Source organism: Aquarana catesbeiana, linkage group LG06 (genome assembly GCF_042186555.1).
Source record: "Aquarana catesbeiana isolate 2022-GZ linkage group LG06, ASM4218655v1, whole genome shotgun sequence".
Lineage (NCBI taxonomy): Eukaryota > Metazoa > Chordata > Amphibia > Anura > Ranidae > Aquarana > Aquarana catesbeiana.
Genome location: NC_133329.1, coordinates 416,866,323 through 417,010,501, shown reverse-complemented (window position 1 = coordinate 417,010,501; position 144,179 = coordinate 416,866,323). Strand labels below are relative to the sequence as shown.

The window sequence follows — 144,179 nt, the reverse complement described above, 5'->3', positions numbered from 1 at the left end:
ATGGGGGGGTCGGTGACATCACTGGAATATATTGGGGGGTTGGTGACATCACATGGATATATTGGGGGGTGGTCACATCACTGGGATATATTGGGTGGTCGGTGACATCACTGGGATATATTGGGGGGTTGGTGACATCACTTGGATATATTGGGTGGTCGGTGACATCACTGGGATATATTGGGGGGTTGGTGACATCACTGGGATATATTGGGGGGGTTGGTGACATCACTGGGATATATTGGGTGGTCGGTGACATCACTGGGATATATTGGGGGGTTGGTGACATCACTGGGATATATTGGGGGGGTTGGTGACATCACTGGGATATATTGGGTGGTCGGTGACATCACTGGGATATATTGGGGGAGTTGGTGACATCACTGGGATATATTGGGGGGGTTGGTGACATCACTGGGATATATTGGGGGGGTTGGTGACATCATTGGGATATATTGGGGGGGTTGGTGACATCACTGGGATATATTGGGTGGTCGGTGACATCACTGGGATATATTGGGGGACAGTGACATCACTGGGATATATTGGGGTGGTTGGTGACATCACTGGGATATATTGGGGGACAGTGACATCACTGGGATATATTGGGGGTTCAGTCACATCACTGGGATATATTGGGGGGTCAGTCACATCACTGGGATATATTGGGGGGGTCGGTGACATCACTGGAATATATTAGGGGTCAGTCACATCACTGGGATATATTGGGGGCTTGGTGACATCACTGGGATATATTGGGGGAGTTGGTGACATCACTGGGATATATTGGGGGAGTTGGTGACATCACAGGGATATATTGGGGGTTGGTGACATCACAGGGATATATTAGGGGGTCAGTCACATCACTGGGATATATTGGGGGCTTGGTGACATCACTGGGATATATTGGGGGAGTTGGTGACATCACTGGGATATATTGGGGGAGTTGGTGACATCACAGGGATATATTGGGGGTTGGTGACATCACAGGGATATATTAGGGGGTCAGTCACATCACTGGGATATATTGGGGGGGTTGGTGACATCACTGGGATATATTGGGTGGTCGGTGACATCACTGGGATATATTGGGGGGTTGGTGACATCACTGGGATATATTGGGGGGGTTGGTGACATCACTGGGATATATTGGGTGGTCGGTGACATCACTGGGATATATTGGGGGAGTTGGTGACATCACTGGGATATATTGGGGGGGTTGGTGACATCACTGGGATATATTGGGGGGGTTGGTGACATCATTGGGATATATTGGGGGGGTTGGTGACATCACTGGGATATATTGGGTGGTCGGTGACATCACTGGGATATATTGGGGGACAGTGACATCACTGAGATATATTGGGGTGGTTGGTGACATCACTGGGATATATTGGGGGACAGTGACATCACTGGGATATATTGGGGGTTCAGTCACATCACTGGGATATATTGGGGGGTCAGTCACATCACTGGGATATATTGGGGGGGTCGGTGACATCACTGGAATATATTAGGGGTCAGTCACATCACTGGGATATATTGGGGGCTTGGTGACATCACTGGGATATATTGGGGGAGTTGGTGACATCACTGGGATATATTGGGGGAGTTGGTGACATCACTGGGATATATTGGGGGGGTTGGTGACATCACTGGGATATATGGGGGGTCGGTGACATCACTGGAATATATTAGGGGGTAGTCACATCACTGGGATATATTGGGGGTTGGTGACATCACTGGGATATATTTAGGGGGTCGGTGACATCACTGGCATATATTTAGGGGGTCGGTGACATCACTGGCATATATTTAGGGGGTCGGAGACATCACTTGGATATATTAGGGGGTCAGACACATCACTGGGATATATTGGGGGGTCAGTGACATCACTGGGATATATTGGGGGGTTGGTGACATCACTGGGATATATTGGGGGGATGTTGGTGACATCACTGGGATATAACAGAGTCAATGAAATCACTAGCATATATTAATGGAGGTGTTGGTGACATCACTGGGAAATTATGGGGGGGTCGGTGTCATCACTGGGATGTATTGGGGGGTTGGTGACATCACTAGGACATATTGGGGAGGTTGGTGATATCACTGGGATTTATTGGGGGGTCAGTGATATCACTGGGATATATTGGGGGGTAGGTGACATCACTTGGATATATTGGGGGTTCGGTGACATCACTGGGATATATTGGGGGGGGTTGGTGACATCACTGGGATATATTGGGGGGTTGGTGACATCACTGAGATATATTAGGGAGTCAGTCACATCACTGGGATATATGGGGGGGGTCAGTGACACCACTGGAATATATTGGGGGTCGGTGACATCACTGGGATATATTGGGAGTGGTTCGATGTCATCACTAGGATACATTGGGGGGGTTGGTGACATCACTGGGATATATTGGGGGGTTGGTGACATCACTGGGATATATTGGGGGTCAGTCACATCACTGGGATATATCGGGGGGGGGTCGGTGATATCACTGGGATATATTGGGGGCTTGTGATATCACTGGGATATATTGGGGGCTTGGTGACATCACTGGGATATTTTGGGGGAGTTGGTGACATCACTGGAATATATTAGGGGGTGTTGGTGACATTACTGGGATATATTGGGGGTGCTGGTGACATCACTGGGATATATTGGGGGGTTGGTGACATCACTGGAATATAGTGGGGGTGGGGTTGGTGACATCACTGGGATATATTGGGTGGTCGGTGACATCACTGGGATATATTGGGGGGTTGGTGACATCACTGGGATATATTGGGGGGGTTGGTGACATCACTGGGATATATTGGGTGGTCGGTGACATCACTGGGATATATTGGGGGGTTGGTGACATCACTGGGATATATTGGGGGGGTTGGTGACATCACTGGGATATATTGGGTGGTCGGTGACATCACTGGGATATATTGGGGGAGTTGGTGACATCACTAGGATATATTGAGGGGGTTGGTGACATCACTGGGATATATTAGGGGGTCAGTCACATCACTGGGATATATTAGGGGGTCAGTCACATCACTGGGATATATTGGGTGGTCGGTGACATCACTGGGATATATTGGGGGACAGTGACATCACTGGGATATATTGGGGTGGTTGGTGACATCACTGGGATATATTGGGGGGTCAGTCACATCACTGGGATATATTGGGGGGTCAGTCACATCACTGGGATATATTGGGGGGGTCGTGACATCACTGGAATATATTAGGGGTCGGTCACATCACTGGGATATATTGGGGGGTTGGTGACATCACAGGGATATATTGGGGGTTGGTGACATCACAGGGATATATTAGGGGGTCAGTCACATCACTGGGATATATGGGGGGTCGGTGACATCACTGGAATATATTAGGGGGTAGTCACATCACTGGGATATATTGGGGGTTGGTGACATCACTGGGATATATTTAGGGGGTCGGTGACATCACTGGCATATATTTAGGGGGTCGGTGACATCACTGGCATATATTTAGGGGGTTGGAGACATCACTGGGATATATTAGGGGGTCAGACACATCACTGGGATATATTGGGGGGTCAGTGACATCACTGGGATATATTGGGGGGTTGGTGACATCACTGGGATATATTGGGGGATGTTGGTGACATCACTGGGATATAACGGAGTCAATGAAATCACTAGCATATATTAATGGAGGTGTTGGTGACATCACTGGGAAATTATGGGGGGGTCGGTGTCATCACTGGGATGTATTGGGGGGTTGGTGACATCACTAGGAAATATTGGGGAGGTTGGTGATATCACTGGGATTTATTGGGGGGGTCAGTGATATCACTGGGATATATTGGGGGGTAGGTGACATCACTTGGATATATTGGGGGTTCGGTGACATCACTGGGATATATTGGGGGGGTTGGTGACATGACTGGGATATATTGGGGGGTTGGTGACATCACTGGGATATATTAGGGAGTCAGTCACATCACTGGGATATATGGGGGGGCGGTCAGTGACACCACTGGAATATATTGGGGGTCGGTGACATCACTGGGATATATAGGGGGTTGGTGACATCACTGGGATATATTGGGAGTGGTTCGATGTCATCACTAGGATACATTGAGGGGGTTGGTGACATCACTGGGATATATTGGGGGTTGGTGACATCACTGGGATATATTGGGGGTCAGTCACATTACTGGGATATATTGGGGGGGTCGGTGATATCACTGGGATATATTGGGGGCTTGGTGACATCACTGGGATATATTGGGGGAGTTGGTGACATCACTGGAATATATTAGGGGGTGTTGGTGACATTACTGGGATATATTGGGGGTGCTGGTGACATCACTGGGATATATTGGGGGGTTGGTGACATCACTGGAATATAGTGGGGGTGGGGTTGGTGACATCACTGGTATATATTGGGGGGGTTGGTGACATCACTGGAATATATTGGGGGGTAGGGTTGGTAACATCACTGGGATATATTGAGGGGGTTGGTGACATCACTGGGATATATTGGGGGGTTGGTGGCATCACTGGGATATATTGGGGGGGTTGGTGACATCACTGGAATATAGTGGGGGGTGGGGTTGGTGACATCACTGGGATATATTTGGGGGGTTGGTGACATCACTGGGATATATTGGGGGGGTTGGTGACATCATTGGGATATATTGGGGGTCGGTGATATCACTGGGATATATTGGGGGGGTTGGTGACATCACTGGGATATATTGGGGGTTGGTGACATCACTGGGATATATTGGGGGGTTGGTGACATCACCGGGATATATTGGGGGGTCGGAGCAAATCACTGGGATATATTGGGGGGGTTGGTGACATCACTGGGATATCTTGGGGGGTGTTGGTGACATCACTGGGATATAACGGGGGTCAATGATATAACTGGTATTTATTGGGGGTGTTAGTGACATCACATATATTGGTGGGGGTCGGTGACATCTCTGGGATATATTGGGAGGTTGGTGACATCACTAGGATATATTGGTGAGGCTGGTGACATCACTGCGATGTATTGGGTGGTCAGTGACATCACTGGGAAATATTGGGGGGTTGGAGACATCACTAGGATATATTGGGGGTTCGGTGACATCACTGGGATAAATTGGGGGTTGGTGGCATCACAGGGATATATTGGGGGTTGGTGACATCACTGTGATATATTGGGGGGTTGGCGACATCACTGGGATATATTGGGGGGTCGGTGACATCACTAGGATTTATTGGGGTGTTGTGACATCACTGGGATGTATTGGGGTGGTTGTTGATATCACTGGGATATATTTGGGGGTGGGTGACATCACTGGGATGTAGCGGGGGTCAGTCACATCACTGTGATATTTTGGGGGGTCAGTCACATCACTGGGATATATTAGGGGGTTGGTGAGATCACTGGGATTTATTGGAGGGTCAGGGACATCACTGGGATATATTGGGGGGGTCACTCACATAACTGGGATATATTGGGGGTTGTTGACATCACTGGAATATATTAGGGGGTCACTCACATAACTGGGATATATTGGGGGGGTCGGTGACATCACTGGGATTTATTGGGAGGGGTTGGTGACATCACTGGAATATAGTGGGAGGTGGGGTTGGTGACATCACCGGGATATATTGGGGGTTGGTGGAATCACCGGGATATATTGAGGGTGTAAGTGACGTCACATATATTGGGGGTTCGGTGACATCACTGGGATATATTGATGGGGGGTGTTGGTGACATTACCAGGACATATTGGGGGGGGGTTGGTGACATCACTGGGATATATTGGGGGGTTGGTGACATCACTGGGATTTATTGGGGGTCAGTGACAACACTGGGATATATTGGGGGGTCAGTCACATCACTGGGACATATTGGGGGTCAGTGACATCACTGGGCTATATTGGGGGGTTGGTAACATCACTGGGATATATTGGGGGGGCTGGTGAGATCACTGGGATATATTGAGGGGGTTGGTGACATCACTGGGATATATTGGGGGGTTAATGACATCACAGGGATATATTGGGGGGGTTGGTGACATCACTGAGATATATTGGAGGTTAATCACATAACTGGGATATATTGGGGGGTCTGTGACATCACTGCAATATATTGAGGGGTCGGTGACATCACTGGGACATAATAGGGGGTTGGTGACATCACTGGGCTATATTGCGGGGTCGGTGACCTCACTGGGATATATTGGGCGGTTGATGACATCACTGGGATTTATTGGGGGTTAGTGACATCACTGGGATATATTGGGGGAGTTGGTGACATCACTGGGATATATTAGGGGGTCAGTTACATCACTGGGATATATTGGGGGGTCGGTGACATCACTGCAATATATTAGGGGGTCAGTCACATCACTGAGATATAGTGGGGGGTTGGTCACATCACTGGGACATATTGGGGGGTTGGTGACATCACTGGGATATATTGGGGGTTTAGTGACATCACTGGGATCTATTAGGGGGTCACTCACATAACTGGGATATATTGGGGGGTTGGTGACATCACTGGAATATATTGAGGGGTCGGTGACATCAATGGGATATTTTGGGGGGGTTGGTGACATCACTGGGATATATTGGGGGGTTGGTGACATCACTGGGATTTATTGGGGGTCAGTGACAACACTGGGATATATTGGGGGGTCAGTCACATCACTGGGACATATTGGGGGGTCGGTGACATCACTGGGCTATATTGGGGGGTTGGTGAGATCACTAGGATATATTGGGGGTGTTGGTGAGATCAATGGGATATATTGAGGGGGTTGGTGACCTCACTGGGATATTTTGGGGGGTCGGTGACATCACTGGAATATATTGGGGGTCAGTCACATCACTGGGATATATTGAGGGTTGGTGACATCACTAGGGTGTATTGAGGGTGGGTGACATTACAGGGATATTTTGGGGGTCGATGACATCACAGGGATATATTGGGGGGGTTGGTGACATCACTGAGATATATTGGGGGTTGGGAACATCACTGCAATATATTGGGGGGTTGGTGACATCACTGGGATATATTAGGGGGTCGGTCACATCACTGGGATATATTGGGGGGGTCGGTGACATCACTGCAATATATTGGGGGGGTTGGTCACATCACTGGGATATAATAGGGGGTTGGTGACATCACTGGGCTATATTGGGGGGGTCGGTGACATCACTGCATAATATTGGGGGGGTCGGTGACCTCACTGGGATATATTGGGGGGTTGGTGACATCACTGGGATATATTGGGGGGTCGGTGACATGACTGGGATATTTTGGGGGGTCGGTGACATCACTGGAATATATTAGGGGGTCAGTCACATCACTGGGATATATTGAGGGTTGGTGACATCACTGGGGTATATTGAGGGTGGGTGACATTACAGGGATATTTTGGGGGTCGATGACATCACTGGGATATATTGGGGGGGGTTGGTGGCTTCAGTTGGATATATTGGGTGGTCAGTGACATCACTTGGATATATTGGGGGTGGTCGGTGACATCATTGGGATATATTGGGCGGGTTGGTCACATCACTGAAATATATTTAGGGGGTTGGTGGCATCACTGGGATATATTGGGGGGTGACATCTGTGGAATATATCGGGGGGGGGTTGTGACATCAGTGGGATATATCGGGGGGGGTTGGTCACATCACTGAAATATATTTAGGGGGTTGGTGGCATCACTGGGATATATTGGGGGGTGACATCTGTGGAATATATCGGGGGGGGGGGTTGTGACATCACTGGGATATATCGGGGGGTTATGGCATCACTGGGATATATTGGGGGGTTGTGACATCACTGGGATATATTGAGGGGGTGTTGGTGACATCACTGGGATATATTGGTGGGTTGGTGACATCACTGGGATATATTGGGGGGGTTGGTGACATCACTGGGATATATTGGGGGGCTGGTGACATCACAGGGATATATTTAGGGGGGTGTTAGTGACATCACTGGGATATATTGGGGGGTTGGTGACATCACTGGGATATATTGGGGGGTTGGTGACATCACTGGGATATATTGGGGGGTTGGTGACATCACTGGGATATATTGGGGGGTTGGTGACATCACTGGGATATATTGGGGAGTTGGTGACATCACTGGGATATATTGAAGGGGGTTGGTGACATCACTGGGATATATTGGGGGGTTGGTGACATCACTGGGATATATTGGGGGGTCGGTGACATGACTGGGATATTTTGGGGGGGTTGGTGACATCATTGGGATATATTGGGGTTCGGTGATATCACTGGGATATATTGGGGGGGTTGGTGACATCACTGGGATATATTGGGGGTTGGTGACATCACTGGGATATATTGGGGGGTTGGTGACATCACCGGGATATATTGGGGGGTCGGAGCAAATCACTGGGATATATTGGGGGGGTTGGTGACATCACTGGGATATCTTGGGGGGTGTTGGTGACATCACTGGGATATAACGGGGGTCAATGATATAACTGGTATTTATTGGGGGTGTTAGTGACATCACATATATTGGTGGGGGTCGGTGACATCTCTGGGATATATTGGGAGGTTGGTGACATCACTAGGATATATTGGTGAGGCTGGTGACATCACTGCGATGTATTGGGTGGTCAGTGACATCACTGGGAAATATTGGGGGGTTGGAGACATCACTAGGATATATTGGGGGTTCGGTGACATCACTGGGATAAATTGGGGGTTGGTGGCATCACAGGGATATATTGGGGGTTGGTGACATCACTGTGATATATTGGGGGGTTGGCGACATCACTGGGATATATTGGGGGGTCGGTGACATCACTAGGATTTATTGGGGTGTTGTGACATCACTGGGATATATTGGGGTGGTTGTTGATATCACTGGGATATATTTGGGGGTGGGTGACATCACTGGGATGTAGCGGGGGTCAGTCACATCACTGTGATATTTTGGGGGGTCAGTCACATCACTGGGATATATTAGGGGGTTGGTGAGATCACTGGGATTTATTGGAGGGTCAGGGACATCACTGGGATATATTGGGGGGGTCACTCACATAACTGGGATATATTGGGGGTTGTTGACATCACTGGAATATATTAGGGGGTCACTCACATAACTGGGATATATTGGGGGGGTCGGTGACATCACTGGGATTTATTGGGAGGGGTTGGTGACATCACTGGAATATAGTGGGAGGTGGGGTTGGTGACATCACCGGGATATATTGGGGGTTGGTGGAATCACCGGGATATATTGAGGGTGTAAGTGACGTCACATATATTGGGGGTTCGGTGACATCACTGGGATATATTGATGGGGGGTGTTGGTGACATTACCAGGACATATTGGGGGGGGTTGGTGACATCACTGGGATATATTGGGGGGTTGGTGACATCACTGGGATTTATTGGGGGTCAGTGACAACACTGGGATATATTGGGGGGTCAGTCACATCACTGGGACATATTGGGGGTCAGTGACATCACTGGGCTATATTGGGGGGTTGGTAACATCACTGGGATATATTGGGGGGGCTGGTGAGATCACTGGGATATATTGAGGGGGTTGGTGACATCACTGGGATATATTGGGGGGTTAATGACATCACAGGGATATATTGGGGGGGTTGGTGACATCACTGAGATATATTGGAGGTTAATCACATCACTGGGATATATTGGGGGGTCTGTGACATCACTGCAATATATTGAGGGGTCGGTGACATCACTGGGACATAATAGGGGGTTGGTGACATCACTGGGCTATATTGCGGGGTCGGTGACCTCACTGGGATATATTGGGCGGTTGATGACATCACTGGGATTTATTGGGGGTTAGTGACATCACTGGGATATATTGGGGGAGTTGGTGACATCACTGGGATATATTAGGGGGTCAGTTACATCACTGGGATATATTGGGGGGTCGGTGACATCACTGCAATATATTAGGGGGTCAGTCACATCACTGAGATATAGTGGGGGGTTGGTCACATCACTGGGACATATTGGGGGGTTGGTGACATCACTGGGATATATTGGGGGTTTAGTGACATCACTGGGATCTATTAGGGGGTCACTCACATAACTGGGATATATTGGGGGGTTGGTGACATCACTGGAATATATTGAGGGGTCGGTGACATCAATGGGATATTTTGGGGGGGTTGGTGACATCACTGGGATATATTGGGGGGTTGGTGACATCACTGGGATTTATTGGGGGTCAGTGACAACACTGGGATATATTGGGGGGTCAGTCACATCACTGGGACATATTGGGGGGTCGGTGACATCACTGGGCTATATTGGGGGGTTGGTGAGATCACTAGGATATATTGGGGGTGTTGGTGACATCGCTGGGATATATTGGAGGGGCTGGTGAGATCAATGGGATATATTGAGGGGGTTGGTGACATCACAGGGATATATTGGGGGGTCGGTGACATGACTGGGATATTTTGGGGGGTCGGTGACATCACTGGAATATATTAGGGGGTCAGTCACATCACTGGGATATATTGAGGGTTGGTGACATCACTGGGGTATATTGAGGGTTGGTGACATCACTGGGATATATTGGGGGGTTGGTGACATCACTGGGATTTATTGGGGGTCAGTGACAACACTGGGATATATTGGGGGGTCAGTCACATCACTGGGACATATTGGGGGGTCGGTGACATCACTGGGCTATATTGGGGGGTTGGTGAGATCACTAGGATATATTGGGGGTGTTGGTGAGATCAATGGGATATATTGAGGGGGTTGGTGACCTCACTGGGATATTTTGGGGGGTCGGTGACATCACTGGAATATATTGGGGGTCAGTCACATCACTGGGATATATTGAGGGTTGGGGACATCACTGGGGTGTATTGAGGGTGGGTGACATTACAGGGATATTTTGGGGGTCGATGACATCACAGGGATATATTGGGGGGGGTTGGTGGCTTCAGTTGGATATATTGGGTGGTCAGTGACATCACTTGGATATATTGGGGGTGGTCGGTGACATCATTGGGATATATTGGGCGGGTTGGTCACATCACTGAAATATATTTAGGGGGTTGGTGGCATCACTGGGATATATTGGGGGGTGACATCTGTGGAATATATCGGGGGGGGGGTTGTGACATCAGTGGGATATATCGGGGGGGGTTGGTCACATCACTGAAATATATTTAGGGGGTTGGTGGCATCACTGGGATATATTGGGGGGTGACATCTGTGGAATATATCGGGGGGGGGGGTTGTGACATCACTGGGATATATCGGGGGGTTATGGCATCACTGGGATATATTGGGGGGTTGTGACATCACTGGGATATATTGAGGGGGTGTTGGTGACATCACTGGGATATATTGGTGGGTTGGTGACATCACTGGGATATATTGGGGGGTTGGTGACATCACTGGGATATATTGGGGGGCTGGTGACATCACAGGGATATATTTAGGGGGGTGTTAGTGACATCACTGGGATATATTGGGGGGTTGGTGACATCACTGGGATATATTGGGGGGTTGGTGACATCACTGGGATATATTGGGGGGTTGGTGACATCACTGGGATATATTGGGGGGTTGGTGACATCACTGGGATATATTGGGGAGTTGGTGACATCACTGGGATATATTGAAGGGGGTTGGTGACATCACTGGGATATATTGGGGGGTTGGTGACATCACTGGGATATATTGGGGGGTCGGTGACATGACTGGGATATTTTGGGGGGGTTGGTGACATCATTGGGATATATTGGGGGTCGGTGATATCACTGGGATATATTGGGGGGGTTGGTGACATCACTGGGATATATTGGGGGTTGGTGACATCACTGGGATATATTGGGGGGTTGGTGACATCACCGGGATATATTGGGGGGTCGGAGCAAATCACTGGGATATATTGGGGGGGGTTGGTGACATCACTGGGATATCTTGGGGGGTGTTGGTGACATCACTGGGATATAACGGGGGTCAATGATATAACTGGTATTTATTGGGGGTGTTAGTGACATCACATATATTGGTGGGGGTCGGTGACATCTCTGGGATATATTGGGAGGTTGGTGACATCACTAGGATATATTGGTGAGGCTGGTGACATCACTGCGATGTATTGGGTGGTCAGTGACATCACTGGGAAATATTGGGGGGTTGGAGACATCACTAGGATATATTGGGGGTTCGGTGACATCACTGGGATAAATTGGGGGTTGGTGGCATCACAGGGATATATTGGGGGTTGGTGACATCACTGTGATATATTGGGGGGTTGGCGACATCACTGTGATATATTGGGGGGTTGGCGACATCACTGGGATATATTGGGGGGTCGGTGACATCACTAGGATTTATTGGGGTGTTGTGACATCACTGGGATATATTGGGGTGGTTGTTGATATCACTGGGATATATTTGGGGGTGGGTGACATCACTGGGATGTAGCGGGGGTCAGTCACATCACTGTGATATTTTGGGGGGTCAGTCACATCACTGGGATATATTAGGGGGTTGGTGAGATCACTGGGATTTATTGGAGGGTCAGGGACATCACTGGGATATATTGGGGGGGTCACTCACATAACTGGGATATATTGGGGGTTGTTGACATCACTGGAATATATTAGGGGGTCACTCACATAACTGGGATATATTGGGGGGGTCGGTGACATCACTGGGATTTATTGGGAGGGGTTGGTGACATCACTGGAATATAGTGGGAGGTGGGGTTGGTGACATCACCGGGATATATTGGGGGTTGGTGGAATCACCGGGATATATTGAGGGTGTAAGTGACGTCACATATATTGGGGGTTCGGTGACATCACTGGGATATATTGATGGGGGGTGTTGGTGACATTACCAGGACATATTGGGGGGGGGGTTGGTGACATCACTGGGATATATTGGGGGGTTGGTGACATCACTGGGATTTATTGGGGGTCAGTGACAACACTGGGATATATTGGGGGGTCAGTCACATCACTGGGACATATTGGGGGTCAGTGACATCACTGGGCTATATTGGGGGGTTGGTAACATCACTGGGATATATTGGGGGGGCTGGTGAGATCACTGGGATATATTGAGGGGGTTGGTGACATCACTGGGATATATTGGGGGGTTAATGACATCACAGGGATATATTGGGGGGGTTGGTGACATCACTGAGATATATTGGAGGTTAATCACATCACTGGGATATATTGGGGGGTCTGTGACATCACTGCAATATATTGAGGGGTCGGTGACATCACTGGGACATAATAGGGGGTTGGTGACATCACTGGGCTATATTGCGGGGTCGGTGACCTCACTGGGATATATTGGGCGGTTGATGACATCACTGGGATTTATTGGGGGTTAGTGACATCACTGGGATATATTGGGGGAGTTGGTGACATCACTGGGATATATTAGGGGGTCAGTTACATCACTGGGATATATTGGGGGGTCGGTGACATCACTGCAATATATTAGGGGGTCAGTCACATCACTGAGATATAGTGGGGGGTTGGTCACATCACTGGGACATATTGGGGGGTTGGTGACATCACTGGGAAATATTGGGGGTTTAGTGACATCATTGGGATCTATTAGGGGGTCACTCACATAACTGGGATATATTGGGGGGTTGGTGACATCACTGGAATATATTGAGGGGTCGGTGACATCAATGGGATATTTTGGGGGGGTTGGTGACATCACTGGGATATATTGGGGGGTTGGTGACATCACTGGGATTTATTGGGGGTCAGTGACAACACTGGGATATATTGGGGGGTCAGTCACATCACTGGGACATATTGGGGGGTCGGTGACATCACTGGGCTATATTGGGGGGTTGGTGAGATCACTAGGATATATTGGGGGTGTTGGTGACATCGCTGGGATATATTGGAGGGGCTGGTGAGATCAATGGGATATATTGAGGGGGTTGGTGACATCACAGGGATATATTGGGGGGTCGGTGACATGACTGGGATATTTTGGGGGGTCGGTGACATCACTGGAATATATTAGGGGGTCAGTCACATCACTGGGATATATTGAGGGTTGGTGACATCACTGGGGTATATTGAGGGTTGGTGACATCACTGGGATATATTGGGGGGTTGGTGACATCACTGGGATTTATTGGGGGTCAGTGACAACACTGGGATATATTGGGGGGTCAGTCACATCACTGGGACATATTGGGGGGTCGGTGACATCACTGGGCTATATTGGGGGGTTGGTGAGATCACTAGGATATATTGGGGGTGTTGGTGAGATCAATGGGATATATTGAGGGGGTTGGTGACCTCACTGGGATATTTTGGGGGGTCGGTGACATCACTGGAATATATTGGGGGTCAGTCACATCACTGGGATATATTGAGGGTTGGTGACATCACTGGGGTGTATTGAGGGTGGGTGACATTACAGGGATATTTTGGGGGTCGATGACATCACAGGGATATATTGGGGGGGTTGGTGACATCACTGAGATATATTGGGGGTTGGGAACATCACTGCAATATATTGGGGGGTTGGTGACATCACTGGGATATATTAGGGGGTCGGTCACATCACTGGGATATATTGGGGGGGTCGGTGACATCACTGCAATATATTGGGGGGTTGGTCACATCACTGGGATATAATAGGGGGTTGGTGACATCACTGGGCTATATTGGGGGGGTCGGTGACATCACTGCATAATATTGGGGGGGTCGGTGACCTCACTGGGATATATTGGGGGGTTGGTGACATCACTGGGATATATTGGGGGGTCGGTGACATGACTGGGATATTTTGGGGGGTCGGTGACATCACTGGAATATATTAGGGGGTCAGTCACATCACTGGGATATATTGAGGGTTGGTGACATCACTGGGGTATATTGAGGGTGGGTGACATTACAGGGATATTTTGGGGGTCGATGACATCACTGGGATATATTGGGGGGGTTGGTGGCTTCAGTTGGATATATTGGGTGGTCAGTGACATCACTTGGATATATTGGGGGTGGTCGGTGACATCATTGGGATATATTGGGCGGGTTGGTCACATCACTGAAATATATTTAGGGGGTTGGTGGCATCACTGGGATATATTGGGGGGTGACATCTGTGGAATATATCGGGGGGGGGGTTGTGACATCAGTGGGATATATCGGGGGGGTTGGTCACATCACTGAAATATATTTAGGGGGTTGGTGGCATCACTGGGATATATTGGGGGGTGACATCTGTGGAATATATCGGGGGGGGGGTTGTGACATCACTGGGATATATCGGGGGGTTATGGCATCACTGGGATATATTGGGGGGTTGTGACATCACTGGGATATATTGAGGGGGTGTTGGTGACATCACTGGGATATATTGGTGGGTTGGTGACATCACTGGGATATATTGGGGGGGTTGGTGACATCACTGGGATATATTGGGGGGCTGGTGACATCACAGGGATATATTTAGGGGGGTGTTAGTGACATCACTGGGATATATTGGGGGGTTGGTGACATCACTGGGATATATTGGGGGGTTGGTGACATCACTGGGATATATTGGGGGGTTGGTGACATCACTGGGATATATTGGGGGGTTGGTGACATCACTGGGATATATTGGGGAGTTGGTGACATCACTGGGATATATTGAAGGGGGTTGGTGACATCACTGGGATATATTGGGGGGTTGGTGACATCACTGGGATATATTGGGGGGTTGGTGACATCACTGGGATATATTGGGGAGTTGGTGACATCACTGGGATATATTGAAGGGGGTTGGTGACATCACTGGGATATATTGGGGGGTTAGTGACATCACTGGGATATATTTCGCTCCCCCCCTTCTCTTTTCTTTTCTTTTATTTTCTCTTTTATTTATATTTTATAGCTTTGGGTTTTAAAAGAAGTTTGACAAGTTCTATCAGAGTGCTAAGAAAGAGGTACCCGGTGTTCTTACTCATATAAACAAACCTCAGGTACTCTTCATCTGATATATTGTTTATTTGTTTGGTTATTGTTGAATCTGATGTGGAAACGCCAATAAAAACATTAAAACAAAAGTTAAAGATGTTAGGGCCATGTTGACTCCTAACCTATGACACAGCTTGAGCCCAGATGGGGTGTCTGGGGGCGGGGCAATACGCCAGCCGATCGATCAATACTAATACTACACTTACTGTTTAAGTCTAAGTGTGATTTCTGTTGTTTCAAAGTAGCTACTCCAGTAGTTCTCTCTTTCTATATGTTTTTAATGCATAACAGACATTGAAATTGTCCTTTTTTTCTGTACTTCTTTGTGAAAACTTAATAAAAATCATTGAAAAGAAAACCACAAAAGACAGTTTTTGACAATTCCTTTATTTAAAAAATAAAAAGTGTCCCGCGATGTCCTTCCATCTTTAATCACGGCGCCTATGGACCTGGAAAAAATTTTTTTTAAAAAAAGCTCTGCTTCGATGGGAGGTCCCCCCGGGGACTGCTGTTATATAGGCAAGGACGGTGCCACCCGCTGACATAACCGGATGACACCGCCCCCCTCTGATGGCACATGATGTCAGAAGGGGCAGGGTCACTTGGTTATGTCACCATACCTCCCATCAAAACGGAACTTTTTTGGGTCCGTCGGACGCCGTGATCGAAGATAGATGGACATCGCGGGACACTTTTTTTTTCTTTTTTAATAGAGAAATTGTCAAAACTGTCTTTTGTGGTTTTTTACTTTTTGACACTTTTCTTTGGTAAATGGGTAGGGGTACAATGTACCCGATACCCAGTCAAATGGGGGGGGGGGCAGGCCCCCTTGTTAAGGCAAGGGTTGTGGGGATGAGGCCCTTGGACCCCAAAACACCCTCCCCATGTTGAGGGCAAGCAGCCTGGTATGGTTCAGGAGGGGGGGGGGGGCGCTCGCTCATCCCCCCCCATCCTGACCTGCCAGGTTGCATGCTCGGATAAGGGTCTGGTATGGTTTTTGGGAGGACCCCACAACATTTTTTTTTTTTACATTTTTGGCTCGGGGTTCCCCTTAACCACCTCAATACACTTATATATACTACACTTAAACAGAAGGAGGAAAGTCTACCAAGAAGGTCACTTACAGTCGTTGTAAACTCTCTCCGACAACTTTATCCCATGTAAATCAGCATTAAAAAAACCCTAATGAACACTGCTTGTAGATATCTCCTTACTTGCTTAGTATTGTTGTAATCCTTTTTGTTATTTAGAATGACTTCACTGAGCATGCCCAGATCTCCCCTGATTTATGGCACACTCTGTGTACTTGTCTGTCTATTATCAGATCTTCCTACACAACTCTGAAATGAGACTGCATTATCATTCAGAGCTTCCTACTACACCCCATGTGACCATGTGACATCACATGGAGTGTAAACTTGGGCATCCGACAGGATTACTGCAGTCTTATCAGCTGATGCTGATAAGATTGACACAGGCAAACACTAGATAATAGGCACAAGTAAATACTATGAAATAAAACAAGTCAGCTATGAGCAGTGAAACAGGGTTGCCATAGAAACGTTGGATTGAGAAGGAGGCTTGGTTAACAGTACAGGAAGTGCTCAATGTAAGGGCGGAAATACACTCCACTGTGGACTCAGAAAACAATACTTAAGATGGCGCTGCCTTACCCCTGGAAACAAGTTTTTTAAAGTTACTTTAAATAGTAAGTAATATGCGATATGGGCTGGATTACAGTGGCTATAGTTTGATAATTACTTATTATAATGGACTAAATGAAAAGCAGCATCAGAAGTTTACTTCCTCTTTAAGGGGTACACCACGGTTGATTAAAAATATTTTATTGTAGAAAAAAAGCACCATAGAAATCACAGAAACAGTTTTTATGATTTCTATGGTGCATTTTTTCTACAATATAATATTTTTAATCAACCGTGGTGTACCCCTTAAGTGACCTTCTTGTTAAGCTTTCCTCCTTCTGTTCATGCGTGGTTTGGTCACGTGGACTGCAACATATATGTATTGCAGTGAGTGGTTGAGATATAACAAATTATTTACATGAATTACATACTGACTGACAGTTTAAGCAGTCGATCCAGGCTATAAAATTGGAATTGTATATACTACACTGCCTGCACTGACTGAATATAGAGTCTGCACTGAATATCTAGTCTACGCTAAATGTAGAGTATATATATATATATATATATATATATATATCAAATACACCACCACTAACTAACCTGCCTGCCTAATCTAGCTCAATCTATCTCCATCCACACATTATACACACCCGCTATGTAAGCAGCCTTATATAGTGTGGGGAATGGACTTTAGTCCCCCTGAGCCATGATTGGCCAAAAGCACCCTGCCTTTGGCCAATCATGGCTCTCACAGCATAGCGCGCTGTGATTAGCCAAAGCATGCAGGTCAGGTGCATGCTTTGGCCAATCATCAAACGTCAATGCACTGCAATCTTGCAGCGCATTATGGGGCATTCCGCAGAGCTCCAATTTCCCACGATTGACCCATATGTTCGGTTCCTTTGTGAGCAAACGAACACCCGATGTTCGACTCGAACTGCAGGCTCATCCCTAGCCATGAAAGAATAAAGACCAAGATAAACTCCTCAGGCCACCAGGTTGCACCTCAGTCTGGTCTGGATTGAAAAACAGTCCGGTGTGTTTTCGGGTTCTGGTTCAAGAGGAAGTAAAGTCTTCCTCTTTATTTGTACCTACAGGTGATCCTATAATAAGGCTTACCTGTAGGTAAAGTAAATATCTCCTAAACCTGCACCGATTAGGAGATATTTACTATATACACTGCTGCCGACGTCATCGGTGAATGTGCACTGAAGGAATGGCCCGCTTGTGCCGTTTCTTCAGGACCTGTGTCTGGTAACTCCTGCGCACGTAAGCAGGAATGATGTAATCGCGGCTCCGGCCACTCACAGTGCGAACCCAGAAGTAACAATTACAGTGCAGCCAATCACCGTGCAAACCCAGAAGTAAATCCGGTGAAAGATGTCGGCCGCAGGAGCGGAGTGCGGGTGGCACAAGTGTCTGCATATGATGGGCACAAGTGTCTGCATTTGATGGGAACAGTGAGGCTGAAATTGATGGGGGGTTCAGTATTTTTCAGTTTGTTTGCGCCCCCCTAAAACATTTGAGCACCAGCCGCCACTGGTAACACCTATTCAGTTTCTCATGTGTTGTATATATGAAGCTATTTGGACCTTACATTCATTCCTCCAATTTCCACTATAAGGGCACGGATGCCTGAAGTTGCTAATTTACTGGCTACAAGTGTATATTGATTTTTTGACATGACCCCTTTGTATTGTATATACTGTATATATATATATATATATATATATATATATATATATATATATATATATATATATATATATATATATATATATATATATATATATATTTATTTATTTATTTTTTTTTTTTTTTTTTTCAACAAAAATGTCAAACTAAATAATAGTATAATTATCAACAACAACAATAACAATAATAGCAGTAATTAAGAAGAAAATAAATAGGAAGAAATGTAAAAAAATATAATCATAATAATAATATAATGAGAAATGTCATATCAAAAGAAATTATAGTAACAACAACAATAAAAGAAGAAAAAGAAGAAGAAATGTAATAACAATAATAATAAAAACAACAATAATAATAATATAAAGGGAAATGTCAAACGTAAAAAAAATTAATAATAATACTATAAAGAGACATGTCATACTAATAATAATAATAGCAATAATAATAGTAACAATAAGAAGAAGAAGATGAAATGTCATAACAATAATAATAACAACAGTGATATAAAGAGAAATGTCAAACTAAATAATAATATTATCAACAATAATAGTAGTAGTAATAATAATAATAGAAGAAAAAAAATGTGAAATATATATATGTATATATATATATATATATATATATATATATATATATATATATAATAATATATACAGAAATTTCATACTAAAAATAATAATAATAATAAAATAATAAGTGGTTAGCACTTCCACCTGGCAGCACTGGGGTTGTCGATTCAAATCACAACACTACCTGCCTGGAGTTTTCATGCCCTCCCTGCTCCTGTGTGGGTTTCCTCCGGGTACTCCAAAGACATGCTGGGAGGTAATTGGTTCCGATCTAAATTGGCCCCGGTATATGTATGTATGTGTGTATTAGATTGTAAGCTCCTTGGGGGCGGGGACTGATGTCACTGTACAATATATATGTAACTGTGTAAATTAACAGCACTTTATAAGAACCTGTAATGAAAAAATGAACAAAATTAATGTTAAAGTGATTGTAAGGCTTTGTTTTTTGTTTTTTTTTAAATAACAAACATATCATACTTACCTCCACTGTGCAGTTCTTTTTGCACAGAGTGGCCCCAATTCTCCTCTTCTGGGGTCCCCCGGCAGTGCTGGTAGCTCCTCCCCACATTGTATAACCCCCTAAGAGAAGCCCTCTCCTGGGGGGTTACCTTGCAGGCACGCTCCCGAGTTCAGCATTTGCGTCTATATACATGAATGCTGGACTTGGCCCCACCCCCCCGGCGCCCGTGTCATTGGATTTGATTGACAGCAGCGGGAGCCAATGGCTGTGCTGCAAGTAATCTATCCAATCAAGAGCCGAGACAATGGGCAGAGAGGAAGAGCGCGTCTCTGGCGTGGGAATTACAGGAATGGGGGGCCGGTCAGTGGTGTCCGTTTATGAAGCAATGATCAGCGGTGATCCCGAGGATCGCCGCTGATCACAGTCCATAGACAGTTTATGTTTGAACTTGTTCTCCCGCCGATTATCTCTACACACGGAGACTACTCATGAATGACACAGTAACGGCCAGTTTATGAAGCGGTGATCTCAGCGCTTCACTGGCGATCGGAGTCAGAATTTACACTCCCAGATTTACCAGATCAGAGGTGGAGAATCGGGGAGTGAAGAGGAAATCTGGGGGGATCTGAGGGGGAAGGAGGAAGATTTTTAACTTCCTTATGCCTCGTTCAGATCCCCCAACACTGTAACCATGTCCCCTGTCATATTTATGTGTATACATATATATATACATATAATGTGTATAAATATATATATAATGTGTGTGTATATACATGTATATATAATGTGTGTGTATACATATGTATATAATGTAGGGGGGACTCATTATTTTATTAACATTAATCCACGCCGTCTGTCCGTGTATTGAGCGGTGATGATTTATCACTGATTAATAAACTGACATCTCTGTATTTCTGGTGCTGTAATCTGGTAAAGTCTCACCAGATTCCAGTATCAGGGGACGTTCTCCACTGTTGGAAGCGTTTGTAGATCTCTTCACTCCTCAGAAGGTGAAGTTATCTACTCCTCTTCATAAACTGGCACACAGAGGAGACAGATCTTCACAGTGAATGCCGGAGAATGAAGCCGTGAATAGATTTCACTGCTTCATAAACGGACACCACAGACAGAAGTTTTTTCACCTTAATGCATAGGATGTGAAACAGGAGGGTTTACAACCCCTTTAGTAATAAGAAGAAGATAAAATGTAATAACTATAATAATAATAACAACAACAATAATAATATAATCAGAAATGTCATACTTTAATCAGAATATTAAGAACAAGAAGAAGAAGATATGAAAAAGGAAGACAAAATATATAAACAGAAATGTCGTACTAAATAATAACATCGGTAATAATGAGGGAATGGCTTTTGCTATAAACATTTAGTGACACTCTCCAAAAACAATGTATCAACTTCTCATTCCTCCTCCTATTGTATCCATATTGCTCTGGATAGATTAGATGTGTCTGCACCGCCCTCTGGTGGCTGGCTGTGAAAACGACCATAATGTTCTAGAGGAGTGGGGCGCCCTCTGCTGGCGGATTCAGGAACAGCGTCCACACACACACATGGGTGAAGGAGGAGGTTGTATATTCTGATTTAATGGAAGTTTTGCTGCCCAGCTGCTGTGACGATGTTTTACTGACTCTGTAAATATTACAACAGGGTGATGTTCTAAAATGCGGCGTTAATCCCTGGAAATACAGCTGAATAAAACCTGTAATTAAAGCATTATGTCTAACGAGACAAGACCTGCGAGTAATAGCGCTCATGTTAATGGGAGCCATCAGCACTTAGCGATTATTCCTCCAGAATGTTTTACAGAGTGACCGCCATGTCCTTGTCACAGAGATTTAAGAGATGCGGTAAAACCAATCAAATACCGACCCCTATATAAATGAGAATGAGACCCCCATATAAATGAGAATGTGACCCCCCCATAAATGAGAATGAGACCCCCACATAAATGAGAACGAGACCCCCACATAAATGAGAATGAGACCCCCACATAAATGAGAATGTGACCCGCACATAAATGAGAATGAGACCCCCACATAAATGAGAACGAGACCCCCACATAAATGAGAATGAGACCCCCACATAAATGAGAACGAGACCCCCACATAAATGAGAATGAGACCCCCACATAAATGAGAATGAGACCCCCACATAAATGAGAATGAGACCCCCACATAAATGAGAATGTGACCCCCACATAAATGAGAACGAGACCCCCACATAAATGAGAATGAGACCCCCATATAAATGAGAATGTGACCCCCCCATAAATGAGAATGTGACCCCCCCATAAATGAGAACGAGACCCCCACATAAATGAGAATGAGACCCCCACATAAATGAGAATGAGACCCCCCCATAAATGAGAGCGAGACCCCTACATAAATGAGAATGAGACCCCCACATAAATGAGAATGTGACCCCCCCATAAATGAGAACGAGACCCCCACATAAATGAGAATGAGACCCCCACATAAATGAGAATAAGATCCCTTATAAAGCTTCCGGGGGGGGGGCTGTGATGAAGGGTGGGTGTCATATACAGAGGAGGAAACAGTTTGTTCAGATATGGGAAGAAAAGTGACGAGACAGAGGGGCCCAAAAACATCACCAAGAGAGACATGGAGGACAAACAGAAGAAGGGGAGAGGAGAATGTGAGGAAGAGGAGAGGAGAACATACTGAGGAAGAGGCGAGGAGAATGTCAGGAAGAGGAGAGGAGAATATACTGAAGAAGCACAAAGGAGAATATACTGAAAAGAAGAAGAGAGGAGAAAATACTGAAGAAGAGAAGAGAATAGGAGAGGAAATATACTGGAGAAGAGGAGAGGAGAATATACCGAAGAAGAGGAGAAGAGAATAGGAGAGGAGAATTAAGAGGAGAATATACTGAAAAAGAGGAGAGGAGAATTGACTGAAGAAGAGGAGAATATACTGAAGAAGAGGAGAGGAGAATATACTGAAGAAGAGGAGATTATACTGAAGAAGAGGAGAATATACTGAAGAAGAGGAGATTATACTGAAGAAGAGGAGATTATACTGAAGAAGAGGAGATTATACTGAAGAAGAGGAGAATATACTGAAGAAGAGGAGAGGAGAATATCCTGAAGAAGAGGAGAATATCCTGAAGAAGATGAGAATATACTGAAGAAGAGGAGAATATACTGAAGAAGAGGAGAGGAGAATATACTGAAGAAGAGGAGAATATCCTGAAGAAGATGAGAATATACTGAAGAAGAGGAGAATATACTGAAGAAGAGGAGAGGAGAATAGAAATGGGCTGAACAGCCCCGGGTCGTGCCGGGAACTCTCGAACACTGCAAAAGTTCGGACCCAATCTCTATTAAAGTCTATGAGACCCGAACTTGAAAAATCAAAAGTGCCCATTTTGAGGGCTTATATGCAAGTATTCGGCCATAAAAAGGGTATGGGGGGCTGGGTACTGACCTGGGGGACATGTATCAATGCAAAACATTTTTGAAAAAACTATAATTTTTAAAGAAGCAGTGATTTAATGATGCTTAAAGTGCAACAATAAAAATAAAAAACTCCTTTAAATATCATGTCTGGGGGGTCCCCTTAGTCTGCCTGTAAAGTGGCACATCTGTACTATGTATAGAACCTGCTGCAGCAATAATGACATTTCTAAAGAAAAAAATGACATTTAAATTGACAGCAATAGAAAAATGTGAAAAAACGGTGTGGGGTCCCCCCCCCCCAACGCATACTTATCCAAGCATGCAGCCCGGCAGGTCAGGAAAGGGGGGGGATGAGCGCCCCCCCCCCCGAACCATACCAGGGCCACATGCCCTCCCATCGCAAAGCACCTTGCCCCCGTGTTGATAGGGACAAGGGCCATTTCCCGACAACCCTGGGCTGTTGTGGGGGTCTGCGGGCGGGCGGCTTATTGGAATCTGGAAGCCCCCTTTAGCCCCCAGATCCCGGCCCCCCTATGTGAATGAGTGTGTGGGGTACATTGCACAGCTACACATTCACCAAAACAGTGTAAAAAAGAAATAAAAACACAGAGGCAGTTTTTGACAATTCCTTTATTTAAAAAAAAAAAATGTCCCTGATGTAGATCTATCATCATTCATGTCGCCGACGCCAGACCAGAAAAAAAGAAAGAAAAAAAAAGGAGCCAAGGTTCTGTGTGTGTGTCTATGGATGCGCACAGCCCAGCTTGGCAGTGAGCACGCTCATGCATGCGGCTTATTTTGGTGGCATTAGAGGAGGAGCCTAAAATGCTAGCGGGGGGATTCCAGAAGAGGAGGATGGGGGCGCTCTGTGTAATATCATTGTACAGATTGGGTAAGTAAAAAATTTTTATTTTAATTAAACAAAAAACAACATCTTCATCTCAGTGGGCGGTCCTATGTAGAAGGAACACAAAAAAAAAGGGCCTGCACCAAAACGTTTGGTTGTAGTATAATGCTTTCGGTGCCCATCAGCATGCACATGTTTATAAGACACATGAGGGCGTCACTAAGAATCAATGGCCCCGCCCACGTCTCCGGAGAGGAAGGGGGCCGACCCGGGAAAGCTCCTCCCACAAACTGAACTGTCATTAAAGAAAAAAATCACCCACAATCCTCAGCTGTGCTGTGAGCGGATAACTTCCATCGGTCCATTGTTATCAGTTACATTCTTCCCATCGCTCTCTAACACCCCCTGCTGCCCAACATGTGGCCTGCAGGCTGTACATTTTCCTGCCAGTGACCACCAAAGTGGCAGTGCTGGGGGTTATTATTACATCCACTGACACCAATGTTGGGGGTTATTATTCCATCCACTGACACCAATGTTGGGGGTTATTATTACATCCACTGACACCAATGTTGGGGGTTATTATTCCATCCACTGACACCAATGTTGGGGGTTATTATTCCATCCACTGACACCAATGCTGGGGGTTATTATTACATCCACTGACACCAATGTTGGGGGTTATTATTACATCCACTGACACCAATGTTGGGGGTTATTATTCCATCCACTGACACCAATGTTGGGGGTTATTATTACATCCACTGACACCAATGTTGGGGGTTATTATTCCATCCACTGACACCAATGCTGGGGGTTATTATTACATCCACTGACACCAATGTTGGGGGTTATTATTCCATCCACTGACACCAATGTTGGGGGTTATTATTACATCCACTGACACCAATGTTGGGGGTTATTATTACCTCCACTGACACCGATGTTGGGGGTTATTATTACATCCACTGACACCAATGCTGGGGGTTATTATTACATCCACTGACACCAATGCTGGGGGTTATTATTACCTCCACTGACACCGATGTTGGGGGTTATTATTACATCCACTGACACCAATGCTGGGGGTTATTATTCCATCCACTGACACCAATGTTGGGGGTTATTATTACATCCACTGACACCAATGTTGGGGGTTATTATTCCATCCACTGACACCAATGTTGGGGGTTATTATTACATCCACTGACACCAATGTTGGGGGTTATTATTACCTCCACTGACACCGATGTTGGGGGTTATTATTACATCCACTGACACCAATGTTGGGGGTTATTATTACATCCACTGACACCAATGCTGGAGGTTATTATTACCTCCACTGACACCGATGTTGGGGGTTATTATTACATCCACTGACACCAATGCTGGGGGTTATTATTACATCCACTGACACCAATGTTGGGGGTTATTATTCCATCCACTGACACCAATGTTGGGGGTTATTATTACATCCACTGACACCAATGTTGGGGGTTATTATTACCTCCACTGACACCGATGTTGGGGGTTATTATTACATCCACTGACACCAATGTTGGGGGTTATTATTACATCCACTGACACCAATGTTGGGGGTTATTATTACATCCACTGACACCAATGCTGGAGGTTATTATTACATCCACTGACACCAATGCTGGGGGTTATTATTACATCCACTGACACCAATGCTGGGGGTTATTATTACATCCACTGACACCAATGCTGGAGGTTATTATTACATCCACTGACACCAATGCTGGGGGTTATTATTACATCCACTGACACCAATGCTGGAGGTTATTATTACCTCCACTGACACCAATGCTGGGGGTTATTATTACCTCCACTGACACCAATGCTGGGGATTATTATTACATCCACTGACACCAATGTTGGGGGTTTTTTATGATTATTATGTGATTTTATATTTCTATAGAGGAATCCAAGACAGGCGGCTGTAGACAAGTCTGTATTTTATTTAATTTCTCAGAAATACAAAATACCAGCAACAGCTGTGAGCACCGCGCTCCTCGTCACCCACCGCCTGTCATGAACTCCTACATATAGCACTGTGCAGATATGGACCTGCGAGGAGTATTTATATATACAAAAGTATAAATGTAGAGGAGAGAGCCTGAGCTACCTCCTATGATTTGGGATTTTTAGGTGGACACAATCATCTAGCTGAGTGCGTCTCCTTAAGTCTCCGTGATCCCACTGGAAGTAAAGGGTCAGCTGACCCCTGACTTCACTTCCGGGGCGAGAGACTTAAGGAGACGCACTCAGCTAGCATCACGGACGGCGGCAGCCAGCATTACGGGTGGCAAGTGCAGGATATGACATCCCGAGAGTCATTAACTACAAGTTTTCGATCTCTTACCAAACCTAAGGTAATTAATAACAACACAATCTCCCTTATTACAATGAGATGGAAATACAGAAATAGATGGCGCCAGTCATGTTTGATTTATTGATGCCCTGTCCCCTTTTTCTATCTATAATGTCAATAATTTATAATATAGCGCTGAGACAATGCTCTAGACGTCATTCCCATTTATATGGGTGTAGTCTGCAATGTCTAGTGAGGATTTGCCCGCTGTCATTATAGCAGCAGACACATCCTAATGTATAAGCATATGGACACATATGTTCAGTTATTTATTTGACTTCTAAACCTATCATGTAATCTTAGAGAAATATAATTTAGATGTATCTATCTGGGTGATTATTTCCTCTGAGATGTTTTAAAATGATATAAAAGGGTTCAAATGACCAAAGGGGATATGGCGTCATGGGATCAATATGGCTATTAAGGATTTATAGACAATAGTAGTGAGAACCCAAAATTAGTAAAATGAATTGAAAAACCCCAATGTCCCTCTCCCTGACAAAAAGATGGAAATAGAATCTGGCAGACAAAATCAATTGGAAATATCGTTTTTTTCACACAGGACACATTTATCTACTAGATTGGTCAGTACATGATCCGACATCCCACTCTCCAACCCCATGCGCTCTGACTGTCCTGGGGTAGTGATTGTGATCGGCTGCTAGTGGGCTGAGCCTTTTGGTATGAGTCGGGCTTTGCAGGCCCCATTTTTAGGCATTGATAACCTATATTGGGTAAGCACTTCTATTAGCGTAAGAAATTGTATCTGAATGATGTAACTATAAAACAGTACCTAATATGAATTTATATAATCTAGAGATACCAACAGAAGTTAGCGACGCCCTTGAAGAAGCAGGAAATCCGCGAAACATGTTGGCACATTGCATATTCAAGCATCTTTTAGACATGTGCAATCAGTTTTGTAACGAATTGAAATTCGGCCGAATTTTGCATCTTTCTGACATTTGGATGCATCCGAATGTCCGAATAAAAAAAACAACGAATTTCAACTAATACGAAAGAAATTATAGCGGATATAACGAATTAATTCGACATGATTTGAGACTTCGTTAAAGACCTAATGAAACAAAAGGTCACCTCAAAGTAAATCTTACAGTCCAATCAGCTAATTAATTTTGTGCTGGAGGTTGGATTACTGGCAAAGTGCATTCCAGAGAAGTGAGTGAGAAGGGTGTCGTATTGTATTTGAGCCGAGGAGAAGAGATATTGTCATTGTGTGTGTTAATAGATTCAATAAACAAACGACTTTCCAAACTACGAATCATTATCACGAATATATATACATACACAATTATCGAATTTCAACTAATACGAACGAAATTATAGCGCATATAACGAATGAGTTCGACATGATTCGAGGTTCAGTATAACGAATATCAACACTCTACAGAAATGACGAATTTTCCGAAAACGTATTAATGTAACATAACGAATATAACAGAACAAGATGATGTATTTTACGAATGACAACGAACCGAAACTAAACAAAATTTTCCGTTGTGCACAAGTCTAGCATCTTTACCGGCATTATTCGGACTAATAATAATTAGTACTAAGTATCTCTAATGGACTGTTTGTAGCTCATGATTTTACTACACTTGATTATATGTGTTTTTGTATTCAATAAAATGTAATTTTATTCAAACTTCTAAAGTTTGTGCTTACCTTATTATACAGATGATTGTGTCCACCTAAAAATCCCAAATCATAGGAGGTAGCTCAGGCTCTCTCCTTTACATTTATACTTTTGAATAATTAGCAGGGATTGTGGACCTTTATCAGTATCTGGAAATAGTCCAACACTATTATTATTTAACTATTTATATATACAGTATATACAGTATGTGACAAAAGTAAGTACACCCCTCAGTGACATTTGTGTAAATCTTTTCTTCTCTCTTTTCATGTGACAACACTGAAGAAATGACACTTGTCTACAATGTAAAGTAGTGAGTGTACAGCTTGTATAACAGTGTAAATTTACTGTCCCCTCAAAATAACTCAACACACAGCCCTTAAAGCGGAAGGCCACCCTAAAATAAAAAAGCGCATTCAAATTCTTAAAAAAATTTAAAAAAAAACATTTGAAAAAAAAAAAATGTAACTTGCCTGAAACCCCTGTTGCTACGCAGTCTTCCTAATCTGCCTCTTCCTATTCCGCGGAGCTTCCTCCTCTTCGTCGAGCGGCCCCGTTGCATTCTGGGACATGTGTGTGTGTCCCAGAAAACAACGGGGCCATTCACAAAGCACTGTGCGACTTGCGCATGCGCAGTAGGAAACTGGCAGTAAAGCCACAAGGCTCCACTGCCTGTTCCCCCTCATTAGGATGGAGGCGCCAGCATCCGATGGACAGATCGGCCTCAGGGGGCCAACATCGTGGGCTCACTGGACAGGTGAGTGTCCTTATTAAAAGTCAGCAGCTACAGTGTTTGTAACTGCTGAATTTAAATAAAAAAATTGCGGATTTAATGTCTAAACCGCTGGCAACAAAAGTCAGTACACCCCTAAGTGAAAATCTCCAAATTGGGCCCAATTAGCCATTTTCCCTCCCCGGTGTCATGTGACTCATTAGTGTTACAAGGTCTCAGGTGTGAATGGGGAGCAGGTGTGTTAAATTTGGTGTTATCGCTCTCACTCTCTCATACTGGTCACTGGAAGTACAACATGGCACCTCATGGCAAAGAACTCTCTGAGGGAGGATCTGGAAAAAAGAATTGTTGCTCTACATAAAGATGGCCTAGGCTATAAGAAGATTGCCAAGACCCTGAAACTGAGCTGCAGCACGGTGGCCAAGACCATACAGCGGTATAACAGGACAGGTTCCCCTCAGAACAGGCCTCGCCATGGTCCACCAAAGAAGTTGAGGTCACGTGCTCAGCATCATATCCAGAGGTTGTCTTTGGGAAATAGACGTATGAGTGCTGCCAGCATTGCTGCAGAGGTTGTAGGGGTGGAGGGTCAGCCTGTCAGTGCTCAGACCATACGCCGCACACTGCATCAAATTGGTCTGCATGGCTGTCATCCCAGAAGGAAGCCTCTTCTAAAGATGATGTACAAGAAAGTCCACAAACAGTTCTCTGAAGAGAAGCAGACTAAGGACATGGATTACTGGAACCATGTCCTGTGGTCTGATGAGACCAAGATAAATGTATTTGGTTCAGATGGTGACAAGCGTGTGTGGGGGCAACCAGGTGAGGAGGACAAAGACAAGTGTGTCTTGTCTACAGTCAAGCATGGTGGTGGGAGTGTCATGGTCTGGGGCTGCATGAGTGGGGGGCTACAGATCATTGAGGGAACCATGAATGCCAATGTAGCACTAACTCTCGGTGGAGCTGCTGGTTTAAAGCGAGCTGTTACCTTCACTCTTGATACCTCTGTCTCACCGACCCCGGGTCTAGGGGTCCCATTGAGTTTACCTCTGGACGATGTAGACACTAATGCTTGAATAGATTTTCCAATGCTTTAATGAACAAATAACAAAGGAAGTAGCAGTAAAGAGGCAGAAGGAAAGTTGCAGGGAAGCTCAAATACCTTTCCTTAGTATTCTTTAGAACATTCTCTTGAATTTAACACTTGCGGTTGAATGGTTGAATGCGCTCCCCTTGTGGGATTCAATCTTTGCCCGCCTGGATAGGCCTCTCTCACTTGTCTAGCAGCCAGTACGTAGCATGAACAAAAGTCTCTGCCACAGACTCGTTTGGAATAAAACCCGTCCGATCCTCTGCCACAGGATGTATTGACTTGCAGTGAATGTCAGACACAGTACTTGAACCTTTAAGCCAACCCGGCAGTACTATGCAGTAAGATTACTTCAGGATACGTCCTCCAACCGAGTCACCAGGCCCCTCTCCAGACCAGCACTCTGCATGGTCCTTCCATGACGGGTCCTCCCCTGGGATCTCCTCGGTTGTCCAGCTTCTTCACTCTGGATAGACAGCTGAGGACCATTCCTCGGCTGCTGTGGTAGGCCCCAGACAGGCTTCTGGGCCCACCCACACCCCACAGCGACGTGGGCCTCCAGAACAGAGGGCCACGAGGTGGTACTCTTAACACATACCTGTCAGCCAGGAGGGCCAGCAGGTGGCTGAAAATGAACCCCTAAACATGGCGTCTGTCCCATAAATACCCTCTCCCAGAATGCAACTCAGAGGACCAGCTCCACCGAATTGTCCCCGGGACAGAGGAGCATCCATACGCTTCAACACGTTGCTTTTCCAACACTAGCCGATGGTGACAACAACACCCACCGGCACAATGTGGAACTACACGCAACTCAGCCAAGCTGGAACAGAGGCAAATCTAACTTCACCTAACAAGTAACCCACAAGATTTACCTATCAGCGGTAGATTAAAAATCTACCAGCACTACACCAACATGTACTGTGACCTACTGAAGCAGAGCATGATCCCCTCCCTTCAGAGACTGGACCGCAGGGCAGTATTCCAACATGATAACCACCCCAAACACACCTCCAAGACCACCACTGCCTTGCTAAAGAAGCTGAGGGTAAAGGTGATGGACTGGCCAAGCATGTCTCCAGACCTAAACCCTATTGATCATCTGTGGGACATCCTCAAACGAAAGGTGGAGGAGCGCAAGGTCTCTAACATCCACCAGCTCTGTGATGTCATCATGGAGGAGGGGAAGAGGACTCCAGTGACAACCTGTGAAGCTCTGGTGACCTCCATGCCCAAGAGGGTTAAGGCAGTGCTGGAAAATAATGGTGGCCACACAAAATATTGACACTTTGGGCCCAATTTGGACATTTTCACTTAGGGGTGTACTGACTTTTGTTGCCAGCGGTTTAGACATTAATGGCTGTGTGTTGAGTTATTTTGAGGGGACAGTAAATTTACACTGTTATACAAGCTGTACACTCACTACTTTACATTGTAGACAAGTGTCATTTCTTCAGTGTTGTCACATGAAAAGATTTACACAATTGTAACTGAGGGGTGTACTTACTTTTTGTCAGATACTGTTTATAGATATAGATATAGATAGAGAGAGTATATACACACAGATGGGTTTTTAGGTCAGAGTTGCACAAAAGCAGTTACCTAGAAAAGAGATTTTTGTTATATGAAGTACAATGCATCTGATATCTCTGTAACGCGCCATCTAGTGTGCAATCTGTACAGTACAATCTGAGCAGGTGGTGGAGTTTGGCACCACCTGGTGGTCACTGAGGGTTATTACACAATGGTTGTGATGGGACCAGAATTTTATTCTTATCAAATTAAGTTTTATATGATGTTTAATATAACAAACAGAGAGAGAGACAGAGTTATGTCATTACATTTACTTCTACCCAAGATTTCATTATTTCTTCCTAGATGGGAGCTGCTGTAACATTATATATTTTGTCACAGATCAGCTGCGGAGCTGATCTGTGTCTCACCTTTACTGCTGTAGGCCGGCTGGCACCTGTTGTTCCACTAGCTTGTGTTCAGCTCTGCTGCACTCTGCAGCTATGGGTGTCACCGGCCTCACCTGTTGCTTAATATAGGATTCCTTCCCGCTACTTCCTGTCCAGCCCCTCATGTGCTTCTCTATTTAAATCCCTTCTGACTAGTTCTGGTTGCTCCCTACCTGTAACCTGCCTTAACCTGACCTCTCGTGAACTGATCTCTTGTGTACCGAATCGGCTTGTTCTGATTATGTTGTCTGCAGCCCGCCTTGACCTTGGCTTGCTATCCGGCTCTCCTTTGCTTCATCCATCCATCCTTGTATGACAGTGTCTTCTGGTACTTCCCTAGCAAGCAGGGTGAACCCGGGGGTCATGACCTGGGGTCAGCATGCAGCTAAGTCCAAACCCTTGTGAGGGGATCCCTGGCAGAATATCGGCTGGCCCTTAGACTCCACGCCCTGGGGGATCCAGTGTCACCTGCTCGCCTGTGGGCTCACTGTAAGTAGTACCATGACAGTTTGCTCAATCCATGAGCACCTCTGAGAATCAGCCACTGACCGAGGATCAAATGCAACATCTAGTTCAGAGACTTAACTCCCACGTAAAAAAGGGAAAGTGGAACTTTAAATTGAAGCGGTTGAAATGCGGAGGTGATGGTTTATATATAGTTTTATTTGTATAAAATTATTCAATTTCATTTGTTACATATATGCACAAGGTGTGAACACGGTAGTACAAAGGTATAAAACATATAACTAAATAAAATTCAAAAACAATCAAGTAGGTAGTATGCGACAGCAAAACGGCCTAAACAAGCCCAACACAGCATGCCCGGCACCTGTGTAAATGATCACATAATAGAAATCTAGGATAGCTGGGTTCATAAAGGTAAGATCATGGGTCATAGTAAATGTGTCTGTAGCATCATGTAGCTCTACGCGTTTCGTGGATTCATTTCCACTCGTCAGGAGCGGATGCGACAGATCCCTGTAAATATAGTAAATAAGGTAAACCACACTCTGTTTGAAGGTGAAAACTATTCATTAAATTTCAGCTCCCGTGATGTGGTCTATGCTCCCGATTCGCCATGTCTCGCTCGCCCCATGCTGCACTTACTACCGGGGTTGGTGAGTGTACTGGGTTAAATCTTTCAAATTTAATGAATAGTTTTCACCTTCAAACAGAGTGTGGTTGAATAATTTTATACAAATAAAACTATATATATACCATCACCTCCGCATTTCAACCGCTTCAATTTAAAGTCCCACATTCCCCCTCTTTTTCTTCAGTAGAGACTTAACTCCCAGCAAGCAAATCAAGAGCAAATAATGGTCCTTCAGGATCTTGCCTCCCATCTGGATCGTCTGCAACTCGCTGCAACTTCAGCTCCTCCCGTTCCTGCTTCTGCTTCAGCTGCTCCCATGTTACCTCCTACACCTGGCAATCCCTGCCTGCATCTGCTGCCGCCACCTTGTTTTTCTGGTGACCCTAAGTCTTGTCGGGGCTTCATTAATCAATGTTCCATCCACTTTGAACTTTCCAGTCACCATTTTCCAACTGATCGCACCAAAGTCGCATATATCATCTGTCTCCTCTCCGGTGATGCTCTAGTTTGGGCCTCCCCACTCTGGGAATCACACAATTCTATCACCGCCGACCTCCAGCTCTTTTTGGATGCATTCCGGAAAACTTTTGATGAGCCCGGCAGAGTGTCTTCAGCTGCTGGGGCCGTCCTTCGTCTTCGTCATCAAGAAATGACAGTCGGCCAACACGCATTTCAATTACGCTGGACTCAAATGGAATAATGAGGCTGCTACCGTTACCTTCTGGCAAGGCCTATCTGAGCGTGTCAAGGATGAGCTCGCTGGACGCACCATTCCTACCACATTGGATGATTTAATTGCATTGAGCATTCAAATAGACATTCGCTACCAGGCGTGGGCCTTGGAGAAATCCAGATCTAGTCATTCCCCTTCTGGCTGTCGCATGGCGCATGGGATTGGGCTTGTGCCTTTATTGTGGCGATAAAAGACATCTTTTGAACTCCTGTCCAGTCTGTCTGGGAAACTCCAGGGTCTAGGTCAACTCGGAGGGAGGTGATCTAGACCGATCCTTTAATTTTGTCCACTTCCCGTGGCTATCCACTGGGCTCAAAATGCTTATCAACTCTCTGCGTTGTGGACTCAAATTTCATTGAACAATCTTTATTTTCCGAGTTGGGCATTGCCTTTGTTGCCTTTGTTATACCCCTCTCCGTGACCGCAGTAGATGGCTCCTTCTTACCTATGAGCCCCATCCGGTTTAAAACCCCTCCTATTGTCTTATGCATTGGGGTTTTGCATGCTGAGGAGATCTCTTTCCTAATTCTGCCTAAATCCTCTAGTCCCATCATCCTGGGCCTTCCATGGTTGCAGGAACACTCCCCGCATCTTGACTGGAATTCTGGATAAGTATTGGCTTGGGGTCCTCAGTGTTAGCAACAATGTATTTCCAAGGTGCTACCTCCTCCTTCCATTCCTCTGGCTGAGACCTCCACAACTCCCGTGTTGCCTTCCCAATATCAGTCTTTCCAAGATGCTTTCTGCAAAAAGTCCTCTGATCGCCTTCCTCCTCACAGAGACTATGATTGCTCCATTGACCTGTTACCAGGGACCTCTCTTCCCTGAGGCCGAGTCTACCCTCTATCTATCCCCGAGACACAAGCCATGTCTGAATACATTCAAGAAAACCTGCAAAAGGGTTTCATCAGTAAATCAAACTCACCTGCTGGAGCTGGGTTCTTCTTTGTAGCGAAAAAAGATGGTTCACTCTGTCCATACATCGACTACAGGGGCCTTAATGCCATCACCGTGAAGAACCGATACCCTCTTCCTTTAATTTCGGAACTCTTTGACAGACTGCGAGGTTCTCATGTTTTTAACAAGCTGGATCTTAGAGGGGCCTACAATTTAATAAGAATCCGGGAAGGTGACAAGTGGAAGACCGCCTTTAACACCAGGGACGGACATTATGAATATCTTGTGATGCCCTTTGGCTTATGCAATGCCCCAGCGGTCTTCCAAAATTTGGTTAATGAGATCTTCCGCGACCTTCTGTATGTCAGTGTTATTGTATATCTGGATGATATTCTTATTTCTCACCAGACTTACTTACCCATCGTCTTCATGTGAAAGCTGTTCTACAGCGTCTACGGGACAATTGTCTATATGCAAAATTGGAGAAATGTCTATTTGAACAAACACAAGTTCCATTTCTGGGCTACATAATCTCGTTACAGGACCTCCTCATGGACCCAGGCAAACTTCGGGCCATCTCTGAGTGGGCCCAGCCCTCTGGTCTTAAAGCCACCCAACGCTTTTTAGGCTTCACCAATTACTATCGCCAATTCATTCGTAACTACTCCACCTTGGTGGCCCCTATTACATCTCTCACTCTTAAGGGTGTCAATGCCCGGCTCTGGTCCCCTGAAGCCATTAATGCTTTCCTCAAACTCAAGGCAGCCTTCCTATCCACCTCAATTCTCCTACGTCTGGACATTACAAAACCCCTTTCTTTGGAGGTTGATGCTTCTTCAGTAGGAGTCAGTGCCGTCCTACTCCAAGCTCAGAAGGGCGAGTCTCAGCCTTGCAGATTCTTTTCTTTTCCAAGAAGTTTTCTGATGCGGAGAAGAACTATACCATTGGGGACCGTGAGCTACTCGCTATTAAACTAGCTCTTCAAGAATGGCAACATCTTCTAGAGGGTTCTCCCCATTGTATTACCATCTATACTGATCATAAAAATCTGCAGTATTTACAATCCGCAAAACACTTGATCCCACGTCAAGCTCGCTGGGCCCTCTTTTTCGCCCACTTCAACTTTAACATTACTTTTTGTCCGGGTGCCAAAAACCTTTGAGCCGATGCCTTGTCCAGGTCGTTTGATGTCAACGATTCTGAGAATCACCTATATCCTGGTCCCATCATCCCTCCGCATCGTATTCTAGCCACTACTCAGCTCCGGTCTATGAAGCCTCTTCCAGGTAAAACTTTTGTAGTTCCCGCACTTCGTCCCAAACTCCTTGCTTGGGCACATGACTCCAAGTTCTCTGGACATCCTAGCATACCTTGTGCTTGTGATTTTCTTCAGCGTCATTACCGGTGGCCTTCTCTTCGTAAGGCTGTCAAGGAATACGTTCAAGCTTGTACGGTTTGTGTACTATCCAAATCTTCCACGTCCGCCCCTGCTGGGTTGCTTTTGCCCTTAGCAGTTCCCGATATACCTTGGCATTGTATTTCCATGGATTTTATCTCAGATCTGCCCCCCTCAACTGGTTCTACAGTCATCTGGGTAGTGGTGGATCGGTTCTCCAAAATGTGTCACTTGATTCCTTTCCCTGGCCTACCTTCTGCTCCCAGTCTTGCCACAACTTTCATTAAGGAGATCTTTCATCTTCATGGGATGCCTTCACATATCGTCTCTGACAGAGGAGTTCAATTTACTGCTCGGTTTTGGAAAGCCTTGGCCAGCTCCTTTGGGATTAAATTGGATTTTTCATCTGCCTTTCATCCCCAGTCCAATGGGCAAACGGAATATGTCAATCAAAATGTAGAACGTTTTCTCCGTGCCTTCATCTCAGCCCACCAAGATGACTGGGTGGACCTTTTGCCCTGGGCAAAGTTTGCCTTAAACCATCACTCCAATGTCAGTTCTGGAAAATCTCCCTTCTTCACTGTTTATGGGCAGCATCCATCTGTTCCCTTTCCTGTTCCCATTTCTCCTCTTGTACCAGCAGCAGCTGAAACTCAAAGGTCCTTCAACTCTATCTGGAAAGAAGTCTCTGAGAATCTTCATCTAGCTGCTTCCAGGCATAAAACATCAGCAGATCACCATCGCCGTCCGACTCCTAAGTTCCTGCCTGGCGATAGAGTTTGGCTCTCTACCAAGCATATCCGACTTTGGGTGCCCTCAATGAAATTTGCCCCTCGCTTCATTGGTCCATTTCCTATTCTCCATCAGATCAATCCAGTTGCTTTCAAGCTCCGTCTGCCCTCTCATCTCAGGATACCCAACGCCTTCCATGTCTCCCTGCTCAGGCCACTGGTCCTCAATCGCTTCTCTCACCCTTCTTCTCACCCCCTCCTGTGGCTGATACCACAGGTCAGTATGAGATTAAAGAAACAATGGACTCCAAGTACTCCCGAGGAGGCTACTCTATCTGATTGATTGGCAGGGCTATGGTCTGGAGGAGAGGTCTTGGGTTCCTGCCACCGATGTCTCAGCCCCACGTTTGGTGACCAGATTCCCTCGGAAATTTCCCTCCAAGCCAGCCCCCTAGACGTGTAGGAGGACCTCGTAAGAGGGGGGGTACTGTCACAGACCAGCTGCGGAGCTGATCTGTGTCTCACCTTTGCTGCTGTAGGCCGGCTGGCACCTGTTGTTCCACTAGCTTGTGTTCAGCTCTGCTGCACTCTGCAGCTATGGGTGTCGCCGGCCTCACCTGTTGCTTAATATATGATTCCTTCCCGCTACTTCCTGTCCAGCCCCTCATGTGCTTCTCTATTTAAATCCCTTTCTGACTAGTTCTGGTTGCTTTTGTGCAACATTTGTTTCTGAGCTCCCGTTGAGTAACCTGCCTTAACCTGACCTCTCATGAACTGATCTCTTGTGTAACGAATCAGCTTGTTCTGATTATGTTGTCTGCAGCCCGCCTTGACCTTGGCTCGCTATCCGGCTCTCCTTTGCTTCATCCATCCATCCTTGTATGACAGTGTCTTCTGGTACTTCCCTAGTGAGCGGGGTGATCCCAGGGGTTGTGACCTGGGGTCAGCACACAGCTAAGGCCAAACCCTCGTGAGGGGGTCCCTGGCAGAATAGCGGCTGGCCCTTAGACTCCACGCCCTGGGGGATCCCGTGTCACCTGCTCGCCTGTGGGCTCACTGTAAGTAGTACCATGACATATTTATTTTCCCATGTTATATGATTTTCTGGTAGATCACAAATATGAGGATGATTAGTGGAGGAATCGCCCGCTTGTGGTCATTCATGCTCTGCCTCCTCTCTCCATCCTCCTGGTCTGATCCTGCTCAAAAGAGAGTTTTCCCGGGGTGGGGTTTTTAGGCAGCACAGTAAAAGATTGAGTCAATAATGTATGAAAAAATAGACGTATTTATTTTTACAATAATGACATGACATGAAAGTTAAAACAATGAGCTCCAGTGGGAAGTACTTTAAAACAATTTTGTTGACCTAAACATACAATTGCAGACATAAATCCATCACAACAAAAAATTATGATAATATGAAAATTGAGCCTGACGCATCTCAACCCATACACTAAGGGTCTTCTTCAGAGGGTCAGTCTGCTGGAAAATATATATAATATTGGTACACATATAGAAATTTTACTTACGTATGATAAAATTAATATACAATACATACATGTAATATAGTTACCCAACAATGTATGTCCAGCAAGAAAAGAAAGAAGCCTTCCACATGGAGATCCCTTTAAAAATTACTTTTTCCTCTTCCCCAAAGGGAGTCCCAAGGCACCTCCACCACCACAGCAGCCAAAACCGGGGCAGTAATCCAGTGATGCAACTTACGAGAGGTCACATTACCAGGCACCACCTGCTAGGTTAGAGGACCGGCCGAAAGGCAGGCCACACCTGTGATGAAATTCAAAGACAGACTAAGTGGAACGCCCATTATGTATAGAACGAATTAATAAGATTAATAAGTGGACAATTGGCCACTAGGAGACAGGAGTCTCCAAATGTATGATATGTATATAGGTAGAGAGGGCCTCAAAGCATTCAAAAGATATACATGTATGCCAAATATGTGAATAGGTAAAAGAGAGGGGGAGAACCTAACACCCTCTAAGGTAATGTTTGGATTCACGTTATTTTCTTTCACTTCCTGGATCCATTTTGAATACTTCCTCGCTCGTTTTGCTCACTGTTGGTTTTTTCAAAATATTTTTTTCACTTATGTCACCACTCATCTTACACAGCACAGACCTATTGCACAGTTTTTCCTTACCCTCACATTATCCATGCTATGCTCATCACCCCTTCACTCTCTTTCCTATTTTTCTTTTTCTTTTTTTCATCCTCTTTCCTTTTTCCTTCACACTCATCTTACCACTAATTTGACACATGGTATAAATTAAGCTGGCTTTCATTATCATCTTGACCTTCTATGTAATCACTCTATTTATTTGGTTCTCACCCTCTCTTTTACCTATTCACATATTTGGCATACATGTATATCTTTTGAATGCTTTGAGGCCCTCTCTACCTGTATACATATCATAGATTTGGAGACTCCTGTCTCCTAGTGGCCAATTGTCCACTTATTAATCTTATTAATTCGTTCTATACATAATGGCCGTTCCACTTAGTCTGGCTTTGAATTTCATCACAGGTGTGGCCTGCCTTTCGGCCGGTCCTCTAACCTAGCAGGTGGTGCCTGGTAATGTGACCTCTCGTAAGTTGCATCGCTGGATTACTGCCCCGGTTTTGGCTGCTGTGGTGGTGGAGGTGCCTTGGGACTCCCTTTGGGGAAGAGGAAAAAGTAATTTTTAAAGGGATCTCCATATGGGAGGCTTCTTTCTTTTCTTGCTGGACATACATTGTTGGGTAACTATATTACATGTATGTATTGTATATTAATTTTATCATACGTAAGTAAAATTTCTATATGTGTACCAATCTTTGTATATTTTCCAGCAGACTGACCCTCTGAAGAAGACCCTTAGTGTATGGGTTGAAACATGTCAGGCTCAATTTTCATATTATCAACATTTTTTGTTGTTATGGATTTATGTCTGCAATTGTATGTTTAGTTCAACAAAAAAATGTTAAAGTACTTCCCACTGGAGCTCATTGTTTTAACTTTCATGTCATGTCATTTTTGTAAAAATAAATACGTCTATTTTTTCATACATTATTGACTCAATCTGTTACTGTGCTGCCTAAAAACCCCACCCCGGGGAAACTCCTCTCTTTTGTTCCTATTCTTAGGGGTGAGCAGCATTTTTTTCTCCCCTTGTGTCCTCTCTTTGCAAGGTCAGATCCTGCTCTGCCTCCTCTCTCCATCCTCCTGGTCATTCCTGCTCTGCCTTCTCTCTCCATCCTCCTGGTCATTCCTGCTCTGCCTCCTCTCTCCATCCTCCTGGTCATTCCTGCTCTGCCTCCTCTCTCCATCCTCCTGATCATTCCTGCTCTGCCTCCTCTCTCCTTCCTCCTGGTCATTCCTGCTCTGCCTTCTCTCTCCTTCCTCCTGATCATTCCTGCTCTGCCTCCTCTCTACTTCCCTCGTGGTCATTCCTGCTCTGCCTCCTCTCTCCATCCTCCTGGTCATTCCTGCTCTGCCTTCTCTCTCCATCCTCCTGATCATTCCTGCTCTGCCTCCTCTCTCCATCCTCCTGATCATTCCTGCTCTGCCTCCTCTCTCCATCCTCCTGATCATTCCTGCTCTGCCTCCTCTCTCCATCCTCCTGATCATTCCTGCTCTGCCTCCTCTCTCCATCCTCCTGGTCAGTTTCTGCTCTGCCTCCTCTCTTCATCCTCCTGGTCATTCCTGCTCTGCCTCCTCTCTCCATCCTCCTGGTCATTCCTGCTCTGCCTCCTCTCTCCATCCTCCTGATCATTCCTGCTCTGCCTCCTCTCTCCATCCTCCTGATCATTCCTGCTCTGCCTCCTCTCTCCATCCTCCTGGTCAGTTTCTGCTCTGCCTCCTCTCTTCATCCTCCTGGTCATTCCTGCTCTGCCTCCTCTCTCCATCCTCCTGGTCATTCCTGCTCTGCCTCCTCTCTCCTTCCTCCTGGTCATTCCTGCTCTGCCTCCTCTCTCCATCCTCCTGGTCATTCCTGCTCTGCCTCCTCTCTCCATCCTCCTGGTCATTCCTGCTCTGCCTCCTCTCTCCATCATCCTGGTCAGTTTCTGCTCTGCCTCCTCTCTCCATCCTCCTGGTCAGTTTCTGCTCTGCCTCCTCTCTCCATCCTCCTGATCATTCCTGCTCTGCTTCCTCTCTCCTTCCTCCTGGTCATTCCTGCTCTGCCTCCTCTCTCCATCCTCCTGGTCATTCCTGCTCTGCTTCCTCTCTCCTTCCTCCTGGTCATTCCTGCTCTGCCTCCTCTCTCCTTCCTCCTGATCATTCCTGCTCTGCCTCCTCTCTCCATCCTCCTGATCATTCCTGCTCTGTCTCCTCTCTCCTTCCTCCTGGTCATTCCTGCTCTCCCTCCTCTCTCCATCCTCCTGATCATTCCTGCTCTGCCTCCTCTCTCCATCCTCCTGGTCATTCCTGCTCTGCCTCCTCTCTCCATCCTCCTGGTCATTCCTGCTCTGCTTCCTCTCTCCTTCCTCCTGGTCATTCCTGCTCTGCCTCCTCTCTCCATCATCCTGGTCATTCCTGCTCTGCCTCCTCTCTCCATCATCCTGGTCATTCCTGCTCTTCCTCCTCTCTCCATCCTCCTGGTCATTCCTGCTCTGCCTCCTCTCTCCTTCCTCCTGGTCAGATCCTGCTCTGCCTCCTCTCTCCTTCCTCCTGGTCAGATCCTGCTCTGCTTCCTCTCTCCATCCTCCTGGTCAGATCCTGCTCTGCCTCCTCTCTCCTTCCTCCTGGTCAGATCCTGCTCTGCCTCCTCTCTCCTTCCTCCTGATCATTCCTGCTCTGCCTCCTCTCTCCATCCTCCTGGTCAGTTCCTGCTCTGCCTCCTCTCTCCATCCTCCTGGTCATTCCTGCTCTTCCTCCTCTCTCCATCCTCCTGGTCAGATCCTGCTCTGCCTCCTCTCTCCATCCTCCTGATCATTCCTGCTCTGCCTCCTCTCTCCTTCCTCCTGGTCAGATCCTGCTCTGCCTCCTCTCTCCATCCTCCTGGTCATTCCTGCTCTGCCTCCTCTCTCCTTCCTCCTGGTCAGATCCTGCTCTGCCTCCTCTCTCCTTCCTCCTGGTCAGATCCTGCTCTGCTCTCTGTGAGGCTCCCAATTTTACATGGTCATCTTCAGCTCCTCCCTCCTCTCTATGTCTCCTTGTCCACAAGAACTTGCTATTCCTTTCACTTCCTGTTGTGTCTATGGGGCAGGAAGTGAAGGGAAATCTCCCCAAATGGAACACAGATAGCAAGGGAAACCTAATAAGGGTATAACCCTCCATTACTCCATCCCAAATAAAAAAATGCCTAAAGTTCTACTTCAAAGAAGAAAGAAATGTGGGCAGTCAGTCAGTCCCTCCCATTGGAATGCTGTGACAGGATTGGCTGAGGGCAGAGACAGTGGGGCTGGTCACATGGCATTTGTTGGGAATTCGGATCCCTCATGTGATGCAGTGTGTGTTAGAGCACAATGGGCCCCCTTCCTCCTCGGGCCCTTATACCCCACACACATTGCACCCATAGAGAACTGCCACCACCAGAGGTCAGAAAACATTTTTCCTCTCTAACCCGTCCGTGGAGGAAGTCGTTCTGCACTGAACGTCATTGTGAAACTGCAGAGTAGAGGATAAATAAAGGGCCCGTTCCGGCTCCTCCACATCTTCTGCTGGGGTTCTGTGTGTGATGGAATCTTCAATCTGTCCTCCTGAAGATACATTCATAGATGACACCAAGGTGACACCACGCATGGTTCCTTTTGATATATACGGTAAATCTGATACTTTATAGAAGATGTCTGTATTGTTGGATTGTGTCAGCCAATTAGAAAGTTATTTTTAATTTTTATCTTTGTTACATTTTCTCCCTCAGGCTTTCGAAATGTAAATGATTTCCTTTTTCACCTTAAATAATGATTGGTTTCCTTTACAGCTGATGAAGGACCTAGTACTTGTTTTATCCAGGACCGTGGTCTCCACACTGTGGCCCACGGACTGAATGTGGCCCTTTGCTTGCCATTATCTGGCCCTTGGGGCACTATTCCTCCCACTGATGGAGAAAAATATAAGGCTGGATACTCCAAATATTCTTCTATATCCTTTGAAATGTCATTTTGCTGTCAGACTGTTCTAAACACAGGAAACATGCGCCCCTTTACAGGCATACTATAGACACCCCCCAGGTACGAAATTTAAAGGGATATTACAATTTTATTGTTTGACTTTAAGCATTATTAAAATCACTGCTCCCGAAAAAACGGCCATTTTTAAAACTTTTTTTTGCATTGACCCATGTCCCCTGGGGCAGGACCCGGGTCCCCAAACACTTTTTATGACAATACCATGCATATAATCCTTTAAAATTAGCACTTTTAATTTCTCCCATTGTTCATTGATAAAAAGGGCATGGGAATTCCCCACAGGGGAACCCCGAACCAAAATTAAAAAAAAAAAATGACATGGGGGTCCCCCTAAATTCCATACCAGGCCCTTCAGGTCTGGTATGGATATTAAGGGGAACCCCGGCCAAAATTGAAAAAAAAAATGGAGTGGGGTCCCCCCAAAAATCCTTACCAGACCCTTATCCGAGCACGCAACCTGGCAGGCTGCAGGAAAAGAGGGGGGACGAGAGTGCGGCCCCCCCCTCCTGAACCGTACCAGGCCACATGCCCTCAACATTGGGAGGGTGCTTTGGGGTAGCCCCCCAAAACACCTTGTCCCCATGTTGATGAGGACAAGGGCCTCATCCCCACAACCCTGGCCGGTGGTTGTGGGGGTCTGCGGGCGGGGGGCTTATCGGCATCTGGAAGCCCCCTTTAACAAGGGGACCCCCAGATCCCGGCCCCCCCCGTGTGAAATGGTAAGGGGGTATTTACCCCTACCATTTCACTAAAAAACTGTCAAAAATGTTAAAAAGAGACAGTTTTTGACAATTCCTTTATTTAAAGTCTTCTTCTTTCTTCTATCTTCCTTCATCTTCTTCTTCTGGCTCTTCTGGTTCTTCCTCTGGCGTTCTCGTCCAGCATCTCCTCCGCGGCGTCTTCTATCTTCTTCTCCTCGAGCCTCTCAGCACCCATGGCATGGGGGGAGGCTCCCGCTGTGTGAGGTGTCTCCTCTTCTGACGGTTCTTAAATAATGGGGGGCGGGGCCACCCGGTGACCACGCCCCCCTCTGATGCACGGGACATAACGGGACTTCCTTGTGGCATTCCCCGTGACGTCACAGGGAAGTCCCATCAAGTCACCGTGCCTCGGGGGGGGGGGGCGGGGCCACCGGGTACGAAATTTAAAGGGATATTACACTTTTATTGTTTCACTTTAAGCATTATTAAAATCACTGCTCCCGAAAAACGTCTATTTTTAAATTTTTTTTTCATTGATCCATGTCCCCTGGGGCAGGACCCGGGTCCCCAAACACTTTTTATGACAATAACTTTCATATTAGCCTTTAAAATTAGCACTTTTGATTATTCATGTTCGTGTCCCATAGACTTTAACGGTGTTCGCGTGTTCGAGCGAACTTTTTTCCTGTTCACATGTTCTGGTGCGAACCGAACAGGGGGGTGTTCGGCTCATCCCATCCCCCCAGCACTGCCATTGATCCCATCCTCCCCAAGCACTGCCACTGATCCCATCCCCCCCAAGCACTGCCATTGATCCCATCCCCCAGCACTTCCATTGATCCCAACCCCCCCAAGCACTACCATTGATCCCATCCCCCCAAGCACTGCCACTGATCCCATCCCCCCAAGCACTGCCATTTGATCCCATCCCCCCAGCACTGCCATAGATCCCATCCCCCCAAGCACTGCCAATTATCCCATCCCCCGAGCACTGCCACAGATCCCATCCCCCCAGCACTGCCACTGATTTCATCCCCCCCCAGCACTTCCATTGATCCCATCCCCCCAAGCACTGCCATTGATCCCATCCCCCCAGCACTGCCATTGATCCCATCCCCCCAAGCTCTGCCATTTGATCCCATCCCCCCAGCACTGCCATTTGATCCAATCCCCCCAGCACTGCCATTGATCCCATCCCCCCAAGCTCTGCCATTTGATCCCATCCCCCCAGCACTTCCATAGATCCCATCCCCCCAAGCACTGCCAATGATCCCATCCCCCCAGCACTGCCACTGATCCCATCCCCCGAGCACTGCCATTAATTCCATCCCCCCCCAGCACTGCCATTGATCCCACCCCCCCCAGCACTGCCATTGATCCCATCCCCCCAAGAACTGTCATTGATCCCATCACCCCCCCAAGCACTGACCACAGATCCCATCCACCCAGGCACTGCCATTGATCCAATCCCCTACAAGCACTGCCATTGATCCCATCCCCCCAGCACTGCCATTGATCCCATCCCCCCCCAAGCACTTCCATTGATCCCATCCCCCCAGCACTGCCATTGATCCCATCCCCCCCCAAGCACTTCCATTGATCCCATCCCCCCAGCACTGCCATTGATCCCATCCCCCCAAGTACTGCCATTGATCCCATCCCCCCCAAGCACTGCCATTGATCCCATCCCCCCCAAGCACTGCCATTTGATCCCATCCCCCCAGCACTGCCATTGATCCCATCCCCCCAAGCACTGCCAATTATCCCATCCCCCGAGCACTGCCACTGATCCCATCCCCCCAGCACTGCCACTGATTTCATCCCCCCCCCCAGCACTTCCATTGATCCCATCCCCCCAAGCACTGCCATTGATCCCATCCCCCCAGCACTGCCATTGATCCCATCCCCCCAAGCTCTGCCATTTGATCCCATCCCCCCAGCACTTCTATAGATCCCATCCCCCCAAGCACTGCCAATGATCCCATCCCCCCAGCACTGCCACTGATCCCATCCCCCGAGCACTGCCATTAATTCCATCCCCCCCCAGCACTGCCATTGATCCCATCACCCCCCAAGCACTGACCACAGATCCCATCCACCCCGGCACTGCCATTGATCCAATCCCCTACAAGCACTGCCATTGATCCCATCCCCCCCCAAGCACTTCCATTGATCCCATCCCCCCAGCACTGCCATTGATCCCATCCCCCCAAGTACTGCCATTGATCCCATCCCCCCCAAGCACTGCCATTGATCCCACCACCCAAGCACTTCCATTGATCCCATCCCCCCTAAGCACTGCCATTTGATCCCATCCCCCCAAGCACTGCCACTAATCCCATCCCCCCAAGCACTGCCATTGATTCCATCCCCCCCAGAACTGCCACTGATTTCATCTGCCCCAGCACTGCCATTGATCCCATCCCCCCCAAGAACTGCCATTGATCCCACCCCCCCAAGCACTGCCATTGATCCCATCCCCCCAAGTACTGCCATTGATCCCATCCCCCCCAAGCACTGCCATTGATCCCACCACCCAAGCACTTCCATTGATCCCATCCCCCCCAAGCACTGCCATTTGATCCCATCCCCCCAAGCACTGCCACTAATCCCATCCCCCCAAGCACTGCCATTGATTCCATCCCCCCCAGAACTGCCACTGATTTCATCTGCCCCAGCACTGCCATTGATCCCATCCCCCCCAAGAACTGCCATTGATCCCACCCCCCCCAGCACTGCCATTGATCCCATCCCCCCCAAGCACTGCCACTGATCCCATCCCCCCAAGCACTGCCACTCATCCCACCCCCAAGCACTGCCACTGATCCCATCCCCCCCAAGCACTGCCACTGATCCCATCCCCCCAAGCACTGGCATTGATCCCATCCCCCCAAGCACTGCCACTGATCCCATCCCCCCAGCACTGCCATTAATCCCATTTCCCCAAGCACTGCCAGTAATCCCACCCCCCCAAGCACTGCCACTGATCCCATCCCCCCCAGCACTGCCATTGATCCCATCCCGCCAAGCACTGCCACTGATCCCATCCCCCCAAGCACTGCCACTCATCCCATCCCCCCAGCACTGCCATTGATCCCATCCCCCCAAGCACTGCCACTGATCCCATCCCCCTCAAGCACTGCCATTGATCCCATCCCCCCCAAGCACTGCCACTCATCCCACCCCCAAGCACTGCCACTGATCCCATCCCCCTCAAGCACTGCCACTGATCCCATCCCCCCAAGCACAGGCATTGATCCCATCCCCCCAAGCACTGCCACTCATCCCATCCCCCAAGCACTGCCATTGATCCCATCCCCCCAAGCACTGCCACTGATCCCATCCCCCTCAAGCACTGCCACTGATCCCATCCCCCCCAAGCACTGCCACTGATCCCATCCTCCCCAAGCACAGCCATTCATCCAATCCCCGCCAAACACTGCCATTGATCCCATCCCCCCAAGCACTTACATTGATCCCATCCCCCCAAGCACTGCCACTGATCCCATCCCCCCCAAGCACTGCCACTGATCTCATCCCCCCAATCACTGCCATTGATCCCACCCTGCCAGCACTTTCATTGATTCCACCCCTCCTAGCACTTCCATTGATCCCATCCTCCCAGCACTTCCATTAATCCCATCCCCCCAAGCGCTGCCATTGATCCCATCCCCCCAGCACTGCCATTGATCCCATCCCCCCCCAAGCACTGCCATTGATCCCATCCCCCCCAAGCACTACCACTCATCCCATCCCCCCAGCACTGCCACTGATCCTATCCACCCACCCCCTGCTAGGGCTGCTGATAAGGCAGTACAGCCAGCTCTCTTGTACTGGGCCCAGGCCTTATCAATTCAAAAGGGGGGTCCAGGCACCCGCCAAGCAGGAGATCCGGCAGTACCGCCTTACTGCTGACACTTGTGACTCTTGTGCAGTGTTGCCGGATTCTACGTTTCTTTTCTTCCTCCGGCTGCACTGCAGGAGGATCACTTCTAGTATTTCTGCCCCCTTCCCCCTGCTGTCTGGGACCCTTCTGTGCCCTTTTCCCCCTTAGTTCTGCTGGTTTCCCTTCTCTCCTCCTGGTGGGTGCTGAGGGCACACGGGGGGTTATTTCTGTATGGTGAGTGGTGGGGGGAGGGGGGTCACCTTCCCGAATGAACACATTGAGCAATCAGTACCAATCATTCAATGTGGAGGTGCAGATATTGCCTCCGTGCCGCTATTCACTTGAATGGGTCTTGTGCGGCGGGGGTGTAATTTCTGCCATGGTTGCAAAGCATCGCAGGTGGTGCAATTTAGCAAAAATATGATTTGATATTTTCAGAGGAGGGGGGCCCTATATGGGGCCCCAGGATTTCTATCAGCAGCCCTGCCCCCTGCACTGCCACTTATCCCATCCCCCCCAGCATTGCCACTGATTACTTTCTCCCCACCACCACCATTGCCACTAATCACACCCCCCAGCCCCAGCAACCAATGGGTGAGCGGTAATGATGTGCTGTAACCTTTAGCAACCAATCAGTGAGTGGTAATGATGTGCTGTAACCTATGACAACCAATCGCAATAGCGATCTGATCTTCTGTAGTAAACTGATTTTAAGTCTAGCTGCTATTTATTGTCTCAGAGCAGATGAAGAGCAAAACTGCATGAGGGGGGGGAAGGGGGGGGCAATGTTTGCCCAGAGATCAATCAATATTAAAGACCCTGCCTGGCCCCACCCCTTTTATTCGTTGGGCCTCAGTTTTTTTCAGTTATGCAGGCTCCGCATCACATGGGGGCGTTACCTATGTAAACACAAGCCCGCCTAGGAACGCCCACTCCTCCAGACTGACACCTGCCCATCAAGGCATTTTGATATTTGCATAACTCCTCCCACTGATTGTATCAGGACTGGGGGCTCTGGAGAGGTGTACAGAGGCCGGGGGCTGGGATGTTTTCAGGAAGCTATGTACAGCCCCCTGCCGGCCTCGCCCACCAGCCATGATCTGTATGCATTGCATAGAGAAGCACAGAGACCCGGTGATGACATCATATATATATATAATGAAATTCAGAGGTTTTATTTAATGATTTCATTGGCATGTTGATGAGGAGGGAGGGAGGAGCCCCCGCCCCCCATCTTCTGTTTTGGTGTACAGTACACGGGGGAAATGCTTCTGCCTGTCAGTTGCTGATTTGACACGTAAAGTTGTCATTTACAAAATAAATAAAGGGAAGTGAAAGATACAACATGAAGGAAAAAAAATCTTCTGCTTTCTGTGACAAAAAAAAAAAACAATCAATCAGGGAAAAAGCAATATTAGATGTAGATTAAAAAAAATCCCAAAAACCTCCATTAAAGCCCAACTCCGCCCACAATGACCTCTCCGGGGGATCCATAGCCTCAGAAGGGACCCCCGTCATGTCTCCGCCCTCCTCTCCTTCTGACCAATCACAAAACAAAGCCTGGGCTGTGGACGAAACGGCAGTGAAGGGGGAATAAATCCACAAATCCACATAGGATTGGATGATGGAAGGCACAGGATGATGGAAGGCACAGGATGATGGAGGGCACAGGATAATGGAGGGCACAGGATGATGGAAGGCACAGGATGATGGAGGGCACAGGATGATGGAAGGCACAGGATCATGGAGGGCACAGGATGATGGGGGGCACAGGATGATGGAGGGCACAGGGAGATGGAGGGCACAGGATGATGGAGGGCACAGGATGATGGAGGCACAGGATGGTGGAGGGCACAGGATGATGGAGGGCACAGGATGATGGGGGGCACAGGATGATGGAGTGCACAGGATGATGGGGGGCACAGGATGATGGAGGGCACAGGGAGATGGAGGGCACAGGATGATGGCGGGCACAGGATGATGGAGTGCACAGGGAGATGGAGGGCACAGGATGATGGAGGGCACAGGATGATGGAGGGCACAGGATGATGGGGGGCACAGGATAATGGAGGGCACAGGATGATGGAAGGCACAGGATCATGGAGGGCACAGAATGATGGGGGGCACAGGATGATGGAGGGCACAGGATGATGGAGTGCACAGGATGATGGAGGGCACAGGATGATGGAGTGCACAGGATGATGGGGAGCACAGGATGATGGAGGGCACAGGGAGATGGAGGGCACAGGATGATGGAGGGCACAGGATGATGGAGTGCACAGGGAGATGGAGGGCACAGGATGATGGAGGGCACAGGGAGATGGAGGGCACAGGATGATGGAGGGCACAGGATGATGGGGGGCACAGGATAATGGAGGGCACAGGATGATGGAAGGCACAGGATCATGGAGGGCACAGAATGATGGGGGGCACAGGATGATGGAGGGCACAGAATGATGGGGGGCACAGGATGATGGAGGGCACAGGATGATGGAGGGCACAGGATGATGGAGTGCACAGGATGATGGAGGGCACAGGATGATGGAGTGCACAGGATGATGGGGGGCACAGGATGATGGAGGGCACAGGATGATGGAGGGCACAGGATGATGGAAGGCAAGGATGATGGAGGGCACAGGATGATGGAGGGCACAGGGAGATGGAGGGCACAGGATGATGGAGGGCACAGGATGATGGAGTGCACAGGGAGATGGAGGGCACAGGATGATGGAGGGCACAGGGAGATGGAGGGCACAGGATGATGGAGGGCACAGGATGATGGAGGATACAGGATGATGGGGGGCACAGGATAATGGAGGGCACAGGATGATGGAGGGCACAGGATGATGGAAGGCACAGGATCATGGAGGGCACAGGATGATGGGGGGCACAGGATGATGGAGGGCACAGGGAGATGGAGGGCACAGGATGATGGAAGGCACAGGATGATGGAGGGCACAGGATGATGAAGGGCACAGGATGATGGGGGGCACAGGATGATGGAGAGCACAGGATGATGGAGGGCACAGGATGATGGAGGGCACAGGATGATGGGGGGCACAGGATGATGGGGGCACAGGATGATGGAGAGCACAGGATGATGGGGGGCAGAGGGAGATGGAGGGCACAGGATGATGGAAGGCACAGGATGATGGAGGGCACAGGATGATGGAGAGCACAGGATGATGGGGGCACAGGATGATGGAGAGCACAGGATGATGGGGGGCAGAGGGAGATGGAGGGCACAGGATGATGGAAGGCACAGGATGATGGAGGGCACAGGATGATGGAGGGCACAGGGAGATGGAGGGCACAGGGAGATGGAGGGCACAGGATGATGGAGGGCACAGGATGATGGGGGGCAGAGGGAGATGGAGGGCACAGGATGATGGAAGGCACAGGATGATGGAGGGCACAGGATGATGGAGGGCACAGGGAGATGGAGGGCACAGGATGATGGAAGGCACAGGATGATGGAGGGCACAGGATGATGGAGGGCACAGGGAGATGGAGGGCACAGGATGATGGAAGGCACAGGATGATGGGGGGCACAGGATGATGGAGGGCACAGGATGATGGAGGGCACAGGATGATGGGGGGCACAGGATGAGGGAGGGCACAGGATGATGGAGGGCACAGGGAGATGGAGGGCACAGGATGATGGAAGGCACAGGATGATGGAGGGCACAGGGAGATGGAGGGCACAGGATGATGTAGGCACAGGATGATGGAGGGCACAGGATGAATGAAGGCACAGGATGATGGAGGGCACAGGGAGATGGAGGGCACAGGATGATGGGGGCACAGGATGATGGAAGGCACAGGATGATGGAAGGCGCAGGATGATGGAGGGCACAGGATGATGGAGGGCACAGGATGATGGGGGGCACAGGGAGATGAGGGCACAGGATGATGGAAGACACAGGATATTGGAAGGCACAGGATGATGGGGGCACAGGATGATGGAAGGCACAGGATGATTGAAGGCACAGGGAGATGGAGGGCACAGGATGATGGGGGGCACAGGATGATGGAGGGCCCAGGGAGATGGAGGGCACAGGATGATGGAAGGCACAGGGAGATGGAGGGCATAGGATGATGGAGGGCAGAGGATGATGGAGGGCACAGGATGATGGAGGGCACAGGGAGATGGAGGGCACAGGATGATGGAAGGCACAGGATGATGGAGGGCACAGGATGATGGAGGGCACAGGGAGATGGAGGGCACAGGATGATGAAAGGCACAGGATGATGGAGGGCACAGGATGATGGGGGGCACAGGATGATGGAGGGCACAGGATGATGGGGGGCACAGGATGATGGGGGGCACAGGATGATGGAGGGCACAGGGAGATGGAGGGCACAGGGAGATGGGGGGCACGAGATGATAAAGGGCACAGGATGATGGAGGGCACAGGATGATGGAGGACACAGGATGATGGGGGGCACAGGATGATGGAGGGCACAGGATGATGGGGGCACAGGATGATGGAAGGCACAGGATGATGGAGGGCACAGGATGATGGAGGGCACAGGATGATGGAGGGCACAGGGAGATGGAGGGCACAGGATGATGGAGGGCACAGGATGATGGGAGGCACAGGATGATGGAGGGCACAGGATGATGGAAGGCACAGGATGATGGAGGGCACAGGATGATGGAGGGCACAGGGAGATGGAGGGCACAGGATGATGGAGGGCACAGGATGATGGAGGGCACAGGGAGATGGAGGGCACAGGATGATGGGGGCACAGGGAGATGGAGGGCACAGGATGATGGGGGCACAGGATGATGGAAGGCACAGGATGATGGAAGGCACAGGGAGATGGAGGGCACAGGGGGATGGAGGGCATAGGATGATGGAGGGCACAGGGAGATGGAGGGCACAGGATGATGGAAGGCACAGGATGATGGAGGGCACAGGATGATGGAGTGCACAGGATGATGGGGGGCACAGGGAGATGAGGGCACAGGATGATGGAAGGCACAGGATGATGGGGGCACAGGATGATGGAGGGCACAGGATGATTGAAGGCACAGGGAGATGGAGGGCACAGGATGATGGGGGGCACAGGATGATGAAGGGCCCAGGGAGATGGGGGGCACAGGATGATGGAGGGCACAGGATGATGGGGGGCACAGGATGATGGGGGGCACAGGATGATGGAGAGCACAGGATGATGGAGGGCACAGGGAGATGGAGGGCACAGGGGGATGGAGGGCATAGGATGATGGAGGGCAGAGGATGACGGAGGGCACAGGATGATGGAGAGCACAGGATGATGGAGGGCACAGGATGATGGAGGGCACAGGGAGATGGAGAGCACAGGATGATGGAGGGCACAGGATGATGGAGGGCACAGGATGATGGGGGGCACAGGATGATGGAGGGCACAGGGAGATGGAGGGCATAGGATGATGGAAGGCACAGGATGATGGAGGGCACAGGAAGATGGAGAGCACATGGAGGTGGAGGGCACAGGATGATGGAGGGCACAGGATGATGGAGGGCACAGGGAGATGGAGGGCACAGGATGATGGAGAGCACAGGATGATGGAGTGCACAGGATGATGGAGGGCACAGGATGATGGAGGGCACAGGGAGATGGAGGGCACAGGATGATGGAGGGCACAGGGAGATGGAGAGCACAGGATGATGGAGGGCACAGGATGATGGAGGGCACAGGATGATGGGGGGCACAGGATGATGGAAGGCACAGGATGATGAGGGGCACAGGATGATGGAGGGCACAGGGAGATGGAGGGCACAGGATGATGGAGGGCACAGGGAGATGGAGGGCACAGGGAGATGGAGAGCACAGGATGATGGAGGGCACAGGATGATGGAGGGCACAGAATGATGGGGGGCACAGGATGATGGAGGGCACAGGGAAATGGAGAGCACAGGATGATGGAGGGCACAGGATGATGGAGGGCACAGGGAGATGGAGAGCACAGGATGATGGAGGGCACAGGATGATGGGGGGCACAGGATGATGGAAGGCACAGGATGATGGAGGGCACAGGATGATGGGGGGCACAGGGAGATGGAGGGCACAGGGAGATGGAGAGCACAGGATGATGGAGGGCACAGGATGATGGGGGGCACAGGATGATGGAAGGCACAGGATGATGGAGGGCACAGGGAGATGGAGAGCACAGGATGATGGAGGGCACAGGATGATGGAGGGCACAGGATGATGGGGGGCACAGGGAGATGGAAGGCATAGGATGATGGAAGGCACAGGATGATGGAGGGCACAGGATGATGGGGGGCACAGGGAGATGGAGAGCACAGGATGATGGAGGGCACAGGGAGATGGAGGGCACAGGATGATGGAGGGCACAGGATGATGGAGGGCACAGGGAGATGGAGGGCACAGGATGATGGGGGGCACAGGATGATGGGGGGCACAGGGAAATGGAGAGCACAGGATGATGGAGGGCACAGGATGATGGAGGGCACAGGATGATGGGGGCACAGGGAGATGGAGGGCACAGGATGATGGAGGGCACAGGATGATGGAGGGCACAGGATGATGGAGGGCACAGGGAGATGGAGGGCACAGGATGATGGAAGACACAGGATATTGGAAGGCACAGGATGATGGGGGCACAGGATGATGGAGGGCACAGGGAGATGAGGGCACAGGATGATGGAAGACACAGGATATTGGAAGGCACAGGATGATGGGGGCACAGGATGATGGAGGGCACAGGATGATTGAAGGCACAGGGAGATGGAGGGCACAGGATGATGGAGGGCACAGGATGATGGAGGGCACAGGATGATGGAGGGCACAGGATGATGGAGGGCCCAGGGAGATGGAGGGCACAGGATGATGGAGGGCACAGGGAGATGGAGGGCACAGGATGATGGAGGGCACAAGGAGATGGGGGGCACGGGATGATTAAGGGCACAGGATGATGGGGGGCACAGGATGATTGAAGGCACAGGGAGATGGAGGGCACAGGATGCTGGTGGGCACAGGATGATGGAGGACACAGAATGATGGAGGGCACAGGATGATGAAGGGCACAGGGAGATGGAGGGCACAGGATGATGGTGGGCACAGGATGATGGAGGGCACAGGGAGATGGAGGGCACAAGATGATGGAGGGCAGAGGATGATGGGGGGCACAGGATGATGGAGGGCACAGGATGATGGGGGGCAAAGGGAAATGGAGAGCACAGGATGATGGAGGGCACAGGATGATGGAGGGCACAGGATGATGGAGGGCACAGGATGATGGGGGGCACAGGGAGATGGAGGGCACAGGAATATTGGAAGGCACAGAAAGATGGAGGGCACAGGGAGATGATGGAGGGCACAGGATGATGGAGGGCACAGGTTGATGGGGGGCACAGGGAGATGGAGGGCATAGGATGATGGAAGGCACAGGATGATGGAGGGCACAGGATGATGGGGGGCACAGAGAGATGGAGAGCACAGGATGATGGAGGGCACAGGGAGATGGAGAGCACAGGATGATGGAGGGCACAGGGAGATGGAGGGCACAGGATGATGGAGGGCACAGGATGATGGGGGAGCGCAGGGAGATGGAGGGCACAGAATGATGGAGGGCACAGGATGATGGAGGGCACAGGGAGATGGAGGGCACAGGATGATGGAGGACATAGGATGATGGAGGGCACAGGATGATGGGGGGCACAGCATGATGGTGGGCACAGGATGATGGAGGGCACAGGATGATGGGGGAGCGCAGGGAGATGGAGGGCACAGAATGATGGAGGGCACAGGATGATGAAGGGCACAGGGAGATGGAGGGCACAGGATGATGGTGGGCACAGGATGATGGGGGGATCAGGATGATGGAGGGCACAGGGAGATGGAGGGCACAGGGAGATGGAGAGCACAGGATGATGGAGGGCACAGGATGATGGGGGGCACAGGATGATGGAAGGCACAGGATGATGGAGGGCACAGGATGATGGGGGGCACAGGGAGATGGAGGGCACAGGGAGATGGAGAGCACAGGATGATGGAGGGCACAGGATGATGGGGGGCACAGGATGATGGAAGGCACAGGATGATGGAGGGCACAGGGAGATGGAGAGCACAGGATGATGGAGGGCACAGGATGATGGAGGGCACAGGATGATGGGGGGCACAGGGAGATGGAGGGCATAGGATGATGGAAGGCACAGGATGATGGAGGGCACAGGATGATGGGGGGCACAGGGAGATGGAGAGCACAGGATGATGGAGGGCACAGGGAGATGGAGGGCACAGGATGATGGAGGGCACAGGATGATGGAGGGCACAGGGAGATGGAGGGCACAGGATGATGGGGGGCACAGGATGATGGGGGGCACAGGGAAATGGAGAGCACAGGATGATGGAGGGCACAGGATGATGGAGGGCACAGGATGATGGGGGCACAGGGAGATGGAGGGCACAGGATGATGGAGGGCACAGGATGATGGAGGGCACAGGATGATGGAGGGCACAGGGAGATGGAGGGCACAGGATGATGGAAGACACAGGATATTGGAAGGCACAGGATGATGGGGGCACAGGATGATGGAGGGCACAGGGAGATGAGGGCACAGGATGATGGAAGACACAGGATATTGGAAGGCACAGGATGATGGGGGCACAGGATGATGGAGGGCACAGGATGATTGAAGGCACAGGGAGATGGAGGGCACAGGATGATGGGGGGCACAGGATGATGGAGGGCCCAGGGAGATGGAGGGCACAGGATGATGGAGGGCACAGGGAGATGGAGGGCACAGGATGATGGAGGGCACAAGGAGATGGGGGGCACGGGATGATTAAGGGCACAGGATGATGGGGGGCACAGGATGATTGAAGGCACAGGGAGATGGAGGGCACAGGATGCTGGTGGGCACAGGGAGATGGAGGGCACAGGATGATGGAGGGCACAGGATGATGGGGGAGCGCAGGGAGATGGAGGGCACAGAATGATGGAGGGCACAGGATGATGAAGGGCACAGGGAGATGGAGGGCACAGGATGATGGTGGGCACAGGATGATGGGGGGATCAGGATGATGGAGGGCACAGGGAGATGGAGGGCACAGGGAGATGGAAGGCACAGGATGATGGAGGACACAGGATGATGGTGGGCACAGGGAAATGGAGGGCACAGGGAGATGAGGGCACAGGATGATGGAAGGCACAGGATGATGGAAGGCACAGGATGATGGAGTGCACAGGGAGATGGAGAGCACAGGATGATGGAGGGCACAGGATGATGGAGGGCACAGGATAATGGAGGGCACAGGATGATGGAGGGCACAGGATGATGGAGGACACAGGATAATGGAGGGCACAGGATAATGGAGGGCACAGGATGATGGAGGGCACAGGATGATGGAAGGCACAGGATGATGGAGGGCACAGGATGATGGAGGGCACAGGGAGATGAGGGCACAGGATGATGGAGGGCACAGGATGATGGAGGGCACAGGATGATGGAAGGCACAGGATGATGGAGGGCACAGGATGATGGAAGGCACAGGATGATGGAGGGCACAGGATGATGGAGGGCACAGGGAGATGAGGGCACAGGATGATGGTGGGTACAGGATGATGGAGAGCACAGGATAATGGAGGGCACAGGATGATGGTGGGTACAGGATGATGGAGAGCACAGGATAATGGAGGGCACAGGATGATGGAGAGCACAGGATGATGGAAGGCACAGGATGATGGAGGGCACAGGATGATGGAGGGCACAGGGAGATGAGGGCACAGGATGATGGTGGGTACAGGATGATGGAGAGCACAGGATAATGGTGGGCACAGGATGATGGAGGGCACAGGATGATGGTGGGCACAGGATGATGGAGGGCACAGGGAGATGGTGTTGATGTGAGCAGAATTAATGTTTCCATCAATCGATGTACAGAGGTGTGATTCTCCTCCAATATCGATCTTTCTTTGTCTTTGGGAAGAGAAATCCTTCCCCTGAGCTCCGATCATTATTGATCTTCTGTGATTTCTGATACAATGGAAATCTTCGACAGAAGTCACTCGGAGCTCTAGAAAGCAGAAATTCCACCGAACAGGAAGTGAAAAATGTCTCCAATAGTTTCTGGAAAGCAGCAATTCCTCTTTTCTTTATGAGAAAAGAATACAACAAAACACCCAACCCATCATCATATGACCCTTATATGACCCTTACATGACCATCATATGACCCTTATATGACCCTTACATGACCATCATATGACCCTTATATGACCCTTACATGACCATCATATGACCCTTATATGACCCTTACATGACCATCATATGACCCTTATATGACCCTTACATGACCATCATATGACCCTTATATGACCCTTACATGACCATCATATGACCCTTATATGACCCTTACATGACCTTCAAATGACCCTTACATGACCATCAATAGTGTTTATCCTCATGACACAACACAGGAAGCACCTACATGGTTAACAGAGGACGGAATTAAAATTAGACTTGAGAAACTTAATAAATCACCGGGACCAGATGGCTTGCATCCGAGGGTACTTAGGGAACTCAGTCAGGTGATTGCCAGACCGTTGTTCCTAATTTTTACAGATAGTCTACTGACTGGAATGGTACCAGCTGATTGGAGAAAAGCCAATGTAACACCAATATTTAAAAAGGGCCCAAAATACATCCCTCGGAATTACCGACCAGTTAGCCTAACCATCATATGACCCTTATATGACCATCATATGACCCTTATATGATCATCATACGACCCTTATATTACAATAGGTATCTCCCATGGGTCTTTGTTGCAGCAATAGAAATCACACATTTTGAAATGTATTTTTAAAAAGTAAAACCTCTTTATTGTACAATGAATTGAATTAGCCGGTGTATACAATTCATGACCTGATCTATTATCATCTCCTGCTAACCTCACATGGAGCAAAGATAATCAACATTTCACTTTGTATAAAAAATTGCATATCCAGCAAAATCTCCCAACGTGTTTCTATGCGCAGTCTTCTTCAGGGATAAAGGGGTGGAAGCGATCCGACATACAGAAAAGAAAGGAAAGCTCACAGCAGAAATCTGTTGACTTCACTAAATTACAAATAATAACATTATCTAGACATTGTTTATATGAACATTTTAGACTTACAGAAATGGACATGATCAGCAGAAGTAGCTCCTAGCAGATGTTATTGGGGTCCCAGCCTGAGGGGGGATCAGTGATTGGGAAGTTCCGCCATAGTGGGCTCATGTCACTCGTTTATCACGTATTACTTGAAAGTTGAAACATTAATTAGAAAACAGACTAAAGTAGACCAAATTAGAATATAGTTAACGTGAGACAATTGTGCTGGATGGGTGTTTAAATATATAGAGATCATACCTGGTTCAAAGTAGATGACCATATATGAAGGAATAGGCTTAATGATCCCCTTGTAATCCCTATAATCAAAGAAATCCCTATGTATCCACATGTCATAACATTCGTGTATTTAGAGATTGAAAGAGAAAGCAGGCTCCTCGTTACATGAAGCGTGGACCGTCTGTCTGGGGCAGGTGATTTGTGGATTATAGGGCACTCTATATACAGTATACTTATATAGGTGGGGTGGGGAGCTTGTATGATTGCCCCCCGCTGATGCCACTTGAGTTAATCCCCCTCAGCGTCTTTCCCAGAGCATCGCCATCTTCCGGGAGGTGTGAGCGACCGCTACTGCTTACATCACACGCCTAACGCAGCATGGCTTGTCATCACATGACATGAGCCTATTTATTTATAAATATCATATGACCCTTACATGACCAAGATATGATTCTTATATGACCATCATTTGACCCTTATATGACCAACATATGACCCTTATATGATCAACATATGACCCTTACATGGCCATCATATGACCTTTACATGACCATCATATGACCCTTATATGACCCTTACATGGCCATCATATGACCCTTATATGACCAACATAGGACCCTTACATGGCCATCATATGATTCTTTTATGACCAATATATAAACATCATATAACCCTTACATGACCATCATATGACCCTTATATGACCAACATATGACCCTTACATGGCCATCATATGACCCTTATATGGCCAACATATGACCCTTACATGGCCATCATATGACCCTTATATGGCCATCATATGACCCTTATATGGCCAACATATGACCCTTACATGGCCATCATATGATTCTTTTATGACCAATACATAAACATCGCATGACCCTTACATGACCCTTTATATGACCACCTTATATGACCCTTATATAAACATATGACCTTTATATAATAATCATATATTATCTTTATATGTCCCTTAGAGTAAGTTGTGTCTAGACGTTGTGGTGTGTCAGTGACAGGTACACTTCAACAATCACATTCATGTCTCATATATGTTTCTTTCTTTCCGTAGATGTAAATTCGAGAGGAAAACCCAAAGCGAACTGGTGCCACATTTGTATATGTGTGTACCTCTTTCTCCTGACGTGGGGATTGGTGTATTTGGCTTATAGAGGTAATGATCTCAATGAGGACCAGTCATGGTTGGACTCAGCCAAACATTAAAATGTGTTCTCCTTAATGACTAGAAAAGATTTCACTACCCAATATTTAGCTGAACTTTGTCCGACACTTCAGCCTGAGAGTCAGAGGTGGGGGGTCCCCGGAGTTCACACATTGGGTTCATTTAAAGTGACCCTGCAAGGTCCGTGAGTATGTCAAGTGATACCTGTACTAGACAAGGAGATGTTCTCACCTTTCTGGTGGCCCAGTTGTTGAATCTCACTGTAAGAGTCCAATACCTGTATGTGGTATATGAGCCGGAGGGAAGAACTCCACCGTGTAGAGGAAGGAGGTCTTCAACCCACCCAACGAAGGAGCGAAGAGGCGGGGTTCCAACAAATGGGTCACAGGAAAGGTAAGTAGCTTCTTCTTTTTTAGGTTTCTTCTTTATTTTCAGCTGGTGATCATTCCATTAATACCCTTCCTGTCCTAGGGTGACAACGCTCACTGTATAATATCCATTGAGGAGCAATGTTGTCACCCTAGAACCGGACTATGGAACTCTCCCACTCTGCTTATAACATCTGGGGGGAGGGGCTCTCAGATAGGCGAGAACAATGTAACCAATAACAGTCAGCACAGGCAGAGAGCACAGGAAGGTATCAGCTCACAGGATTTCTGGCAGGATCAGCAGCTACTTTTTGAACTTCTCAAACAGATAGAACAAAACACTTCCACTCATATATTCCACAGCAGAGCTTCTTTTTGAGGAGGAATCCGGGGGAATGCAGTTCCAGCACTGAATGTATGTTATGGCAAGGGGTGGTGGGTGTGCTGGAGGGTCTATTGATGCTGGCTGCAGGGGGATTTATTGTCTCTGGGGGCTCTATTGTTGCAGTTGGACTATTGTTACAGCAGAGGTCTACTGTTGCTGGCGGGGATTCTATTGTTGCTAGGAGGCTAATTGTTGCTAGGAAGGACTGGAAAAGGGAGGGGTCTATTGTTGCTGGTGAGGGTCCAGGGTTGCTAGGGGGTCAATTGTTAATTAGAGGGACCTGCTGGTAAGGGAGGGGTCTGTTGTTGCTGGCTGCTGGAGGTTCTATTGAAGCCTGTGGGGGTCTATTTATGCTGGGAAGGTATCTTGTTGTGGGAGGTCTCTTGTTGCTGGCTACAGGGGATCTATTTTATTGCTTTTCTTCTTATTAATAACAATTTCCACATAAATTACTCAGCACAACAAAATGTGTTCTCCAAAAGGGACAGTACTGGAAGGTAGGGTGTGGAACCAAGGAACGGTTCTCAGAGGTGGGTAGGGGTGGAACCAAGGGATGGTGCTCAGAGGTGGGTAGTGGGTGGAATCAAGTAGCAATGCTCGGAGTTGGGTAGTGGGTGGAACCAAAGGATGGTGCTCAATGGTGGGTAGTGTTTGGAATCAAATAGCAATGCTCGGAGTTGGGTAGTGGGTGGAACCAGGGATGGTGCTCAATGGTGAGTAGTATCAAGGGACAATGCTCGGAGGTGGGTAGGGGGTGGAACCAAGGAACAGTGCTCGGAGTTGGGTAGGAGGTGTTACCAAGGGATGGTGCTCGATGGTGGGTAGTGGGTGGAACCAAGGGACAATGCTCGGAGGTGGGTAGGGGGTGTAATCAAGGAATAACACCCGGAGGTGGGTAGGGGGTGGAACCAAGGGATGGTGCTCAGAGGTGGGTAGGAGGTGGAACCAAGGGACAGTGCCTGGAGGTGGGTAGGGGGTGAAACCAAGGGACAGTGCCTGGGGGTGGATAGGGGGTGGAATCAAGGGACAATGCCGGGGGTGGGTAGGGGGTGGAACCAAGGGACGGTGCTTGGAGCTGGATAGGGGGTGGAACCAAGGTACAATGCTCAGAGGTGGGTAGAGGGTGGAACCAAGGGACAGTGCCTGGAGGTGGGTAGTGGGTGGAACCAAGGGAAGGTGCTCAGAGGTGGATAGGGGGTGGAACCAAGGGACAATGCCCAGAGGTGGGTTGGGGGTGGAACCAAGGGACAGTGCCTGGAGGTGGGTAGGGGTAGAACCAAGGGACAGTGCTCGGAGATGGGTAGGGGGTGGAACTAAGGGATGGTGCTAAGAGGTCGGTAGGGGGTGGAATCAAGGAACCATGTTTGGAGGTGTGTAGTGGGTGGGACCAAGGGATGGTGCTCAATGGTGGGTAGTGGGTTGAATCAAGAGACAATGCTCGGAGGTGGGTAGGGCATTGAACCAAGGGACGGTGCTCGGAGGTGGGTAGGGGGTGGAACCAAGGAACGATGATCAGAGGTGGGTAGGGGGTGAAACCAAGGGATGGGGCTCAGAGGTGGGTAGGGGGTGGAACCAAGGGATGGTGCTCAGAGGTGGGTAGGGGGTGGAACCAAGGGATGGTGCTCAGAGGTGGGTAGTGGATGGAACCAAGGGATGGTGCTCAGAGGTGGGTAGTGGGTGGAATCAAGTAGCAATGCTCAGAGTTGGGTAGTGGGTGGAACCAAAGGATGGTGCTCAATGGTGGGTAGTGTTTGGAATCAAGTAGCAGTGCTCGGAGTTGGGTAGTGGGTGGAACCAAGGATGGTGCTCAATGGTGAGTAGTATCAAGGGACAATGCTCGGAGGTGGGTAGGGGGTGGAACCAAGGAACAGTGCTCGGAGTTGGGTAGGGGGTGTAATCAAGGGATGGTGCTCGATGGTGGGTAGTGGGTGAAACCAAGGGACAATGCTCGGAGGTGGGTAGGGGGTGGAATCAAGGAATAACACCCGGAGGTGGGTAGGGGGTGGAACCAAGGAATGGTGCTCAGAGGTGGGTAGGAGGTGGAACCAAGGGACAGTGCCTGGAGGTGGGTAGGGGGTGAAACCAAGGGACAGTGCCTGGGGGTGGATAGGGGGTGGAATCAAGGGACAATGCCGGGGGTGGGTAGGGGGTGGAACCAAGGGACGGTGCTTGGAGGTGGATAGGGGGTGGAACCAAGTTACAATGCTCAGAGGTGGGTAGAGGGTGGAACCAAGGGAAGGTGTTTAGAGGTGGATAGGGGGTGGAACCAAGGGACAATGCCCAGAGGTGGGTAGGGGGTGGAACCAAGGGACAGTGCCTGGAGGTGGGTAGGGGTAGAACCAAGGGACAGTGCTCGGAGATGGGTAATGGGTGGAACTAAGGGATGGTGCTAAGAGGTCGGTAGGGGGTGGAACCAAGGAACCATGTTTGGAGGTGTGTAGTGGGTGGGACCAAGGGATGGTGCTCAATGGTGGGTAGTGGGTTGAATCAAGAGACAATGCTCGGAGGTGGGTAGGGCGTTGAACCAAGGGACGGTGCTCGGAGGTGGGTAGGGGGTGGAACCAAGGAACGATGATCAGAGGTGGGTAGGGGGTGAAACCAAGGGATGGGGCTCAGAGGTGGGTAGGGGGTGGAACCAAGGGATGGTGCTCAGAGGTCGGTAAGGGGTGGAACCAAGGGATGGTGCTCAGAGGTGGGTAGTGGGTGGAACCAAGGGATGGTGCTCAGAGGTGGGTAGTGGGTGGAACCAAGGGATTGTGCTCAGAGGTGGGTAGTGGGTGGAACCAATGGATGGTGCTCAGAGGTGGGTAGGGGGTGGAACCAAGGAACGATGCTCAGAGGTGGGAAGGGGGCGGAGAGCAGGGGAGAGTATACCTGCACCTATTCTCTGAAAAAAAGAGCCCTGTTCCACAGACCAAAAGGGTGCAAATAAGAAATGTTAATTTTTTGGGTTTACATAGACTTTGATTAATAGAATGTTCATTGCAGTTACCCAATCATTGACCACTACTCACTAGGCTAAATAAACATTTCTACTCCTTTAGTAAATGAACCCAAATGTTCGCCAGCTTCAGAGTGTGCTTAACAATATGAGGTTTCCTGTATTTTTGAAATTTATTTTAGTAGATCACATGAGCTTAGGATTCTTTTTCCAATCTTCTCTCTGGATCAGATGTGAGTCTACGCAGCGAGCTGGCGACCTGTAACTTGCAATGTTTGCACTCGTCGGTCGTTAGTGATGTGATGACTGGAGGAAGAGATGAGATCCTCTGGGAACCCGGGACGGAGGAAGCCATAACTTCAAAGAACGAGTCATCCCTCTCATCGGGGCCACGAAGAGTCAGACCACTGGTGAGGGACCTGGAGGAGGAAATCCGACTTATCCAAGTCCAGAACATGGAGCTCAACCTGAGAATCAACAACATCACCCAGAGCCCAGGTACAGTGCTTTGTCCCATCCCCCTACACTACCGCCGTTTCATGGAAATATAGAGAGAAATGTATGCATGCAATGCATTGAAGACAATGGGGGAGGTGATATTAAGGTAGTTAATAAGGTTGCAATGGGATTTAAAAGACTCCGAAATTAATGTTTTTCATTTATAGTTTGGTGCATTTTGTCATTTGACTTTTTACATTTAGCAATAAAATGCACAAGAAAAGAAAGAAAAAAAGCACAAAAAACATTTTTGCCAAAAAAAGTGCTGTTTTCATACCTTTGTTTTTCTCGCTGTGAATAAAACACCAAAAAAATACACCAAAAACAAAATTGAAAAAACACAAAGGAATGGAAAAAAATGTGGTGTGTGATGATCATGTGCGATTTGAGGGTTTTGCTTGGTGTGTTCCTCACTAAATCTGTCCTGTAGTCTCGCAAAGTAAAATCAGAGATCGATTTTGGTGAAATTTCAGCTGACAGGGAATATCATCATTACACTTATAAATCACATTCAGAGTTCATAACAAGAAAACGGTAATTTTTCTGATATTGGTCCTATAAGGCTCATCATGGAGGATCTCCAGTTATCCTTCCTATGGAAGCACCCATTGGAAGTTATATTTGGTGTCCTCGAATTAAACAATTGAAGAATGGAAGAAGAGAGCCCGGCCATTTCACCCACCATGAATCTCTGAGAAGCTCCCACCAACTACATTTTCCAGATCCTTTCCCAGAATAGACCGACCTTGTTGGTGGTGTCTTTTCATTGAACTGGAAGTTGTTCCTGTGAGCTCAGCCACATCTTTCATCATCACATGAGTAGATAGGAAGGAGGTAAATGGTTAATTTCCTAATAACATCTCTAAACCCAAGAAATTTTACAAATACAAACCCCCCAATAATCCACCTTCACTCCATGCTGACAGATCTCTGGACTCAGGAGCTCCCCACATAGGTCTTCCTCTACCCTGGATGGGTTTGATATCTTCTTTCATCTACACAGCTCAGCACTCCGGTACCCAATATTTATTCATACAATGTCATTGTAGGGTGCTGCTGGGTTTCACCAACTGTCAGACCCCAGAACCAGACCTGGGACCTCTGTGGTATCTGGCTGTAGCTCTACTTGTTGTGCCACCGAAGGTGCTGGACAGCTCCCTGTCTCATCCCTTGGACAGCCTTGCCTTGTATCTTGATTCTGATAAACCACACTTTGTTCCTCCCATGAACGTCCTAAATTCATCCATGTTTCTGCACTTCCCGTTTGCCAGATTATTGTGCTATTTCTTGCTCCTTGCATACCTGCAGCTGGTCTTATCTTTGATACTGCCAACCTTTGGCTTGTTCCTTGACTACGCTTCTGCTGGATCTCTACCTGATATATCTGCTACTAGGCCATGACTTGCTCACGCCCTGGTGGCGATCCTGAGGACCGCTATCTGTTAATAACAAGCAGCAAAACTCATCTCCACCATCCAGAGCTCTGGTGAATACCGGTTAGTGCTAAGACCCCGCACCTCAGGTAAGCCTGTGTCATCCGCCAGGGTGATCTGCTTGTGCACTTATCCTGCTGGTTGGTGGGAGTCTCTCTACTGCTATAGGTACTGGTCTCTGAGCCTGATCTCTGACCGTAATGCCAAATGTTGATGAAAGAATGATGGAACTCTTACCATAGAATATGTTCCATACATTTTGTCATGAATTTCTTCTGCTGTTTGAAGGCTTCTCATATCGCCCTCCTTGCTGAAGCTCCTCAACCAACACTGAGCTGACATTTCTGCTGAGGTGGAGGTTTTGCCTCGGGAAATGTTGGAGAGATCCCCTGCTCCCCACCAGGGCTCCCCAGAGGCCCGACATTGACTTTCTGTGTCGTACAATAAAATAGGAGAAGAACTAACAGAAGAGAGTACCTTTCCGTTTCTTGGCTCACTCTCCAACTGAAAAGATGGCTTCTTGTCTCCATGCCTACAGCAACGTGGATAGGCTCTGACTCTAATCAAATCAGTACCCTGTAACCCGGAATTGTACATAACTGCTGGTAAAGGGGGCCACACAAAACCAGAAGAAGAAACTGATAACATCTTGGAACATGAGGTTCCCAGGCAACTATTGTCCATCAACAAAAAGAGACCTTTCTGTTCTTTTTCACTTTAATTTCAGGGGAAGTAAAATTTTCAGCTCAGCGGGAAGAGTCCCAATACACTAAAGATGTTTCACAATCACTAGAAATGAAGAAACAACGCAGAATTATTGCCTTATTGCAAAATTTTTCCCACAAATTGAAGTATCAGCAGAACGAGTTATTTGGCTTTGTGGTTCCAGTAAGGACAGTTCATTGGTGGAAAGTAAAAGTTGTTTGAGGTTCCTGGAGCAGTTGGGGAAGACTTTCTTCTGTTTTTTTCTGGGTTGAGGGAGCGTAAAGGACAGCAGAAGCAGAGCAGGACTGCTGTTAGAAACCATGAAGCCCAATGCAGCCAACCTAACAGACCCCCCCCCCAAAAAAACCCCCCACAGTTTTCTTTGAATTAGTTATGAATGAACATAGTGATTGATCGGTACTGATCACTCACTGTGCTCATCCAGGAAAGGAAGGGGCTAGTAAATGTGATGTATTTACTGGACCCTTGACCCACTCTCCATCCTGAAGGATTCTATTGTGTGCTGGCAGCTGCTGGTTAGAAGGAGAGGAGGGAGGCCTATGCACTGCAGGGGTAGGGAGCACACAGGGGAACCTGGACAGCAGGGGGATACATACGGTGCACAGGGAGGGTGATGGGTGCGGTGGGGGGGGTTCAATTACTGTAACCGATCCCCTGTATGACCCTCTCTGCAGTCGCTGAAAGCTGGCGGGAGGGAGAGGAGAAGAAGCCGGCTTTCAGCTGCTGCAGAGAGAGCTATACAGGGAATTGTTTACAGTAATTGCCCCCCTGCCATGCCGATCACACTCCCTGCCCACATTTGATTCACCCAGCTGCCTGGGCCCTATACAAGAGGACTGGTGGTACCCACTTTATCCACAGCCCTGAAGCAGAGAGTGACGAGGGTGGACAGACCCCCCCCCCAAAAAAAAAAACATCTATTACCTAAAACGTACATATCTCCAGGTAGTTACACCACACAATGGTGACGTAGCGGCTGGTGGGAGGAACCACAGCACCCAGCAGAATTCCTCATTTCGGATTTTTATGTACCTTGTATATGTGGCAGGTCAGCTTTAACAATTGCAGTTCTAAGGATTTATCAGCCCAGCCAATCACTAAGCAACTTTTCCTTGTGGGGTGAGCTGGGGAGATTATGCACTTTGGGACAACCTTTCTAGAAGGGTGTCTATGCTCTGGACTTTGGCACAAAGGGGTTGTGATTTGTTGGTTTCTTCCCTTCAACATGATCACTGCAAGATGCTGGCCTACTAAAGGAAAGGAAGTTCCTGGGGAGGAAATACAGGAACCTTCTTTCTTATCCCTTAGGAAGGTGCCACCAAGATGGCCTCTTGCCACCAAGTCTTAGCCCTAAGGAGTGGAAGATCAGTCACTAGCCAGCATGACCTGTACTAGTGATGAGAAAAGATCACTAAGGTGCAGAGGATTGGTTTGTACTGAACGGGATATTTTTGGGTTATTCCACTAACACCATGAAAAGAACCAGATCTGGAAGTGATTGGACTGGGACACCCCAATGTGGCTTGTTCTGCCATTTTAGAATCATCTGCTTTGACCTCAATGGTATCACTTCCCTTCCAGATTGATAGATTATCCTCATACATTGGTGTGAAATAAATTGTCCTCGGAGGTCTGACTCACATTGCTGATCTCCACCAAATATTACAGCTCTGGACCAAGATGGAAGCATATGATGGGATGGGACCATATGAGGGGATGGGACCATATGAAGGCCTCAATAAAGTAAACATTGTGAATGGCCAGATGTCAAAATGAAGATCTTTGTATTTGATCTGTGACAATACCTCTGATCAGGGAAGAGGACTTTAGTCCTCGACACCCTGAGAAGGAAATCAATGTCAACTGGAGAAGAGACCATCAGGCAGTGAAGTCAGTACCGGTACAGACATACTACCGACCCCAAAGGGATATTCATGGGCAGTTAATGGGCTGACAATGTTATTCAGGGAAAAGGATGCCACATATTGTCTGTATCTTCCGATCACTAGACGATTACCTTCTCCATGATGCCAGTATAGAGCTGATCATACACGATGCAATTTGATTGTACAATCTCTGTACAATCTCCTTTAGTTTACCAAAACTATGCATAAACTGTTCAAATAGAAGTAGATAATGTTGCCAAATTTCCATTACTATTCTATTTGATTACTCAGCAATGAAAGCATGAACGTAAAAAGGGATCTCAGCATTGTTACCTAATATTCTATAATGCTCTGGCCTGGCTTCACTCATGGCAGGTCCTCTTTAATTTGTGTGTGTTGGGATATTACATGAGATTTTTATACACTCAGGATGAGATTATTTTCTTCTGTTGAATATTTCATTTTGTTATCAGGGATGCCGGTAATCAGAGTGGAGAGAGGAGCCCCGGGGCCCCCAGGAATGAGAGGAGAGAAGGGCGATACAGGTGAGCCTGGAGATCCAAAACCACATAATATATAAAGGTGGGGAGAGGCACAGAGCACAATGGCTGAATGGATTGTGGACACTCCACCCAGAACTGGATACACATTCCATTATGACCTGTATCTGATTGCAGGACTTCCTGGCCAGAGAGGAGATGGTGGCCCCCCTGGACCGCAGGGACCCCCTGGATCAACTGGACTTAATGGGCAAGATGGTGAGAAAGAAACTGCCTGTGTAAAGAGGAGGAGCTTATGTCATGTGGATATCTCTACAGAGAGGAGGAGGAGGGGATTACCATATATACAGAGATTATGGGGGACGGGGGCTCCCAATAGATGATATCATAGAACATATAATGAGGGGATAATAATTATTCTTATTTTGAATCATAAAAACCTGAATATATTAGATTACCAATTATTATAATGTCATACAAATGATAAATAGTCAATTCCGCTCACTAGCCAAGTTATATTTTTGTCTCCCGAAGGTGTGAAAGGTGAACCAGGAGTGGCGGGACAAAAAGGTAAAATAATCTCAAATTTATACAATCATCTTCCTGCAAATTATCCAATGAATGCCAATATTTATTATGGCTACCAGGAGTCATCATGGCCACTGGGAGCCACAATGGCCACCAAGAGTTATCATGGCCACCAAGAATCATTATGGTTTCCAGGATTAATCAAGACTGCCTGACGTCATCATGGCCACCAGGAGTCGTAATGTCCTAACTTCATGGCCACAAGGAGTCATCATGGCAGCTTGAAGACATCATGGCTGCTTGGAATCATTGTGCCGGGAGTCATCATGGGTGTGAGGGCTTATCATAGCCATTTGAGACCACCATGGCCACTGGGAGTCATCAAAACCAACTAAAGTCATCATGGTTGCTGGGTGTCATCATGACCGGCTAGACTCATCATAGCCACAGAGAGTCATTATGACTGCCTAAAGTTACAATGACCATTGAAAGCCATTATTGCCATCTGAAGTCATCTTGACCACTGAATATCATAAGAGGACACAGGTCATTGTGAAAGAGGAGATGTCACTTTAGAAAATTGGATTCCGCTTGGCTTTCTCCATATGAAACAGTTCTTCATTCATTGTTATATATTTTATTACTTTTACAATAGGAGATCATCTTGTAGATTCTGAGAGTTTTGGACGAGGTTCATATCATCTGTATTGGATTCTAATGACATTAAATTATTAATATACAGATGTATGTCCTTATCATTGTGTATTCCAGGTGACCTGGGGGCTCCGGGGGTTCCTGGCCCCTCCGGTGTACAGGGCCCAGCGGGACATAAAGGAGATAAAGGTGACAACGGGATTAATGGATTACCAGGTATGAAATAAATGAATACACACAGAGAAGCCATCACCCCAAACAGAGAGCCTTGATGCCAGAGCCAGAGTAAGACCAATCAAGGCCTTAGGCAGGTTAGCAGATCTGAGCACCTCCACCTTCCAAGCCAGTGTTTCTCAACCTCAGTCCTAAGTACCTCCAACAGGCCATGTTTGCAGGTTTTGCTTTATCTTGCACAGGTGCTTTAAATCAGAGTCAATGGTTTGGTATTTTGGACAACTATTTTATCTAATGCCGCGTACACACGGTCGGACTTTTCGTCTACAAAAGTCCGACAGCCTGTCCGACAGACTTCCGGCGGACTTCCGGCGGACTTTCGGCGGACTTGCAGCAGACTTTCTAACGAACGGACTTACCTACACACGACCACACAAAAGTCCGACGGATTCGTACGTGATGACGTACACCGGACTAAAATAAGGAAGTTCATAGCCAGCAGCCAATAGCTGCCCTAGCATGGGTTTTTGTCCGTCGGACTAGCACACAGATGAGCGGATTTCGGGGTCCGTCGTAGTTACGACGTAAAGATTTGAAGCATGTTTCAAATCTAAAGTCCGTCGGATTTGAGGCTGAAAAAGTCTGCTGAAAGTCCGGAGAAGCCCACACACGATCGGATTACCAGCCAGCTTTAGTCCGTCGGCGTCCATTGGACTTTTGTAGACGAAAAGTCCGACCGTGTGTACGCGGCATAAGAGAAATTCCTAAAACATGGCCTGTTGGGGGTACTTGAGGACTGAGGTTGAGAACCGCTGCAGTGCAAGCCACCCAGATGTCCAACATGCACCCTGTTCACATATTTCAGTACTATCAGAAAATAGCATTATGGACTTTCACATTTACCAAAGACACTCCAAAGCTATATATGTTCTGAAAGCACAAGATCTATAGAAAATTACACTATATTACCAAAAGTATTGCTCCCCCTGCCTTTACACATGCATGAACTTTAATGGCGGATCCCAGCCTTAGTCCGTAGGGTTGAATATTGAGTTGGCCCACCCTTTGCAGCTATAACAGCTTCACCTCTTCTAGGAAGGCTGTCCACAAGGTTTAGGAGGGTGTCTATGGGAATGCTTGACCATTCTTCCAGAAGAGCATTTGTGAGGTCAGGCACTGATGTTGGATGAACAGACCTGGCTCGCAGTCTCTGCTCTAATTCATCCCAAAGGGTTGAGGTTAGGACTCTGTGCAGGCTAGTCAAGTTCCTCCACCTCAAACTCGCTCATCCATGTCTTTATGAACCTTGCTGGATACACATTCCATTATGACCTGTATCTGATTGCAGGACTTCCTGGCCAGAGAGGAGATGGTGGCCCCCCTGGACCGCAGGGACCCCCTGGACCAGCTGGACTTAATGGGCAACACGGTGAGAAAGAAACTGCCTGTGTAAAGAGGAGGAGCTTATGTCATGTGGATATCTCTACAGAGAGGAGGAGGAGGGGATTACCATAGATACAGAGATTATGGGGGAGAGGGGCTCCCAATAGATGATATCATAGAACATACAATGAGGGGATAATGATATTACAATACTAATTATTATAATGTCATACAAATAATAAATAGTAAATTCTGCTCACTAGCCAAGTTATATTTTTATCTTCTAAAGGTGTGAAAGGTGAACCAGGAGTGCCGAGACAAAAATGGAAAAAGATCTCAAATTACACAATCATCTTTTTGCAAAATGTTCAATAAATGCCAATATTTATTATGGCCACCAAGAGTTATCATGGCCACCAAAAATCATTATGGTTTCCAGGAGTCATCATGGCCACCAAGAGTTATCATGGCCTCCTTAAGTCATCATGACTGCCTGGAGTCATCATGGCCATTTGAGATCACCATGGCTGCCAGGCATAATCAAGACCACCAAAATAAATTGTGGTTGCTGGGAGTTATCATGGCCACCAGGAGTCATAATGTCCAAACATTATTATGGCCACAGGGAATCGTCATGGCAACTTGAAGACATTATGGCTGCTTGGAAACATTGTGGCCCCTGAAATCACCATGGTCGTCAGGAGTCATCATGGGTGTGGGGACTCGTCAAGGTCATTTGAGACAACCATGGCTATTGGGAGTCATTAAGACCAACAAAAGTCATGGTTGCCAGGAAACATCATGGCCGCTGGGTATCATCATGACCGCCTGAACTCATCATGGCCACAAAGAGTCATTATGGCTGCCTAAAGTTTCAATATCCATTGGAACCCATCATGGCCGCCTGATGTTATCTTGGCCATATCATAAGAGGACACAGGTCCTTGTGAAAGAGGAGATGTCACAGGTGAAAGTTGGATTTTGTTTGGCTTTCTCCATATGAAATAGTTCTTCATTCATTGTTATATAATTTATTACCTTTGCAATAAGAGATCTTCTTGTAGATTCGGAGAGTTTTGTATCGGGTTTATATCATCTGTATTGGATTCTAATGACATTAAATTGTTAATATACAGATTACCATTACCTTACCATTGTGTATTCCAGGTGACCTGGGGGCTCCGGGGGTTCCTGGCCCCTCCGGTGAACAGGGCCCAGCGGGAAAGAAAGGAGATAAAGGTGACAACGGGATTAATGGATTACAAGGTATGAAATAAATGAATACACACAGAGAAGCCATCACCCCAAACAGAGAACCTTGATGGTTTGTGGACGCTCCACCAAGAACTGGATACACATTCCATTATGACCTGTATCTGATTGCAGGACTTCCTGGCCCGAGAGGAGATGGTGGCCCCCCTGGACTGCAGGGACGCCCTGGACCAGCTGGACTTACTGGGCAAGATGGTGAGAAAGAAACTGCCTGTGTAAAGAGGAGGAGCTTATGTCATGTGGATATCTCTACAGAGAGGAGAAGGAGGAGGGGATTACCATATATACAGAGATTATGGGGGACGGGGGCTCCCAATAGATGGTATAATAGAACATATAATGAGGGGATAATAATTATTCTTATTTTGAATCATAAAAACCTGAATATATTAGATTACCAATTATTATAATGTCATACAAATGATAAATAGTCAATTCCGCTCACTAGCCAAGTTATATTTTTGTCTCCCGAAGGTGTGAAAGGTGAACCAGGAGTGCCGGGACAAAAAGGTAAAATAATCTCAAATTTATACAATCATCTTCCTGCAAATTATCCAATGAATGCCAATATTTATTATGGCTACCACGAGTCATCATGGTCACTGGGAGCCACAATGGCCACCAAGAGTTATCATGGCCACCAAGAATCATTATGGTTTCCAGGATTAATCAAGACTGCCTGACGTCATCATGGCCACCAGGAGTCATAATGTCCTAACTTCATGGCCACAAGGAGTCATCATGGCAGCTTGAAGACATCATGGCTGCTTGGAATCATTGTGCCGGGAGTCATCATGGGTGGGGGGGGAGGGGGGCTCATCATAGCAATTTGAGACCACCATGGCCACTGGGAGTCATCAAAACCAACTAAAGTCATCATGGTTGCTGGGTGTCATCATGACCGTCTAGACTCATCATAGCCACAGAGAGTCATTATGACTGCCTAAAGTTACAATGACCATTGGAAGCCATTATGGCCATCTGAAGTCATCTTGACCACTGAATATCATAAGAGGACACAAGTCATTGTGAAAGAGGAGATGTCACTGTCGAAATTGGATTTCGTTTGGCTTTCTCCATATGAAACAGTTCTTCATTCATTGTTATATGTTTTATTACTTTTACAATAGGAGATCATCTTGTAGATTCTGAGAGTTTTGGATCAGGTTCATATCATCTGTATTGGATTCTAATGACATTAAATTATTAATATACAGATTTATGTCCTTATCATTGTGTATTCCAGGTGACCTGGGGGCTCCGGGGGTTCCTGGCCCCTCCGGTGTACAGGGCCCAGCGGGACAAAAAGGAGATAAAGGTGACAACGGGATTAATGGATTACCAGGTATGAAATAAATGAATACACACAGAGAAGCCATCACCCCAAACAGAGAACCTTGATGCCAGAGCCAGAGTAAGACCAATCAAGGCCTTAGGCAGGTTAGCAGATCTGAGCACCTCCACCTTCCAAGCCAGTGTTTCTCAACCTCGGTCCTCAAGTACCTCCAACAGGCCATGTTTGCAGGTTTTGCTTTATCTTGCACAGGTGTTTTAAATCAGAGTCAATGGTTTGGTATTTTGGACAACTATTTTATCTAAGAGAAATTTCTAAAACATGTCCTGTTGGGGGTACTTGAGGACTGAGGTTGAGAACCGCTGCAGTGCAAGCCACCCAGATGTCCAACATGCACCCTGTTCACATATTTCAGTACTATCAGAAAATAGCATTATGGACTTTCACATTTACCAAAGACACTCCAAAGCTATATATGTTCTGAAAGCACAAGATCTATAGAAAATTACACTATATTACCAAAAGTATTGCTCCCCCTGCCTTTACACATGCATAAACTTTAATGGCAGATCGCAGTCTTAGTCCGGAGGGTTCAATATTGAGTTGGCCCACCATTTGCAGCTATAACAGCTTCACCTCTTCTGGGAAGGTCATCCACAAGGTTTAGGAGGGTGTCTATGGGAATGCTTGACCATTCTTCCAGAAGCGCATTTGTGAGGTCAGGCACTGATGTTGGATGAGAAGGCCTGGCTCGCAGTCTCTGCTCTAATTCATCCCAAAGGTGTTTTATCAGGTTGAGGTTAGGACTCTGTGCAGGCTAGTCAAGTTCCTCCACCTCAAACTCGCTCATCCATGTCTTTATGGACCTTGCTTGATACACATTCCATTATGACCTGTATCTGATTGCAGGACTTCCTGGCCAGAGAGGAGATGGTGGCCCCCCTGGACCGCAGGGACCCCCTGGACCAGCTGGACTTAATGGGCAAGATGGTGAGAAAGAAACTGCCTGTGTAAAGAGGAGGAGCTTATGTCATGTGGATATCTCTACAGAGAGGAGGAGGAGGGGATTACCATAGATACAGAGATTATGGGGGAGAGGGGCTCCCAATAGATGATATCATAGAACATACAATGAGGGGATGATGATATTACATTACTAATTATTATAATGTCATACAAATAATAAATAGTAAATTCTGCTTACTAGCCAAGTTATATTTTTATCTTCTAAAGGGGTAAAAGGTGAACCAGGAGTGCCGGGACAAAAAGGTAAAATGATCTCAAATTACACAATCATCTTTTTGCAAAATGTTCAATAAATGCCAATATTTATTATGGCCACCAAGAGTTATCATGGCCACCAAAAATCATTATGGTTTCCAGGAGTCATCATGGCCACCAAGAGTTATCATGGCCTCCTTAAGTCATCATGACTGCCTGGAGTCATCATGGCCATTTGAGATCACCATGGCTGCCAGGCATAATCAAGACCACCAAAATAAATTGTGGTTGCTGGGAGTTATCATGGCCACCAGGAGTCATAATGTCCAAACATTATTATGGCCACAGGGAATCGTCATGGCAACTTGAAGACATTATGGCTGCTTGGAAACATTGTGGCCCCTGAAATCACCATGGTCGTCAGGAGTCATCATGGGTGTGGGGACTCATCAAGGTCATTTGAGACAACCATGGCTATTGGGAGTCACTAAGACCAACAAAAGTCATGGTTGCCAGGAAACATCATGGCCGCTGGGTGTCATCATGACCGCCTGAACTCATCATGGCCACAGAGAGTCATTATGGCTGCCTAAAGTTTCAATATCCATTGGAAGCCATCACGGCCGCCTGAAGTTATCTTGGCCATATCATAAGAGGACACAGGTCCCTGTGAAAGAGGAGATGTCACGGATGAAAGTTGGATTTTGTTTGGCTTTCTCCATATGAAATAGTTCTTCATTCATTGTTATATAATTTATTACCTTTGCAATAAGAGATCTTCTTGTAGATTGTGAGAGTTTTGTATCGGGTTTATATCATCTGTATTGGATTCTAACGACATTAAATTGTTAATATACAGATTACCATTACCTTACCATTGTGTATTCCAGGTGACCTGGGGGCTCCGGGGGTTCCTGGCCCCTCCGGTGTACAGGGCCCAGCGGGAAAGAAAGGAGATAAAGGTGACAACGGGATTAATGGATTACAAGGTATGAAATAAATGAATACACACAGAGAAGCCATCACCCCAAACAGAGAACCTTGATAGTTTGTGGACGCTCCACCAAGAACTGGATACACATTCCATTATGACCTGTATCTGATTGCAGGACTTCCTGGCCAGAGAGGAGATGGTGGCCCCCCTGGACTGCAGGGACCCCCTGGACCAGCTGGACTTACTGGGCAAGATGGTGAGAAAGAAACCGCCTGTGTAAAGAGGAGGAGCTTATGTCATGTGGATATCTCTACAGAGAGGAGGAGGAGGGGATTACCATATATACAGAGATTATGGGGGACGGGGGCTCCCAATAGATGGTATAATAGAACATATAATGAGGGGATAATAATTATTCTTATTTTGAATCATAAAAACCTGAATACAGGGGGTCCCCTAGTTACAAACATCCGACTTACAAACGACTCCTACTTACAAACGGAGGGAGACAACAGGAAGTGAGAGGAAATCTACCCCTAGGAAGGGAAATTCACTTCTGTAAGAGCTATTATGGGGAAAAGGTACCTCCACTGATGCTTTATCACCAAGGCTTGTTTCCACAACAACCCAAAATTTTCAAAATCCAATTGTCATTGGGACAGAAAGTGAGGTGAAATCTTCTTAACAGGGGCACAGACAGCAAAACAAATGTTATAGGGGTGTTAACCCTTCCCTATGTTATCCAAAAAGCTTAAAAATTGTTTTTTTGGCTGGAGCTACACTTAAAAAATGTACCTGTTCCGACTTACAAACAGATTCAACTTAAGAACAAACCTTCAGTCCCTAACTTGTTTGTAACCCGGGGACCCCCTGTATATTAGATTACCAATTATTATAATGTCATACAAATGATAAATAGTCAATTCCGCTCACTAGCCAAGTTATATTTTTGTCTCCCGAAGGTGTGAAAGGTGAACCAGGAGTGCCGGGACAAAAAGGTAAAATAATCTCAAATTTATACAATCATCTTCCTGCAAATTATCCAATGAATGCCAATATTTATTATGGCTACCAGGAGTCATCATGGTCATTGGGAGCCACAATGGCCACCAAGAGTTATCATGGCCACCAAGAATCATTATGGTTTCCAGGATTAATCAAGACTGCCTGACGTCATCATGGCCACCAGGAGTCATAATGTCCTAACTTCATGGCCACAAGGAGTCATCATGGCTGCTTGGAATCATTGTGCCGGGAGTCATCATTGGTGTGGGGGCTCATCATAGCCATTTGAGACCACCATGGCCACTGGGAGTCATCAAAACCAACTAAAGTCATCATGGTTTCTGGCTGTCGTCATGACCGCCTAGACTCATTATAGCCACAGAGAGTCATTATGACTGCCTAAAGTTACAATGACCATTGGAAGCCATTATGGCCATCTGAAGTCATCTTGACCACTGAATATCATAAGAGGACACAAGTCATTGTGAAAGAGGAGATGTCACTGTCAAAATTGGATTCCATTTGGCTTTCTCCATATGAAACAGTTCTTCATTCATTGTTATATATTTTATTACTTTTACAATAGGAGATCATCTTGTAGATTCTGAGAGTTTTGGACGAGGTTCATATCATCTGTATTGGATTCTAATGACAATAAATTATTAATATACAGATTTATGTCCTTATCATTGTGTATTCCAGGTGACCTGGGGGCTCCGGGGGTTCCTGGCCCCTCCGGTGTACAGGGCCCAGCGGGACATAAAGGAGATAAAGGTGACAACGGGATTAATGGATTACCAGGTATGAAATAAATGAATACACACAGAGAAGCCATCACCCCAAACAGAGAACCTTGATGCCAGAGCCAGAGTAAGACCAATCAAGGCCTTAGGTAGGTTAGCAGATCTGAGCACCTCTACCTTCCAAGCCAGTGTTTCTCAACCTCGGTCCTCAAGTACCTCCAACAGGCCATGTTTGCAGGTTTTGCATTATCTTGCACAGGTGCTTTAAATCAGAGTCAATGGTTTGGTATTTTGGACAACTATTTTATCTAAGAGAAATTTCTAAAACATGGCCTGTTGGGGGTACTTGAGGACTGAGGTTGAGAACCGCTGCAGTGCAAGCCACCCAGATGTCCAACATGCACCCTGTTCACATTTTCCAGTACTATGAGAAAATAGCCTAATGGACTTTTACATTTATCAAAGACACTCTAAAGCTGTATATTTTCTGAAACCACAAGATCTATAGAAAAACATATTATAGTACCAAATACACCATATTACCAAAAGTATTAGGACGTAAACTTTAATGGCATCCCAGTCTTGCTCCGGAGGGTTCAATATTGAGTTGGCTCCGCCCTTTGCAGCTATAACAGCTTCACCTCTTCTGGGAAGGCCGTCCACAAGGTTAAGGAGTGGACAATTTTCCACACTCTGCCTCCTGTAGGAGAGAAGGACTAACTGCGCTGAGGTTGTAATGCACAGGCCACCAGTCAGGGCTGCACCCACAATCATAATCAGGTGATGCATTAAAACATTTGCAGCTCACCAGCTGACCCTGAATATTATTTTATCACCGGCGTGTGTGGGGATCACTAACATGTGCAACATAATAGGTGTTCAATAACCTCTGTCTATACTAAGCGGTGAGGAGAAACTCTTAGATTTTATTTATTGTGCTCAGACGCTTTATGCATTGATATACCTCCACATATCCAGTCTGTTCAGTCCATATGGTCACCTGCTGACTAGTGACCTAGGGAACATGGAAGAAACAGGGAGGATCTAGCGAGGACTGAACTAATAAGCACTGAACAGGAGGGGGGGACAGAAATTAATATCTAAACACGTAAGCAAGCAAGCTATAGCGGCTCTAATCACCACTTCCAAGTTCAGTGTAAAGTAACCTTAATTTCCCCCCACTCTTCATCCTGACTTCTGATTGGCCACAGTGCCTCCGGACTCACAGAAAAGCCATGTGAGTGCTGCGGCCTGGAAGAGCGGGTGCCACGGCATCCACTTCTACAGAAAATGGAGCTGACGTAGACCCGTACCAAGCTGTCTGCCTAGGTGACCTTGTGGTTAATGCGGCACTGCTTGATGTGCAGACAGACATACCACCACACTGAGTGGTGCACCACCATGTACACCGAACACCCTCCATCACCAGTACCATGATGGCGGCCATGGGCTGGGTAGATGGACTCATCTCAATGTGTAGAGGGGAGCGGAATGTATATACAAGAAAAGGTCACTGCCCCCACCTCCAACTGGTCTTCACAGCAAGGAGCACTGGAGGGGCAAACGCATGTCAAATAAAACCAAAGAATTTCCACACTCAACTTACCAACCAGCCTGCGACCAAACGAATGAACCTGCCTATCAGTATGTGCTAAAAACAGGGGTTTAGTTGCACACATTTGCAAATACATGGGTAAGCTGCAGGCCACGGCAAGGCCCCCTGTATCCTGCAGACCCCAAATGTGTGCTGGGTGTTCAGTGTCTTCCTGAGCCTTTAAGGAGGGTCCTCCAGTCATCTGCCCTTCATCTATCCATCAGAATACATGGGCTCCCACTGTGGAGACTCTTCCAAGTCAGAGTTGGAGTCTGCAGGATACAGGGGGCCTTGCCGTGGCCTTCAGCTTATGCATATATTTGCAAATGTGTGCAAGTAAACCCCTGATTTTAGCAGAATGTATATACTCTGTGCTCATTGTCATCTGTTCTTCCTGTACAGGTCCTGCTGGAGTACCGGGAAATCAGGGAGTCAAAGGTGACCCAGGTACCCCAGCCAATCACAGCTCTGTGTACTGACTATTATATATATATTATGTATACTATTCTATACATCACATTGAGACAGGAGGCCATTCTCTGCGATCGATTACCAGTTACTGCACATACACCACTCCATATATATGGGAGAGGAGTGAACACTGGAGAGGAGAGCAGACAGGGAGATGAGAGTATACTCACTGAGGGTGTAAAGGAGAGATGGGAGAGGAGTGAACACTGGAGAGGAGAGCAGACAGGGAGATGAGAGTATACTCACTGAGGGTGTAAAGGAGATCTGGGAGAGGAGTGAACACTGAGGAGGAGAGCAGACAGGGAGATGAGAGTATACTCACTGAGGGTGTAAAGGAGAGCTGGGAGAGGAGTGAACACTGAGGAGGAGAGCAGACAGGGAGATGAGAGTATACTCACTGAGGGTGTAAAGGAGATCTGGGAGAGGAGTGAACACTGAGGAGGAGAGTAGACAGGGAGATGAGAGTATACTCACTGAGGGTGTAAAGGAGAGATGGGAGAGGAGTGAACACTGAGGAGGGGAGCAGACAGGGAGATGAGAGTATACTCACTGAGGGTGTAAAGGAGATCTGGGAGAGGAGTGAACACTGAGGAGGAGAGCAGACAGGGAGATGAGAGTATACTCACTGAGGGTGTAAAGGAGATCTGGGAGAGGAGTGAACACTGAGGAGGAGAGCAGACAGGGAGATGAGAGTATACTCACTGAGGGTGTAAAGGAGAGATGGGAGAGGAGTGAACACTGAGGAGGAGAGCAGACAGGGAGATGAGAGTATACTCACTGAGGGTGTAAAGGAGAGATGGGAGAGGAGTGAACACTGAGGAGGAGAGCAGACAGGGAGATGAGAGTATACTCACTGAGGGTGTAAAGGAGAGCTGGGAGAGGAGTGAACACTGAGGAGGACAGCAGACAGGGAGATGAGAGTATACTCACTGAGGGTGTAAAGGAGATCTGGGAGAGGAGTGAACACTGGGGAGGAGAGCAGACAGGGAGATGAGAGTATACTCACTGAGGGTGTAAAGGAGAGCTGGGAGAGGAGTGAACACTGAGGAGGAGAGCAGACAGGGAGATGAGAGTATACTCACTGAGGGTGTAAAGGAGATCTGGGAGAGGAGTGAACACTGAGGAGGAGAGTAGACAGGGAGATGAGAGTATACTCACTGAGGGTGTAAAGGAGAGATGGGAGAGGAGTGAACACTGAGGAGGGGAGCAGACAGGGAGATGAGAGTATACTCACTGAGGGTGTAAAGGAGATCTGGGAGAGGAGTGAACACTGAGGAGGAGAGCAGACAGGGAGATGAGAGTATACTCACTGAGGGTGTAAAGGAGATCTGGGAGAGGAGTGAACACTGAGGAGGAGAGCAGACAGGGAGATGAGAGTATACTCACTGAGGGTGTAAAGGAGAGATGGGAGAGGAGTGAACACTGAGGAGGAGAGCAGACAGGGAGATGAGAGTATACTCACTGAGGGTGTAAAGGAGAGATGGGAGAGGAGTGAACACTGAGGAGGAGAGCAGACAGGGAGATGAGAGTATACTCACTGAGGGTGTAAAGGAGAGCTGGGAGAGGAGTGAACACTGAGGAGGAGAGCAGACAGGGAGATGAGAGTATACTCACTGAGGGTGTAAAGGAGATCTGGGAGAGGAGTGAACACTGGGGAGGAGAGCAGACAGGGAGATGAGAGTATACTCACTGAGGGTGTAAAGGAGATCTGGGAGAGGAGTGAACACTGAGGAGGAGAGCAGACAGGGAGATGAGAGTATACTCACTGAGGGTGTAAAGGAGAGATGGGAGAGGAGTGAACACTGAGGAGGAGAGCAGACAGGGAGATGAGAGTATACTCACTGAGGGTGTAAAGGAGAGCTGGGAGAGGAGTGAACACTGAGGAGGAGAGCAGACAGGGAGATGAGAGTATACTCACGGAGGGTGTAAAGGAGAGATGGGAGAGGAGTGAACACTGAGGAGGAGAGCAGACAGGGAGATGAGAGTATACTCACTGAGGGTGTAAAGGAGATCTGGGAGAGGAGTGAACACTGGGGAGGAGAGCAGACAGGGAGATGAGAGTATACTCACTGAGGGTGTAAAGGAGAGATGGGAGAGGAGTGAACACTGAGGAGGAGAGCAGACAGGGAGATGAGAGTATACTCACTGAGGGTGTAAAGGAGAGATGGGAGAGGAGTGAACACTGAGGAGGAGAGCAGATGGGGAGATGAGAGTATACTCACTGAGGGTGTAAAGGAGAGCTGGGAGAGGAGTGAACACTGAGGAGGAGAGCAGACAGGGAGATGAGAGTATACTCACTGAGGGTGTAGAGGAGAGATGGGAGAGGAGTGAACACTGAGGAGGAGAGCAGACAGGGAGATGAGAGTATACTCACTGAGGGTGTAAAGGAGAGATGGGAGAGGAGTGAACACTGGGGAGGAGAGCAGACAGGGAGATGAGAGTATACTCACTGAGGGTGTAAAGGAGATCTGGGAGAGGAGTGAACACTGAGGAGGAGAGCAGACAGGGAGATGAAAGTAAACTCACTGAGGGTGTAAAGGAGATCTGGGAGAGGAGTGAACACTGAGGAGGAGAGCAGACAGGGAGATGAAAGTAAACTCACTGAGGGTGTAAAGGAGAGCTGGGAGAGGAGTGAACACTGAGGAGGAGAGCAGACAGGGAGATGAGAGTATACTCACTGAGGGTGTAAAGGAGATCTGGGAGAGGAGTGAACACTGAGGAGGAGAGCAGACAGGGAGATGAAAGTAAACTCACTGAGGGTGTAAAGGAGAGCTGGGAGAGGAGTGAACACTGAGGAGGAGAGTAGACAGGGAGATGAAAGTAAACTCACTGAGGGTGTAAAGGAGAGATGGGAGAGGAGTGAACACTGAGGAGGAGAGCAGACAGGGAGATGAGAGTCTGGATACTGGGAACTGAGAAGTTAGGTGTGCTGGATGGGGGGGACCAATGGGAATGCTGGGGCTCGGATATACAAGAAGTTCTAATGGAAGTGCTGGGGTGGGATATAGAGGAAGGACCAATGGGTGTTCGGGGGGTGAGATATCAGAGGAGTGGATGCAGAATCCCCCATGTGAAATGAGCCCTCAGTTTTAATATGATGTTGGATTGGATGGATAGGCGAGAATATACACACGTTGTATACCACTCCTCACCTCATTTCTGTATACATCACCTCAGTCCTATATACATCACCTTTATTATATACCAGCACCCCAAACCAAGATATACTATGTTGTCTGTACACTATCCCCCATCCCCTAACAGAGAACTTTCTTCTAGGAATGAAAGGAGAAGCTGGTGAGAAAGGCTTCAAAGGAATAATAGGTAAGACAGCTCTCCCTGTATGAGGGCCAGGTGAGACTGTCCTCCCTGTATGATGGCCAGGTGAGACCGTCTTCCCTGTATGAGGGCCAGGTGAGACCGTCCTCCCTGTATGAGGGCCAGGTGAGAGAGTCCTCCCTGTATGAGGGCCAGGTGAGAGAGTCCTCCCTGTATGAGAGACAGGTGAGAGAGTCCTCCCTGTATGAGGGCCAGGTGAGAGAGTCCTCCCTGTATGAGGGCCAGGTGAGAGAGTCCTCCCTGTTGATGGCCAGGTGAGAGAGTCCTCCCTGTATGAGAGACAGGTGAGAGAGTCCTCCCTGTATGATGGCCAGGTGAGAGAGTCCTCCCTGTATGATGGCCAGGTGAGAGAGTCCTCCCTGTATGAGAGACAGGTGAGAGAGTCCTCCCTGTTGATGGCCAGGTGAGAGAGTCCTCCCTGTATGAGAGACAGGTGAGAGTCCTCCCTGTATGAGGGCCAGGTGAGACCGTCCTCCCTGTATGAGAGCCAGGGGAGACAATCCATTCTTTGAGAGGGCCAAGTAAGACTGTACCCCCTGTATGATGGCCAGGTGAGAGAGTCCTCCCTGTATGAGAGACAGGTGAGAGAGTCCTCCCTGTATGAGAGACAGGTGAGAGAGTCCTCCCTGTATGAGGGCCAGGTGAGAGAGTCCTCCCTGTATGAGGGCCAGGTGAGAGAGTCCTCCCTGTATGAGGGCCAGGTGAGAGAGTCCTCCCTGTATGAGGGCCAGGTGAGAGAGTCCTCCCTGTATGAGAGACAGGTGAGACAGTCCTCCCTGTATGAGGGCCAGGTGAGAGAGTCCTCCCTGTATGAGGGCCAGGTGAGAGAGTCCTCCCTGTATGAGAGACAGGTGAGAGAGTCCTCCCTGTATGAGGGCCAGGTGAGAGAGTCCTCCCTGTATGATGGCCAGGTGAGAGAGTCCTCCCTGTATGAGAGACAGGTGAGAGAGTCCTCCCTGTATGAGAGACAGGTGAGAGAGTCCTCCCTGTATGAGGGCCAGGTGAGAGAGTCCTCCCTGTATGAGGGCCAGGTGAGACCGTCCTCCCTGTATGAGAGCCAGGTGAGACAATCCATTCTTTGAGAGGGCCAAGTAAGACTGTCCACCCTGTATGAGGGCCAGGTGAGACAGTTGTGACAGAATGCTGGCACCCCACTTAAGTGCTTCCGCCAAACATTGCCTCCCGCCCTCCAAACCATTCCAGCAGACCAAGGGCTTATACCAGTCCTAACAGTCCTTCCTGTACGAGGGCCAGGTGAGACAGTCCACCCTGTATGAAAGCTAGGTGAGACAGTCCACCCTGTATGAGGGCCACACATTGCATGTTTGTGCATTTTTTTTTTCAGAGCAGGAGACAAATTACTTTATTTTGTATTTCGTTGCTGCTCATCGATGTAAATCGGCCCATTGAAGTCAAAGTCTTTATATTTTTATTGTGTTGGGCATGCTCTACACAATGTTGTGTTAATGAGGCCCTTGAACTGGAAGTTGGGCTTGAAACCTGACAAGACATGGAAATCTGACATGCAATTGGTTCTTTATTCTGATTGCAGGATTCCCTGGGCAAAAGGGAGAAAGAGGATCCAGTGGAAGTGTGGGACTACCGGGGCCCCAGGGACCTCCAGGGCCAGCAGGAGCCAATGGGAAGGATGGTGAGACATGATGAGAGGAGGCATGAAGATCACCTGTCCAACACAATCCAATATTTTACACTTCAGCTATGTTCATCCAGAAGAAGTCAAAACATAACTCCAGGCAATCAGCTGGAATCCTATCCTCTGAGAGGGGAAATTCCTTCCCGACAAGGACTAGGGCTCCATCACTGGGCTGGGGGTGTGGGGTGGGCAACGTCTCTCACATTGTTTGGAGATATGGAAGGGATGGTGGTAGTGTCCATACACATTAGATGGTTGGAGGCCTATTGGCATTGGGCACCGGTTGTGATGTCTGTGGCCACCTACAGAGGGGAATAGGATTTATCAGATTGGGGTGTGGATTAGGATGGGGTGACACTGACCAGTATCAGATAATTAGACTCGGATACTTATACCTGATATATATCATGACACCCACTTCTCTCACAGGATTGAAAGGTGAACTGGGAGAACCGGGACAAAATGGACAAAAAGGTGAAATTGTTTTCTATCTTCCATTGTATTGTGTGATAGATGGTGAGTGCTGGAAATGGCCCTATGTCCCAATGGTGGCCCCTCAGGTTCCTTGTTGGGGATCCCGGGGTCCCATTCCATACATATTTCATACAACCTAAAGCAAACAGCAGAACGTAAACCAAAGTGATGTTGTCATCCATAGGTGACATGGGGGCTGTTGGCGTTCGTGGCCCCCCTGGTGTACAGGGCCTGCGGGGCGAGAAAGGAAGCAAAGGGGACATCGGAACAAGAGGCATTCCAGGTGAGAAGATCTGGGAAGAATGAGGGGACCAATCAGATTGGTGGGGCGGGGTGTATTGGGTTTGGGTCCAGTCTTTAGTTACCATACCTGTTAAGGTGTACTTGTGAAGGAACAGTCATGTGACCTCTGACCTCAGCAATGGTGCTTCCCGTTTTTCTCACATGACCGGCTCCTTCTATATTTACTGCATGGAGAGTTTCATGTACAACACTGCCTGGGCACTGCCATGTATCTCTCATAATGAGACCCCAATACTTAGAATGCTGTGTGATGTGAGATGACCCCCTACTGTGTTTCCTCCTGTACAAGCTCTGCCGGACCCCCAGGAGAGAAGGCACAGAAAGGTGACCCAGGTACGTCACATTTTATCCAGTGTCAGGTCTGGTGCTTGTATTATTCATGGCACACAGTTCTATGCCATGGGGGTCTCCTAGTACCCCCTCCCACCGATTACCACCCTGATTTCCACCACTACCATAGGTCATCTCCAGATTTTTGTTCTACAAGAACCATTGAGTTTACTATCCCCTCTCATCATTTTTATTCTGGGTAACCCTCCCCACAATCTCTATATGGAACACCCCAGCTCCACCATCTTTATAGATGGTGCCCCATACCAATCTCACATGCCACCAAACTTATTATAAAGGGCGCTCTCTCCATCCCTTCTGTATGTGGTGTCCCACCAATTGTATGTGGGGTACTCTGTCCTCACCCACTATTCCTATATGGGACACCCCTTCCTTACCACTACTATATGGGATGCCTCTCCCCAAGCATTATTATATGCATTGCTCCCTTCACCTTTTTTATATGGGGTGTCCCCATTATTTCTTTATCAGTAGCCCCTCCTCAATCAGTCCTCTATGGCGCACCCCTCCCCCACCATTCCTATATAGGGTGCCCCATACCAATCTCATATGCCAGAAAGCATTACTATAAATGGTGCGCTCTCCACCCTTTCTATATGGGGTGTCCCACTATTTCTATGTTGGGTACGCCTCACCCAACATTTATATATGGGACACCCCTGCCTCACCAGTACTATATGGGATGCCCCTCCCCATGCATTTTTAATATGGCGTGCCCCCCACCATTTCTTTATGAGATGCCCCTCCTCAATCAGTTCTGTAAGGGGCACCCCTCCCCACCATTCCTATATGAGACACATGTGCCCCACCAGTACTATATGGGATTATCTTCCACATGCATTACTTTTGGGGGTGCTCTCTCCACCATTTCTATAAGGAGTGCCCCACCATTCCTATACGGGATGCCCTTCCCCCATCCTTCCTAAATGGGACACTTCTGCTGATCATTGCTATGCGATATGGGGTGCCCCCCACCATTCCTATGACTGCTGTGCTCTGAGGAAGAGGGGAGTTCCCCTCGAAACGCGTCAGCTAGCAGTGACCCCTGTGAGTTCCTCTGTGACCTCTGGTGGGTTCCGCTGATTCTAGGCTGCATGCTGTTATTGGAAGATTGTTTACACTATGAGATCTTCCACAACTGTTTGTAAGTAGTTCCTTTTTATCATTGGTTTTAATAAATTTACACCCAAAGGATAATGCACATGGCTGGTGCGCCCCTTCTTTCTTTTTTCTCGTTGTCTGCTAGGATTCCCCATCCTTGAGGGCAGCAAGGCCTGTAGCTATACACTGCTTGTCTGGTTATCCACTTGTGCGCAGGCGCGTTTTTTCTTCATTATCAGTATTCCTATACGGGATTCCCCTCCCCCACCCTTACAAAATGGGACACTTCTGCCCCACCATTGCTTTATGGGGTGCCTCCCACCATTCCTATACAGGATGCCCCTCCCCCACCCTTAGTAAACAGGACACTTCTGCCCCACCATTGCTGTATGGGGTGCCTCCCACCATTCCTATATGGGGTGCCCCTCCCCCACCCTTCCTAAATGGGACACATCTACCCACCATTGCTATATAGGGTGCCCCCCTACCATTCCTTTTTGGGGTTATTTACTATCTCGTATCTCTTGCAGGAGTGAAGGGGAGCATGGGACAGAAAGGTGTAGAAGGACGGGCAGGTAAGAGTCCCCATGAAGGCCTCATTCTTAAATATGAATCTGGGTAGTGGGCATGGGTAGAACAGATAGTTCTTGTGACAGACCTAGCCGGGACAGAGGCTTTTGGAGGGGACTGAATGCTAGCCTCTTGCCAACTGATTATGGGCCCTGGCATTTGGGGGAACGGTGCTCGTTGTGAGCTGTATGCCTGGGGACCCTGGAAGTAATATTACTTTGGATTCAAGTCCATTGTCATGAAGCTTGGAATAGTGGCTGCTTCATAATGCTGGGACAAATACTGTTAGGAGACGCTGATGTCATCAATTCCAGCCACCTGTCTGTTGTCTGCTAAAATGTGTATTGTAAATAAGTCTCTAGTATGGGATCTAAGAGTCATTAGATCCCCATTATTGTTTGTGTTTAATTAACTCTTCTATTGTGTGAAGAAGAGTCTATGTTGATTGTGATAATGTTGATTGGACTTTCTGAACTACAAGATGGCCAGTCTGGCCTAACGGTCATGTCTGAGTCATCTAGGCTGTCTAAAGGGATTAGTTAATTAGCTCATGTTAATTAGGTTAATTAGGTTACAGCTGTATTGTTAGAGTAATATGAGCAGGAGGTCTGCACCTCCACTTTTAGTGTATAAAAGACTGTCAATAAATTCCTGTCAATAAAGTGAGATTCCTGTTTGAACTTACATACAGCCTGCCTGGTGTTTGTTCTGAGCTATCACAACTGGGTTAGAACGGCACATAGCTGTAGTTCTAATCCCGGAGCATTGGATGACCGAGCAATCAGATGTTGCGATCTGCAATCTGATTCTATAGCAGCAGAGGAGTGTCAGGAGAGTGGAACTGAGCGAGCAAGGGGCTCGTTACATCCATGTCCCCCCAAAACACAAAACTCTGGGAACCCCGTATGTGCCATATTATAGATAGTGACTGCTTCACAATGTTGTGTGTATATAATGTGTGCTGTCTCATGCTGTTGTGTACTATTTGCTGTGATAGTTTGGGGTGTGGCTGTATTTCAATGTTCTATTGTGTCTGTCTGCCTTGGATATCACAGGATGTGTATCTCTATGGAGGGAGGGTGATTTCTCCAGCAGCTCTCCCTGCTGATAAGACTGTTTACTGATGAGAAGTTATACACACCTGACCTGTGTGCCCATTGTCATTGGACGGTTTAACCCGCCCTCTTTTCCAAGGGTGGGGGGAAGAGTCTCTGAGTTATTTTATCTGTTGTGTCCATGTGTGATAATAAAGGTGTTGATTCCTGTTTGACCCTCAACACAGAGCCTTGTCTCGTATTTGGGGGAGAGTTATTCGTATGGGTTTCTTGTTCGGCTGATCGAAGTGTTCGGTAGCTGCCTTGGTGTTCGGGAGGGGAATGTCCTAAACGACTTTAACCCCTTTCATACTCGGGGTGTCGTTACAGTTCTCATTTCAGGTGGACTTCAGACATTGAGAGGGATTGAAATCTGAACGTTTGCATCAGACTCAGAGAATAAGATCTCCCTCCACAATATTCAGTCATATGGATGAGAAATAGTCTGAAAATTGTTTATTCCTTCTGCAGGAGCTAACGGTTATCCTGGGAGTAAAGGGCAGATGGGACCCCCAGGACCTCCAGGGCCAAAGGGGGAGCCTGGCCAGGAAGGTAAGACCAGATCTAGAAGCAGCATAGTTTGACCTAGAACCTGAGTGACCAGACCTAGAATGTGTGTGACAAGATTGTGACTGAGAAGGAGAGATGCACCTAGAACCATAATACACGGAATACACACTCACCGGCCACTTTATTAGGTCCCCTTTGCTAGTAGTGGGTTGGACCCCCCTTTATTAGGTCCCCCTTGCTGGTATCAGGTTGGACCCCCTTTATTAGGTCTCCCTTGCTAGTATTGGGTTGCACCCCCTTTATTAGGTCCCCCTTGCTAGTATTGGGTTGGACCCCTTTTATTAGGTCCCCCTTGCTAGTAGAGGGTTGGACCCCCTTTATTAGGTCCCCCTTCCTAGTATCGGGTTGGACCCCCTTTATTAGGTCCACCTTGCTAGTAGAGGGTTGGACCCCCTTTATTAGGTCCCCCTTCCTAGTATCGGGTTGGACCCCCTTTATTAGGTACACCTTGCTAGTAGCGGGTTGGACCCCCTTTATTAGGTACACCTTGCTAGTAGAGGGTTGGACCCCCTTTATTAGGTACACCTTGCTAGTAGAGGGTTGGACCCCCTTTATTAGGTCCCCCTTGCTAGTAGAGGGTTGGACCCCCTTTATTAGGTCCCCCTTGCTAGTAGCGGGTTGGACAGCCTTTATTAGGTCCTCCTTGCAAGTAGTGGGTTGGACCCCCTTTATTAGGTCCCCCTTGCTAGTAGTGGGTTGGACCCCCTTTATTAGGTCCCCCTTGCTAGTAGTGGGTTGGACCCCCTTTATTAGGTCCCCCTTGCTAGTAGTGGGTTGGACCCCCTTTATTAGGTCCTCCTTACTAGTAGTGGGTTAGACCCCCTTTATTAGGTCCCCCTTGCTAGTAGTGGGTTAGACCCCCTTTATTAGGTCCCCCTTGGTAGTAGTGGGTTGGACCCCCTTTATTAGGTCCCCCTTGCTAGTAGTGGGTTGGACCCCCTTTATTAGGTCCCCCTTGCTAGTAGCGGGTTAGACCCCCTTTATTAGGTCCCCCTTACTAGTAGTGGGTTAGACCCCCTTTATTAGGTCCCCCTTGCTAGTAGTGGGTTAGACCTCCTTTATTAGGTCCCCCTTGCTAGTAGTGGGTTAGACCCCCTTTATTAGGTCCCCCTTGCTAGTAGTGGGTTAGACCCCCTTTATTAGGTCCCCCTTGCTAGTAGCGGGTTGGACCCCCTTTATTAGGTCCCCCTTGCTAGTAGTGGGTTAGACCCCCTTTATTAGGTCCCCCTTGCTAGTAGTGGGTTAGACCCCCTTTATTAGGTCCCCCTTGCTAGTAGCGGGTTGGACCCCCTTTATTAGGTCCCCCTTGCTAGTAGTGGGTTGGACCCCCTTTATTAGGTCCCCCTTGCTAGTAGTGGGTTAGACCCCCTTTATTAGGTCCCCCTTCCTAGTATCGGGTTGGACCCCCTTTATTAGGTCCACCTTGCTAGTAGAGGGTTAGACCCCCTTTATTAGGTCCCCCTTGCTAGTAGTGGGTTAGACCCCCTTTATTAGGTCCCCCTTGCTAGTGGCGGGTTGGACCCCCTTTATTAGGTCCCCCTTGCTAGTAGCGGGTTAGACCCCCTTTATTAGGTCCCCCTTGCTAGTATCGGGTTGGACCCCCTTTATTAGGTCCCCCTTGCTAGTAGTGGGTTGGACCCCCTTTATTAGGTCCCCCTTGCTAGTAGTGGGTTGGACCCCCTTTATTAGGTCCTCCTTGCTAGTATCGGGTTGGACCCCCTTTATTAGGTCCCCCTTGCTAGTAGTGGGTTGGACCCCCTTTATTAGGTCCCCCTTGCTAGTAGTGGGTTGGACCCCCTTTATTAGGTCCTCCTTGCTAGTAGTGGGTTGGACCCCCTTTATTAGGTCCCCCTTCCTAGTATCGGGTTGGACCCCCTTTATTAGGTCCCCCTTGCTAGTATCGGGTTGGACCCCCTTTATTAGGTCCCCCTTGCTAGTAGTGGGTTGGACCCCCTTTATTAGGTCCTCCTTGCTAGTAGTGGGTTGGACCCCCTTTATTAGGTCCCCCTTCCTAGTATCGGGTTGGACCCCCTTTATTAGGTCCCCCTTGCTAGTATCGGGTTGGACCCCCTTTATTAGGACCCCTATGCTAGTAGTGGGTTGGACCCCCTTTATTAGGTTCCCCTTGCTAGTAGTGGGTTGGACCCCCTTTATTAGGACCCCTATGCTAGTAGTGGGTTGGACCCCCTTTATTAGGTCCCCCTTGCTAGTAGTGGGTTGGACCCCCTTTATTAGGTTCCCCTTGCTAGTAGTGGGTTGGACCCCCTTTATTAGGTTCCCCTTGCTAGTAGTGGGTTGGACCCCCTTTATTAGGTCCCCCTTGCTAGTAGCGGGTTGGACCCCCTTTATTAGGTCCCCCTTGCTAGTAGTGGGTTGGACCCCCTTTATTAGGTCCCCCTTGCTAGTAGTGGGTTAGACCCCCTTTATTAGGTCCCCCTTGCTAGTAGTGGGTTAGACCCCCTTTATTAGGTCCCCCTTGCTAGTAGTGGGTTGGACCCCCTTTATTAGGTCCCCCTTGCTAGTAGTGGGTTAGACCCCCTTTATTAGGTCCCCCTTGCTAGTAGTGGGTTAGACCCCCTTTATTAGGTCCCCCTTGCTAGTAGCGGGTTGGACCCCCTTTATTAGGTCCCCCTTGCTAGTAGTGGGTTAGACCCCCTTTATTAGGTCCCCCTTGCTAGTAGTGGGTTAGACCCCCTTTATTAGGTCCCCCTTGCTAGTAGCGGGTTGGACCCCCTTTATTAGGTACTCCTTGCTAGTAGTGGGTTAGACCCCCTTTATTAGGTCCCCCTTGCTAGTAGTGGGTTAGACCCCCTTTATTAGGTCCCCCTTGCTAGTAGTGGGTTAGACCCCCTTTAATAGGTCCCCCTTGCTAGTAGTGGGTTAGACCCCCTTTATTAGGTCCCCCTTGCTAGTAGTGGGTTGGACCCCCTTTATTAGGTCCCCCTTGCTAGTAGCGGGTTGGACCCCCTTTATTAGGTCCCCCTTCCTAGTATCGGGTTGGACCCCCTTTATTAGGTCCACCTTGCTAGTAGAGGGTTAGACCCCCTTTATTAGGTCCCCCTTGCTAGTAGTGGGTTAGACCCCCTTTATTAGGTCCCCCTTGCTAGTAGTGGGTTAGACCCCCTTTATTAGGTCCCCCTTGCTAGTAGCGGGTTGGACCCCCTTTATTAGGTCCCCCTTGCTAGTAGTGGGTTAGACCCCCTTTATTAGGTCCCCCTTGCTAGTGGCGGGTTGGACCCCCTTTATTAGGTCCCCCTTGCTAGTAGCGGGTTAGACCCCCTTTATTAGGTCCCCCTTGCTAGTATCGGGTTGGACCCCCTTTATTAGGTCCCCCTTGCTAGTAGTGGGTTGGACCCCCTTTATTAGGTCCTCCTTGCTAGTAGTGGGTTGGACCCCCTTTATTAGGTCCCCCTTCCTAGTATCGGGTTGGACCCCCTTTATTAGGTCCCCCTTGCTAGTATCGGGTTGGACCCCCTTTATTAGGTCCCCCTTGCTAGTAGTGGGTTGGACCCCCTTTATTAGGTCCTCCTTGCTAGTAGTGGGTTGGACCCCCTTTATTAGGTCCCCTATGCTAGTAGTGGGTTGGACCCCCTTTATTAGGTCCCCCTTGCTAGTATCGGGTTGGACCCCCTTTATTAGGACCCCTATGCTAGTAGTGGGTTGGACCCCCTTTATTAGGTTCCCCTTGCTAGTAGTGGGTTGGACCCCCTTTATTAGGACCCCTATGCTAGTAGTGGGTTGGACCCCCTTTATTAGGTCCCCCTTGCTAGTAGTGGGTTGGACCCCCTTTATTAGGACCCCTATGCTAGTAGTGGGTTGGACCCCCTTTATTAGGTTCCCCTTGCTAGTAGTGGGTTGGACCCCCTTTATTAGGACCCCTATGCTAGTAGTGGGTTAGACCCCCTTTATTAGGTCCCCCTTGCTAGTAGTGGGTTAGACCCCCTTTATTAGGTCCCCCTTGCTAGTAGCGGGTTGGACCCCCTTTATTAGGTTCCCCTTGCTAGTAGTGGGTTGGACCCCCTTTATTAGGTTCCCCTTGCTAGTAGTGGGTTAGACCCCCTTTATTAGGTCCCCCTTGCTAGTAGTGGGTTAGACCCCCTTTATTAGGTCCCCCTTGCTAGTAGCGGGTTGGACCCCCTTTATTAGGACCCCTATGCTAGTAGCGGGTTGGACCCCCTTTATTAGGGCCCCCTTGCTAGTAGTGGGTTGGACCCCCTTTATTAGGTCCCCCTTGCTAGTAGTGGGTTGGACCCCCTTTATTAGGTCCCCCTTGCTAGTAGTGGGTTGGACCCCCTTTATTAGGTCCCCCTTGCTAGTAGTGGGTTGGACCCCCTTTATTAGGTCCCCCTTGCTAGTAGTGGGTTGGACCCCCTTTATTAGGTCCCCCTTGCTAGTAGTGGGTTGGACCCCCTTTATTAGGTCCCCCTTGCTAGTAGTGGGTTGGACCCCCTTTATTAGGTCCCCCTTGCTAGTAGCGGGTTGGACCCCCTTTATTAGGTCCCCCTTGCTAGTAGTGGGTTGGACCTCCTTTATTAGGTCCTCCTTGCAAGTAGTGGGTTGGACCCCCTTTATTAGGTCCCCTTTGCTAGTAGTGGGTTGGACCCCCCTTTATTAGGTCCCCCTTGCTGGTATCAGGTTGGACCCCCTTTATTAGGTCTCCCTTGCTAGTATTGGGTTGCACCCCCTTTATTAGGTCCCCCTTGCTAGTATTGGGTTGGACCCCTTTTATTAGGTCCCCCTTGCTAGTAGAGGGTTGGACCCCCTTTATTAGGTCCCCCTTCCTAGTATCGGGTTGGACCCCCTTTATTAGGTCCACCTTGCTAGTAGAGGGTTGGACCCCCTTTATTAGGTCCCCCTTCCTAGTATCGGGTTGGACCCCCTTTATTAGGTACACCTTGCTAGTAGCGGGTTGGACCCCCTTTATTAGGTACACCTTGCTAGTAGAGGGTTGGACCCCCTTTATTAGGTACACCTTGCTAGTAGAGGGTTGGACCCCCTTTATTAGGTCCCCCTTGCTAGTAGAGGGTTGGACCCCCTTTATTAGGTCCCCCTTGCTAGTAGCGGGTTGGACAGCCTTTATTAGGTCCTCCTTGCAAGTAGTGGGTTGGACCCCCTTTATTAGGTCCCCCTTGCTAGTAGTGGGTTGGACCCCCTTTATTAGGTCCCCCTTGCTAGTAGTGGGTTGGACCCCCTTTATTAGGTCCCCCTTGCTAGTAGTGGGTTGGACCCCCTTTATTAGGTCCTCCTTACTAGTAGTGGGTTAGACCCCCTTTATTAGGTCCCCCTTGCTAGTAGTGGGTTAGACCCCCTTTATTAGGTCCCCCTTGGTAGTAGTGGGTTGGACCCCCTTTATTAGGTCCCCCTTGCTAGTAGTGGGTTGGACCCCCTTTATTAGGTCCCCCTTGCTAGTAGCGGGTTAGACCCCCTTTATTAGGTCCCCCTTACTAGTAGTGGGTTAGACCCCCTTTATTAGGTCCCCCTTGCTAGTAGTGGGTTAGACCTCCTTTATTAGGTCCCCCTTGCTAGTAGTGGGTTAGACCCCCTTTATTAGGTCCCCCTTGCTAGTAGTGGGTTAGACCCCCTTTATTAGGTCCCCCTTGCTAGTAGCGGGTTGGACCCCCTTTATTAGGTCCCCCTTGCTAGTAGTGGGTTAGACCCCCTTTATTAGGTCCCCCTTGCTAGTAGTGGGTTAGACCCCCTTTATTAGGTCCCCCTTGCTAGTAGCGGGTTGGACCCCCTTTATTAGGTCCCCCTTGCTAGTAGTGGGTTGGACCCCCTTTATTAGGTCCCCCTTGCTAGTAGTGGGTTAGACCCCCTTTATTAGGTCCCCCTTCCTAGTATCGGGTTGGACCCCCTTTATTAGGTCCACCTTGCTAGTAGAGGGTTAGACCCCCTTTATTAGGTCCCCCTTGCTAGTAGTGGGTTAGACCCCCTTTATTAGGTCCCCCTTGCTAGTGGCGGGTTGGACCCCCTTTATTAGGTCCCCCTTGCTAGTAGCGGGTTAGACCCCCTTTATTAGGTCCCCCTTGCTAGTATCGGGTTGGACCCCCTTTATTAGGTCCCCCTTGCTAGTAGTGGGTTAGACCCCCTTTATTAGGTCCCCCTTGCTAGTAGCGGGTTGGACCCCCTTTATTAGGTTCCCCTTGCTAGTAGTGGGTTGGACCCCCTTTATTAGGTTCCCCTTGCTAGTAGTGGGTTGGACCCCCTTTATTAGGTCCCCCTTGCTAGTAGTGGGTTGGACCCCCTTTATTAGGTCCTCCTTGCTAGTAGTGGGTTGGACCCCCTTTATTAGGTCCCCCTTCCTAGTATCGGGTTGGACCCCCTTTATTAGGTCCCCCTTGCTAGTATCGGGTTGGACCCCCTTTATTAGGTCCCCCTTGCTAGTAGTGGGTTGGACCCCCTTTATTAGGTCCTCCTTGCTAGTAGTGGGTTGGACCCCCTTTATTAGGTCCCCCTTCCTAGTATCGGGTTGGACCCCCTTTATTAGGTCCCCCTTGCTAGTATCGGGTTGGACCCCCTTTATTAGGACCCCTATGCTAGTAGTGGGTTGGACCCCCTTTATTAGGTTCCCCTTGCTAGTAGTGGGTTGGACCCCCTTTATTAGGTTCCCCTTGCTAGTAGTGGGTTGGACCCCCTTTATTAGGTTCCCCTTGCTAGTAGTGGGTTGGACCCCCTTTATTAGGTCCCCCTTGCTAGTAGCGGGTTGGACCCCCTTTATTAGGTCCCCCTTGCTAGTAGTGGGTTGGACCCCCTTTATTAGGTCCCCCTTGCTAGTAGTGGGTTAGACCCCCTTTATTAGGTCCCCCTTGCTAGTAGTGGGTTAGACCCCCTTTATTAGGTCCCCCTTGCTAGTAGTGGGTTGGACCCCCTTTATTAGGTCCCCCTTGCTAGTAGTGGGTTAGACCCCCTTTATTAGGTCCCCCTTGCTAGTAGTGGGTTAGACCCCCTTTATTAGGTCCCCCTTGCTAGTAGCGGGTTGGACCCCCTTTATTAGGTCCCCCTTGCTAGTAGTGGGTTAGACCCCCTTTATTAGGTCCCCCTTGCTAGTAGTGGGTTAGACCCCCTTTATTAGGTCCCCCTTGCTAGTAGCGGGTTGGACCCCCTTTATTAGGTACTCCTTGCTAGTAGTGGGTTAGACCCCCTTTATTAGGTCCCCCTTGCTAGTAGTGGGTTAGACCCCCTTTATTAGGTCCCCCTTGCTAGTAGTGGGTTAGACCCCCTTTAATAGGTCCCCCTTGCTAGTAGTGGGTTAGACCCCCTTTATTAGGTCCCCCTTGCTAGTAGTGGGTTGGACCCCCTTTATTAGGTCCCCCTTGCTAGTAGCGGGTTGGACCCCCTTTATTAGGTCCCCCTTCCTAGTATCGGGTTGGACCCCCTTTATTAGGTCCACCTTGCTAGTAGAGGGTTAGACCCCCTTTATTAGGTCCCCCTTGCTAGTAGTGGGTTAGACCCCCTTTATTAGGTCCCCCTTGCTAGTAGTGGGTTAGACCCCCTTTATTAGGTCCCCCTTGCTAGTAGCGGGTTGGACCCCCTTTATTAGGTCCCCCTTGCTAGTAGTGGGTTAGACCCCCTTTATTAGGTCCCCCTTGCTAGTGGCGGGTTGGACCCCCTTTATTAGGTCCCCCTTGCTAGTAGCGGGTTAGACCCCCTTTATTAGGTCCCCCTTGCTAGTATCGGGTTGGACCCCCTTTATTAGGTCCCCCTTGCTAGTAGTGGGTTGGACCCCCTTTATTAGGTCCTCCTTGCTAGTAGTGGGTTGGACCCCCTTTATTAGGTCCCCCTTCCTAGTATCGGGTTGGACCCCCTTTATTAGGTCCCCCTTGCTAGTATCGGGTTGGACCCCCTTTATTAGGTCCCCCTTGCTAGTAGTGGGTTGGACCCCCTTTATTAGGTCCTCCTTGCTAGTAGTGGGTTGGACCCCCTTTATTAGGTCCCCTATGCTAGTAGTGGGTTGGACCCCCTTTATTAGGTCCCCCTTGCTAGTATCGGGTTGGACCCCCTTTATTAGGACCCCCTTGCTAGTAGTGGGTTGGACCCCCTTTATTAGGTTCCCCTTGCTAGTAGTGGGTTGGACCCCCTTTATTAGGACCCCTATGCTAGTAGTGGGTTGGACCCCCTTTATTAGGTCCCCCTTGCTAGTAGTGGGTTGGACCCCCTTTATTAGGACCCCTATGCTAGTAGTGGGTTGGACCCCCTTTATTAGGTTCCCCTTGCTAGTAGTGGGTTGGACCCCCTTTATTAGGACCCCTATGCTAGTAGTGGGTTAGACCCCCTTTATTAGGTCCCCCTTGCTAGTAGTGGGTTAGACCCCCTTTATTAGGTCCCCCTTGCTAGTAGCGGGTTGGACCCCCTTTATTAGGTTCCCCTTGCTAGTAGTGGGTTGGACCCCCTTTATTAGGTTCCCCTTGCTAGTAGCGGGTTGGACCCCCTTTATTAGGTTCCCCTTGCTAGTAGTGGGTTGGACCCCCTTTATTAGGACCCCTATGCTAGTAGTGGGTTGGACCCCCTTTATTAGGTTCCCCTTGCTAGTAGTGGGTTGGACCCCCTTTATTAGGACCCCTATGCTAGTAGTGGGTTAGACCCCCTTTATTAGGTCCCCCTTGCTAGTAGTGGGTTAGACCCCCTTTATTAGGTCCCCCTTGCTAGTAGCGGGTTGGACCCCCTTTATTAGGTCCCCCTTGCTAGTAGTGGGTTGGACCCCCTTTATTAGGTTCCCCTTGCTAGTAGTGGGTTAGACCCCCTTTATTAGGTCCCCCTTGCTAGTAGTGGGTTAGACCCCCTTTATTAGGTCCCCCTTGCTAGTAGCGGGTTGGACCCCCTTTATTAGGACCCCTATGCTAGTAGCGGGTTGGACCCCCTTTATTAGGTTCCCCTTGCTAGTAGTGGGTTGGACCCCCTTTATTAGGTTCCCCTTGCTAGTAGTGGGTTAGACCCCCTTTATTAGGTCCCCCTTGCTAGTAGTGGGTTGGACCCCCTTTATTAGGTCCCCCTTGCTAGTAGTGGGTTAGACCCCCTTTATTAGGTCCCCCTTGCTAGTAGTGGGTTAGACCCCCTTTATTAGGTCCCCCTTGCTAGTAGCGGGTTGGACCCCCTTTATTAGGTCCCCCTTGCTAGTAGTGGGTTAGACCCCCTTTATTAGGTCCCCCTTGCTAGTAGTGGGTTAGACCCCCTTTATTAGGTCCCCCTTGCTAGTAGCGGGTTGGACCCCCTTTATTAGGTACTCCTTGCTAGTAGTGGGTTAGACCCCCTTTATTAGGTCCCCCTTGCTAGTAGTGGGTTAGACCCCCTTTATTAGGTCCCCCTTGCTAGTAGTGGGTTAGACCCCCTTTAATAGGTCCCCCTTGCTAGTAGTGGGTTAGACCCCCTTTATTAGGTCCCCCTTGCTAGTAGTGGGTTGGACCCCCTTTATTAGGTCCCCCTTGCTAGTAGCGGGTTGGACCCCCTTTATTAGGTCCCCCTTCCTAGTATCGGGTTGGACCCCCTTTATTAGGTCCACCTTGCTAGTAGAGGGTTAGACCCCCTTTATTAGGTCCCCCTTGCTAGTAGTGGGTTAGACCCCCTTTATTAGGTCCCCCTTGCTAGTAGTGGGTTAGACCCCCTTTATTAGGTCCCCCTTGCTAGTAGCGGGTTGGACCCCCTTTATTAGGTCCCCCTTGCTAGTAGTGGGTTAGACCCCCTTTATTAGGTCCCCCTTGCTAGTGGCGGGTTGGACCCCCTTTATTAGGTCCCCCTTGCTAGTAGCGGGTTAGACCCCCTTTATTAGGTCCCCCTTGCTAGTATCGGGTTGGACCCCCTTTATTAGGTCCCCCTTGCTAGTAGTGGGTTGGACCCCCTTTATTAGGTCCTCCTTGCTAGTAGTGGGTTGGACCCCCTTTATTAGGTCCCCCTTCCTAGTATCGGGTTGGACCCCCTTTATTAGGTCCCCCTTGCTAGTATCGGGTTGGACCCCCTTTATTAGGTCCCCCTTGCTAGTAGTGGGTTGGACCCCCTTTATTAGGTCCTCCTTGCTAGTAGTGGGTTGGACCCCCTTTATTAGGTCCCCTATGCTAGTAGTGGGTTGGACCCCCTTTATTAGGTCCCCCTTGCTAGTATCGGGTTGGACCCCCTTTATTAGGACCCCCTTGCTAGTAGTGGGTTGGACCCCCTTTATTAGGTTCCCCTTGCTAGTAGTGGGTTGGACCCCCTTTATTAGGACCCCTATGCTAGTAGTGGGTTGGACCCCCTTTATTAGGTCCCCCTTGCTAGTAGTGGGTTGGACCCCCTTTATTAGGACCCCTATGCTAGTAGTGGGTTGGACCCCCTTTATTAGGTTCCCCTTGCTAGTAGTGGGTTGGACCCCCTTTATTAGGACCCCTATGCTAGTAGTGGGTTAGACCCCCTTTATTAGGTCCCCCTTGCTAGTAGTGGGTTAGACCCCCTTTATTAGGTCCCCCTTGCTAGTAGCGGGTTGGACCCCCTTTATTAGGTTCCCCTTGCTAGTAGTGGGTTGGACCCCCTTTATTAGGTTCCCCTTGCTAGTAGCGGGTTGGACCCCCTTTATTAGGTTCCCCTTGCTAGTAGTGGGTTGGACCCCCTTTATTAGGACCCCTATGCTAGTAGTGGGTTGGACCCCCTTTATTAGGTTCCCCTTGCTAGTAGTGGGTTGGACCCCCTTTATTAGGACCCCTATGCTAGTAGTGGGTTAGACCCCCTTTATTAGGTCCCCCTTGCTAGTAGTGGGTTAGACCCCCTTTATTAGGTCCCCCTTGCTAGTAGCGGGTTGGACCCCCTTTATTAGGTCCCCCTTGCTAGTAGTGGGTTGGACCCCCTTTATTAGGTTCCCCTTGCTAGTAGTGGGTTAGACCCCCTTTATTAGGTCCCCCTTGCTAGTAGTGGGTTAGACCCCCTTTATTAGGTCCCCCTTGCTAGTAGCGGGTTGGACCCCCTTTATTAGGACCCCTATGCTAGTAGCGGGTTGGACCCCCTTTATTAGGGCCCCCTTGCTAGTAGTGGGTTGGACCCCCTTTATTAGGTCCCCCTTGCTAGTAGTGGGTTGGACCCCCTTTATTAGGTCCCCCTTGCTAGTAGTGGGTTGGACCCCCTTTATTAGGTCCCCCTTGCTAGTAGTGGGTTGGACCCCCTTTGGCCTTCATTCTTGGTGGCATCGATACAACAGGGTGTTGGAAACGTTCCTCAGAGATTTTCCTCCATAGTGACCTGATGACATCACACATCAATACATTTTCCTCTGCCGATCACTGGATATTTTCTCTTTCCCACCATTCTCTGTAATCCCCGAGAGATGGTTGTGTGTGAAAATCCCAGAAATCCTCAGACCGGCCCGTCTGCCACCAACAACCAATCATCCCACGTTCAAAGTCACCCAGATCCCCTTTCTTCCCCATTCTGATGCAGCAAGTCGTCTTCACCGCATTTTGTTTTTTAAATGTTTTGAGTTGCTGCCCTGTGATTGGCTGAATAGCAATTTCTGTTACCAAGCAATGGAACAGGTGTACCTAATAAAGTGGCCGGTGAGTGTGTGATCTAGACCAGTGGTCCCGGAAACTGCTGTCCATGGACCGAATGTGGCCCTCGGAGTGCCTCTTCCTCTCACTGACACCAACAATGGGGCACTATTCCTCCTACTGATATCAATAATGGGGCACTATTCCTCCCACTGATACCAACAATGGGACACTATTCCACTGATATCAATAATGGGGCACTATTCCTCCTACTGATATCAATAATGGGACACTATTCCTCCCACTGATATCAATAATGGGGCACTATTCCTCCCACTGATATCAATAATGGGGCACTATTCCTCCCACTGATATCAATAATGGGGCACTATTCCTCCTACTGATATCAATAATGGGGCACTATTCCTCCCACTGATATCAATAATGGGGCACTATTCCTCCTACTGATATCAATAATGGGGCACTATTCCTCCCACTGATATCAATAATGGGGCACTATTCCTCCCACTGATATCAATAATGGGGCACTATTCCTCCTACTGATATCAATAATGGGGCACTATTCCTCCCACTGATATCAATAATGGGGCACTATTCCTCCTACTGATATCAATAATGGGGCACTATTCCTCCTACTGATATCAATAATGGGACACTATTCCTCCCACTGATATCAATAATGGGGCACTATTCCTCCCACTGATACCAATAATGGGGCACTATTCCTCCTACTGATATCAATAATGGGGCACTATTCCTCCCACTGATATCAATAATGGGGCACTATTCCTCCCACTGATATCAATAATGGGGCACTATTCCTCCCACTGATATCAATAATGGGGCACTATTCCTCCCACTGATATCAATAATGGGGCACTATTCCTCCCACTGATATCAATAATGGGGCACTATTCCTCCTACTGATATCAATAATGGGGCACTATTCCTCCTACTGATATCAATAATGGGGCACTATTCCTCCCACTGATATCAATAATGGGACACTATTCCTCCTACTGATATCAATAATGGGGCACTATTCCTCCCAGTGATATCAATAATGGGGCACTATTCCTCCCAGTGATATCAATAATGGGGCACTATTCCTCCCACTGATATCAATAATGGGGCACTATTCCTCCTACTGATATCAATAATGGGGCACTATTCCTCCCACTGATATCAATAATGGGGCACTATTCCTCCTACTGATATCAACAATGGGGCACTATTCCTCCCACTGATATCAATAATGGGGCACTATTCCTCCCACTGATATCAATAATGGGGCACTATTCCTCCCACTGATATCAATAATGGGGCACTATTCCTCCCACTGACACCAATGATGGGACACTATTCCTCCCACTGATATCAATAATGGGGCACTATTCCTCCCACTGATATCAATAATGGGGCACTATTCCTCCCACTGACACCAATGATGGGACACTATTCCTCCCACTGATATCAATAATGGGGCACTATTCCTCCCACTGATATCAATAATGGGGCACTATTCCTCCCACTGATATCAATAATGGGGCACTATTCCTCCCACTGATATCAATAATGGGGCACTATTCCTCCCACTGATATCAATAATGGGGCACTATTCCTCCTACTGATATCAATAATGGGGCACTATTCCTCCTACTGATATCAATAATGGGGCACTATTCCTCCCACTGATATCAATAATGGGACACTATTCCTCCTACTGATATCAATAATGGGGCACTATTCCTCCCAGTGATATCAATAATGGGGCACTATTCCTCCCAGTGATATCAATAATGGGGCACTATTCCTCCCACTGATATCAATAATGGGGCACTATTCCTCCTACTGATATCAATAATGGGGCACTATTCCTCCCACTGATATCAATAATGGGGCACTATTCCTCCTACTGATATCAACAATGGGGCACTATTCCTCCCACTGATATCAATAATGGGGCACTATTCCTCCCACTGATATCAATAATGGGGCACTATTCCTCCCACTGATATCAATAATGGGGCACTATTCCTCCCACTGACACCAATGATGGGACACTATTCCTCCCACTGATATCAATAATGGGGCACTATTCCTCCCACTGATATCAATAATGGGGCACTATTCCTCCCACTGACACCAATGATGGGACACTATTCCTCCCACTGATATCAATAATGGGGCACTATTCCTCCCACTGATATCAATAATGGGGCACTATTCCTCCCACTGACCACAGATGCTATGTAATTGTTTTACTCCCACTGGCCACTCCGGCCCCTCTAAAGTCTGAAGGACAGTAAACTGGCCCTTTGCTTAGAATGTTTGGGGACATATCTGAACCTGGCATTTACAGAGAATGGTCTAGATTAGAACATGAGACCTGAACCTGACCTATATGATCTAGACCCGGACCTATATGATCTAGACCCGGACCTATATGATCTAGACCCTGACCTATATGATCTAGAACCACTGAGGCAGAATCCCAGCCAATGGACATAGTGAATGGACAGTAGGACCTATAATCAGAATTTCCATCAGACGTTCGATGTAATATTCTGAAAACAATTCCTAATAATGTGATTTTCTTTTATCTTCACACAGTGCGTCCACATGTATATGAAGGTAAGTACACGTCATCAGATATATGTCCGTTTGTCTCATGGCTAGGGATGAGCATTCGCCGAATTACGAACGATATGGGACGTTCGCGCTAAATTCGTGTGGTGCGTCACGGCCCATAATTCACTGCGGCATCGCAGTGCATTGCTGGCTGATGATTGGCCAAGCATACACTATGACCCGCATGCTTGGCCAATCACAGCGCCGCCTGAACAGAGAACCGTAATTGGCCAAAGCCAAGGAGGCTTTGTCCAATTATGGCTCAGGGGATTTAGTACACGCCCCACACTATATAAGGCTGCCTGCACGTCGGCCCTGTGCAGTGTGTTCCGGTGTTCAGAGATAGAGAGAGAGAGAGAGACAGGCAGGCAGGTCGAGTCAGTTAGTTACAGTGTATTGTGTGTATATATATGCATCCCAGGTGTTGTATATATATATATATACACTGTATTCAGTTTAGCTAGATCCTTTTCTTCTCTTCCTAATATACTGACAGGCAGGTGTTTTTACAGTATTTCCAGCTACTGTACTGTGTACCCTGCACAGTCTCACCTACATTATAGCTACCTGAAGACAAGTGCAGGGGTTATCATACTAATAATACTCCAGGCAGGCAGTTGATTCTGCTAGCTGCAGTATAATCGGTATATATATATATCCCAGCTTAGTGCAGCTACAGGCCATTAGTATGTCTGGAAGGCCAAGAAGGAGAGGCAGACAGTCACAAGCCAATAAGAGAGGGCAAGCAGGCTCTGTGTCTAGTGCTGGTCGTGGAGACGGTGCATCCTCATCAGCACGTGGCCATGGGACACGCTTGGCCTTTTTTTCGGCAGCTGGCCATGTTGAGCCGCAACATGCGGAAGACTTGGTCGAGTGGATGACCAAGCCGTCCTCATCCTCCTCATCCTCTCTCACCCATGCCCAGGGTGCTTTGTCTGGCAAAGCAGCGGCCTCTTCCCTCGGCTCAATGTCATCAGTGACTCCTTCCCTAGCTCCACCATGTCCTCCTGAGGAGTCCCTCGAACTGTTTGACCACAGTGTTGGGTACATGCTCCAGGAGGATGCCCAGCGTTTGGAAGGCTCTGATGACGATACTGAGCTCGATGAAGGCAGTAACACGAGCACGGACAGAGGGGGTGCCCAAGAAGGACAGCAATCTGGCAGTCATGCTCCCCCTGCTGCAGCATACTGCCAGGTTTGCTCCAGTGATGAGGAGGGAGGGGATGATGAGGTCACTGACTCAACGTGGGTGCCTGATAGGAGAGAGGAGGAGGAGGAGGCGGCACATCACCAACGAGGCAAGATGCCCTCCAGGGGCCAGCCTAAGGGCAGCACATTGACTGAATCACACCCCAAAGCTCCACATGTGCAGGGCGCTGCAGTCTCTGCGCGTTATTCAAAAAGTTCTTTGGTGTGGGCCTTTTTTTGAGATGAGTGCATCAGATCGCACCGCTGCTATTTACAACATATGTCTCAAGCGTATCTCACGTGGCCAAAACATCTCCCGCTTGGGTACCACATGCTTGACCAGACATATGTTGACTTGCCATGCAGTTCGTTGGCAAGCGTATCTAAAAGACCCACACCAAAGAACAAAGAGGATCTCTCCTTGCTCCTCATCAGCTGAGATCTCCAACCCCACTATACCTTCAGTCCTCTCTGAGACCTGCACTGAGAGGAATGAAGGTGTAGAATTAGGTGTGTCACAGCCAAGTACTTGTGGGCAATCTGCTTTTGGTACACCGACGTCAGATTGTACCAGGCAAATTTCCCTGCCCCAGCTGCTGCACCGCCGAAAGAAGTTTGCTCCCAGCCATCCACATGCCCAGCGGTTGAATGCTAGCTTGGCAAAATTGCTAGCACTTCAACTGCTGCCTTTTCAGTTGGTAGACTCTGCCCCCTTCCGTGAGTTTGTGGAATGTGCGGTTTCTCAGTGGCAGGTTCCCAAACGCCACTTTTTCTCACGGAAGGCGATTCCGGCTCTCTACCGGCATGTGGAAGGCAATGTCCATGCCTCGCTGGACAGGGCGGTCAGCGGTAAGGTGCATATTACCGCTGACTCATGGTCCAGCAGGCATGGACAGGGACGTTACCTAAGTTTCACGGCGCATTGGGTGACTCTGCTGGCAGCTGGGAAGGATGCAGGACAAGGTGCAGTAGTGTTGGAGGTTGTTCTGCCACCACGCCTCCAAAATTCTACTAGTGGTGATTCTGCCACACCTCTCTCCTCCACCCCCTCCTCTTCTTCTTCCTCCATGGCCTCTTCCTGTGCTTTGTCCTCGGAACCAGCGGTGCTCCGTAGCCGTTCAAGGGGCTACGCAAGTACTCAGGCCAAAAGATGCCATGCGGTGCTTGAGCTGGTATGCTTGGGGGACAGGAGCCACACTGGGGCAGAGGTTCTGTCAGCTCTGCAGGGGCAGGTTCAGAGGTGGTTGACACCATGCCAACTTAAGGCAGGAATGGTGGTTTGCGACAATGGCACCAACCTCCTCTCCGCCCTCCGACAGGGACAAATGACCCATGTGCCCTGTTTGGCTCACGTCCTTAACTTGGTGGTGCAGCGGTTCTTGGGCAGGTACCCGGGCTTACAGGATGTCCTGAGGCAGGCCAGGAAAGTCTGTATGCATTTCCGCCGGTCATATAATGTCAGTGCTTGACTGGCGGACCTCCAAAAGGAGTTTAACCTGCCCAAGAACCGCCTAATCTGTGACATGCCCACCAGGTGGAACTCAACGTTGGCCATGCTGCAGCGGCTGCACACGAAGCAGAGGGCCATCAATGAGTACCTGTGTGACTATGGCACCAGGACAGGGTCGGGGAGCTTGGTTTTTTTTCCCCACGCCAGTGGGCCATGATCAGGGATGCATGCACTGTCCTGTCACCATTTGAGGAGGCCACGAGGATGGTGAGCAGTGACAGTGCATGCATCAGTGACACTGTCCCCCTTGTCCACCCTTTGGAGCACACACTGTGTGGAATAATGGACAGGGCACTTGAGGCAGAACAGAGGCAGGAAGAGGAGGACTTCCTTAGCTCTCAAGGCCCCCTTTATCCAGACAGTGTTCCTGCGTGCCCGCCGATCACACAGGAAGAGGACGAGGAGGAGGAGGAGGAGGAGGAAGATTGTGTCAGTATGGAGGTGGAGCCTGGCACTCAGCATCAGCAGCAGTCTTTGAGGGATCATTTACAGTCCCCAGAAACCCATGGACTTGTACGTGGCTGGGAGGAGGTGGCTGCGGATCATGTCGTCCTTAGTGACCCAGAGGACTCCGGACCGAATGCCTCAGCAAACCTACGCTGCATGGCCTCCCTGATCCTGCAAAGCCTGCAAAAGTATCCCCGTATTTGTGGTATCAAGGAGAAGGACCAATACTGGCTGGCAACCCTCCTTGATCCACGTTACAAGGGTAAGGTTGCGGACCTTATCTTGCCATCGCAGAGGGAGCAGAGGGTGAAACATCTTCGGGAGGCCTTGCAGAAAGGTCTGTGCAACGCGTTCCCAGAGACTGGGAGGTTACAAACTCCTGTTTCTGGACAACGTGTTGCTGAGGCTTCGGTCAGTCAAAGAAGGAGCAGTGGAGAAGGTGGCCGTCTGACCGATGCGTTCAGACTGTCACGGAACGCCCCACACTCCGCTTGAGTGCTTCTGTCATATACCGCTTCCTAAGTTCTGGAACACGAGTCCAATGGATCTGGCTATAGGAACCCCAAGAACTAGACAACACCAGTCTTGGAGTACATCAGAACTGCCTTTATTTTGAGATCTCACAGACCTTTTTATATCAGGGATGACTCAAAGCTAACCTAATTAACATGACCTAATTTACTACAAAATGTACCCAGACCAGATGACAGTCTTGTGGGCACCGGGCTTCACACATTAATACAATTAACAATACAAACAACAATCTCCCCCCTCCTCAGCCTAGACCATTCGTCTATTAGCCAGGGCTGGTGGCTAATGTGATCAGCTCTCTCAATTAACATAAACACATGTTGATAACACCAGCATCTCCTCACAGGATGTGTCCCAGCAGAATGAATCAGTCTTATCAGCAGGGGGCTGCTGGAGGAATCCCCCCTCCCTCTTCAGGGACACAAATATACAGTAAGGAGTCCCCATACAATATATACATGACTGAGTCCGATTAATACAGTTCAGACTGGATTTCTCATTCACCTCAAATGCTAGGGCCCATAATCGGTGGGCAACAGGCTTGCACACAGTCCTCTCCAACAGCCTCCGATCTGGCCATGCCCGTGACATTTCTCCCCTTTCGGCAGGAGACTAACACAGGAGGAGACCCCAGACGGGTTGACTCCGAAGTTAGTAAACAGCTCCAGCCCTCTACTGCCTGTACCCACACAGTACCCCAAACAAATCATCCCAAACAGTGCATTACTCACCCAGCCATCCTCTGCCTCTCTCAGAGAACATATCTGCCGCTGGAGAGAAGACAGGGTGTCTGGGCTCACTCCATCCTGCTGTTGGGGATCTGGGCCCACTGCCCAGCATCCCTGGGGTATACAGGTGGAGACTGAAGTTCCATCCACCTTCACAGGAAATCCATCCTCTGTTAGTTGAGGGCAGAGTCCAGCAGTCCTCGGCCCTGTTGCCAGCCCTTCTGCTGGAAACCCCACACCATCTGTTCCGGCTAACTGTTGGGGAGGGAGGCCGACTGCCCCGCCTCCCTGGAACTCTGTAGTTGTTGCCGGTGCTGGGCAGAGGTTGGTAGCACTCTGCCCTGTTGCCAGCACTTCTGCTGGGGACTCCGCATCCTCTGCTCCGGCTAACTGTTGGGGCAGGCAGCTGGCTTCCTCCACTCCCAAACTGTGTAGCTGCCATTGGGGAGGTGAGCCGGCTGCTTCCTTTTCCATTCCCTCATCTGGCTGCTGGGACGACATGTCGATGGTACTGTCTCCCAGGTACACGGATCTTTGCTGGGGAGGAAAGCCCACTTCCTCCACCCTGACCAACTGTTGGGGAGGGACAACACACACCTCCTCTCCATTCTCCCCCTGTATCTGCTGCTGGGAAGTGATTGCCATCTTCTCACCCTGAGCCTCCACAATTGCTGCAGGTGTGGGGCAGAGGTCTTGGACCCTCTGTCCGGTTGCCAGCACTTCTGCTGGGGGTTTGCTAGGTGATTCCTCCTCTACAGAAATGTCTATTAAATCCCCAGTCTCTGGAAGTGGTAAAAGTGTGGGACAGAGGTCTTGGACCCTCTGTTCAGTTACCAGATCTTCAGCTGGAGAAGTTTGTTTTAACTCCATAGATGCTGCTGGCAGAAAATCACATGTCCCTGTCAGTGTTGTGGGAGAAAGGCCGACTACCTCTTCTCTCAGGAAGGCCGAAGCCACTGTTGGTGCTGGGCAGAACACAGTGAACTTTGGCCCTGATAGCAGCTCTTCTGCTGGAGGCTCATCAGGTTGTTCTTCCTCAGCAGAAAAGTCTATCAAATCCCATGTCTCTGCAACTGATGTCGGAGAATAGGGGTTCACCATCTCCTGTCCATGGAACCCAGAAGATGTTATCATTTCTGGACAGAGGTTAGCAGAGCTCTGCCCTGTTGTCAGCACTTCAGGTTTGGGGACGGCAATCTCCGGATTTTCCACTGCCGATTCTCTGGCATGCTGCTGAACTTGTTCTAGCAGTTTCCTGTATGCCCTTTCCAGATGCTGCTCCTTCCTTAGCAAATGGTCCAGATCAGGTTTGAGCTCTGAGACCCCTGCAAGACCGAGCATAGACTCTCTATAGTCTCTCATGTCCTCAAGGTCAGGCTCCCCTTCATCGCCAAACATAAAAAGATCTGTAAGGTTCTCCCACAGCAATCCAGGGCCGCCAAAGTCATATCCCTCCGGAGAGCATTCTGTTGTCTCCCCTAAATATCCCTCCTCTGCGTGCCATTGCAGAGCCCGATATCGATTGTCCAGCTCTATCTCCTGCTGGACCAACCTGTCCAACTCAGTCACCCATTGCTCCTGGGGCTGCTCTCCCAGGAATGCCATCCGCAATGCCCGTTGGTCACTGGCCCGTTGCTCTTGGGTTGGAAAGCACTTGCCCTGTTTTATACCAGCGAGACGGAGGGCTGCAATCCAGAGCTCCACCCGAATCAGCTGCCTGAGCTCCAGGTATTCATCCTCAGACACAGTCCTGGTGTACGTTGAAAGGATGATCCGCAGCAGCCCCGGGAATTCTGATGCCAGGTCCATATCTCCGCTGGGGTGACTGAAGTCTGCTATGCTGATCTTGGATCCAGTTGGAGGTTTGGATGTCCCAGACTTCAGACTTCAGGAAGCTTTCCCGCTGCTTGCCACCAATGTCACGGAACGCCCCACACTCCGCTTGAGTGCTTCCGTCATATACCGCTTCCTAAGTTCTGGAACACGAGTCCAATGGATCTGGCTATAGGAACCCCAAGAACTAGACAACACCAGTCTTGGAGTACATCAGAACTGCCTTTATTTTGAGATCTCACAGACCTTTTTATATCAGGGATGACTCAAAGCTAACCTAATTAACATGACCTAATTTACTACAAAATGTACCCAGACCAGATGACAGTCTTGTGGGCACCGAGCTTCACACATTAATACAATTAACAATACAAACAACAATCTCCCCCCTCCTCAGCCTAGACCATTCGTCTATTAGCCAGGGCTGGTGGCTAATGTGATCAGCTCTCTCAATTAACATAAACACATGTTGATAACACCAGCATCTCCTCACAGGATGTGTCCCAGCAGAATGAATCAGTCTTATCAGCAGGGGGCTGCTGGAGGAATCCCCCCTCCCTCTTCAGGGACACAAATATACAGTAAGGAGTCCCCATACAATATATACATGACTGAGTCCGATTAATACAGTTCAGACTGGATTTCTCATTCACCTCAAATGCTAGGGCCCATAATCGGTGGGCAACAGGCTTGCACACAGTCCTCTCCAACAGCCTCCGCTCTGGCCATGCCCGTGACACAGACTATTTTTTAGTCTGCAGCCCCAAGGTATGATCGGTTCCAGCAACCATCGCCAGCGTCTGTTTTACATGGTGCAGGAATACCTAGGGGCAAGAGCAGACTTGGACACCTTTCCCACCGAAAATCCTCTGGGTTACTGGGTCTTGAGGATGGATCACTGGCCAGAGCTTGCACAGTATGCAATTGAGCTACTGGCCTGTCCTGCATCCAGCGTTCTTTCGGAACGCACATTCAGTGCTGCTGGAGGCGTGGTAACCGATCACAGGGTGCGTCTGTCCACCGACTCGGTCGATCGACTGACCTTCATAAAAATGAATCAGTCTTGGATCACCACCAGCTACCAAGCACCTGATTCTGATGTAACCGAATAATTTTTTTGAAATCTCAGATCCCTTCAAAGACTGCCTATGCTGATGCTGAGTGACTATCCTGAGTAATTATCCTCTTCCTCCTCAATCATCACGCTGATAGCTTGTAAGAACATTTTTGGTTCTGGGCGCCGCCACCAGTGCCTAAGGCACAATTTTTCTGCCCCTGTCTAACAGGGGCGTGTAATTACAATTTTTGATGCAATACTTTGCAGCAGGGCTCGTTCCTGCATTCCAACTAGAGTGTCTGTGAGGGGTTGCAGTGTTGTAGCACCAGCACCAGTGCCTAAGGCCCAATTTTTCTGCCCCTGTTCAACAGGGACGTGTAATTAGAATTCTTTTTTTTTTTTAATCTTTTATTTGTTTCAAAAGGCACGAGAACACAAAGCACATCCTCATGGAATATACATATATATTGCAATAAGAAATACCAACAATTCAAATATATCAGGCTAACATTGCCCTTCTAACACAAAAATTAAGTAACCTTTCAGAATTCAGTTACAGACTAGGCATATAAATCATTCCTATTTAATGGCAGCTGAAGATCTTGAGTGTCTATCTGGCAGGACTGCACAGAGAGAGGGGTCCTGCCAGATAGACACTCAAGATCTTCAGCTGCCATTAAATATACTTTAAGGAAAGGACGGACAAACATATTCTTTATTAGGCGTTTATTAAGCCTGAAGATTGGATGTAGTTTTGCCTGATTTTTCAAGTTACCCTGTCACTTGATTATCTGGAGCGTTATCAGCCGCCATTAAAGATATTCCTGTGAACGAAGAAGGAGGGTCAAGGACCATCAGTACACACTCTATTGTGATTTCTTCTGTGATCTACTAAGCCTGTATTGACCCCCCTGAGTAAGGGCGGTCGCAGGCTTTCTGGTAAGCCTCCATTTCCTTACACCTGGTGATGGGAAGCACTTTTCACTTGGAATACTATACAGGGATTCTTTAAACAGGCTCTTTGTATATGCAATCAAGTTTGGACTTTTTTTGGACTCTTTTACTGTTTTGGAATTATCTTTCACTATGTTTTTACTATTTTTCCACTATTTTTTGGTTTGAGAATTTAAACACATTCCATTGTATGTAGTGTTGATTTTTCACTATTATTTCACTTACACTGTTTTTATTTACTTTGCTTATAATTTATTTATTTCTGTCCAGCGCTGCACTGTTTTTATATGAATTAGCCCATGTTAATTAGGTTAATTAGGTTACAGCTGTATTGTTAGAGTAATATGAGCAGGAGGTCTGCACCTCCACTTTGAGTGTATAAAAGCCTGTATTTTGCAATAAAAGAGAGATTCCTGTTTGAACTTACATACAGCCTGCCTGGTGTTTGTTCTGAGCTATCACAACTGGGTTAGAACGGCACATAGCTGTAGTTCTAATCCCGGAGCATTGGATGACCGAACCATCAGACGTTGCAATCTGATTCAATAGCTGCAGAGGAGTGTCGGGAGAGTGGAACCGAGCGAGCAAGGGGCTCGTTACAATGCAGATAATGCAACTGTTTCTCTATGCCTAGGTATCTATTTTATCTGATTGTAACCGATTGCAATACTTATCCCGATGTTCCGGCCTCAAATTTTCCAAATTAACTATACAAAAAAAATTAAAGAAGAAAAAAAGAAAAAAAAAAAAAAAAAAAAGAAGAAAAAACTGTTAAAAACAGAAATAAAGTACCAAGAGTTAGGGGAATAACCGCAACCATAAAAAAAGAAAATATAGATAAACAAGGAAATAATAATAAAAAATAAATAAATAAATTAACAAAAAAAGGGGGGGGGGGGACCACCCCAAGGGGAAAGATTGGAGGCGGCGAATGCTCCCCTCTCAAATTGCTAAAAATTCAAGAGAGATCTATATGTCTCCACCGCGATCCACCATGTGACCTTATGAAGTCCTCTTTAATTTAGTTTACCATGTCGCCCTCAAACAAGAACCGTCCCTCGTCAGAAAAAACAAACACATCCCAAGCTGACCATGTCTTGGCATATCGTTCCCTTTGATGACGTTTTGTAAGGATAAGATCCTCCATCTTCTTAATTTCCTCTACTTTTTTAAACCACAGGCCTATAGAGGGAGCTTGTGTAGACTTCCAGCATAAATGGATGCATGTTTTCGCTGCATCAAAAAGATGGCAAAGAATTGATTTTTTATAGCTTTTACTTGGAATGTTAGATGCATGAAGCAGGAAAAAGGCCGGGTCATTCGGAATTAGACATCCCGTAACGTTTTGAGCTACTTGTTGGATCGTTTTCCAAAACTGTTGTAATTTTGGACATGCCCAGATAACATGGAGAAGTGTTCCCCTATCTTCCTGGCATCTCCAACACCGACCAGAAGAAGAGGGGTAGATCTTTTGCAATTTTGCAGGAGTATTATACCATCTGGTGACAATTTTAAAGTTTGTCTCCTGTATCTTAGTGCACATAGAGGACCCATATGTGAAAATAAGGATGTTTTGCCATTAACGTGCCGTAAACTTATGCCCAAAGTCTATCTCCCATGCACTAAGACATGGCAGCTGATAGTCCTCAGGTGGCGTAATCAATAGCTGGTATACAGCCGACAGGGCATGCGGCAGGACACCTTCTGCTGAACAATAGGTCTCGTATCTAGTAAGATTTTGGCCAAACTCGTCAGGAGAAGGCAAAGATCGTAGAAAATGAGTCAGTCGGAGAGCTCTCCAGCAGTCCAACTTGAAAAGACCCGTTACGTCCATAATCTCTGATAGGGAAGACCAGTTACCCTGGGTAATAAAATGCGATGCCTAAAAGTACCCATCTTGCCTCAGGGAGTAAAAGACTGAGTCCTGGATTCCTGGAGGGAATGCAGGATTCCCTAGGATCGGATAGAGTGGAGAGTGAATTGACGTAAGCGAAAACTTAGAAAACAACGATGAACAAATCCGCACAGTCAACCCCACCAACGGATGATTCTTTATGTCGTTTGAGATTGATGGATAACACCAGGGTGTCCTGATAAGTGAAATGTTACTTTGAGACTGTTCCAGCCTTGGCCATCGTTTGGTTGTTTGATGGCGATTCCAGTCAATAAGCCTAGTTAAATGCGTCGCCTGCTGATATTTTCGTATATCAGGCACCGCCAATCCACCATAAATTTTAGGGAATGAGAGTTGCCGTCTATTCAATCTCGGTCGTTTATGGGCCCAGATAAAATCAGAGAACATTTTTGCGACCTGATTGAAATATTTAGAAGGTATGTGGATTGGTAAGGCCTGCAGGAGGTACAAATATTTGGGAAGAATGCACATCTTAATGATGCTGCACCTCCCAAACCAAGAGTGTAACCCGGTATGCCATTTATTAAGTAATGTCCTTGTGTCTTTCAGTAAAAGTGGAAAATCAAGTTGAATATTTGAGATATATCGGGGGGATATACGTACCTAGGTATCTCAATGCCGTTGTTGTCCACTTAAATTTAAAGCTAGTCTGGAGTTGAATAAGCTGAGACTGTCTTACACCCACCCCCATCGCCTCGAACTTATTAAAATTAATCTTCAAATTTGATAAAGTGCCATACCTATGAAATTCATGGAGAAGATTTGGCAAGGAGATCAAGGGATTTACATAGTTACATAGTAGGTGAGGTTGAAAAAAGACACAAGTCCATCAAGTCCAACCTATGTGTGTGATTATATGTCAGTATTACATTGTATATCTCTGTATATTGTGTGATTATATGTCATATTACATTATATATCTCTGTATGTTGTGTGATTATATGTCATATTACATTATATATCTCTGTATGTTGTGTGATTATATGTCATATTACATTATATATCCTGTATGTTGTGTGATTATATGTCATATTACATTATATATCTCTGTATGTTGTGTGATTATATGTCATATTACATTATATATCTCTGTATGTTGTGTGATTATATGTCATATTACATTATATATCTCTGTATGTTGTGTGATTATATGTCATATTACATTATATATCTCTGTATGTTGTGGTCATTCAGGTGATTATCTAATAGTTTCTTGAAGCTATCAATGCTCCCCGCTGAGACCACCGCCTGTGGAAGGGAATTCCACATCCTTGCCGCTCTTAAAAGTAAATCACCCTCTACGTAGTTTAAGGTTAAACCTCTTTTCTTCTAATTGTAATGAGTGGCCACGAGTCTTATTAAACTCTCTTCTGTGAAAAAGTTTTATCCCTATTGTGGGGTCACCAGTCCGGTATTTATATATTGTGAGGTCACCAGTCCGGTATTTATATATTGTGGGGTCACCAGTACAGTATTTATATATTGTGGGGTCACCAGTCCGGTATTTATATATTGTGGGGTCACCAGTACAGTATTTATATATTGTGGGGTCACCAGTCCGGTATTTGTATATTGTGGGGTCACCAGTACGGTATTTATATAATGAAATCATATCCCCTCTCAAGCGTATCTTCTCCAGAGAGAATAAGTTCAGAGCTCACAACCTTTCCTCATAACTAAGATCCTCCAGACCCTTTATTAGCTTTGTTGCCCTTCTTTGTACTCGCTCCATTTCCAGTACATCCTTCCTGAGGACTGGTGCCCAGAACTGGACAGCATACTCCAGGTGCAGCCGGACCAGAGTCTTGTAGAGCGGGAGAATTATCGTTTTATCTCTGGAGTTGATCCCCTTTTTAATGCCAATATTCTGTTTGCTTTATTAGCAGCAGCTTGGCATTGCATGTCATTGCTGAGCTTATCATCCACTAGGACCCCCAGGTCCTTTTCCATCCTAGATCCCCCCAGAGGTTCTCCCCCCAGTCTATAGATTGCATTCAGATTTTTGCCACCCAAATGCATTATTTGACATTTTTCTACATTGAACCTCATTTGCCATGTAGTCGCCCACCCCATTAATTTGTTCAGATCTTTTTGCAAGATTTCCACATCCTGCGGAGAAGTTATTGCCCTGCTTAGCTTAGTATCGTCTGCAAATACAGAGATTGAACTGTTTATCCCATCCTCCAGGTCGTTTATGAATTAAATAGGATTGGTCCCAGCACAGAACCCTGGGGCACCCCACTACCCACCCCTGACCATTCTGAGTACTCCCCATTTATCACTTATGAGCGAAAACATCATATCGTCCGCATATGCGGATACCTTCTGCTGGGTGCCCCCTATCGTCACTCCACCTATGTCCAGGATAATTACAATTCTTGATCTAATATTTCACAGCAGAGCCCATTCCTGCGCCCACCAAGAGTAACTGTGAGGACTAATGCCCCGTACACACGGTCGGACATTGATCGGACATTCCGACAACAAAATCCTAGGATTTTTTCAGACGGATGTTGGCTCAAACTTGTTTTGCGTACACACGGTCACACAAAGTTGTCGGAATTTCCGATCGCCAACAACGCGGTGACGTACACCACGTACGACGAGACTAGAAAAGGCCGGTTCAGAACCAAGCGTGGCACCCTTTGGGCTCCTTTTGCTAATCTCGTGTTAGTAAAAGTTTGGTGAGAGACGATTCGCGCTTTTTCAGACTCATGGCTTTCAGATCGTTTTCTGCGGTTCAGTTTGTGCTTGTGGGTTTGTATCTGCTCTTCAGTACGTGCAGCAAGTTCCGCGTGACTTAGTCATTGTATTCCTGTTCGTTCGTTACTGTTTTTCAGGTCGCTCTTCACAGGCCTTGCTGTTCTTCAGTGCGTTCTGTTACTTTGTTCTGAGCAGCCGACCGTTTTCTAGCCATGTTTCGTATGCATACTCCTCGTAGAGTTCGTGCTGTGCGGGGGCTTGGTGTTGGGGTCCTGACCTTGACACAAGTCCAGTCCATGAACAGGGTGGGGAGGAGTTCATGGACCAAGAATTGGTTGCTTCAGCGTGACCAGTTCTCTCATATGCCTTTGCTCCGTGAGATCCGTGAGAATAATCCTGATGATTTCAGGAACTTTCTCCGGATGACGGACCCCGTGTTTCACCGTTTGTTGGCTTCGCTGACCCCCTATATCAGCAGGCAGGATACCTGCATGAGGCAAGCCATCACTCCGGGGCAGAGGTTGGTCGCTACCCTGCGGTACTTGGCGACAGGGAGAAGTCTGCAGGACCTTAAGTTCTCGACAGGCATCTCCCCCCAGGCTCTGGGGATCATTATCCCAGAGACCTGTTCTGCCATCATCCAGGTCCTACAGAAGGAGTATATGAAGGTAAGATTTTTATCCTTTTATATTACATTTTATTGTATTGAATGTTTGCTAATATATTGTATTTCTTTCCTCATTCCCTAATTACCATGATTGTAATATGCTGTGAATGTCCCCTTTGTCCTCATGCATGCTGGATTTTTATGTAATTATTATTTTATGTCCTTCATACATATTTGCCTTCACTTACCTCCCCAGCATGGTGTCTCCTGCCCCTATATTCACCTCATGTAGTCACTTAACAATGTATTTTATCAGCTCCATAGTAGTGCTTTACCCCAAACACCCCCTAAAATGTTTTGAAATGTGATTTGTGCTTTAAATTCAGGCAGAGTGCCAGAGGCTTATTTTTTTGTGGTGTCCCCAAATAATTTTTATTAACCCTCCCTCCCCCAACTGCTAAGTCAGCTGATCCCAATTCTCTATCTATCCTCAATCATCTATCTGCTGACTTTGCCAAACCCATACACACTATACCCATCTCTTTACTGGTCAGATTTATGGATGAATTCCCCAAAGCATGTAGTGCAAGGGCCTGCCTGTATACTTTCCAATGGTACTGTTTAAAGTTCTTGTATCCTATTATGATCTTGATAGGTAATAGCAGAATGTCCAAATGTGCTCAAATGTGTACAATGTGTATTTATATCTTTGTATTATGACACTTCTTACCTGTCCAGTGGTCTGCCAATAGTGTAACTAAGGAGGGGCTGTTCAAAGTAATACCCTGTATTTAGGCATTCATCTCTCAATGAAGTGAAGAGGGTTACCTGTCCAAGATTTCCACACACCCCATAATGTTAGAAATGGCCCATGAGAGGAGGGGGGGGGATATGATAGGTGTACCTTATACTTTGGCGTTGTTAAATTCCCCTTAATAAATGCTATCTGGAGGTTGCCCCATAATGTTTGTGTCTAATCTGCTTGCCATGTTTCTGATCAAAAATAGTAATGTTTTTTTTTTTTCCTCAAAAGTTTCCTTCCACGCCACAGGAATGGCAGACTGTGGCCTCCCACTTTGCCGAGCGGTGGGACTTTCCTAACTGCGGAGGGGCAATTGATGGGAAGCACGTCCACATCGTCCCACCACCCAACTCGGGGTCGTACTATTATAATTACAAGGGGTTTAATAGTATAGTGATGTTGGCGGTGGTGTCTGCTAATTACGACTTCCTGTATGTGGACGTGGGGAAGAATGGCCGGATGTCCGATGGTGGAGTCATCGCCCAGACGGAGTTCTACAGGCGTCTCCAGAATGGCAGCTTGGACTTGCCACCTCCAGAAGACAATGTGGAAGGACTCCCATTCGTGTTCGTTGCTCATGAAGCGTTTGCGCTGGGGGACCACCTGATGCGGCCATTCCCTATGAGGACCCTCACCCTGGACCAGAGGGTTTTTAATTACCGGCTGGCCAGAGCCCGAAGAGTGGTGGAGAACACATTTGGAATCCTGGCCAGCCGGTTCCGCCTATTTATGACACCCATCCATATGGCGGAGTATAAACTGAACCATATTATATTGGCATGCTGTGTTCTCCATAACTTTTTAAGGAAACATTCGGCCAACTATGCTGGCTCAGTTGGGCCTGAGGCCGGAATGATACATGAAACACTGACGGCGCTTGAAAGCGGCCGTCCTGGCTTGCCCTCCCTGAGTGCCCGTGATGTCCGGTTACGCTACCTGGAGTTCTTTGCGGGTAGGGGGGCCATCAATATGCCAGCAAATATGTGAAGCCTTTTTATAATAAAACAAAAAAAGAAATTCTTTGTGGACATTTACTGCTTGTGTTTGTTTTAGCTGACCCTGACAGAAATGTGTTGAGTCCAGAAAATGAAGTGATTGTGTAACCTTATACAAAACACTGTTGTCTGTTATTTACTAAATGCAAAAACACATTTCACTACAAGTGCACTTGCAACTGCACTGAACCTGCACTTGTAGTGCAAAGTGGATTTGCCCTTAGGAAATAACCCCCATTTTCGCAGAAAACAACAATGACATCACCCCAAAAGTGTTGTAGCGTTGAGACAATAATCCACACATTCTTGAGTAAGCCACTTTTTTATACCTGCACAATCACATGTGCATTTACCAAAGGTTTTTAAAACAAACCAACATGTTTGTTGTATAACAATTTTTGGGGTGGCATTATCAAAAATAGAAATGTCCATTTATGATAAAACAGGCCTGTGTAAAACCAACAAGAAAGCCAAAAAACTTGAACTTACAAAGTTCACATTTGGTAAAACCTGAAGGCTATATCAGACATGAGTATTTAGGAACTGGGTTTGATATAGCGTTCAGATGGGGGGAAATCACCCCAGGAAAAGTCAAATTTGGAAGATGCACACCAATTTACAAATGTCAACATGTGCTATCTGCCATCAGGGGGGATCAAGGGATGTGTTTTGGGGGAGAAAGCCCTTCCTCTCAGCTACTTTTTTATTGAGGAAGGGGTTGCACCCCCAAAACGCGTCCATTGATCTCCCGTGATGGCAGATAGCACATGTTGGCACACTGTGTGCATCCTCCAAATTCAGCTTTTCAAAACATTGCAAAAATATTTAAAACATTGGACCACAATCCAAAAAGTGATTTTGTGGGGTTTTAAATTTGCCCCAAAACATCAATGATGTTATTATTTTTTTGAATCACATCATTTATTTTTTTGTGGATGTTTTGCAATTCGACATTACACCCCATGATCTCCCCGATCAGGATCTGGGCACTTTCAGATGTGAAAGGATCTCTATCCCTCACATCACGATCACCTAAAAAGAGAGAAAACAAACAAAAACAGGTCTCAAAAATCGGCCACCATCCATCTCTTTTACCTGAGTCTGTGGTCGCAGACACTCACCTGTTGTGGTGCCAATCTCCACCTCGTCTTCTTCTTCCTCCTGCTCAGCTTCTTGGGTGGATTTCCCCTTCTTCCAGAGGTGGGGGGTCTCTGGTCTCCTCGGATGAGGGGTGTCCTCCGAGTCTTTTATTCCCTATGTAAAACAAAAATGGTATACTTAGCACACAGATATTTGATGGCAGAACTAGAACTAGGAAACATTGCTTGGAAGTGGGGTACAATTGTCTATTTTAGCCGAGTTCCAAGATGTATATTTTTTATTGCCCTTTGTCAAGCTGCAATACTTTACCTGTTTAGTACAAGCTTCACAGATGTATCCCCACTATAGTATACACTGGAGCACCTGTGTGGCCCCCCTAATAAAAATGGTGTTCTTGTGTCCCACACTAGTGCTCCAGTGTCCAGATGTGAAAACAGCTGCTCAGTGTCCTCTCCTTACACACAATCTAGTTTGCATTTCATTCTAGTAACAAACCCATCTACACAACCAAATATTTGGCATCCAAGTAGGCCCCCAAAAATGTGTGAAAATGCATATGGCCTAAACAATGGTGTTTTAGAGGCCGAAAGAAAAATGTTTGATACGAACGAATAATGGGCCCATGAACATTAAAGTTGCCCTTTTAAATGTTACAATTAATAAAAGCATATGGAGCAGCATGAACGCAATAAAGACAGAAAGAATAGGAACACAGCACAACTACTTACTTTTTTGCAGCACTCTCCGGATCTTTTGGTACTGCTCTGGCTCTCTCAACTTCAGGTCCGACCACCGCTTCCTGAGCTGATCTTTAGATCTTCGTACCCCGAAATTCCTGTGAAGACTTTTGACCACTTTCGCCATGATCTTGGCCTTTCTGATATTGGGGTTGGGGTAAGGCCCATACTTTCTGTCATAGTCGGACTTCTTCATGATGTCGACCATCTCCAACATCTCCCCAAAGGACATATTTGTGGCCTTAAAACGTCTCCTTCTGGATCGGGACATGTCTGGATCCGCCCTTTCCTCCTCCTCCTCCTCGTTGCTATAATTAGCACACACCTGCTCGAACTCCGCCATGTGCTCTTCACCCACTGCGCCGAACGAAAAGGGGCGGGGAATACACTAGAAAGAACGTCAGGGGCGGGCGGAGTTACACGCATGCGCAGTGTGTATAAAGCGTAACACGCGTGCGTATTACGTACGATCTGTGAGCGGAGGAAGGAGAATTGGACGCGCCGATCGTAAGAACGAAGGTAAGAGACAAACTTGTGCCTATACTGCTTCTAGATTGAGGCCTATATTGTAACAAGATTAGGAGAGTTTTGTCTGACATTAGGCTTTGTCTTGTGTTGTGTCTTGCAGTGAACATGGATATCTTAATGAAAGATAATGACTTCATGTCAGTATTCGTAGAGATGCTAAGTGAGCTGCCCTGTCTGTGGGAGATTACCCACCCCCATTTCAAGAACCAAGCAAAGAGGAAGGCAGCACTGGAGCAATTGTGTGAAATTGTGAAGCAGGTGATCCCCACGGCAGACATCACTTATTTAAAGATTTTCATTGGTGGCCTGAGGAGCACATATCTAAGGGAGCGCAAGAAAGTCCAGGATTCGCAGAGATCCGGAGCAGCAGATGACATCTATGTCCCCAGGATGTTGTACTACGACAGGCTGCACTTTCTGGCAGGCCAGACTGAACCCAGGCCATCCCTCTCCAGTCTTCCTTCCACGCTTCCTTCCCCCCCGGCTGAGGCTTCTGACGCCCAACCTGGGCCTTCCAGGCCACATGTGGAGGAGCCCAGATTGAGCCAGGTATAGCATTTCTCTAAATATTTCTGCTTGTCCAATCAATGATGTTAACTAGATGTTAGTTGGGAGTACTAATTTAGGATTGTGATTGATGATGCAAAAACTAAAACCATGTCCCTTTTTCATACACAGGGAAGTCTCAGCCAGGAGGTGGCCGGGCCGAGCCGGCTGGCTGATCTGCAGGTCCCTCCACCCCCCCTGAAAACAGAAAGTGGCAGGAGGAGGAGTGCCCTAGAGGAGGCTACCAGAGGACTCTTTTGGAGGGCTACAGAGGTCCTGGGAGCACGACAGACCGTGGAGGAGGACATTGCTGCCGTCATTGCATATAAAATGCAGAGGATGGAGGAGGGCCAACAAGTCTTGTGTGAGGCGCTCATATTGGAAGCTCTTAACAAAGGTATGAGGGGCCAAATTACAGCTCAGACACACCTTTGCGATGGTCCTCCTCCTCCTCCTCCTCCTGCAGGTCCTCCTCCTCCTCCTCCTCCTTCTCCTCCAGGTCCTCCCAGTCCTCCTCCAGGTCCTACTCCTCCTCCTGCCACATCTCCAACAGCACAGCCACAGCCCGGAAGGAAGCGTGGAAGGAAGACCAGACAGTGAGGACCCTGGATCCAGTCTGGTCGGCCAAAAGATGCAGCCACTTGTGGTACCACAGCCTGGGGACACAGATGTCATCTGCTGCTATCCAGATCTCTGTGAATCCCGGACCAGACTGCCCTCCCTTACATATGGACTCCTCAGGCCACCAATTTTGATGTTGAAGAATTGATGTCTGCCGTGGGGGTCCCAGGCTTCACTAATTTCTCCTGTTGATCCAGTGTTGCCTTCCTCTTTGTTTGGTTCTGATCCCTTAATAAAGGATTTTTGTTTTGAATTATACTCTCCTATGTGTTTTACTTCAAAAAGGACAGTTGGTTTGTGAGGATTCAGGTACATTTCTAATATACAATGTGAAATGAACAAGGGACACCAACAACAAACAATCTCCTGGAGATTAAATAATAAAAGATATCAATGGTGTTGGGGTAACTTGCCACACAAAACACACACAAAAATATTCTGGAGTAAAAATAAAAATAACATTGAACAAAGATCAGCCTTGGAAAAAATACAAACATTAAATCTAAAACAAAAAAGGCTTAAAATCCCCCCCAAAAAAAACATTCTGTCAGATGTGACAACTAATAACAATATATTCAGGGAATCCCACTAAAAAAACACAAATAAAAGTTTGTGAGAAGTGTGTGTGAATATGAGCAGCAAAACGACTTAATTCTTGTCACATTATAAAGAAGAAGAGAGTGCGCTGTATTAAACTATTTTTGACATTGCAGCATGACGAAAGTGCTGTATCCATTGCGAACGCTAAGTTTACCAGAACGAGCTGTCCCGTGTCGGAATTTCTTCTGAGCATGCGTGGCACTTTGTGCGTCGGAACAGGCCACACACGGTCGGAATTGACGCGATCGGATTTTGTTGTTGGAAAATTTTATCTCCTGCTGTCCAACTTTGTGTGTCGGAAAATCCGATGGAAAATGTCCGATGGAGCCCACACACGGTCGGAATTTCCGACAACACGCTCCGATCGGACATTATCCATCGGAAAATCCAACCGTGTGTACGGGACATTACAGTGTTGTGGCCACAACAACACCTAAGGCCCAAATTTCTGCTGAGTATATAGGGCAGGCCCCTACTTTCAAACAACTAACTTACAAACGACTCCTACTTGCAAACGGAAGGAGACAACAGGAAGTGAGATGAAATCTACCCCTAGGAAGGGAAATTCTCTCCTGTAAGAGTTAATATGGGAAAAACATTTCTCCTTTCCACTGATGCTTTCCAATCCATTGGGACAAAAAGTGAGGTGAAATCTTCTGAAGAGGAGGAAAGACAGCAAAACAAATGTCACAGGGGTGATAACCCTTCCCTATGTTTTCCAAAAAGATTAAAATAGATTTTTTGGCTGGAGCTAAACACGTTAAAAATGTACCAGTTCAAAATTACAAAGAGATTCTACTTAACAACAAACCTACAGCCTGTATACTGCTGTTCAGAGTATATAGGGCCTGGGGGCCCCACACCTTTCCTTATTTTAATTTGGGTGCGGGGTTCCCCTTAATATCCATACAAGACCCAAAGGGCCTGGTAATGGACTGGGGGGTACCCATGCCGTTTGTCTCACTGATTTTCATCCATATTGCCAGGACCCGACATGACATTAAACCCGCAAGCAGTTTTAAATGACTTTTTTTCCTTTGAGATGTCATTTTGCTGTCAGACTGTTTTAAACACGGGAAACATGCGCCCCTTTACAGGCATACTATAGACACCCCCCAGGTACCATATTTATTTATTTTTATTGTTTGACTTTAAGCATTATTAAAATCACTGCTCCCGAAAAAACTGCCGTTTTTAAAACTTTTTTTTGCATTGATCCATGTCCCCTGGGGCAGGACCCGGGTCCCCAAACACTGTTTATGACAATAATTTGCATATTATCCTTTAAAATGAGCACTTTTGATTTCGAACGTTCGAGTCCCATAGACGTCAATGGGGTTCTAACGTTCGTGCAAATTTTCGGTCTGTTCGCAGGTTCTGGTGCGAACCAAACTGGGGGGTGTTCGGCTCATCCCTACTCATGGCTGTTGATGTAGCAACCACTGACCTCACCTACCTGTCCCCTCCCCGTCCTATACACATCCACGAGTTATACAGAGTGTGACGGACCCCCGTACTCAGGAAGAGTCTGCCCACCATAGATGCTTCCTCTGTCCGGTACCACACGATCCAAGATCCCTCAGAGCACCCAGTCATTCGCCGTAACTCAATGTAGGAGAGGGGGGAGGTGTCCTGTAGTCCTGTCCTAGTGTGACAACTTCTCCTTAGATACATACAATATGACGTGAGTGTTGTCACTCGGGGGCAGGAAGTGTTTTTGGCAGGATCACCAGGTGAAAATTTAGGAGATAGTTACAAAAAAAATGAAAATGAATGCAGCCACCACAGTGGAGGACTGCTAAGCTGTAATATGAGTCAAAGTTTTTTGGTTTATACTTTTTAATATATCTATAGGTGAGGCCCGAGGTGTATTCACCACAAAGTACCAAAACTGCAGCCGTTTCCCAGCAGAGAAGTGTGCAGAGGGTCCGATATCTGCTCTGCACCCAGATCTGTTTCCTTGTTGTAGCGCCGCCCTGCTGAGAATAATAATAACTGTCATTCTGGTTTCTAGATCTTGTGAGGATCGTTGGTGGTGGGAGCAGTGGCCGGGTGCAAGTCAAACACGAAGGCCAGTGGAGGGTGATCTGCGGCAACGGCTGGGACATTAATGATGGAACGGTGATCTGTCGGATGCTGGGCTACACCCGGGCCAAGAGCGCAACCACTTCCCGTAATGGTAAGGATGGGGAAGTCTTATTGTGTGGTGTCCTATGTTTACTCCTCCCCCAAATCTGAATACTCCTCCTCCTGATCTGTTCACCCCTCCTCCTGATTGTACATCCCTCCCCCTGATCTGTTCACCCCTCCTCCTGATTGTACATCCCTCCCCCTGATCTGTTCACCCCTCCTCCTGATTGTACATCCCTCTCCCTGATCTGTTCACCCCTCCTCCTGATTGTACATCCCTCCCCCTGATCTGTTCACCACTCCTCCTGATTGTACATCCCTCCCCCTGATCTGTTCCGCCCTCCTCCTGATTGTACATCCCTCCCCCTGATCTGTTCCGCCCTCCTCCTGATTGTACATCCCTCCCCCTGATCTCTTCACCCCTCCTTCCCCTGATCTGTTCACCCCTTCTCCTGATTGTACATCCCTCCCCCTGATCTGTTCACCCCTCCTCCTGGTTGTACATCCTTCCCCCTGATGTGTTTACCCCTCCTCCTGACTGAAAATCTCTCCCCCTGATCTGTTCACCCCTCCTCCTGATTGAAAATCCCTCCCCTTGATCTGTTCAGCCCTCCTCCTGATTGTACATCCCTCCCCCCTGATCTGTTCACCCCTCCTCCTGATTGTACATCCCTCCCCCTGATCTGTTCACCCCTCCTCCTGATTGTACATCCCTCCCCCTGATCTGTTCACCCCTCCTCCTGATTGTACATCCTTCCCCCTGATCTGTTCACCCCTCCTCCTGATTGTACATCCCTCCCCCTGATCTGTTCACCCCTCCTCCTGATTGTACATCCTTCCCCCTGATCTGTTCACCCCTCCTCCTGATTGTACATCCCTCCCCCTGATCTGTTCACCCCTCCTCCTGATTGTACATCCCTCCCCCTGATCTGTTCACCCCTCCTCCTGATTGTACATCCCTCCCCCTGATCTGTTCACCCCTCCTCCTGATTGTACATCCCTCCCCCTGATCTGTTCACCCCTCCTCCTGATTGTACATCCCTCCCCCTGATCTGTTCACCCCTCCTCCTAATTGTACATCTGTCCGACTTTACTTACCAGACCAGTGAGTCCGCTTGGGCAGAGAGTGGTCTCCCATACGTATCCAACTCGCGGCCCCTGGTAGAGTGGACAGGAGGCACGGGAGTATGGAATGGTAAGAGAGCCTGGTGAGGGATCCAGGTGCTGGGTGGAAGAGGATCTTCAAGCAGCAGATGGTGAGCTGGAACACAGGCAAACAGGTGCTGAGCAGGAGCAAGCAGGCAGGTCAGAGCACAGGCAGAGTTCAGCAACAGACAGGCAGCACGGTACACAGGAGCAGGCAGAAGAAGTGTCAGACAAGCCAAGGTCAGGTACAGGCAGCAATCAGCGGGGTATCAGAGGCAAGCCGGGTCGTCAGGAGATCTGGAAACACAGAAACACAGGAACAGGTAGTGGAACTAAAGAAACCAGGAACTGTTGATCAGGCAGCACCGAGCAGAGTGCATGGCAAACCTAAATGGGCCGGTTGGCGCCAAACGGCGCGCACACGTGCACACCGACAGCAGCTGCATGCCAGTACACAGACCAGCGCCTACAGGGACACGCACAGCAGCGTGCATCAGCACGCACCAGGACAGCCAGCACCGCGACCAGCAAGGTGAGCTCTCTGACAGTGCCCCCTCCTCAAGGCCAGCCTCCGGATGCCCAGTTGGGCCAGCTTGGAGGCATGAAAGTTCTTGAAAGACCGTAAAAGTTCCGGGGCATGCAAATTGCTCTCTGGCTCCCAGGAGTTGTCTTCCGGCCCATACCCCTTCTACTTAATGAGATATTGAATTCTGTTGTTCCGTTTTCTGCAATCCAATATTGCTTCAACTTCGAATTCCTCTTCATTATTAATTATGACAGGTTTGGGGGGGCCGGTCATACGGCCAGTAAAGGGATTCGGAATAGCAGGCTTCAAAAGAGACACATGAAATACCGAATGTATTTTTAGAGAATCAGGCAGATCAAGTTCATATGCAACTTCATTTATCTTCCTCTTTACTGAGAAGGGACCCATAAATTTGGGACCCAATTTCCTTGAGGGACAGGCCATTTTTAGGTTAATAGTGGACAACCACACTTGGTTGCCAGGTTCCAGGATCAGTTCTCCACGCCTTTTCCTATCATACATCCTTTTGCTGTATTCCTGAGACTTGGCCATCGTTTCCTGCAAAAGTTTGTTGTTAGTGGAGAAAAAATTAATGGTTTCAGCAACTGCGGGAACGGTACACTCGGGTAATAAACTAGGCAAGAAGGAAGGATAAAAACCATAGTTAGCAAAGAATGGCGTTTGGTTGATGGCGGAATGCAATGAGTTTTTGTAGGCAAACTCTGCAACGGGTAGTAAAGAGACCCAGTCGTCTTGAGAGAAAGCAGAGAAGCAGTGGAGGTATTGCTCTAGGGTTTGATTGGTTCTATCTGTGTGCCCGTTTGTCTGGGGATGGTAGACTGATGAGAATGCCAACTCTATTTCCAGGGAGCCACAGAGAGCCTTCCAGAACCTCGAGGTAAATTGGACACCGTGATTGGACACAATACTTGCCGGGACCCCATGCAGCCTTACCACTTCTTTAACAAAAATCCTTGCAGTGTCCATGGCCAAGGGCGTGCCCTTCATGGGAAGAAAATGTGCCATCTTGGATAGCCTATCTATCACAACGAAAATGGTGGAAAATCCCTCCGACGGAGGGAGTTCCACGATGAAATCCATCTATATCATTTTCCATGGTCTCTCTGGAACGGGTAAAGGTTTTAGTAGGCCCCAAGCCTTTGTCCGGCTATTTTTACTTCGGCACAAGTGTTTCATGAATCCACATAACTTTTACAATCATTAGACAGTTGGGGCCACCAGAAGGTGCGCTGCACCAACTCTGTAGTCTTTAACACACCAAAATGTCCGGCTAATTTATGGTCGTGACAAAGTTCCATTACCGCCACCCGTAAGGGTTCAGGGACTACGATTTTATCTTCATGCCAAAACAGACCCTCACTCAGATTGGTTTCAGGGTACGGGGACATTTCCACAGAGGCCTGCTTTATCCGGGTCTTAAGGTCCACTTGAAGGAGCAAAAAGTTCCCAGAGGGGAGGATCGTGTCAGGAGGCAGGGTCTCTTCGGAATCATGAAACATGCGTGAAAGCGCTTCTGGCTTATTGTTCTTAGATCCCGGTCTATAGGTGACATGGAATTGGAATCAGGAAAAAAAAAGTGCCCATCTAGCCTGTCATGGTCTCAATCTTTTGGCTGTCCTCAAATATTCCAGATTTTTGTGATCTGTATACACCAAGATGGGATGTGCAACACCCTCCAGAAGGTAACGCCACTCCTCCAGAGCCGACTTGATGGCAAGAAGTTCCCGATCCCCCGATGTCATAATTCCTTTCCGATATCGAGAGCTTGTGTGAAAAGAATGCCACTGGGTAAAGAAGATCTTTGGCACCCTGCCGCTGAGAGAGAACCGCTCCAACTGCTATTTCTTAAGCATCAACCTCCAGGACAAATGGTAAAGCAGGATTAGGGTGTTTCAGGATGGTAGCCGACGTGAAGAGCTCTTTAAGTTTCTCAAAAGCTGCCCGGGCCTTAGGTGTCCATGAGAATCGGATTCCCTGCCTGGTTAGTTCGGTTATTGGGGCGATTATTGCTGAAAACCCCTTAATGAATTTCTGATAAAAATTAGCAAAGCCGATGAAGCGCTGCACACCTTTTTTATCCATAGGCGCAGGCCAGTCCAGGATGGCGGACACCTTTTGAGGGTCCATCTTGATGCCATCCACCGAGATGATCAGGCCTAGGAATTGGATGCACTGGAGTTCAAACTCACACTTTTTGAGTTTTGCATAGAGACCGTGTTGTCTGAGCCGGGTTAGGACATTCCGGACATGTTTGTGGTGATCGGCTAGCGAGGTGGAGAAGATCAGAATATTGTCAAGATACACTATCACGTACAAATCCAGGTAGTCACGAAAGATGACATTGACAAAGTGCTGGAATGTTGCAGGGGGGTTGCATAGACCGAAGGGCATGACAAGGTACTTGAAGTGCCCAAATCGAGTGCGGAATGCCGTTTTCCACTCGTCCCCTTCCCGGATTCGAATTAAATTATAAGCTCTGTGAAAATCAAGCTTCGTGAACACATCTGAGGTTCCCAACTTTTGGAAAAATTCTGGCACTAAAGGCAGGGGATAGCGGTTCTTGATAGTTATCCTATACAATTCCCGATAATCAATGCAGGGACGTAGGGAATGGTCTTTTCTTTTGACTAAAAATATGCCCGCACCGGCTGGAGAGGTGGACGGGTGGATGAATCCTTTTTCCAGATTTTCATCAATGTAGGCTTTTAGTGTGCTTAACTCCTGCTCAGTTAGTGGAAAGATTCTTCCGAAGGGAACCTCAGTTCCCGGTAGGAGCTCTATTGGACAGTCATAAGGCCTGTGCGCAGGCAATGTTTCTGCTCCTTTCCTGCTGAATACGTCCACAAAGTCTCAGTAGGGTTCAGGGATGGACTGTCGTAGTTCCAGATCTGAGTCCATACAAAGGAGTTGGGAGGTTTCAGTAGAGTACCTGTACAGGCAGTGCTGTTGGCAGTACTCAGAAGGAAAAGTAACTTCCCCTGTGGTCCAGTCAATGCTGGAGTTATGGGCTTGTAGCCAAGGTATTCCCAGGATGATGGGAAAGAGGGGAGAAGAGATGGCGTCCAGACGAAGAAATTCCTGATGATGGGTGCCAATGATGGCCAGCAAAGGGACAGTCTCTTGGGTGACCGGGCCGGAACGAAGGGTGGAGCCATCTGCCAGGTGTATTGTAAGCCCCTGGGCCTTGGGTTGAAGCGGGATGCGGTGATTAGCAGCGAACGTCAGGTCGACGAAGCAGCTGCAGGCACCGGAGTCAATGATGACCGTCACTGGAGTAGTCCCTCCTGGAAGCTGCAAAGTGATGGAGAGAGCAAGGTGAGAACCAGACTTAGGTACAATAGATGTACACATTGAAGAAGCAGGAAGACACTTATGCATCTTGTTGGGGCAAGCCCTCACGTAGTGCCTGGGTTCACCGCAATACAGGCAAAGGTTGCGGGCTCGTCTACGCAGATTTTCCTCAGGAGTCAGTGTGGGGCGGAGCAAGCCAAGCTGCATAGGCTCTGGGGCGTCTTGAACGGGTGCAGTAGAGATGGGAGGAAGTTGACTGACCGAACTGGGGACTTTAGGTAGCATCCAAGTAGGGCGGAACTGGTGAGAAGACCTCTCTGACCGGCGTTCCCTCAAACGACAATCAGTCTGGATGGACAGGTTGATGAGTTCATCCAAGGACGGGGGTATTCCAACACGTGCCAGATCATCTTTCAGAGGGTCTGAAAGTCCCATTCTGAACTGGTGACGCAAGGCGGCGTCATTCTAGTTGGTGTCCGAGCTCCAGCGTCTGAACTCTACCGCATAATCTTCTGCTGCCCTGCGACCCTGCTGTAAAGAGTGGCTTCCGCAGTCGCAGTCAGCTGCGGATCCTCATACAGTTGGGACATGGCCAAGAAGAAGACTTCAAAACTATCCAGTGACACTGATTTTTGCTCCAGCAGGCGGTGGGCCCAGGTTTGGGGTTCACCGGACAACAAAGAAATGACAAAGCCCACTTTAGTTGCTTCTACAGAGAAGGTGTGTGGTTGCAAGGCGAAATAAAGCTCGCAGGCGTTGCGAAACGCACGGTACTTGTTGCGTTCTCTAGCAAACCTTTCAGGAGTGGGTACTCTGGGCTCAGGAGGAAGCATTACCACGGAGGGTGCAGATGAAAGTCCAGCAGAAGATGCTCCCTGGGGATCAGAGGGAGAGGATAGAACCGAAACTCGCTCCTCCAATTTTGCATAGCCTTCCTGAAGGCTTCCTGAAGGCTCTTAACGGCTTGAGTAAGACCCGCCAGATGTCTACAAAGTTCATCCATGGGGGAGGGCCCCTGCCCGGACTCAGTCATGGCTGCCTGATACAGTCAGACTTTACTTACCAGACCAGTGAGTCCGCTTGGGCAGAGAGTGGTCTCCCATACGTATCCTACTCGCGGCCCCTGGTAGAGTGGACAGGAGGCACGGGAGTATGGAATGGTAAGAGAGCCTGGTGAGGGATCCAGGTGCTGGGTGGAAGAGGATCTTCAAGCAGCAGATGGTGAGCTGGAACACAGGCAAACAGGTGCTGAGCAGGAGCAAGCAGGCAGGTCAGAGCACAGGCAGAGTTCAGCAACAGACAGGCAGCACGGTACACAGGAGCAGGCAGAAGAAGTGTCAGACAAGCCAAGGTCAGGTACGGGCAGCAATCAGCGGGGTATCAGAGGCAAGCCGGGTCGTCAGGAGATCTGGAAACACAGAAACACAGGAACAGGTAGTGGAACTAAAGAAACCAGGAACTGTTGATCAGGGAGCACCGAGCAGAGTGCATGGCAAACCTAAGTAGGTCGGTTGGCGCCAAACGGCACGCACACGTGCACACCGACAGCGCCTGGACGCCAGTACACAGACCAGCGCCTACAGGGACATGCACAGCAGCGCGCACAGGAACACGAGCGCTAACGCGCACCGGCATTCACCGCCGTGCAATCCCTCCCCCTAATCTGTTCACCCCTCCTCCTGATTGTAAATCCATCCCCCTGATCTGTTCACCCCTCCTCCTAATTGTAAATCCCTCCCCCTGATCTTTTCACCCCTCCTCCTGATTGTACATGGCTCCCCCTGATCTGTTCACCCCTCCTCCTGATTGTACATCCCTCCCTCTAATCTGTTCACCCCTCCTCCTAATTTTAAATCCCTCCCCCTGATCTTTTCACCCCTCCTCCTGATTGTACATCCCTCCCCTGATCTGTTCAGTCCTCCTCCTGATTGTACATCCCTCCCCTGATCTGTTCAGTCCTCCTCCTGATTGTACATCCCTCCCCTGATCTGTTCAGTCCTCCTCCTGATTGTACATCCCTCCCCTGATCTGTTCAGTCCTCCTCCTGATTGTACATCCCTCCCCCCGATCTGTTTACCCCTCCTCCTGATTGTACATTCCTACCCCTGATCGGTTCAGCCCTCCTCCTTATCTGTTCCACATTCCTCCTGATTGTACATCCCTCCCCCTGATCTGTTCACCCCTCCTCCCGATTGTACATCCCTCCCCCCGATCTGTTTACCCCTCCTCCTGATTGTACATTCCTACCCCTGATCGGTTCAGCCCTCCTCCTTATCTGTTCCACATTCCTCCTGATTGTACATCTCTCCCCCTAATCTGTTCAGCTCTCCTCCTGATCTGTTCCTCCCTCCTCCTGATTGTACATCCCTCCCCCTAATCTGTTCCGCCCTCCTCCTGGATGTACATCTCTCCCCCGATCTGTTCACCCCTCCTCCTGATGGTACATCCCTCCCCTGATCTGTTCAGCCCTCCTCCTTATTGTACTTCCCTCCTCCTGATTGTACATCCCTCCCCCTGATCTGTTCAGCCCTCCTCCTTATTGTACTTCCCTCCTTCTGATTGTACATCCTTCCCCCTGATTTGTTCAGCCATACTCTTGATTGTACATCCCTCCCCCTGATCTGTTCATCCCTCCTCCTGATTGTACATCCCTCCCCTTGATCTCTTCGGTCCTCCTACTGATTGTACATCCCAGCCCCTGATCTGTTCGGTCCTCCTCCTGATTGTACATCCCTCCCCCTGATCTGTTCACCCCTCCTCCTGATTGTACATCCGTTCCCCCTGATCTGTTCACCCCTCCTCCTGATTGTACATCCGTTCCCCCTGATCTGTTCACCCCTCCTCCTGATTGTACATCCCTCCCCTGATCTGTTCACCCCTCCTCCTGATTGTACATCCCTCCCCCTGATCTCTTCGGTCCTCCTCCTGATTGTACATCCCTCCGCCTGATCTGTTCACCCCTCCTCCTGATTGTACATCTGTCCCCCTGATCTGTTCACCCCTCCTCCTGATTGTACATCCCTCCCCCTGATCTGTTCATCCCTCCTCCTGATTGTACATCCCTCCCCCTGATCTGTTCGGTCCTCCTCCTGATTGTAAATCCCTCCCCCTGATCTGTTCATCCCTCCTCCTGATTGTACATCCCTCCCCCTGATCTGTTCACCCCTCCTTCTGATTGTACATCCCTCCCCCTGATCTGTTCATCCCTCCTCCTGATTGTACATCCCTCCCCCTGATCTGTTCACCCCTCCTCCTGATTGTACATCCCTCCCCCTGATCTGTTCACCCCTCCTCCTGATTGTACATCCCTCCCCCTGATCTGTTCACCCCTCCTTCTGATTGTACATCCCTCCCCCTGATCTGTTTACCCCTCCTCCTGATTGTACATCCCTCCCCCTGATCTGTTCACCCCTCCTCCTGATTGTACATCCCTCCCCCTGATCTGTTCAGCCCTCCTCCTTATTGTACTTCCCTCCTTCTGATTGTACATCCTTCCCCCTAATTTGTTCAGCCATACTCTTGATTGTACATCCCTCCCCCTGATCTGTTCACCCCTCCCCCTGATTGTAAATCCCTCCCCCTGATCTGTTCATCCCTCCTCCTGATTGTACATCCCTCCCCCTGATCTGTTCACCCCTCCTCCTGATTGTACATCCCTCCCCCTGATCTCTTCGGTCCTCCTCCTGATTGTACATCCCTCCGCCTGATCTGTTCACCCCTCCTCCTGATTGTACATCCCTCCGCCTGATCTGTTCACCCCTCCTCCTGATTGTACATCCCTCCCCCTGATCTGTCCACCCCTCCTCCTGATTGTACATCCCTCCCCCTGATCTGTTCACCCCTCCTCCTGATTGTACATCCCTCCCCCTGATCTGTTCATCCCTCCTCCTGATTGTACATCCCTCCCCCTGATCTGTTCACCCCTCCTCCTGATTGTACATCCCTCCCCCTGATCTGTTCACCCCTCCTCCTGATTGTACATCCCTCCCCCTGATCTGTTCACCCCTCCTCCTGATTGTACATCCCTCCCCCTGATCTGTTCACCCCTCCTTCTGATTGTACATCCCTCCCCCTGATCTGTTTACCCCTCCTCCTGATTGTACATCCCTCCCCCTGATCTGTTCACCCCTCCTCCTGATTGTACATCCCTCCCCCTGATCTGTTCAGCCCTCCTCCTTATTGTACTTCCCTCCTTCTGATTGTACATCCTTCCCCCTAATTTGTTCAGCCATACTCTTGATTGTACATCCCTCCCCCTGATCTGTTCACCCCTCCCCCTGATTGTAAATCCCTCCCCCTGATCTGTTCATCCCTCCTCCTGATTGTACATCCCTCCCCCTGATCTGTTCACCCCTCCTCCTGATTGTACATCCCTCCCCCTGATCTCTTCGGTCCTCCTCCTGATTGTACATCCCTCCGCCTGATCTGTTCACCCCTCCTCCTGATTGTACATCCCTCCGCCTGATCTGTTCACCCCTCCTCCTGATTGTACATCCCTCCCCCTGATCTGTCCACCCCTCCTCCTGATTGTACATCCCTCCCCCTGATCTGTTCACCCCTCCTCCTGATTGTACATCCCTCCCCCTGATCTGTCCACCCCTCCTCCTGATTGTACATCCCTCCCCCTGATCTGTTCACCCCTCCTCCTGATTGTACATCCCTCCCCCTGATCTCTTCGGTCCTCCTCCTGATTGTACATCCCTCCGCCTGATCTGTTCACCCCTCCTCCTGATTGTACATCCCTCCCCCTGATCTGTTCACCCCTCCCCCTGATTGTAAATCCCTCCCCCTGATCTGTTCATCCCTCCTCCTGATTGTACATCCCTCCCCCTGATCTGTTCACCCCTCCTCCTGATTGTACATCCCTCCCCCTGATCTCTTCGGTCCTCCTCCTGATTGTACATCCCTCCGCCTGATCTGTTCACCCCTCCTCCTGATTGTACATCCCTCCGCCTGATCTGTTCATCCCTCCTCCTGATTGTACATCCCTCCCCCTGATCTGTTCACCCCTCCTCCTGATTGTACATCCCTCCCCCTGATCTGTTCACCCCTCCTCCTGATTGTACATCCCTCCCCCTGATCTGTTCACCCCTCCTCCTGATTGTACATCCCTCCCTATAGGAGACTCACCACTGTCCATCCATCAATTGTCTGCACAGGCAGCAACCTTATGTCTCCCTGAACAATTGGAAGGGTGCTCTCTGCTCTGGTTGGTTGCCGCGGACAACGCAGACACTTGTAGGGTCCCATGTGACCCTGAATTTAGTGTCTCCTGACTGACTTGTTGGTTGTCTCTCCGCAGCGTATGCTTCATTTTTTTGGCTGTCAAATTTGGAATGTACGGGACAGGAGGCACATCTACGGCTCTGCAGAAACTTCGTCTGGAAGGGCCAAGTCTGTTACACTGAAGCTGAAGTGGAATGTGCGTAGAGTGACATCTGGAATTCAAGACAACCGCTTTGTGTGCGATGGCCAGTCATTATGGGAAACATTTCATATTAATCCAGGATGATTATAATGATAATTCTACAGTACATAGAGCCCCCCTATGGGGTATGTTGGTTATAATAATAAAACTAGTCAGTCACACTGCCTTCTATCAAGCCAATTAAAGTTCTGCTGGTCTAGCTGTTCATGGGGCAATATATTTCACCGCACTTTAAGGCAGGGTTCACCTTTACCAAAAATCTACCTCTACAGGTAAGGGGGGTCTGTAGATATAAAACAAACTGCAGCTTTGACCAAAGTTGGTTGATGCCCTTGCTATAGGTGAAGGCCATTTACATGTTTCCCAAAGCCTGACCGAAAAACTCCCAGAGATGACATCATCCCATCCTGCCTTGTTGCTACTATGTTGCTAAAGCACTCACAGCTGTTACAGTTCATGTCCACCATCACAGGAGGGCGCTCTTACTCTGATTTAAAACCTTGCCTATGCGTTTTCTCTCCACTGATGCAGTAGCTCTGAGCTCAGCATTTGGGAGCGCCCTCCTGTGGTTGTGGGTGTGAAAGAACAGTAACAGCTGGGAGTGTCTTAGCAACATCCTAGCAACAAGGCAGGATGAGACAATATCATTTCTGCTTTCTCCCAGCTGCACAGTCTGTTTTATCTACAGGGGCCTCTTATCTGCAAATAATTTTTTTTGGTAAAGGTGGACTAACCCTTTAACAATGGGAAATACGGGTCATCAGCACGATCAACCTTCCCAGGTTGTTGGAGAATCTTTCTCGGTAGACGATCGAGAAATGTTACCTACAGAAATCAAACCTGGAAGATATAGATGAAGAATAAAATGATTGTAACCTAGAACTGTCTGCAATGTGTTTCCTTTGATGAAGAATATTTGTTAAATCTTCCCAGGGATCAGCCTGAGTACCCCCTTTATATGTAGTGAGTACTAGTCTGTAGGCAGGTAGAGGTCCCCCTAAGGCTTGGCCCTCATGTCACATGGGTGTCCATTTATTAGGTGGGTGGAGCTCAGGCTTGAGGCCTTTTTGCCAGGAGACAGATTGAGAGAGAAGCGGTGCTTCCAGGGGTGTTCGTGCTTTGCTCTTTGGGGGAGGGGCTGTTGGAAGATCCTCCCTATTATCTCCACCATTCCTTCCACCTAACCCAAGGAGGAATTTAGGAAAGATTGTCAATGGGAGAGGCTGAGACAGCATGATGCAGAAAGACAGAGGTTGGTGCTTCCCCTTGTCCTCTCCTCCGGGGGGGGCAATAGTCAGCAATGTGTAAGAAAGAGGACACTTACCTGATGCTATTTATCCCTTATGCACTTCTGATCTCAAGCCAATATTTGGAGAATCTCAGTGCCAGTATTTGGGTTGTTATACTTTATTCATTAAATTAGTAAATTTGTCCTCCTCCAAAGCCACTGTGTGATAATCTAATGGAGTGAAGAGGCCTATACAGCCAATACCTGGGTAGTAGAGCCAGAAGTGTACTTTCTGGTGAAAACCTGGCCCTGGAAGCTTACCTGTGGACCAGGTGTGTGATCACTCTTGGCGGCCCTGGAAGCTCACCTGTGGACCAGGTGTATGATCACTCTTGGCCCCGGAAGCTTACCTGTGGACCAGGTGTGTGATCACTCTTGGCCCCGGAAGCTTACCTGTGGACCAGGTGTGTGATCACTCTTGGCCCCGGAAGCTTACCTGTGGACCAGGTGGGTGATCACTCTTGGCCCCGGAAGCTTTCCTGTGGACCAGGTGTGTGATCACTCTTGGCCCCGGAAGCTTACCTGTGGACCAGGTGTGTGATCACTCTTGGCCCCGGAAGCTTACCTGTGGATCAGGTGTGTGATCACTCTTGGCCCCGGAAGCTTACCTGTGGACCAGGTGTGTGATCACTCTTGGCCCCGGAAGCTTACCTGTGGACCAGGTGTGTGATCACTCTTGGCCCCGGAAGCTTACCTGTGGACCAGGTGTGTGATCACTCTTGACCCCGGAAGCTTACCTGTGGACCAGGTGTGTGATCACTCTTGGCCCTGGAAGCTTACCTGTGAAAAAGGTGGGTGATCACTCTTGGCCCTGGAAGCTTACCTGTGGACCAGGTGTGTGATCACTCTTGGTCCCAGAAGCTTACCTGTGGACCAGGTGTGTGATCACTCTTGGTGGCCCCAGAAGCTTACCTGTGGACCAGGTGTGTGATCACTCTGGGTCCCAGAAGCTTACCTGTGGACCAGGTGTGTGATCACTCTTGGCCCCGGAAGCTTACCTGTGGACCAGGTGTATGATCACTCTTGGCCCCGGAAGCTTACCTGTGAACTAGGTGTGTGGCCACTCTTGGTGGCCCCGGAAGCTTACCTGTGGACCAGGTGTGTGATCACTCTGGGTACCGGAAGCTTACCTGTGGACCAGGTGTGTGATCACTCTTGGTTCCAGAAGCTTACCTGTGGACCAGGTGGGTGATCACTCTTGGTGACCCCAGAAGCTTACCTGTGGACCAGGTGTGTGATCACTCTTGGCCCCGGAAGCTTACCTGTGGACCAGGTGTGTGATCACTCTTGGTCTCAGAAGCTTACCTGTGGACCAGATGTGTGATCACTCTTGGTGGCCCTGGAAGCTTACCTGTGGACCAGGTGTGTGATCACTTTTGGACCGCGGAAGCTTACCTGTGGGCCAGGTGTGTGATCACTCTTGGCACTGGAAGCTTACCTGTGGACCAGGTGTGTGATCATTCTTGGCCCCGGAAGCTTACCTGTGGACCAGGTGTGTGATCACTCTTGGCCCCAGAAGCTTACCTGTGAACCAGGTGGGTGATCACTCTTGGCCCCAAAAGCTTACCTGTGAACCAGGTGTGTGATCACTCTTGGACCCGGAAGCTTACCTGTGGACCAGGTGTGTGATCACTCTTGGTCCCAGAAGCTTACCTGTGAACCAGGTGAGTGATCACTCTTGGTGGCCCTGGAAGCTTACCTGTGGACCAGGTGTTTGATCACTCTTGGCCCTGGAAGCTTACCTGTGGACCAGGTGTGTGATCACTCTTGGTCCCAGAAACTTGCCTGTGGACCATGTGTGTGATCACTCTTGGTGGCCCCGGAAGCTTACCTGTGGACCAGGTGTGTGATCACTTTTGGGCCGCGGAAGCTTACCTGTGGACCAGGTGTGTGATCACTCTTAGTCCCAGAAGCCTACCTGTGGACCAGGTGTGTGATCACTCTTGGTGGCCCCAGAAACTTACCTGTGGACCAGGTGTGTGATCACTTTTGGCCCCGGAAGCTTACCTGTGGACCATGTGTGATCACTTTTGGCCCCAGAAGCTTACCTGTGGACCAGGTGTGTGATCACTCTTGGCCCCGGAAGCTTACCTGTGGACCAGGTGTGTAATCACTCTTGGTGGCCCCGGAAGCTTACCTGTGGACCAGGTGTGTGAACACTCTTGGCCCCAGAAGCTTACCTGTGGACCAGGTGTGTGATCACTCTTGGTCCCAGAAGCTTACCTGTGGACCAGATGTGTGATCACTCTTGGTGGCCCTGGAAGCTTGCCTGTGGACCAGGTGTGTGATCACTCTTGGCCCCAGAAGCTTAACTGTGGACCAGGTGGGTGATCACTCTTGGCCCCAGAAGCTTACCTGTGAACCAGGTGGGTGATCACTCTTGGCCCCGGAAGCTTACCTGTGGACCAGGCGTGTGATCACTCTTGGTCCCGGAAGCTTACCTGTGGACCAGGTGTGTGATCACTCTTGGTCCCAGAAGCTTACCTGTGGACCAGATGTGTGATCACTCTTGGTGGCCCTGGAAGCTTACCTGTGGACCAGGTGTGTGAATACTCTTGGCCCTGGAAGCTTACCTGTGGACCGGGTGGGTGATCACTCTTGGTGGCCCCAGAAGCTTACCTGTGGACCAGGTATGTGATCACTCTTGGTCCCGGAAGCTTACCTGTGGACCAGGTGTGTGATCACTCTTGGCCCCGGAAGCTTACCTGTGGACCAGGTGTGTGATCACTTTTGGCCGCGGAAGCTTACCTGTGGACCAGGTGTGTGATCACTCTTGGCCCCCGGAAGCTTACCTGTGGACCAGGTGTGTGATCACTCTTGGTCCCAAAAGCCTACCTGTGGACCAGGTGTGTGATCACTCTTGGTGGCCCCGGAAGCTTACCTGTGGACCAGGTGTGTGATCACTTTTGGCCCCGGAAGCTTACCTGTGGACCATGTGTGATCACTTTTGGCCCCGGAAGCTTACCTGTGGACAAGGTGTGTGATCACTCTTGGTCCCAGAAGCCTACCTGTGGACCAGGTGTGTGATCACTCTTGGTGGCCCTGGAAGCTTAACTGTGGACCAGGTGTGTGATCACTCTTGGCCCCAGAAGCTTACCTGTGGACCAGGTGTGTGATCACTCTTGGCCCCGGAAGCTTACCTGTGGACCAGGTATGTAATCACTCTTGGTGGCCCCGGAAGCTTACCTGTGGACCAGGTGTGTGAACACTCTTGGCCCCAGAAGCTTACCTGTGGACCAGGTGTGTGATCACTCTTGGTCCCAGAAGCTTACCTGTGGACCAGATGTGTGATCACTCTTGGTGGCCCTGGAAGCTTGCCTGTGGACCAGGTGTGTGATCACTCTTGGCCCCAGAAGCTTAACTGTGGACCAGGTGGGTGATCACTCTTGGCCCCAGAAGCTTACCTGTGAACCAGGTGGGTGATCACTCTTGGCCCCCAGAAGCTTACCTGTGGACCAGGCGTGTGATCACTCTTGGTCCCGGAAGCTTACCTGTGGACCAGGTGTGTGATCACTCTTGGTCCCAGAAGCTTACCTGTGGACCAGATGTGTGATCACTCTTGGTGGCCCTGGAAGCTTACCTGTGGACCAGGTGTGTGAATACTCTTGGCCCTGGAAGCTTACCTGTGGACCGGGTGGGTGATCACTCTTGGTGGCCCCAGAAGCTTACCTGTGGACCAGGTATGTGATCACTCTTGGTCCCGGAAGCTTACCTGTGGACCAGGTGTGTGATCACTCTTGGCCCCGGGAGCTTACCTGTGGACCAGGTGTGTGATCACTTTTGGCCGCGGAAGCTTACCTGTGGACCAGGTGTGTGATCCCTCTTGGCCCCCGGAAGCTTACCTGTGGACCAGGTGTGTGATCACTCTTGGTCCCAAAAGCCTACCTGTGGACCAGGTGTGTGATCACTCTTGGTGGCCCCGGAAGCTTACCTGTGGACCAGGTGTGTGATCACTTTTGGCCCCGGAAGCTTACCTGTGGACCATGTGTGATCACTTTTGGCCCCGGAAGCTTACCTGTGGACAAGGTGTGTGATCACTCTTGGTCCCAGAAGCCTACCTGTGGACCAGGTGTGTGATCACTCTTGGTGGCCCTGGAAGCTTAACTGTGGACCAGGTGTGTGATCACTCTTGGCCCCCGGAAGCTTACCTGTGGACCAAGTGTGTAATCACTCTTGGTGGTCCCGGAAGCTTACCTGTGGACCAGGTGTGTGATCACTCTTGGCCCCGGAAGCTTACCTGTGGACCAGGTGTGTGATCACTCTTGGTCCCAGAAGCTTACCTGTGGACCAGATGTGTGATCACTCTTGGTGGCCCCGGAAGCTTATCTGTGGACCAGGTGTGTGATCACTCTTGACCCCGGAAGCTTACCTGTGGACCAGGTGAGTGATCACTCTTGGCCCCGGAAGCTTACCTGTGAACCAGGTGGGTGATCACTCTTGGCCCCAGAAGCTTACCTGTGGACCAGGTGTGTGATCACTCTTGGTCCCGGAAGCTTACCTGTGGACTAGGTGTGTGATCACTCTTGGTCCCAGAAGCTTACCTGTGGACCAGATGTGTGATCACTATTGGTGGCCCCGGAAGCTTACCTGTGGACCAGGTGTGTCATCACTCTTGGCCCCGGAAGCTTACCTGTGGACCAGGTGGGTGATCACTCTTGGTGGCCCCAGAAGCTTACCTGTGGACCAGGTGTGTGATCACTCTTGGCCCCGGAAGCTTACCTGTGGACCAGGTGTATGATCACTCTTGGTCCCAGAAGCTTACCTGTAGACCAGGTGTGTGATCACTCTTGGTGGCCCCGGAAGCTTACCTGTGGACCAGGTGTGTGATCACTCTTGGTCCCAAAAGCCTACCTGTGGACCAGGTGTGTGATCACTCTTGGTGGCCCTGGAAGCTTACCTGTGGACCAGGTGTGTGATCACTTTTGGCCCCGGAAGCTTACCTGTGGACCAGGTGTGTGATCACTCTTGGTCCCAGAAGCCTACCTGTGGACCAGGTGTGTGATCACTCTTGGTGGCCCTGGAAGCTTACCTGTGGACCAGGTGTGTGATCACTCTTGGCCCCCGGAAGCTTACCTGTGGACCAGGTGGGTGATCACTCTTGGTGGCCCCAGAAGCTTACCTGTGGACCAGGTGTGTGATCACTCTTTGCCCCGGAAGCTTACCTGTGGACCAGGTGTATGATCACTCTTGGTCCCAGAAGCTTACCTGTAGACCAGGTGTGTGATCACTCTTGGTAGCCCCGGAAGCTTAACTGTGGACAAGGTGTGTGATCACTTTTGGCCCCGGAAGCTTACCTGTGGACCAGGTGTGTGACCACTCTTGGCCACGGAAGCTTACCCATGGACCAGGTGTGTGATCACTCTTGGTCCTGGAAGCTTACCCATGGACCAGGTGTGTGATCACTCTTGCTGGAAAGAGGGTTACCTACATGAAGGCCAGGAGGATGGGAAGATAAAGTCTCAGTCCACCATCCATGATAGTATTGGTTTGGGTTGAACAACCTGTGATGCCCTGTAACCTAGATTCTTGGGCTGAGATATGGCTGCATGCGAAGGCCACAGGAAACTGAGTTGAGGTCCGCTCTACTGACCACAAGAGCTGACTGGCTGACAAGAGCAACCAAAATCATTCAATGGTGTCCTTGGTTGGCTGCAAATTGGGGTCATTCACAAGGTTGGCTGAGCTAGCAGAGCTGGGACAAGACTGAATGTCATTCAGCATCAATCCCAGCCAATACTGGAGGGTAAAACTGACCACACACTATAGAAGCCCACATAAACTGCATGGATGAGCGAATCTCTATTCTATTCTGACTGAACCATCCCATTCATCCTCCCCATCTTACCTAATTCCTCCCTCTGGTCTTCCCTTCAGTCTTGCACAGGTGTACTGGCCCCTCCCCTTCAGTCTTGTACAGGTGTACCGCCTCCTCACCTTCAATCTTGCACAGATGTACTGGCTCCTCCCCTTCAGTCTTGTACAGATGTACTGGCTCCTCCCCTTCAGTCTTGCAGAGGTGTACCGGCTCCTCCCCTCCAGTCTTGCACAGTTGTGCCGACCCCTCCTGTCCAGTCTTGCACAGGTGTACTGGCTCCTCCCCTTTAGTCTTGCACAGGTGTACCAGCTCCTCCCCTTCAGTCTTGCACATGTATACCGACTCCTCCTCTTCAGTCTTGCACAGGTGTACCGGCTCCTCCCCTTCAGTCTTGCACAGGTATACCGACTCCTCCTCTTCAGTCTTGCACAGGTGTACCGACTCCTTCTCTTCAGTCTTGCACAGGTGTACCGACTCCTCCTCTTCAGTCCTGCACAGGTGTACCGGCTCCTCCCCTTCAGTCTTGCACAGGTATACCGACTCCTCCTCTTCAGTCTTGCACAGGTATACCGACTCCTCCTCTTCAGTCTTGCACAGGTGTACCGGCTCCTCCCCTTCAGTCTTGCACAGGTGTACCGACTCCTCCTCTTCAGTCCTGCACAGGTGTACTGGCTCCTCCCCTTTAGTCTTGCACAGGTGTACCAGCTCCTCCCCTTCAGTCTTGCACATGTATACCGACTCCTCCTCTTCAGTCTTGCACAGGTGTACCGACTCCTCCTCTTCAGTCTTGCACAGGTGTACCGACTCCTTCTCTTCAGTCTTGCACAGGTGTACCGACTCCTCCTCTTCAGTCCTGCACAGGTGTACCGGCTCCTCCCCTTCAGTCTTGCACAGGTATACCGACTCCTCCTCTTCAGTCTTGCACAGGTATACCGACTCCTCCTCTTCAGTCT

General features: G+C 48.6%; 1 protein-coding gene across 13 annotated transcripts; it reads left to right on the top strand.

Annotated features, from left to right (window-relative positions):
* The first annotated feature begins 26,939 nt into the window (after positions 1-26,939).
* LOC141147337 (uncharacterized) lies at positions 26,940-137,005 on the top strand. 13 transcript variants are annotated; one of them, XM_073634575.1, is made up of 29 exons: positions 26,940-27,073; positions 60,506-60,607; positions 64,542-64,808; positions 69,327-69,398; positions 69,531-69,611; positions 69,888-69,923; positions 70,653-70,751; positions 72,058-72,138; positions 73,260-73,358; positions 73,479-73,559; positions 73,839-73,874; positions 74,611-74,709; positions 75,568-75,648; positions 75,892-75,927; positions 76,770-76,868; positions 76,989-77,069; positions 77,776-77,811; positions 78,521-78,619; positions 80,558-80,602; positions 83,906-83,950; positions 85,518-85,616; positions 86,049-86,093; positions 86,278-86,377; positions 86,686-86,729; positions 88,379-88,423; positions 89,984-90,064; positions 104,161-104,181; positions 125,596-125,760; positions 135,998-137,005. In XM_073634575.1, the coding sequence occupies exons 3-29, from the start codon at positions 64,613-64,615 to the stop codon at positions 136,123-136,125; spliced, it is 2,130 nt and encodes a 709-aa protein (XP_073490676.1). In that variant the 5' UTR covers positions 26,940-27,073; positions 60,506-60,607; positions 64,542-64,612; the 3' UTR covers positions 136,126-137,005. The 13 variants fall into 13 exon arrangements, with proteins under 13 accessions (XP_073490676.1, XP_073490667.1, XP_073490671.1 ...); XM_073634566.1 differs by lacking the exon at positions 26,940-27,073 and adding an exon at positions 42,978-43,132; XM_073634570.1 differs by lacking the exons at positions 26,940-27,073; positions 135,998-137,005 and adding exons at positions 42,978-43,132; positions 126,813-126,906.
* Positions 137,006-144,179: the final 7,174 nt, after the last annotated feature.

Excerpts from the sequence above, each read along its gene's own strand:
- LOC141147337 (XM_073634566.1), top strand. The coding sequence starts at position 43,048 with ATGGAATCTTCAATCTGTCCTCCTGAAGATACATTCATAGATGACACC. Across the intron at positions 75,928-76,769 it reads AGGAGTGCCGGGACAAAAAG|GTGACCTGGGGGCTCCGGGG; the intron begins GTAAAATGATCT and ends TGTGTATTCCAG. Across the intron at positions 104,182-125,595 it reads GCGTCCACATGTATATGAAG|ATCTTGTGAGGATCGTTGGT; the intron begins GTAAGTACACGT and ends TCTGGTTTCTAG.